A 144179-nucleotide genomic window follows, 5' to 3' on the forward strand; every position below is an offset into this window, starting at 1 on the left:
CAGTACCCTGTCCCTGCCTTCTCCCCATATCCCTTGATCCCTTTAGCCTTAAGAAATATATCCAACTCCTTCTTGAATATATTTAATGAATTGGACTCTGTGGTAGAGAATTCCACAGGTTCACCACTCTCTTGGTGAAGAAATTCCTCCTCATCTCTGTCCTAAATGGCTTACCCCTTATCTTTAGACTGTGACCCCTGGTTCTGGACTCCCCTGCCATCGGGAACATCCTTTCTGCATCTAGTCTGTCTAGTCCTGTTAGAATTTTGTAAGTTTCAATGAGATCCCCTCTCATTCTTCTAAACAACAGCGAGTAAAAGCCCAATCGACCCAATCTCTCTGCATATGTCATTCCTGCCATCCCAGGTATCAGTCTGGTGACTCTTCGCTGCACTCCCTCCATGGCAAGAACATCCTTCCTCAGATAAGGCGACCAAAACTGCACACAATACTCAAGGTGCGGTCTCACCAAGGCCCTGTACAACTGCAGCAAGACATCCTTGTTCCTGTACTCGAACCCTCTCGCTACGAAGGCCAACATACCATTTGCAATCTTAACCGCCTGCTGCACCTGCATGCTTACCTCCAGCGACTGGTGCACAAGGACACCCAGGTCTCTTTGCACTTCCCACATGAATGGGTTGGCACTTTAGATATGATAATGAAGCTGCAAGACTCAAATTTAACCTGCTTCGCAACGAGATGAGGACAGCCTCGGGAAGCAGTTCTTGTAGGTCAGGAGGAGCAGGAGTGCTTCCCCCTGACCACCAAGCTCCCCCACCATCACCCCCCCACCATACAAACACCGTGCCTACCTCCCGCCACCGCCCCCCCCCCCCCACACCCCACCCCGATCTGGGATAGGACACCTCCGGGATTGGAGCTCCCCCTCCGGTGTCGGGGATTGGAAACCCACAGCTGGGGCCGGGGCTCGCAACTCCCTGGGGATTGCGGCCTCTTCTCCAGCGTTCCCCGCCCGACTGGAAGCAAGACTGTCAAGCAGGCTGACGTCCGGGTGGGGAACCTGTCCTTGACGTCACATGCACGAGTTCAAACTCCACCACTTCCGGGTTTCCCGTGCTCTGCTGGGCCTCCCCACCCCCAGCGGGTCTGCACGGAAAAAATTGCAGCCGATGAAACTCTTGCTTCTGCCAGTTGTAAGGTTTGTATGTGAAATGACTGACGTAATAAAGACTCACTACGCACTTGGTTGAACATAAAGCAAGGCTTTAATCGACTTGTAACAAAACATGGAGGTCTAGTTAGTAGTCACTAGCTTCCTGTTTCCAGATTGTCTCTGGCCAAGTTGGGCCCACGCCCGAGTATTTATACTCCTCGGGCGGCGCCCTCAGCTGGCCGTCCAGTAGTACTTCCTGAGTTTCTTCTTGTAGAAGTTGCGATTTATGACAATGACTTTGCGCACTATCAGTCCAGTTTTTATTATCACATACAAGCTGTGTGCCCAGTTCAGCATTAAGTTGTCAACCTGACTCAGAGAAGCCACAAAAGGAGCTGGTGTGGGAAATGGAAATGTCACTTTGGTGCAATAGGAATGCTCTTCTGAGTTTGGAGTATTGTCTCCTCGCTTAGACACATTTTTGTCTGCACCTAAACTATATTACACCTGGTCTGGCCTGGAGTAGCTGTTGCTGGCATGACTTGCTAAGAATGGAAATATGGAGCTGAATTTTCAGGCGTGTTGCTTGGTGGAAACTGGCTTGTAGAACACTGAAAATCGCGGGGAACAGCTTACCGCCCCGTTTTTGTTGATGGTGCAGCTTAGTCGGTCTGGACAGCTGCCTGGACACAGCGGTGGGCTCATTAATGTAGGCAAATCAGGGTCCTGAGATGCGAATAGGACCCCAATGGTATTTTAGTTGCCTGAAGCAGACATATCACTGAGGGCTGCTCTGCCCAGTAATGCTTGGCAGTGCAGGAGGAGCAGGAGCAGGAGCAAGGCTCAATTATTTTTTACATCAGTGTTCTACCAGGCTGCAGCGAGGGAGATGGCACACGTTATCCAGGGGTTCCACTCTATCAATGTGCAGCTGGCATGTGACCGTTACCTATGAAACATGCAGGTGTGTGCCCAGTACCCTGGGAGCAACCATCCTATGTTCATTTTGCATCGTTCCAACATCTCTGCACTTTTTGAGCAAGAGCAGCAGGCACAAGGATGGCTATTAGGGGACAAGGGCTACCCGTTCCTGCCATAGCTGATGACATCCATCTGGCACCCATGAAGCCCAGCTGAAAGGCGATACAGTGATAGCCATGGGAGCACCAGGGCAGTAATCGAGCAAGCCATTGGTGTGCTGAAGCAGCGATTCAGGTGCTTGGGTAAATCAGGGGGTTTCCTTCAATACCAACCCCATTGCCTCTCCCGCATCGCTGTGGTCTGCTGCATCCTGTGTAACCTCACCTTGCAACAGGGGGGGCGAGATATTGAGCCAGCAGCAGCTGAGGAGGAATCCTCATCTAAGGAGCAAGAGCCCCAGGAGCAGGGAAACGCAAGAGAAGCTGCAGCAGCTTATAGGCCAGCACTTCCAATAACTGAAAAATCAGAACCAACCCCTTCACAACACCCCTGCATTAACAGTCCTTCAACACCATTCCATCTTTACCTACCACAAAAAAAATCTGACCACCATTTGCAGAGATACCACTTGCCATTGCTGGCTAATTAGCTCAATAACCCAACGAACAGACAAACTTGCAACATTCAGCTGTTATAATTTTTAATGCTTTGAGTGGCATAACGAAAGAATTTAACCCTATTGTTACCCCATCATGCTCATCTTCAGTGCTCTATTACCTATTTTAGTGCACCTAAGGAAGGATATACTACCTAAGAAAGGATATACTTGCCATAGAGGGAGTGCAGCGAAGGTTCACCAGACTGATTCCTGGGATGGCAGGACTGTCGTATGAGGAGAGATTGGGTCGACTAGGCCTGTATTCACTAGAGTTTAGAAGAATGAGAGGGGATCTCATTGAAACGTATAAAATTCTGACAGGGCTAGACAGACTGGATGCAGGGAGGATGTTTCCCCTGGCTGGGGGGTCGAGAACGAGGGGTCACAGTCTCAGGATACGGGGTAGGACATTTAGGACTGAGATGAGGAGAAATTTCTTCACTCAGAGGGTGGTGAACCTGTGGAATTCTCTACCACAGAAGGCTGTGGAGACCAAGTCACTGAATATATTTAAGAAGGAGATAGATAGATTTCTAGACATAAAAGGCATCAAGGGGTATGGGGAGAGAGCAGGAATATGGTATTGAAATAGAGGATCAGCCATGATCATATTGAATGGCGGAGCAGGCTCGAAGGGCCGACTCCTGCTCCTATTTTTCTATGTTCTATATTTCTGAGAAGTTCCCCAGTGGCTTTAGCCGGGGTTGTGGAAGTCTGCTGGTGTTTAGCTGAGGGTTGTCGAGACGGGGGTGGACAGCTACCCCCAGCCGCTCAGGCCCTGAGATCAAATGGTAAAAATCTCTCCATGTTAGCTTAATAAACTTCAGAACTGGTTGCCAGTACTGAACTCTTTCAATGCAGGGCTTTCTTGAAATGATATTCCTGAAAAAAAAATGTTTTGGGTCATTTTGCATTTATATTCTGAGTAATGATACATTCAAAAGAATTGTTTATTTATGATAGTTTCTAATGTGTAACCCAAGCTCTCCACACTTTTACATTCAGCTTTGCAAAAAAATGAACTCTGGACTACACTCACTGACATTACTTTGCAATCTTTATTTTTTTGCTTATTAAAAATGTCATACCTGTAAAGCACTCTGCAGGTTAAATGCACATGGATGGATGCAATTCAGTTAGAATTCTATCAACATTCTGAAATAATTATCACGAATTAAAAGTCAAGGAATTCAGAGACAGCATTGCAACAACTGGAATATAATACCACATTAAGAAGGCCTACATTTTCTTAACTGGATGATAAAAGGGTTAATTTGTTCAGAAAATAGAACAGATTAATCTCGCAATGAGATCAGTGTGTTACATCATAGTTACATTTACGCAATAAACATACCACAGTTGCACTCGGTGATTCTACTGAAAGTGTTACATGACAGTTCTAAGTGTTTCTCTTCACCTTTTGTTTGAAGAATGTTTTCTGTTCCCTCCTCAAGCTTATATACTGCACTAAATAATTATTCAATCTAATAATTTTAAACTCAACACGCCCAAGTACAAAGTGTTGGCTTAGTATAATCATAACAGAATTGTAAATATATTTTTGTGTATAGATAGAGCTAATAATGCTGTTGGTTCACACCTGGATCTATGTACTTAGTTGCAAAAACTTTAAAATATTAATCATATTGTGAGACTAAAAGGCACATTTATGTAATAAATTAACTGGTTAAAATTACTGTTCAGTCAATGAATTCACTTTCATATTTGCTAATAAATTCCACGTATTGCATTTAACCGAATACATTTGAGATGTTAATGGCATAATCTTGTTTGAATTATATCATTTATTACAGTTACTAAACCACAAAGGTAATATTTAGTTACCCCCACTCAACTAAGTTATGGATCATGACAGAGAGCTGGGGGTAATAGTTGAGAACTTATTAAATGTGCACAAGCAGTGTGAGGCGTTTATAGCAAAGGCAAATATTGTTTTAGGGTGTGTTGCAAGGACCACTGAGTAGGAAAATAAATAGCATTATGCCGAGGTCATACAAGGTTCATCCACACATGGCAAGGGATATTGAGGTTCTGGAGAAGATGCAGAGGATGGCTACCAAATCAATGCTGAGCCTTCGAGTTCTTAATTATGAAAAGAGGCTCCAAGAGTTAGAGAAAATTACTTTAGAAAAATGAAGGCTTGGAGGGAGCATGATTGAGATTTTTAAAACGATGAAAGAATGAGATTCAGTCCCGCTGGATAGGTTACTTAAGATTGCCAGGGGTGGTAGAACTGATGAACATGCATCTAAAATCCTTAGGCAGAGTTAGATTAGATGCCAGGAAGTATTTCTTTTCGCAGAGGGACAGTTCCCTTTGGAAGAGATTACAGAAACATGCAGTGGATATGAATTCAGTACAGTCCTTTATAAGGGAACTTGGTAAGTTCCTGTGTGAAGAGGCCACTTCTAGTTACAGAAGGTACGTTGTTAGTTGGGACAATAATAAGTAAAAGGCCAGCAGAGTTTTCTGGAGCTTTAGAGGGCCGGAGAGGAATGTCCTGGTGTTTTAAGCTGGAATCTGATTTTTTTCTTCCTCTCCCAGGAGACTGTATGATTGAGGGATTGGTAAATGGTAGCACTGTATCTGGTTGAGTCAGGCTCAATAGGCCTGGTGGTCCTTTCTCATCCTTCTTTTCATATGTCTGTAAGTAAATTATATATTACTTTGAAAAATAAACAGGTTAAATGGCTTTGCAGACTGTGCCACTTTTGCTTATCTCAAATACTAGCCCTGCTATTTTCACAATTGCTGATTGCAATGAGAAATGGGGCAGACTTGCTGCCAGTGATACAATGATGTTATGATATTATAGAAGGCAAGATAGCATCTGCAGTTGTTACAGCTTGGAGCACATTTATTAGTTAGTTCACATGTCCTCTTTGTTGGAGGCAGTGTACTTGCCAAGGGAATGTTTGTTGCTTAGAGCATCGTTTCTGCAATGTGCGGTTGAAGGAAAAATTGATGGAGTTTAAACATTCCGCATATTCTGTTAATATCCATATAAGAGCAGGAATGGTTCTTGGCGAAAGCTTTTCGGATAAATCAATCAATGCTGTAAAGATTCAGAAGCAATTGATCATTTAGAAAAATAATAATAAATTGAAGAATGAAGGTATACAGGCCTTTTATTCTGCACAGTTCTACTGATTCATAGTACCGATGCTGTACTTTACAGCTAAAACAAAACACTCTTTCCTTCCCAAAATATTGTCGTTTATAATAGCGAAATGTATTTATGGATCACTGCATTATACTGAGAAGGAAAGATACAGAGTAAGAATGAGATAACAAATAGCTGGAAATATGGTATTTATCTTAGCTATAAGTCAAAATAAGTTTTTTTAGGCACAGTTTACAGAATAGTATACAACATACAGGAAATAGTGTGCAGAGGTCTATATAAAAATACAATAGTTGCTCAAATAAATTAGAGTGCTTACAATAGGATATAAGGTCCTTTCTGGGTTTTCAGCTCATCAAAATGCTCATCTGTGACTTTATATCAAGTGGTATCTAAGTACATGTACGTTGCTATGGTTTTTAATCTTTAAAGATACTTCATAAAATTCCTTTGTAGGCGTAAGAAAATGATAAAGAAAATGTGGCAGTTTTAATTTGACAACACTAATGGAACTTCAGTTCAGCGTTAGAACTGCTTTGTGTTCCAAATGCATTGTAATAATTATAAACAGGAGTAATATAATTCCATTATGCATGAGGGCTGTAGAATTTTACAGAAGATGTTGCTGAGTATTTTTTAATGGATACAAGCATGCACTTTCACTTGAGTTACCACAGAACAAATCAGCAGTTGACATACTTTATCCAACCCAAATCCAAAGATGTGGCATAAGTTCCCAGCCTCAATATAGGAAACACATGTCTATCATAGTCAGGGCAAGCTCTTTCCAGCAGGCAGACTGATATGAACATCCTTGCAATTGTGGTTTTTGTTTAATATTCTTCACTGTAAGCCAAGCTCTTTTGTGATTCTTCCTAGTTGATGTGACACTATCAGAAGTCCGCATTCCAGCGCTCTGTATGTGAAACTGCTAATGCACAGAAATTTCAGCCATGACTTTTTCCAGCGTTCCTTAGGTGCAGTGCAGGATTTAAAGCAGTTATCTTCTTCATTATAGCCAAAGTGGACAGTGCATTGATAGAACAGGTTAAATACCACACTTCAACTTAGAGAGCAGCAAGTTAGCAGAGGTGGTGAGCCTTACTCTAATTTTGTCGGTAGAATTAGTTCTGCTCTAGTAGTAGTCATCATAGTTCTTTGGGTTTAAGCAGTAGAGGACGGCTCCCCCGAATGAGAAGATGGTAGCCCCCCAGGCGATGCCATAACCCCAGTTGAACTCATGATATGTTCGCATGGTGGCTGTTTCCACAAATTTGATTGGATACAAAATGAGTCCACATACTTGGAGAACAACTGCAAAAAAAAATGCATGTGGTTAAAACAATGGTCATATGTTCCTTTGGCCACAAATATGAACAGTGGAACATTTTAATATTTTAGGCTCTCTTTCCTCCAGCTGGTTTCAATCTACATAACACCTTTCATTTGCAACATTCAGTAACTAAATGGAGAAATATTCCAGCATTATGTACATATTACACAATGCATTGTGAAGTTATGGTCCTTACTTTCAATGAATATCGTTAAAGGTTAGAATTTAAGTAAGTACTCCACACAAAACCTAAAAATTAAGGTTACAGTGTGTAATGTCTTTATAATTATAGCAATTCATCAAAAAAACATTTAAGCCATTACTTCAAGTGCCACCTGCTCTTTGTCCCACTTGTACCTATTCCATTAAATGGAACAGTTTGGTTGGGATCATTAAATATATTAAATGCACTTCAATTTCCATAATTATTATTTAATTTTGCCCCCATCTTTCTAGAGAGCTGCTAAACCTAATATTATCCCATAATGGCGAGGCGACAGGAAACAGAGAGCAGTGGTGAACGGTTGTTTTTCGGACTGGAGGAAGGTATACAGTGGTGTTCCCCAGGGGTCGGTACTCGGACCACTGCTTTTCTTGATATATATTAATCACTTGGACGTGGGTGTACAGGACACAATTTCAAAATCTGCAGATGACACAAAACTTGGAAGTATAGTGAACAGTGAGGAGGATAGTGATAGACTTCAAGAGGACACAGACAGGCTGGTGGAATGGGCAGACATGTGGTAGATGAAATTTAATGCAGAAAAGTGCGAAGTGATACATTTTGGTAGGAAGGACAAGGAGAAGCAATATAAACTATAGGGTACAATTCTAAAGTGGGTGCATGAACAGAGCGACCTGGGGATTTATGTGCACAAATCATTGAAGGCGGCAGGGCAGGTTGAGAAAGTGGTTAAAAAAGCTTACGGGATCCTGGACTTCATAAATAGGGGCATGGGGGAAAAATTGAGTCGCGCCCCCTTTGGGGTGCTAACTTCGCCAGGGCGCTACTTTTAGGGCACTAACGGGAGGTGCAAAGCAACCAAATTTTTAGACCACAGAGTACAAAAGCAAGGAAGTTATGATGAACCTTTATAAAACACTGGTTTGGCTTCAACTGGAGTATTGGGTCCAATTCTGGGCACCACACTTTAGGAAGGATGTGAAGGCCTTAGAGAGGGTGCAGAAAAGATTTACAAGAATAATTCCAGGGATGAGGGACTTCAGTTACGTTGATAGACTGGAGAAGCTGGGGTTGTTCTCCTTGGAGCAGAGAAGGTTGAGAGGAGATTTGATCGAGGTGTTCAAAATCATGAGGGGTCTGGACAGAGTCGATAGAGAGAACCTGTTCCCATTGGTGGAAGGGTCGAGAACCAGAGGACACAGATTTAAGGTGATTGGCAGAAGAACCAAAGGCGACATGAGGAAAAACTTTATTATGCAGCGAGTGGTTAGGATCTGGAATGCACTGCCTGAAAGGGTGGTGGAGGCAGATTCAATCGTGGCTTTCAAAAGGGAGTTGGATAAGTACCTGAAGGAAAAAAATTTGCAGGGCTACGGGGAAAGGGCGGGGGAGTGAGACTAGCTGAAGTGCTCTTGCAGAGAGCCGGCACAGGCTCGACGGGCCGAATGGCCTCCTTCTGTGTTGTAACCATTCTATGATTCTATAGTCTGTCTAATTTCTCTGCCCTCCCCCACTCATCCCAAGGTAGATACACATGTAGGGGGAGAAATTCGGTGGGTTAGCGCCTCCCATTAGCGCCCCTGGGGGTCGGTTACGGGGTGCTAACGACTTGCCGCCTGGGTGCACCAAGATGAACAACTCCCGCTAACTTGGCTGGGAGGTTTGCGGCAGCGGTAAAACTTTGCGCCACGATCTCCTGCGCCTGGAGATTGTGACATCATTGCCGTGCGCATCGCCCCAGTAGCGCCCCGGACCTGAACTTCGGTTCTTCCCCTGGCAACATCGCCGGGCGAAAACACCAACAGCTGCAGGGGGCGTTGTTCAGGAGGCCGGGCGCTTCGGGGGCAGAGGTTAAAGGGGAGGTTGCCGAGGTAAGTAGCAAAATTTCAGAAATTTTTTTGGCAATTTTTTTTCACTTCTCCTAGGCCGCGATCGATCGGCCCAGCGCTCTGCTGGAGTGCATGGGACTGATCGGCCGGATCGCGGCTGCCATCGGGAACCAACTAATTGGTCCCAATGCAGAGCCTGCAGCGATGGCCCTTCCCTTTATGGGAGGGAAGGAGCCTCGGAACGCGGCAGCGCGGCACGGGACATTGTGCCGCGCTGCACTACCAACGTCTGCATCTTTTAGCGCTCCAGGAAGGAAGCGGAACGTTTGACTTAGCACTCCACTTCCTTCCTGAAGCACTAAACCCAATTTCGTGAAAGCTGGGAATCATTAGCGCCTGGTGCTAAGTTTCCCAGCTTTCAAAAGTTACCGTCCCCAAACGGGGTGATAATGAATTTCTTCCCCTCGAAGGCAGAAATGTACACACAGATCCCGAATGCACATCTCTGTACACAAGTTAAGTTTTGAGCTTTTGTACATTAAGCACTATTTAATAAGATGATTTCCATCTTCCATTTTGTTCTGTACATTATATGACCACAGTCCCAGTCTTTCATAGAAGCTGAGCACAAGATGGAGGAGGTCGGCAACCCAAACAGCAGTTTTTATTTGTAATGATTTTCATCAGGGTCCGGAAGTGTTTCTGTGTAATAATGTTGATGGAAGCTTGCATATTCCTGTTATGATTCTGCCTCCAATTTTCTCCCTGAAATTTTCATCCTTGTTTTCAAATCCCTCCATGGCCCTCACCCCTTCCTATCTCTGTAATCTCCTCCAGCCCCACAACCACCCCCGAGATATCTGCGCTCCTCTAATTCTGCCCTCTTGAGCATCCCTGATTATAGTCGCTCCACCATTGGCGGCCGTGCCTTCAGCTGCCTGGGCCCTAAGCTCGGGAATTCCCTCCCGAAACCGCTCTTTCCTCCTTTAAGACGCTCCTTAAAACCTACCTTACCTCGGTGTAAAGTTTTGTTCAGTAACGCTCCTGTGAAGCGCCTTGGGATGTTAAAGGTGCGATATTAATACTAGTTGTTGTTGTTGTTGAAAGTGTTTAGTCAAGCTGGGATTTGGCTCTATGGCCCGCAGTAGTTCTTCAGCATGCAACCATTTGTCAACCTGGACAGTGAACCTGGCAGGCTACTAAACCACTGGATTGCATCATACATAGATACATAGATACATAGAAGATAGGAGCAGGAGTAGGCCATTCGGCCCTTCGTGCCTGCTCCGCCATTCGATGAGATCATGGCTGATCCTTTAATTCAGTATCCCGTCCCCGCCTTCTCTCCGTAACCCTTAACCCCTTTTGCCCGTAGAAATATATCTAATTCCCTCTTAAATATATTTAATGAGCTGGCGTACACTGCCCTCTGTGGCAATGAGTTCCACAGGTTCACCACTCTCTGAGTGAAGAAATTCCCCCTCATCTCTGTCCTAAATGGTTTAGCCCTTATCCTTAAATTATGTCCTCTAGTTCTGTTCTCACCCGCCAAGGGAAACATTCCTTCTGCATCCAGTCTGTCTAGACCTGTCAGAATTTTATACACTTCTATGAGGTCCCCTCTCAATCTTCTAAACTCCAGTGTGTACATCCCTAAACTACATAGTCTCTCCTCATAGGTCATTCCCGCCATTCCTGGTATCAGCCTGGTGAATCGCCGCTGCACCCCCTCCATGGCAAGAACATCCTTCCTCAGATGAGGCGACCAAAACTGTACACAGTACTCGAGGTGTGGTCTCACCAGTGCCCTGTACAGCTGCAGCAAGGTATCCCTGTTCCTGTATTCTAACCCTTTTGCTATGAAGGCCAGCATACCGTTTGCCTTCTTGACCGCCTGTTGCACCTGCATGCTCGCCTTCAGTGACTGGTGTACAAGAACACCCAGGTCTCTCTGTACTTCCCCCTCTCCCAATCTATTGCCATTTAAATAATAATTTGCCCTCCCGTTCCTGCACCCAAGGTGGATAACTTCGCACTTGTCCACATTATAGTGCATCTGCCATTTATCCGCCCAATCGCCCAGTCTGTCCAAATCGCTCTGGAGCTTCCTGGTCTCTTCCTCTGAGCCCACCCCCCCTCCTAGTTTAGTGTCGTCTGCAAATTTGGAAATGCTGCATCCGACTCCCTGATCCAGGTCATTAATGTAAATTGTGAACAGCTGGGGGCCCAGGACAGATCCCTGTGGTACCCCACTTGTTACTGCCTGCCATTCAGAAAATGAGCCGTTTATTCCAACTCTCTGTTTTCTATCTGACAGCCAGTTCCCTATCCACGCCAAAACTTTCCCCTTTATCCCATGAGCCTCAATTTTCCATGCTAATCTTTTATGTGGGACCTTATCGAAGGCCTTTTGGAAGTCCAGGTACACCACATCTACTGGCTCTCCCCCATCTATTCTACCAGTTACTCCCTCAAAAAATTCCAATAGATTAGTCAAGCACGATTTACCCTTTGTAAATCCATGTTGACTCTGTCCTATCCTGTCCCCATTTGCTAAGTGCTCCGCTATTTCATCCTTAATGATGGACTCCAGCATTTTGCCCACAACTGATGTAAGGCTTACAGGTCTGTAATTACCTGCTTTTTCCCTACCCCCCTTTTTGAATAGTGGGGTAACGTTAGCTACCCTCCAATCCATCGGCACTGTTCCCGAGTCTAATGAATTCTGAAAAATCATCCTTAGTGCATCCGCTATCTCTAGGGCCACCTCCTTCAGTACCCTAGGATGCATGTTATCAGGCCCTGGGGATTTGTCCACCTTCAATCCCTTTAGCTTCCTTAACACCATATCCTTAGAGATATTGATTTGCGTCAGTTCCTCCTTTGCCAATGTCCCTATTTTTCCCGATATCCCAGGGAGGTTTTTTGTGTCTTCCTTCGTAAAGACTGACCCAAAGTATGCATTTAGTTGATCTGCCATTTCCTTATTTCCCATTATATATTCCCCCGTATCTGACTGCAATGGACCAACTTTGGTTTTCACCAGTCTTTTCCTTTTGATATATTTATAAAAGCTTTTGGAGTTAGTTTTTATATTTTCCGCCAGCTTGTTTTCGTAAGCTATTTTGCCCCTCTTGATCATGCCCTTTGCCCTCCTTTGCTCTATCTTAAACTGTTCCCAATCTTCCGCTCTGGCGCTTTTTTTGGCTATTTTATACGCCCTATCTTTGGATTTTATGCTGTCTCTAATTTCCCCTGTTATCCACGGTTGAGTCACCTTTTTAGATTTCCTTTTATGCCAGATTGGTATAAACAATTTTTGCAATTTTGTCATTCTATCTTTAAATGTTTGCCATTGTTTATCTACCTCCAGTCCTCCCAGGAACGTTGTCCAATCAGACCTACTCAGTTCCCGTCTCATGGCATCATAATTCCCCTTGTTTAAATTCAGGACCTTAGTCTCTGAGTCAATTTCTTCGCTCTCCATTTCGAGTGAGAAATCATAGCTGAGCCCAACTTGATTGTCACCCAGTGACCAAATATGCACAGTTCCAGCAACGGTTACTAGATGCCAAACATGAATGGGAACCCGTGTGCAATTGTTGTACTCCTTAGATCAAGGATGTTGAAGCCAGTTGTGATGCCCACTGCTGCCCTGGCTGAGGCTGGTAAAATCACCACAGACCAGTGTCTTAAACTGTGACCTGCTGGGTCCATATAGTTTAGTGATACATTATATAATGAGTGACATGAATCAGTCATTCATGAAAGAAAGACTTATGAAATAATACTGAGCAGCCTATGGGTGGCGCTGTCCAGGGAGAGTATAAATACTCGGGCACGGGCCCAGCTTGCTCAGGACATTCTTAACAGGAACTAGTGAAGGACACAACTAGACCTCCATGTTGTAAAACAGTTGATTAAAGTTTTGTTTAACGCTTAGACCAAGTGCCTAGTAGTTTTCTTACGTCAATGAGTATACATAAATGCGGTCACTAAGATATAATGCGAAATTACTTCCTCCAGGCTTTGACTGTACACATTTAATACCCAGAATTGGCAAAGGAAAATCGTGTTGTGTGGGACAAAAGAATATTCATACAAAATTTTTCAAATTTCCTCTGTCCATGCATATAAATTTCATTGATCTGAAGGTCGAGCACAGAACATATTCTATGCACCTTGAGCAAATTACACTTAAAATGAAACTGTGCACAAGCCATACAGTGAATGTGCCCACGTGCATCCCCGCTATAAAGTTCACCAAAAGCATTTAACAGGTTTTCAAATTTAATTGCTCAACACCTGAAAAACTGTATATGAAATGCTATCATACCATGTGAAACTTTCCAACACAGGAAGATGGAATTTCGAACGCAAGGAATCAACGTTGCAGTCAATTCTGTATATTGCAATAAGCTAGTTTCTGACTCGGGATAGTTAAAGGTGCTTTCATTCCTTTCAGGCATCATCCATAGTGATGGGTCAGCTTTCAAACATATGCTCTTCTTCTCCGCAACCAACCTTGACTCTACGACCAGCTCTGTGCTCTCTGATGTCACACTGTAGATAATCCAGATCTTTCTCCAATTTAACATTGACAAAACAAAAGCCATCCTGTTTAACTCCCAGCCCTGGGTTTTATCCCATTCCCAAGTTCCTTGGTCAAGTTGAATCAGACAGTACTCAACCATAAAGATCCATTTGACACTGAGTTAAGCTACAAACTCTATACCTTATCCATCACCAAGACCACCTATTTCCACTCTCGCAGCACTGCTCACCTCTACCTTTGTCACTTCCAGGGTCAACTTCTCCAACACTCTCCTCAAAGGTCTCTCCAGTTTCATCTCCAAAGCTCACATTCTATCCTGCACTAACCCGTCCTCACCAACCTCTATTGGCTCCCCAGCCCCCAACTCATTAAATTCAAAATGTGCGCCCTCAACCACAAATCACTCCATGGCCTCATCCCTCCCTACATCTGCAACCCCCTCTACCCCTACATAGCAGCACCTGCCCTGCACTCCTCTGATTCTGGCTTTCTTTGCTTCTCTCTCCCCCTTCTGCACCATTTGTGCGAGCTGAGCCTTCAGTTGTCTTGGCCACACATTTTGGAACTTTCTCCCTAAACAACTCTGCTTTGTTAATTCTCTCCCTACCTTCAAAAACCTCCTCAAAACCTCTCTCTCCGACCATGCCTCCAGTCTCCTCCACTAATTTTCCTCCAACTACTGCTGGGTGTCTGATCTTGCTTCTGTGAAACACCTGGAGATGATTTACTACTTCACAGGTACTGCAGACATACAAGTTGTTGGGAAGAGCTTTGCAGACGACTGCGTCCAAAACACGTCACAGCTTACATTTCTAAAACACACATGGAGATCTTTGCTCACAAATGTGACTGTGATTATATTTAATATCATTCTAAACAAAATGGCAGAGGTCTAAATGTATTCAGAATGCCTTTCTTTCCTTCCATTCTTTAGTTATTTTGGCCCCGATTTTAAGTTTGCGATGTGCTGGGAGCGGGGGGAGGGCGGGGGGCGGGGGGAGGGCAGGGGTGGGGGCAGGGGCGGGTCTGACAGCGCGCGGGAAACCCTGGAGTAAGTGCAGCTCGTCTGTCAGTGGCTTTTTAACTCAGCCACCTCATCATCATTTTACTTCCGGGTTTCCCATCCAATCAGCGGCGCGATCTCAACTCCAGTATTTAAAGGGACAATCCAAACCTGCAAGTTGAAGGAGTTGCAGAAGGCTCAGAGAACTGGAAGTGTGAGAATGGTGCCGAGATGGGCAAAGGCTGCACCCTGTTTTACTGACGCCTCCCTGGATGTGCTGCTGGGGGCTGTGAGGAGTAGGAGATACTGTTCCCTAGCAACGGGAGGAAGAAGCCAGCTGCTGAGACAAAGAAGGCATGATGGGAGGTTGCGGAGGAGGTCAGCAGCAGATTCAGTGAAGAAAGAGGTCTCATGAACTAAGCAGATTGGAACATTGAGTACAGTGGCACCTTCACTTACATCCTGCTGTGCGCATCACCCCAACCCCTCACGCTGCCTTCTCAAGTCTGCTCCATCACACCACTCCTCACACCCACTTACCTTGCGGGTGCACCAATCTTTCTCTTTCAATGCACTTTCTCACATCCCCATCTATCCATCCACCACTCCCACTCACCCTTATCCTTATGTAATTTCATGCCTCTCCCTCATTGTCACACTCACCAAATGCACTCTATCCATCAGATGAACACATGCCATTACACTCACTCATACACCTGTTTGTTCCCTCCTTACAGGAGAAGAGAGCACAGAACCAGCGTCCTGGTGAATCGAATAACTAGGGCTGTGGATAGGGCTTTAAACTAAAAAAGGGGGGAGGGGTCAGGTGAGGGGAAATTTAGAAATCTAAAAAGAAAGGTCAAGGCAATAGAGCAGTTTAGCGATTTGGGTAAAAATAAGCAGAGTGTGACAGGAAGGGACAGAGAGTTTAATGGTAGCAGTGCAGCAGAGAATACGGTCAAAGCAGGGAATAATGGTAAAAAATTTAAATTAAAGGCTCTTTATCTGAATGCACAAAGCATTCGTAACAAGATAGATGAACTAGTGGCACAAATAGAGATAAATGGGTTGGATCTAATAGCCATTACAGAGATGTGGTTGCAAGGTGACCAAGGTTGGGAACTAAATGTTCCAGGGTACTTGATGTTTCAAAAAGACAGGCAGAATGGAAAAGGAGGGAAGTAGCCCTGATAATAAAGGATGACATAAGGACAGTAGAGAGAAAGGATCTCGGCTCAGAAGATCAGGAAGTAGAATCAGTATGGGTGGAGATAAGGAATAACAAGGGGCAGAAAACACTGGTGGGAGTGGTATACAGGCCCCCCAACAGAATATTAATCAAGAAATAGTAGGAGCTTGTAACAAAGGTAATGCAATAATCGTGGGGGACTTTAATTTTCATATTGACTGGACAAATCAAATTGGCAAAGGTAGTCAGGAGGACAAGTTCATGGCATGCAGTCGGGACAGTTTTCCAGAACAATACGTCATGGAACCAACCAGGGAACAGGCTATTTTAGATCTTGTATTGTGTAATGAGACAGGGTTAATTAGCAATCTCATAGTAAAAGATCCTCCGGGGCAGAGTGATCATAATATGATAGAATTTCACATTAAGTTTGAGAGTGACTTGCTTAAGTCCGAAACTAGAGTCTTAAACTTAAATAAAGCCAATTATATAGGTATGAGGGGCAAGTTGGCTAAGGTAGATTGGAAAAATAGATTAAAAGGTATGGCGGTAGATAAGCAGTGGCTAGCATTTAAAGAAATATTTCATAATTCTCAACAAAAATACATTCTATTGAGAAACAAAAACTCCCCGGGAAAAGTGATCATTCTGTGGATGAAGAAGTTAAGGATAGCATTAGATTGAAAGAAGAAGCTTATAATGTTGCAAAGAATAATAATAAGCCTGAGGATTGGGAGAGTTTCAGAAACCAGCAAAGGTTGACCAAAAAATTGATCAAAAGGGAAAAAATAGAATGAGAGAAAACTAGCAAGAAATAAAAACAGATTGTAAGAGCTTCTATAAGTACGTAAAAAGGAAGAGAGTAGTAAAAGTAAACGTTGGTCCCTTAGAGGCTGAGACAGGAGAAATTATTATGGGGAATAAGGAAATGGCAGAAACGTTAAACAAATATTTTGTATCTGTCTTCAGAGTACAGACACAAAAAACATACCAAAAATGGTGGGGAACCAAGGGTCTAATGAGGGTGAGGAACTTAACATAATTAATATAAGTGGAGAAAAAGTACTAGAGAAACTAATGGGACTGAAAGGTGACAAATCCCCTGGACCTGACGGCCTACATCCGAGGGTTCTAAAAGAGGTGGCTGAAGAGATAGTGGATGCATTGGTTTTGATCTTCCAAAATTCCCTAGATTCTAGGACGGTCCCAGTGGATTGGAAAGCAGCAAATGTAACACCGCTGTTCAAGAAAGGAGGGAGAAAACAGGGAACTATAGGCCAGTTAGCCTGACATCAGTCATTGGGAAAATGCTGGAATCCATTGTTAAGGAAGTGGTATCAGGGCACTGAGAAAATCATAACATGATTAGGCAGAGTCAACATGGTTTTATGAAAGGGAAATTGTGTTTGACAAATTTATTAGAATTTTTTGAGGATGTAAATAGCAGGGTAGATAAAGGGGAACCAGTGGATGTAGTATAGTTGGATTTGCAAAAGGCATTTGATAAGGTGCCACATAAAAGGTAATTACACAAGATAAGGGCTCATGGGGTTGGGGGTAATATATTAGCATGGATTGAGGGTAGATGCCGAGAGGTTGTTTCCCCTGGCTGGAGTGTCTAGAACTAGGGGGCATAGTCTCAGGATAAGGGGAAGGCCATTTAGGACCGAGATGAGGAGGAATTTCTTCACTCAGAGGGTTGTGAATCTCTGCCCCAGAGGGCTGTGAATGCTGAGTCTTTGAGTATATTCAAGGCTGAGACAGATAGATTTTTGGACTCTAGGGGAATCAGGGGATATGAAGATCGGGCAGGAAACTGGAGTTGAGGTCGATGATCAGCCATGATCTTATTGAATGGCGGAGCAGGCTCGAGGGGCCGTATGGCCGACTCCTGCTCCTATTTCTTATCTTCTTATGTAGAACACCAGGGAGAGGGAGAACATCGGAGGGGGCCTTCCGCAGATCATGCAGCTCACAACTGCAGAGGAAGAGGAGCTGGAAATAAGTGAAGTTTTGGCGCCCTGGCTGTTGGAGAGGGGGAGCTCCCAGCTACCTAGTGACACAATGAATTAAAAGCCACCCACATGTCAAACGGCACTCAGCCATGTTGACTTGGTTTTAAACAGCGAGTGAAATCGGGATCATCTTGATCATGATAACTTGCAACATACTTATCTTGCCATGAGTCATTCCCGCAGGGCCTTCATGTGTGCAGCAGGAGTTGGTGGACATAGCGGGCGACGAGTCTTCAGAGGAGCTGAGTCCTGCTGAGGGTGCACCATCACAGGACGCATTCAGACCATGCACCAGCTCAGATACTCGCGCTTCAATGGGATCAGCAAGACAGATAGTTGGGTTTTCACCTGGTGACTCACACTTCATAAGTGAGCAAGAGCAGATGGTGGTGACAGGGACAGCAGTGGAGAGTCCATGTCAGAGGGTGCAGCCCTCTCCAAGCTCTGCTCAGCTGGACACAGATGCTATACCCGAGGGCCGTTGATGAAGAGGAGAATCATTGAGCAACAGCAGAGAATGTGCAATGCGCTGACAGGCCTTCTAAGTAAACTCACCACGATTGCAGAGATTGTAGGAGTCCACCTCAAGCACGAGGGTAATGATGTCGCAGGCCACTGAGATAAAGGGCTCGATTTTCCAAGCCCCGAGGAGGCGGGTTTGGAGGCGGGAGTGGTGGGAAAATTGCAGAATCGGGGGGCAGGAACCCATCCCGCCCCCAACCCGCCTCTGTGCCAATGTCCCAGGAGGCGGGTATCCGACCTGCGCTGGGAGCCGCCTCCCCGAGGCGGGAAGGGGATTAGTGTCAATGAATTGCCTGTTAACAGGTAGTTAACAGCAGATTTTTGCCTAATCCCTATTTTTAGCCCTGAAGTGTGGGCTGCCCAATGGCTCTGAACCACGCCAAGTTAGCGAGGCGGACTGTCGGTCTGAAGGGGTTGGAGGGGTCGAGATGTCCGTTGTGCAGGTGAGTGATGGGTGCATGTGTGCAGAGGTAAGTGTGTGAGGTGCGTGTAAAGTGTTTTAATAAGTTTTACTTACCTTTACTTTCTCCTGCAGGCTTCCTTCCTTCAGTTCTCGGGAGTCCCTCAGCTCACCGGCACAGAAAGCAGAATGGCCGCTGAACTGTCAAAAGCTGCAGCCTCAGCTTTCTGGTCTGGAGAGTTCTCTAACTGAGTCTGAGTAGAAGGACTCAAGTTAGAAGACAGATTGTCAGTGTTCGACAGCTTCACAGAGCTGTCAAACGTTGATTTTTCATCTGTCAAAAGTTCTTGACAGATGAAGTGTCAATCGCCGACGTCACCAGTAACCAGGTGTCCCTTAATTGGCCTGCTGAGCCCGCTGGAGTCAATCAAGGGAAAATAGCGTGGGTTGGCCACAAGTCGATGGAGGCGGGACTACAACCCAAAAAGTGGGAGTCCCGCCTCCATCACGTCCCCATTGACAAAATCCAGCCCAATGTCTTCTTCCATGGATAGGGTGGCCAGAGCCATGGACCATCATACGCTCCAATCAAGTGAGTCCATGCACGCCTTGAATATCACCATGCAGATTCTGGATGCCAACATGTCTGCCACCTTAAATAGGTTGACAGATATCTTAGCCTTGGCTTTACATGGCCACACTGATCTGCACCAAAGTGTTCTCCGGCCCAGTTGTAGCAGTGAAGTGCCGCTGGGCTATGAGAGGGATGATGGTGCAAAGGGTCATGGAAGTGGGGACTCCACTCAAAGCGCTTCCACTTCTCACCCACAGCCCACCTCGCAGTCAGTAGCCCACATTCTGCCTCATCTCCCGATGGCCAAGTCTACCCCTGCATTTTGGCGGGGCCCTCAAGGGCTCCAAAACCCACAAGACGTCGGCCACGAGCATCTCAGTCAGAGCAGGGATCTGAGCAGACTGCCTCTACCTCTGCTGAAGCCAGACAGGTTGCACCAGGTAGGAGTATCAGAAAAAGGAAGAGTGAGGCTTTGTAGTTGCACAAGGATATACACATGGGTGTCTTTGAAAATGTTCTTTTGATAGGTTTTTGCTCTTTATTTAGCTCACGTTATTCTTTTTCACCGCTTTCCCATCTATTCTTGGGTGCTGGCTGGTAAGTGGCTTTCTAACTTGTTTGATGATGAATGTGAAGATATGAATTCATGGGGTGGTTGGTTGGTTGCAGGACTGCTTTGTGTCAGTGGCATTGGGGGAGAGGGGGAAGAGTGGCCGTGGCATTTTCTGGTGACATGGGTCCACTGGTGCAATCTAAGTGAACGTTGCATTAATAAGGGCATCCCTGGCAGCAATGTGAGCAGCTGGGGGTGCATCGCCTTCATCACCCTCCTCCTCTTCTTCCTCCTCCCCCTCTGAGTCATCCGAGGAGGATCTGAGCTCTTCGCCTTGTTCCTCCTGCAGGTCTGTTGCGCAATGTTGTGCAGAGCACAGCAAACCATGGCAATTCTGGAGACCCTGGTGGGTGCATACTAAAGGGCACCTCCAGATCTATTCAGGTACCTGAAGCACATCTTCAGCATGCCGATGGCCTGTTCAATCACACATCCGGTGGTGATATGACATCCATTGTAGCGCTGTTGGGCTTCAGTTTTGGGGTTTTTGACGGGTATTATAAGCCAAGTTTGAAGTGGGTATGCCTTGTCACCTAGCAGCCACCCCTTAAGTCTGCTTCCAGATGCAACGAGATCATGGAGCTTGAACTGCCTCAGGACAAAAGCATCATGGCAGCTGCCTGGGAATCTTGTGTATACCTGCATAGACATTTCTTTTCATTGTATGCCAGCTGCACATTGATGGAGTGGAAGCCCTTCCGGTTGACAAATACTCCTGGTTATTCTGGGGGTGCCCGGATTACCACGTGTACAGCTGATGACGCCCTGCACCTGAGGGAAGTCAGCCAGAGCCGGAAAGCCAAGTGCCTGCTCATTCTGACTGGCATTATCGCAGGCAAAGTTGGCATAGTTGCCGGCCCTGGCAAACCAGCCATCAGTCACCTATCTAATGCATTTGTGGGTGGCCAGCTGGGAGATCCTGGATATGTCTCTGGCAGAACCCTAGAAGGATCCAGAGGCAAAAAAGTTGAGGGCGGCGGTGACTTTGACAGTCACTGGTAACGCGTGGCCACCAGGTCCAACAGGCAGCAGGTCTTCTTCTCGGAGGCTGCAGATGTCTGACATCACCTGACGTGACATCCTGAGCCTCCTGAGATACTGGTGTTCAGACATGTAGACCGTTTTATGGGTAGTGCCTCCCGTGAGCTTCACCCCCCTGCTGCCCCCCTCTCTGCTGCCCCCCTCTCTGCTGCCCCTCTCTGCTGCCCCCTTCTCTGCTGCCCCCCTCTCTGCTGCCCCTCTCTGCTGCCCCCTTCTCTGCTGCCCCCCTCTCTGCTGCCCCCTCTCTGCTGCCCCCTCTCTGCTGCCCCTCTCTGCTGCCCCTCTCTCTGCTGCCCCCCTCTCTGCTGCCCCTCTCTCTGCTGCCCCCCTCTCTGCTGCCCCCCTCTCTGCTGATCCCTCTCTGCTGCCCCCTTCTCTGCTGCCCCCTCTCTGCTGCCCCCTCTCTGCTGCCCCTCTCTGCTGCCCCCTCTCTGCTGCCCCTCTCTCTGCTGCCCCCCTCTCTGCTGCCCCTCTCTGCTGCCCCCCTCTCTGCTGCCCCCTCTCTGCTGCCCCCTCTCTGCTGCCCCCCTCTCTGCTGCCCCCTCTCTGCTGCCCCTCTCTGCTGCCCCCCTCTCTGCTGCCCCCTCTCTGCTGCCCCCTCTCTGCTGCCCCCCTCTCTGCTGCCCCCCTCTCTGCTGCCCCCTCTCTGCTGCCCCTCTCTGCTGCCCCCTTCTCTGCTGCCCCCCTCTCTGCTGCCCCCTCTCTGCTGCCCCCTCTCTGCTGCCCCCTCTCTGCTGCCCCTCTCTGCTGCCCCTCTCTCTGCTGCCCCCTCTCTGCTGCCCCTCTCTCTGCTGCCCCCTCTCTGCTGCCCCTCTCTCTGCTGCCCCCCTCTCTGCTGCCCCCTCTCTGCTGCCCCCTCTCTGCTGCCCTCCTCTCTGCTGCCCCCTCTCTGCTGCCCCCCTCTCTGCTGCCCTCCTCTCTGCTGCCCCCTCTCTGCTGCCCCCCTCTCTGCTGCCCCCCTCTCTGCTGCCCCCCTCTCTGCTGCCCCCTCTCTGCTGCCCCCCTCTGCTGCCCCTCTCTGCTGCCCCCTCTCTGCTGGCCCTCTCTCTGCTGCCCCCCTCTCTGCTGCCCCCTCTCTGCTGCCCCCTCTCTGCTGCCCCCTCTCTGCTGCCCCCCTCTCTGCTGCCCCCCTCTCTGCTGCCCCCCTCTCTGCTGCCCCCCTCTCTGCTGCCCTCCTCTCTGCTGCCCTCCTCTCTGCTGCCCCCCTCTCTGCTGCCCCCCTCTCTGCTGCCCCCCTCTCTGCTGCCCCCCTCTCTGCTGCCCTCCTCTCTGCTGCCCCCTCTCTGCTGCCCCCCTCTCTGCTGCCCCCCTCTCTGCTGCCCTCCTCTCTGCTGCCCCCCTCTCTGCTGCCCCCCTCTGCTGCCCCCTCTCTGCTGCCCCCCTCTCTGCTGCCCCCCTCTCTGCTGCCCTCCTCTCCGCTGCCCCCCTCTCCGCTGCCCCCCTCTCTGCTGCCCCCCTCTCCGCTGCCCCCCTCTCTGGTGTGCAGCTACAGGTTGTGACCAGCAGGCTGCGGGTGCTACTATTGGTCATCTTGGTCCTCATCTGAGGTCCAATCTAAGGCAGCATATGGCACCCATCCTGATGTGATAGAGCAAACTTCCAAAGTGTAGAAAGTAACCTCTCAGCACATGTATTTATTTTTTAAATTTGCTTCTGGGATCAGCGCATCGCTGGCAAGGCCAGCATTTATTGCCCATCCCTAGTTGCCCTCGAGAAGGTGGTGGTGAGCTGCCTTCTTGAACCACTGCAGTCCGTGTGGTGAAGGTACTCCCACAGTGCTGTTAGGTAGGGAGTTCCAGGATTTTGATCCAGCGACGATGAAGGATCAGCGATATACTTCCAAGTCAGGCTGGTGTGTGACTTGGAGGGGAACTTGGAGGTGGTGGTGTTCCCATGCGTCTGCTGCCCTTGTCCTTCTAGGTGGAAGAAGTCACGGGTTTGGGAAGTGCTCCATTCTCAGCCCATAGATAGCTCACCCTGAAGGTGAAAGAGGTTGTGGGTTTGGGAGGTGCTGCTGAAGAAGCCTTGGCGAGTTGCTGCAGTGCATCTTGTAGATGGTACACACTGCAGCCACAGTGCGCCGGTGGTGGAGGGAGTGAATGTTTAAGGTGGTGGATGGGGTGCCAATCAAACGGGCTGCTTTGTCCTGGATGGTGTCGAGCTTCTTGAGTGTTGTTGGAGCTGCACTCATCCAGGTAAGTGGAGAGTAATCCATCACACTCCTTACTTGTGCCTTGTAGATGGTGGAAAGGCTTTGGGGAGTCAGGAGGTGAGACACTTGCTGCAGAATACCCAGCCTCTGACCTGCTCTTGTTGCCACAGTATCTATGTGGCTGGTCCAGTTAAGTTTCTGGTCAATGGTGACCCCCAAGATGTTGATGGTGGGGGATTTGGCGATGGTAATGCCGTTAAATGTCAAGGGGAGGTGGTTAGACTCTCGCTTGTTGGAGATAGTCATTGCCTGGCACTTCTGTGGCGCGAATGTTACCTGCCACTTATCTGCCCAAGCCTGAACATCATGCAGGTCTTGTTGCATGTGGGCATGGACTGCTTCATTATTTGAACGAGCCCTTTCCCAGCAGCTGGTAAGAAAGCAGCTGTGAGTACTCAGTATTTATTGGCATATTTGCCTGAGATTGATTCAGCCCCTCAATTGCCGCTGTCTACTTGCCTTGCTTTCTCTGGTGAGTTTCAGGAAGCCCAGGAAACTCATGGACCTGACATTAAAGTCCAAAGTGTGTTGAAATATCTGAAATATCGCTCTAAATGAGCGATTAACATATGGTCATTGACAACCCGCCTCTCCCGAGGGGATTGTGCGCAGGCAGCCTAACCCGCTCCAGTGAAATGTGGAAGTCAGCGGGCTGGAGCCGGCTTCCCGACCCGCTGTCAATTTCTTCGGTTTAATCCCCCACCCGCACCCAAACCTATGTGCTCCTGCAGATTAAAATTCAGCCCTTTGTCTCTCTTAGGACTCCTTGCATCATGACTGAATTGACTTGCTCCCAAGTTTGCGCCAATTCTGACATATACCTCACCAGCCGTGGCATGGCTACGGCACGAGTTAACGGATGCATTTAAGGAGACAGTTCGTCTTCATCTGGCTCCTCCCGTAATGTACTGGAGCAGCAATTAATTTATTGTGGGTGGAGTCACATGCATGAACACTCTTCCAATTGCTCAATGGCGCAGCATATTTGTAATCTAATGTACTGCCCCACCCATCATTATAACTCTAAAATTTGCTACTTTCTTTTGGAACTAGTTCAGCCACATATTTTTGAAAGCATGTTTTAAATGTGTAATTTCCAAAACCCTGGCATCAGCAGTACTAGAAATCTGAACAGATTTTTCTAAAAGTATGCATCAAAACATTGACTTACTCTGTGGATTTATATCTTGGTTAATTTTATTTTAATCTCAAACTTTATTGATTATAGGGATCCTCCAAAACAATCTGCCGACTGAAAATTTAACATTCTAACTCGGAGAAGCAAAGGGGCTTCCAGCTTCTACTGTATCTGATGCTATATTTCAAGGCTTTACCCTTTTCTTAAGTAAATTCTGTAAATAATTTTGCACAAATGTAGTAAGTTTGCATTTTGGCACCAACTTACCTTTTTCTTCAAATGTAAGTCAGCATATTGAATGCTATAAATAAAACCCTGGAGAAAAAGCAGAAGAAGTTTGGTTCTGCTTTAGCCATTATTTTGTGTATTGCATTCATGGTCACAAGATGGTTTTTGTATGAATAGCACAACTTCTTACTGATCTTATCTCTATGGTGGATACCCTCGACTAAGATTGCTGAGCTTGCAGACCAACTCTCAACGCTCTGAAATATTCGAAAGGATGAGGAGTTTCTGGATCACTCGTTCTGGAGGGTGGCCACCCGACAGAATTCAGTGACAAAAGAAAGTTTAGGGAAGAGAACAGGAATGGATGACCATTCGCAGGGGGAGTGGGAAGAAATAGGAGGTGCAGGAAGCCCCCAGGTTCCTGAAGCTGACACTGGCTACATGGGTCTGGATAGCTATGAAGAGGATAGCAACAGTGACTCGGGGGGGAGGGAAAGGTAATTCTCTGGTAAGGAAGGGGAAGCAGCTCGAGTTGCCAGCTTTGGTTGGATGTTTCAACATGGGCTGGATTTTCATTGAGGAGGCGGGTAGGAGGCGGGACTACAACTTTTGGGGTTGTAGTCCTGCCTCCATCGAGTTCTAGCCAACCCACATGATTTAGACTTGATTGACCTTGTTGAGCCCACCCAGCGGGCTCAGCAGGCCAATTAAGGGCCATCCGGCAACAGGTGACGTCACAGATTGACATTTCATCTGTCAAGAGCTTTTGACAGATGAAATATCAGCGTTTCACAGCTCTTTGAAGCTGTCAAACACTGACAATCTGTACTCTAAGTTAATTCCTTCCTCTCAGGATGATTTAGAGATCTCTCCAAAACAGAAAGCTGAATGCTGCAACTTTTGACAGCTCGCGGCCATTCTGCTTTCTGTGCCGGTGAGATGAGGGACTCCCAAGACCTGAAGGAAGGAAGGCTGTAAAGGTAAGTAAACTTCTTTAAACACTTTACACACACCAAACACACTTACCTCTGCACTCATGCACCCATCACTCACCTGAACACCGGACATCTTGATCCCTCCAAGTCCTTCAGCCCAACGGCCCGCCTCGCTAACTTGGCGTGGTTTGGAGCCGTCGGGAATCCCACACTTCAGGAAAAAAATAGGGATTGGGCTAAAAACAGCCTGTTAACTACCTGTTAACAGGCAGTTAATTGGCACTAATCCCCGTCCCGCCTCGGGGAAGCGGGTCCCAGTGCGGGGCGGGTACCCGCCTCCTTTGAAACTGGCATGGAGGTGGTTTGGGGGCGAGATGGGGTCGGGACCCCCGATTTCGGGGTTTTAAACCCCCACATGCCTCCAATCCTGACTCCACGACACAATGAAAATCCTGCCCATGACCTCTTGCCTCCACCTGCCCCGCACAGGTAAACAGCCTTTCTCCCCCATCTCCAATATTTTTATAACTAATAAATGAACATGTTCAAAGAAAATGAAATAAAACATATAGGGGTGAAATTTGGTGCCTTTGCGCCTCCTGTAATGGGGCACAAATGGCTTTGCGACCAGGTGTGGCGCTGACATCGACTCCCACCATATTTGGTGGGCGTTTTGCGGCGGCGCTACGACATTGCGGCCTGATCTGCTTTGCCCAGAGATCGTGATGTCATCGCCTTGCGCATCGCCCCAGTAGCGCCCTGGACCCGAAATTGACTTCCGCCCCCTGCAGCAGCACCGATTGAAAACACTGACAGCTGCAGGGGGCGTGCATCGGGCGGGTGGCCGCTTCGAGGGTGATGGTTAAAGGCGAGGTGGCCGAGGTAAGTAGAAAAAAATCTTATCTTTCCTGTTGTAGTTTTTTTCGCAGGTTCCTGCCCACGATCGATCAGCCTGCTTGAGTGCCGGGCTGATCGCGGCTGCCTCGGTGGTCCAGGTCGGTACTTTTTAAATTGCAGAGCCTGCAGCGATGGCCCTTCCCTTTAAGGGAGGGACGGAGCCTTTGAACGCGGCGGCGCTGCACGGCCCAGTTGGTTTTTGTGGTACTGGGAGTTCAGGGATGGAGGGCGCTGTACAAACAGGATGATCTTCGCCATACCAGTTTAAAGCAGGGCCAAAGTAACATCTGGCCTTGGCAGGTGGGCCAAGACAAGATGGTCTTTTCTGGTTCTGTACGTACCTGTGTTCATAGTTATTTGAGATAGAGCAATGGAAAAATTAGGATGCCGATTGCTCAGAGTGGCAACTCATCTATTATCCCATTGCTGGTTAGCTCAACTCAATGTGACCTCCTTAGCACTGCTATTTTTAGTGTGACATGGAAGAAAGTCCTAAGATGGGTGTGTGAAAGAGGATAATCAGAATCACAAAGTCAATCTGCCCGTAATTTCCGATCGGAGGCTTCCTGCGTGCAGATGCCTCCTATCGGAAAAAAAATCTACCAACTTACTTGAGGGCTCCCGAGGTCCGGACACTTCCGATCCTGGGCCTCTCCAACTCGAAATGCGCAGGGCCCACGTATCCCAGGGGCGCATGCGGTTTGCAATCATCACTGGGATCACGTGGGCCATGGGGAGCCAATGGGAGAAGGGAATCGCCCTTCATACACTTGACAGATAGACCTGTCAAATATATGAATGGCGATCACCCCAAAAACACAGTAAAACATTAAATAATTTTTTTTAAACCCATCACATTTTTTAAATGAGTTAAAATTACAATAAATTAAATATTTTAAACAAAAATTTTATTTTTTGAAAAAAATAATTAAAGTTTTTTACAGGGCTAAAAATAAACTTACCTTTTTTAAAAGTATTCTTAAATTATAAATGACTGGAAACATTTTTTAAAACTTTTTTCAACTCTTATGCTGGTAAAAGCAGGCCTTACGCCTTGATAGATCGGAAATACCGTTTTTCAGCGCATGCGCTTCCCGTGCCTGAAACCGGTATTTCCGATGTCCCTACGGGTGTGTACACAGCTCGCACACACCCGTAGGCATCGGAAAATATGGGCCAATATATTAAATTAAATAGGTCCAACTGTATGCACATTCAAGAACAATCAGGCTCCTGAGCCCTCATTCATTGCACCATTATTTAAAATGCAATTTCCACAAAGCCAAAATATTTAGTTCTGAAAATATTGTGAGCTATGGTTGAACTAAGTTCTTTTAAGTTTAAGATATCTGTGGCAGGGACTTTAGAGAAATCACATGAACTAGAGACACGTAATACTGCAGCTAAGGATACTTGTTCGTGATCCAGATTAAGGCTCATTGGGCTTAAAATCACAAAGCTTTTGCTGATCTGATGAAATTTATTTGCTTCACTTTGCCCTCCAATGCCATAATTTGCCTGCAAACAATCTTTAAGTAACCACTTGCTGACAAATTACAAAACAAGTGCTTTTTAACAGATCAGCACAATGTTTAATGCTACTGAGTCACATTGATGCAGTCTTGTGGGAACGCTGAACGACTATAACTGTTAGCTTTATCTAACTTGCCACTGCTTTATACTGGGTGCAAAAAGTACATTCTATTCCCTTCCTTAGCAATGTCATTTTATCCTTGGTAAGTATAAAGGACTTTACTTTTAAAAAGAAATAAAAACAAAATAGATAATTTGGCTAGTGAAAGGTGAGCAATTGATATCTTCAATAGTACAAATGTTTAGTACAACTGCATGGGAAAATAATTACTAAGAGAAAAGATTTTTAAACTGGGGTGGCAAATGCGAAGGGCATCATGTGACAATCCCAGAGGTTTGCGAGGTCATTAGGTTTCTGTCCCTCTGTCATCAGATTTCTGCATTTGTTGACTGACTAGCATGTTATTTCTGTTATATCTAGCTATATGTTTAAAATTTTTGCATCTAGAGTGTGCCCATCACGTCACAAGTTTCAGAAAGAGTCACACCTGAAAGTGTGGCCTCAAAGGCATCACAGCTCAAGGTGTCACAGCTCAAGTGTCACAGCTCAATGTGTCACAGCTCAAGTATCACAGCTCAAGTGTCACAGCTCAAGTGTCACAGCTCAAGATGTCACAGCTCAAGGTGTCACAGCTCGTGTCACAACTCAAGGTGTCACAGCTCAAGGTGTCACAGCTCAAGTGTCACAGCTCAAGTGTCACAGCGCAAGGTGTCACAGCTCAAGTGTCACAGCTCAAGGTGTCACAGCTCAAGTGTCACAGCTCAAGGTGTCACCGCTCTAGATGTCACAGCTCAAGGTGTCACAGCTCAAGTGTCACAGCTCAAGTGTCACAGCTCAAGGTGTCACAGCTTGTGTCACAGCTCAAGGTGTTACAGCTCAAGGTGTCACAGCTCAAGGTGTCGCAGCTCAAGTGTCACAGCTCAAGTGTCACAGCTCAAGGTGTCACTGCTCTAGATGTCACAGCTCAAGGTGTCACAGCTCAAGTGTCACAGCTCAAGGCGTCACAGCTCAAGGTGTCACAGCTCAAGGTGTCACAGTTCAAGCATCACAGCTCAACGTGTCACAGAAGTGTCACAGCTCAAGGTGTCACAGCTCAAGTGTCACAGCTCAAGGTGTCACAGCTCAAGTGTCACAGCTCAAGGTGTCACAGCTCAAGGTGTCACAGCTCAAGTGTCACAGCTCAAGGTGTCAATGCTCAAGGTGTCAATGCTCAAGTGTCACAGCTCAAGGTGTCGCAGCTCAAGGTGTCGCAGCTCAAGGTGTCACTGCTCAAGTGTCACAGCTCAAGGTGTCACAGCTCAAGGTGTCACAGCTCAAGTGTCACAACTCAAGGTGTCACAGCTCAAGGTGTCACAGCTCAAGGTGTCACCACCAACTGGGTAAAAAAAATCATGATTGGCTGAAATAGGCATTTATCTGTTAATTTACCAGCCTAATTGACTAAATGCAAACGAATCAGAAGTAGCAAAGAGAAGCGATGAGGAATGAGTACCCAGCAGAAAAACGGAGCAACCAAAACCTCAAATATTTTTCAAAGCTATAAATCACAAAGAAATAGGTACCACAAAACAAACTAATCAAATCTCTGAAATAATTTGTTGATAGGGTTCCATTTTCCTCCTTCACTCAGGTCAATGTGTTAATGTGTGCAGCTATAATCCCCTGGTCTCCTGCCAGGGTCCCCCATGGGAATTCCGGACCATCATAACATCATAAACATAAAAAAAACTACATCATTCTGGAAAAGAAATCACTAACTTACCCATGCAATTGGTTATTTAATGTTAGGAATGCCTGTAAAAAGTAGCTCCACAGATAGGCTGCTCGTCAGCCTGGATCTTGATTTGGAAATTTCACCTGGGCCTTGAAGTTTGGCTGATTTCCAGGTACTGAGGACAAATTCTGGCTGCGATTTTCCCTACCTGGGCGGGTCTGGTGCTGTCGGGGTCCGTGACGGGCCATGAGCCTGTTGCTGCCTGTATCCCACTGCAAAAAAGGACTTTCCCGTAATGGGGCTTGTTAAGGCCGGCCAGCACGTTACCTGGCCCAATTAAAAGGTGCGGTTCTGGTGACGTCAGCGCTGATGCGTTTGGTGCTGGTATATTTAAAGGGGCCATGGCCACATTACATTTGAAGGTTCATCTAGGAGTGTGGAAACTATAGTGATTGCTTGTTTGTAGTGAACATGAGTTCCCAGAGACGGCGGGCTGCTCCAAGATTCTCTGAAGACTCCCTCCATGTGCTTGTGGAGGGAGTCCGAGCAGGCAGGGAGGTTCTCTTCCCTGCCAGTGGCCACAAGAGACCTCCCCAGGAGACCAAGACAGCCTGGCTCCAGATAGCGCAGGAGTTGGCCAGCTGGGATGTGGTCAACTGGGTGCAGTGCCGCAAGCGCTTCAGTGATCTCATTAGGTCAGGAAAGGTGAGTACAAAGCCACACTCACCTTCACCCTGCTGTGCCTCTCAACACATCCCCATCACTCTGCCTTCCCAGCCCTACCCCTGCACATCCTTACTCACACCAACATACCTTGCACCTCCACCCATCCCTCTCTCTCTATCGACATTTTCATATCCCTATCTCACTAATAAACCCTCACACTCAACCTCATCCTAATGCAATCAAACCAACTAACAACACACAAGGAGGCAACTTGGTATTGACACCCCACTCCATCATAGTCACCCTCTACAGATGTAACCCTTCAATTCCTTACACTTATTCCATCACTCTAACTCAACCTTCTCTTCTTTCCCTCCTTGCAGGGAAAGAGAGTGCACAACATAAGAGAGAGGCAGAGAATAGGAGGAGGCCCTGCATCCCTAGCGACCCCCACCAGTGCGGAGGAGGCTGCCCTGGAGATCTCTGGAGTGGGTGACCAGCCGGCAGTGGGGGACGGAGAAAGGGGCTCATCACAACAACCTGGTGACAGAAACAGTTTCCATACAGCAACATGGCATTCATCAGTCACTTACTGTATATGGGTCTAATGTCAGGAGACATTGAATGCTCATCATGTGCATAATGGTACCTGTATGCAATCTAACTGATATATCTAACTGATTTCTTTACTCTCCCACAGGTCCATCAAGAGCCTCCACCACTGTCGAGGAGGAAGAGCAAGACGACTCCTGATAGGAACCTCCAGCCCCTAAGGGTGCAGCATCACCTGAGACAAGGCAAGTCAGCACCAGCGCAGAGACGCATACCTTGGTGGGGCCATCACAACATAGAGTAGTGTTGTCACCTGGTGTCTCACACAGCACACATGAGCAAGAGGAGATGGTGGAGACAGGGACAGCAGTGGAGACTCCTCGTCGGAGGGTGCAGGAGTCTCCCAGCTCTCCTCAGATGGATGCAGTCGCTGAGCCTCGGGGGCCATCCAGAAAGAGGGCAATCCTGGAGCTGCAGGAACAGGTGCAGGAGGCTCTGATAGGTTTTGCGAGCGCGGTGGCTGCCAGTGTTCAGAGAATGGAGGAGTCCTTCTCCAACATGAGCACCACCGTGGCGCACACACTCGTGACTGTAGGTTCCTCCATGGATAGGATGGCCACCTGCATGGAGCAGCTAATGTGCCAGTCGTACAAGCACATAGTCTCTATGCAAAATAGATGGGCATCTATGGAGGATAGAAACCAGAGGCTCATAGACGTCCTCTCTAGGAGAGATGTCAGTGTAGACGTGGGTCCTCATGGCCCCACTGATGTGCAGCAAAGTGCTCTCCAGCTCCTTGCTAGCAGGGAAATGCGGGTGGCCCATGAGAGGGAATATGGTGGGAGGGGCCATGGAAGTGGGGGCTCCTCTCCAAGCGCTCACACTTCTCCCCCCTTGCCAACTCCTCGGTCCGAGCCCCAGGTGCCTCCCTGGACAGCGATGGCCGAGTCCGCCCCTGAACAGTCGCAGGAGGAGCAGACTTTGGCGGGGCCCTCCCGCCGCTGCGTGTCGGGTCTGCTCAGCGCTGACAGACCCAACATTGGGAAAGGCGCTTGGCTGTGAAAAATTTTTTCCCACCCGACCCACCACCGATCCCGCCCGCTGACCCCCCCGGAAAATCCACCCCAGGCCATAATTTTCCAGGGTGGTAGCGGGCAAGATCGGTGATGGGTCAGGTGGGAAAGTTGTTATTTTTGACCGTGAGTCGGGAACCCGCTATCATCTCGCTCCCACGCGCCTTTCCCACAGGCGTGTCTGTCATCGCGGAGCCGACCCGACCGGCAGTGGCGGGCGACCCGATTGAGATGATTATCAGGTAGTTTACAGGCACTGAAGAGACTTTTTTCACTTACTTTTTAAATTTCCCTGCATGGCCACGGGATTCACGCAGCTCGGGTGGCACGCCTGTCAACCTGAGGCGGGAGTTCCGTGGCCGTTGCTCCAGCTGATTATTTGACAGCATGGAAAACAAACCAAAATAAAAACATGTTGCTTACATCAGCTAACAAATTGATGGAGATTCTGTTCTACTTGAAAAGCTACTGGTAAATGTTAATTCAGAAATTCCTGAACAGATGTGAGAGCTGAAGGCTCCTCTCCTACCCTGGATGGTGACGGAAAAACATTTTTCACTGGCCAATCTCAGCCATTCCAACTCAACAGTAATTGCAGTGAATTGATCCGCACTATGAAAAATGACATATACCGTTTCAATACATTTTTGTGCTGTTTCTGGTCAGATTTTTCTCACATTATACTGTGATTGTCCAGTTACACATTAAATCAAGTCATCAACCATTTCATTCTCATCACTCATTCCACTGGCTCAATTTGCTTTCAGTCCCTGAATATAACTCATTTAAATTTTCAGTCTGAGACTTTGGGGGGGATATTTTCCGGGGGTCAGTGGGTGCGATCAGTGGCGGGTCGGGTGGGAAAATGCTTTTTTGACAGCGGGTCGGGACCCCGCTGTCAACCCGCTGCCACGTACCTTTCCCAAATGTCGGGTCTGCCAGCACTGAGCAGACCCGACACACAGTGGCGGGGGAGGCAATTAAGGTCGTTATGACCTTGTTTACAGAGCATTAAGAACTATTTTCAACTCACCTTCAGAGTTTACCAGGTTGCCCACGGGATCCACGCGGCTCGGGGATCACGTCAGGTAAGCAGGGCAGGGGTTGTATGACCACGGAATCATCTCAGTATTTGACAGCTGCAAATGTGCTATAAAAGCTCCCATCTCACAGCTGTTCACTTTCCAAGCTCAGAAGCTGTTCCTTACTGCATTTGGAAGACAGATTGAGCTTTTTGCAGGTTGTAAGTGTTTGGAGTAAACTCTCTATCCAGTGTCACCTCATTGGAACAACCTCTCTCACCACTGACAGATCGCTTCTGTCATCTCAAGTTCACCTGCCATCTATTACATCAGAATGGGTATAGTTTATACTCTCTCACCTTGGTCCTCACAATCCCACCAGAATTAACCCCAACACCAGCAGCACCAGGCACACCAGCAGCACCAACAACACCAACCTTCTCCACAATCAACTGATGCTGCACAGGACAGAGGACATCAGCACCGAACCACATTGCTGCCCGGGAGGCCAGGGATGTCCTCACCATGGCCAGATTTACTTCACTTGATGCTGTACACCTTGGCTGCCACATGCTGCACCAGGTTGGCACCACCCCACACCAACACCATAAAGCATCCCTACAATGCCCAAGCCAATCCTTTCATACTCATCACCATTGCAGGAGGTACCGTTATGTCTCACCATTCACTGCAACTCACTAAGCCACTTCCAAATGTGTAGGCACCGTTACATGTGTAGACGGTGACTATGATGGAGTGGGGTGTCAATACCAAGTCGCCTCCTTGTGTGTTGTTAGTTAGTATGATTGCACTAGGATGAGGGTAAGTGTGAGGGGTGGCTAGTGAGATGGGAAGTGATAATGTAGATAGAGAGGGTTGGGTGGAGGTGCAAGATAAGTTGGTGTGAGTAAGGATGTGCAGGAGTAGGGTAGGGAAGGCAGAGTGATGGGGATGTGATGAGTGGCACAGTAGGATGAGGTTGAGTGTGGCTTTGTACTAACATTTCCTGATCTACTGAGATATTTGAAAGATTTGTGCCACTGCAGCCTGGTCCTCCTGACGACATCCCTGCTTGTGTCCTCCTGTGCAATGTGCAGCCAGGCTGTGTTGGTCTCCTGGGGAGGTCTCTTCCACCCATTGGAAGGGAAGAGAACCTTCCTGCATGCTGTGACTTATGGAGGGAGTTATGGGAGAGCCTGGGTGCAGCCGTGCACCTCTGTGCAGTGCTTGTCAGTGTTTGCAGCACCTCAATGCTGTCGAACATTGACAGCACAAATGTCAAAATCAATTTGCGCATGGTCCCTTTAGGGAAACTGGCTGATGACGTGTCAGACCCGCTTCCTTCAATTGGGCGGCAAACACGGTGGGCAGGCTTAACAAGCCCAATCAGGGGAAAATCATTTTACACAGCGGGCTGGAGCCAGCAGTGAGGCCGGGACCTGCCACCGACGTCACCCGCCACGGACCCGCCGGGGTTGGTAAAATCCGGCCCTTTGGGGGTGAATTTCTGCGGAGGTTCTCTCACTTGTCCATTGTTAACTTCAACGGAAGAGCTGCAGAAATCCCCAAAACACATAAGCACCACTTACACTGTTTGTCAGGGTTTCCGCAACTCTTCTGCTGAACTTGCATAAGATTGTAAATCCACCCCCTTACAATTACATTTAAAATCTGCTTAATTTTATATATTACCTATACACACACATCTTTTATTTGTACCAGTTACTGGTACAAAAGTCTATAGATTTGTGACTAAAGCATGAATAACTTTCCAATTAATGTACCTTTTTAATTATGTTCTTGATCGTATTTGTAGATGGTGTCATATTACTTAATGATAATATTATTTAAATATCTCTTTGTCACTCATACATAACTTTTATTATATTATTGTAGAGTAAAGATTCAACACTCACTTTGTTAGATTAACTTTCAAATGTAATGTGGCCATGGTCCCTTTAAAGATCTCGGCTGAAAACGCATCATTAATGACGTCACCAGACCCGCTCCATCTCATTGGGCTGGGTAACGCGCTGGGCGGGGCTTAATAGACCCCATTAATGTAAGTTCATTTTCAACAGTGGGATGGAGCCAGCAGCGGGTTCGTGACCCGACATGGCCACTGCCCGCATCGGACCCTCCCAGGTAAAGAAAATTCTGGCCATGGTATCAATGGAAGGGCAACTGGCTGCCCGTTGTGGGGGGGGGGGAATTGTTCAGCATGGGAGGGGAGCACTCGGCAAGAGGCCTAGGATGACAGGAATGCAAAGGGAGCACCAGACCGGTGCGCCCAAACTTTTTCTTTAGCAAATTAATGACAGCCTGCCCTTCAATACTGGTTCTAAATAAGCACTATGTTGGCTGGAGTGCTTATGGGTTATGGGTTGGCTGCCTTATTTACATTAATTAAAGGCGGGGCCTAATGAGCCTAACTTGTGTGCAGGCTCCCAGATTCCTTTGTGCTTGTCACCTGCATTGGTGTGTGCTGAGTACCTCAGGTGCATCATAGACACCAGGCCTCTGTGTCTGATCACCTGGGACGCAGGCACCCAACGTGCTAAAGTACCTATGGGGTTCCACCACCCCAGTATGCACCATGACAACCAATGGCACATGAAAAGGACCAGGACATTCTACCTTCTGTGGAGAAACTCTTTGTGTGACAGAAAGAAGCAACAGCATGGCAGTTGTAATTTTCAGTCTCCTCCTTAGTTTAAGCATTAAATAAGTATTTTGAATTAACAGTGTGGTTTGGTAGAGGGTTTTTTTCTAATGGGGGGGGCTGATGTTTGCACCAGTGGGAACATTTCTAAGAAGCTTCATTGCTGGTCTCTGACATTATGGCCAGTGCTTTTCAATCAACCAGGCCTGAACTGTGGTGAATATTTAGCTGATCAGGTGCTGGGCAATGGAGACGTGGCACGGGGGACAATGTTCTACACTGACCATCAAAGGAAGGGGAAGGAAATGTCTTTTATTTTATCAACTCTAATGCTGGTAACAGCAGGCCTTATGCCTTTTGCTTTTACCAGGTGTAAGATTTCTAAGGGTTTCCAGCGGGCGGAGGTTCTCCAGAAAGCGGAACTCTCCGCCCGCAGAGGCCCTTCTCCAGGGCAGGCGTCCGATCTGTCGAGAACATTCTTGACAGATCGGAAATGCCGGTTTTCGGCGTATGCGCTTCGCATGCCTGAAATCGGCATTTCCGATGTCCCTACGGGTGGGTACACAGCGCGTACACACCTGAAGGCATCGGAATATCTGTCCCCATACTACCTGTGAGGAATGTCACGGGAGATTGATTTTAAATTGGGAGAGGTGTAAAACGAGATGCTGATTTGCTATCGCCCATTTTACATTATTGTCCAAAGCCAAAATTACCCCCTATTAGTGCTAATCAACATATTTCCTGCAATGATACTGCTATATTCCTTTGGGTAGTTCACACTCTATTCTCAGAAGTGAGGACAGAATGTCTCCGGGAGTGTGTCAGTATTTTCAGAGCCCCCACCTCCCTGCCCACCCCCCGCCCCCGCCCACAAAGAAGAGTTTGAAAATCACTTGACTTGAAAATATGAATTTCTAAAAAGTGTAATTTGCAAAATAAATTGGTGCTTTACTCAAAATAAATCTTGCCTTACGGGAAACCCTAACTTGCAAGAGTAAAGGACATTTTTTTCTCATTGACCAGAAAATACTGTACATTGCTACGTTTTGTACCTTTCCCCGGAATAATACGTCATTATTTTGAAAGGTTAAGTAAAAAAAAATTTTAAACAAACGTATATATTTCAAATGTAATGAACACCAGCACTTAAACAAAGCAAGTTAAATTATCCTGCAAGACTTGGAATGAAAAGCTATGGGCCTAAACTAATAAAATATTAAACGTCTAATTATCTCTTAGTGTATCTGTTCAAACAATTTATGTTACTAATGCCAAGAAAGAGGAGCAGCAGCAATTTGAAAGAATCAAGTTGCAGAAAGATCTATTTTTGTACCCTTTCTTCAACCCAGCCTTACATGTGGACTTATTATTATTATTAATCTTATTACTGCCAGAGGAGAAACTGTGAAGAAAACGCCCTGGATACAGCCACATACATTTTCAGTCATTATTTTCAGCTTACCAATTTTTTAGAATGGCTTTAAGTATCCCATATTTAAAGGTTTTCACTGTAAATGATAAGGGGAACTTGGGAGGCATTATTATTCGCTGTGATCAAAGTGTAGAAGCAAATTATCTGTACTGGGAGGATTAAAAAATGATTTAAGTTTTCAGATCAAGCTCGTGACACAAGTGATAATTGATAATGACTACAATCGTAAATTGATCGTGATATATTTCAGAATTGTGCCATCGTTTTCAAGCTATCTCTTTTGAAATGTAAATTACATTACGGTTCAAAATGTGCATACCTTCCTTCTCAAGGGACAAGGCTTTAACACAAGAAACTTAGATCTATTTCCATTACTTGTAAATTGTGACATCGCTGATAGTTCATTTGAATACTGCATCGGCAGCAGAAGACGATCTCTCATCCAGAAATGAAGCTGGTCATTAAACAGCTGAATAATGAGATATTCACCTCCCAGCCCATCTTGTCCACTGAAACAAAACTGATCACTTAAAGCAGCTGCTTGCTCAGGTGTTCCTGCAATACAGCTGGAGTCCTTGTTACAATGCGCAGCACAACACAGTGTGGGACAGGGACAAGCCTTGTTAGGGTTTACAGTTAGGAATGTAGAAGCACCATGACTGTGAAAAGGAAAATGGTGGCTAATTCACGACAGAAGAAAACAGAAGTGATCACATTGTGGAATTAAAGGAATTGCAAAGAAACTATAATGGCCCAGAAATTCGGGTCCCAACGCGTGAGTACACACGGGGTACTCAGGTGTAGACCCAACGGAAGTGCCGGTTTCGTGCATGCATTGCACATGCGCGGGAAACTGGCATTTCCGTTCCCCTGAAAGAAGGGGTTCAGAAGTCGAACGCGTGCGCCAGAGAGGCGGCACGTGTGCATCGAACTTACGTTTTTTTTCCAGGTTTCTCCGGGAGGGTAAGTCTCCAGCAGTTACACTTTTAAAAAGCAGGCGCAAGGCCTGCTTTTAACAAGGTAAGTGGTGAATTAATTAAAATTAAAACATTTTTTCCACAGGTTTATTATTTTTAAATACTTTAAAGAAAGGTAAGTTTATTTTTAGCCCCGTTAGAAAATGTAATTAACTTTTTCAAAAATTTAAATTATTGTTTAAAATAGTTATTTCATGTAACTTATAGTTATTTTAAAAATGTGATTTAAAAAAAAATGTATTTGAAGTTTTAGTTATGTTTTGGGGCTTATAGTATTTATAGGTTTGACAGCTCTTCCTGTCAAACTTATGAATGAAGCATTCCCTGCTACCATTGGCTCTCCATGGCCCACGTGATCCCAGGGGACGCATCGTACTAACTGCGCCCCTGGGATACGCAAGCACTGCGCGCCGGCTGTTGGAGGAGGCCCAGGATCGGAATCCCGCGCGGGCCCACAGCTCAACGGCCAGCGCGCTGGGTAAGTGCAGGGCGGAGGCTTGCACCCGCGGGAAGCCCCCGACCCGAATTTCTGGGCCAATATTTCTTATGTTATTTCATTTCACATGTTTCTTAATAATAAATAATACTTTCAATGGTCAAACAAATAAGCCAAAAAAGTAGAAACAGGGTAATCTGAATTAAAATGAACAGGTAACAAGGTCACAATATAAGCTGAATATAAACGGAAGAATAAAAAAAACAAAAAACCATTTTTTCTGCAGGGCACATTCACTGCATTATTAAATAATAAAGAAAGAATATATCAGATTAAATAAAATGTAAAAGGAAATAAAAAATTAAAAGCACAAAAAGAAATATGATAGCAAAGCCCAATAAATAATGCAAAGCTGGTATTGGGTAGTAGACCAGACACTACAGAAGGGGGCTGGACAAGGCAGAAATAAAGCTGGCCCAGATATTTCGATGCCTACGGGTGTGTGCGAGGTGTGTACTCACCCATAGAGACATCGGAAATGCCGGTCTCAGGCATGCACAGCGCATGCGCTGGAAACCGGCATTGCCGATCTGTCAAGAATGGTCTCGACAGATCCTCCGCCTGCCCTGGAGAAGGGCCTCTGCGGGGGTGAGAGTTCCACTTTCTGCAGAACCTCTGCCCACAGAAAACCCTTAGAAATCTTACGCCTGGTAAAAGCAGTCATAAGGCCTGCTTTTACCAGGATAAGAGTTGAGAAAAGATTATTTTTTAAATTCCAGTCATTTATCATTTAAAAATACTTTAAAAAAAGGTAAGTTTATTTTTAGCCCTGTAAAAAACTTTAATTATTCTTTTCAAAAAATTAAATTTTTGTTTAAAATATTTAATTTATTGTAATTTCATCTAATTTTAAAAAGGTGATTTTTAAAAAATTTATTTAATGTTTCACTATGTTTTAGGGGTGATCTCCATTCATATATTTGATAGGTCTATCTGTCAAGTGTATGAAGGGAGATTCCCTTCTTTGATTGGCTCCCCATGGCCCACGTGATCCCAGGGACGCTGCGAACCGCCTGCGCCTCTGGGATACGTGGGCCCTGCGCACTTGGAGTTTGGAGAGGCCCAGGATCAGAACTATACGCACCTCGGGAGCCCTCGGGTAAGGGGGTAGATTTTTCCCAGATCGGAAGCCTCTGCACACGGGAAGCCTCCGATCGGGAAAATACGGCCCATATATTTACAACATAGGTTTAGAAAATGTAAAGAAAAAGCAAAAGAAAAGATACAAATAAAAAAGTGCAATATGATAAAATGAGCAGAGAACAATGGGCGAGACGTGAGTTCAAAATTTTTAAATGGGAAACTCGATCCACCAACCCGCCCACTTCCGGTTTTAACGGAGGTGGGTTGGGTGACAGGCGACCAATCCGCTCTCAGGAGGCGGGTCAGTCACTGATATACTTTAAAGGAGGCTGTGTGCCTCCATTTTAACTTCACTTTTATTTATAGCACCAGCAGGCCAAGTTTCCTGGGCCTCAGGAAACTTGACAGATGAAAGGAGGCGAGATGGTCTGGATCCATCAGGTAAGTGCATTTATTGCACTGCTTGTGGGCCATGAGGAGCAGGAGTGCTTCCTTCAGTCCACCAAGCAAACCTGTTTACCCCTTCCGATCGGACCCACGCAATAAGCCGCACCCCCTGCGATCAGACCCCGCAATAAGCCGCACCCCCTGCGATCAGACCCACGCAATAAGCCGCACCCCCTGCGATCAGACCCCACAATAAGTCGCACCCCCCTGCGATCAGACCCCACAATAAGTCGCACCCCCTGCGATCAGACCCCACAATAAGCTGCACCCCCTGCGATCAGACCCCACAATAAGTCGCACCCCCCTGCGATCAGACCCCACAATAAGTCGCACCCCCTGCAATCAGATCCACGCAATAAGCCGCACCCCCTGCGATCAGACCCCGCAATAAGCCGCACCCCCTGCAATCAGACCCACGCAATAAGTCGCACCCCCTGCAATCAGACCCACGCAATAAGTCGCACCCCCCTGTGATCAGACCCCACAATAAGTCGCACCCCCTGCGATCAGACCCACGCAATAAGTCGCACCCCCTGCAATCAGACCCACGCAATAAGTCGCACCCCCCTGTGATCAGACCCCACAATAAGCCGCACCCCCTGCAATCAGACCCACGCAATAAGTCGCACCCCCTGCAATCAGACCCACGCAATAAGTCGCACCCCCCTGTGATCAGACCCCACAATAAGTCGCACCCCCCTGCGATCAGACCCACGCAATAAGTCGCACCCCCCTGTGATCAGACCCCACAATAAGTCGCACCCCCCTGCGATCAGACCCCACAATAAGTCGCACCCCCCTGCGATCAGACCCCACAATAAGCTGCACCTCCTACGATCAGACCCACACAATAAGCTGCACCCCCTGCGATCGGACCCAAGCAATAAGCCGCACCCCCCTGCGATCAGATCCACGCAATAAGCCGCACCCCTTCCGATCAGACCCAAGCAATAAGCCGCACCCCCCTGCGATCAGATCCATGCAATAAGCCGCACCCCCCTGTGATCAGACCGCACAATAAGTCGCACTCCCCTGCGATCAGACCCAAGCAATAAGCCGCACCCCCCTGCGATCAGACCCAAGCAATAAGCCGCACCCCCCTGCGATCAGACCCACGCAATAAGTCGCACCCCCCTGTGATCAGACCGCACAATAAGTCGCACCCCCCTGCGATCAGACCCTGCAATAAGCTGCACCCCCTGCGATCAGACCCACGCAATAAGCCGCACCCCCCTGCGATCAGACCCACGCAATAAGCCGCACCCCTTCCGATCGGACCCAAGCAATAAGCCGCACCCACCTGCGATCAGATCCACGCAATAAGCCGCACCCCCTGTGATCAGACCCCACAATAAGCCGCACCCCCCTGTGATCAGACCGCACAATAAGTCGCACCCCCCTGTGATCAGACCCCACAATAAGTCGCACCCCCCTGCGATCAGACCCCGCAATAAGCTGCACCCCCTGCGATCAGACCCACGCAATAAGCCGCACCCCCCTGCGATCAGACCCCCACAATAAGCCACACCCCCTGCAATCAGACCCTTGCAATAAGCCGCACCCCCTGTGATTAGACCCCCGCAATAAGCCGCACCCCCTGCGATCAGACCCACGCAATAAGCCGCACCCCCCTGCAATCAGACCCACGCAATAAGCCGCACCCCCTGCGATCAGACCCCCGCAATAAGCCGCACCCTCTGCGATCAGACCCCCGCAATAAGCCGCACCCCCTGCGATCGGACCCAAGCAATAAGCCACACCCCGTGCGATCAGACCCCCGCAATAAGCCGCACCCCCTGCGATCAGACCCCCGCAATAAGCCGCACCCCCCCGAGATCGCACCCAGAGAATGCTGATCACTCCCCGATCCAAACACCCCGATTGCTCCCCGGCTGCTTTCTCGCCCAACGGGCGGCCAGCCCGTCAATCTGCCGACTGTCAGGCATGAAACTGTGGGCTCCCGTCCACAAATCCTCCGCCCCCCCCCCCCCCCACCCACCGTCTCTTCCTGCCTCTGAGTTACTATCGGGGCCATTATCATGCTAAAGAAAATACTAAAAAGGAAATAAATCAGGAAAATTAAAATTCATAATTCATCTTAAAGTCTCTATTTTTCATAATCTGAACACAACATCTATTACATCAAGAGAAAAGAAGGGAGTGGATAGCAAATAATGTTTCCTTTCCCCTTCTCAGACTTACTCCTGGAATGATGAGATGCAATCTCTCGCTCCCTTCCCTCTGCTGGCTGTAAAGGTCCCATGTAAAATAAGTTTGGGCCGGTCTCAACCCAGCTCCAACTGCCCGTGATTTGGCTCAGGAACCAATAATCTCACTCAGGGGCACCATAAGGATACCTGGGGGTGGGAAATGGGAAGATCATCCTGGTGTTGTCGGAGGGTGTGCTTCTCAGGTTAGATTTAAAGCCAGGGCATTGAAGGCAATGGAAATCGGAAGAGATTTAGAATGGGCGACTGAATTGATATTGCCTGTTTTATACTGTCACCCAAAATCACAATTACCCCCTGATATACCTATCAATTCGTCCAATAAAAGGCGACGAGTTAAGAACGTAACTAAAGGTTTTTATTGACTAAATAACAGAGCCCACCCTCGTGGGTGATCGGGTCCAACAAGGAGGAATACCAGCCAGTCGACTACCTTTATACCTGGGCAGGTAGGTGGAGCCATGGGCGGAGTCGGAGGTGGTCAGCCCAGGTATAACAGCGCGACAAGAGGCGACCTCGTATCGTGATACAACGGTGATAACAATACAACAGTGATAACTATAGTGTAACGATAAAGTGGTTTACCACATTCACCCCTTGTTTAGATTTGAGTCCGGCGGGGTGAAGTGTACTACCAGTTCTGGTATGTCAGTCTGTCCGGAGGCCTCGTAAGCCTCTCCGATCGTCGCAGCGGCGGTGCTGCATTATCCGGTGTTAGTGCTGGTGTCTGCGTGGTCGGCGAAGGCTCGTGGGGTTCCGGCATGCCGTCTACCTGGGCTGGAATTGGGGGGGTGGTGGGGGGGGGTAAAGGTGGTGTCTCCGGAATGCCCGAGGGTGCGAGGTCTCGTAAGGAGACAGTGTCCTCCCGCCCGTCTGGGTAAGCCACGTAGGCGTACTGGGGGTTGGCGTGCAGGAGGTTCACCCTTTCGACCAGGGGGTCTGTTTTATGGGCCCTCACGTGCTTTCGCAGCAAGACGGGCCCCGGAGAGGTCAGCCAGGTTGGTAGAGTGGTTCCCGTAGTCGACTTCCTGGGGAAAACAAACATTCGTTCATGGGGGGTGGCGTTAACGGCAGTGCAAAGTAGTGACCGGATGGAGTGCAGCGCTGTCGGGAGGACTTCCTGCCAGCGGGAGGTTGGGAGGCCCTTAGACTTTAAGGCTAAGAGGACGGCCTTCCATACCGTCGCGTTCTCTCTTTCCACCTGGCCGTTCCCTTGGGGGTTGTAGCTGGTGGTCCTACTTGCTGCAATACCTCTCGCTAGTAGGAACTGACGGAGTTCCTCGCTCATGAAAGAGGAGCCCCGGTCACTATGTATATAGTTTGGGAACCCGAACAAGGCGAAGAGGTCGTTCAGGCATTTAATGACCGTGGTACTGGTCATGTCTGGGCAGGGGAAGGCAAAGGGGAAACGGGAGTACTCATCAACAATGTTGAGGAAGTACACATTACGGTCAGAGGACGGGAGGGGCCCCTTAAAGTCGATGCTCAGGCGCTCGAAGGGGCGGGTGGCCTTGATCAGGCTTGCTCTGTCCGGCCTAAAGAAGTGCGGTTTGCACTCGGCGCAGGTCTGGCAGTTCCTGGTTATGGTCCTGACCTCCTCGATGGAGTAGGGCAGGTTGCGGGCCTTAATGAAGTGGTAAAGTCTGGTGACCCCGGGGTGGCAGAGGTCGTTGTGGAGGGTCTGAAGTCTATCACTTTGCGCGCTGGCGCATGTAATTCGTGACAGAGCATCGGGGGGTTCGTTCAGCTTACCTGGCCGGTACAAGATATCATAATCGTAGGTGGAGAGCTCGATTCTCCACCTCAAGATCTTGTCATTCTTGATTTTGCCCCTCAGCTTGTTATTAAACATAAAAGCGACCGAACGTTGGTCGGTAAGGAGGGTAAATCGTTTGCCTGCCAGGTAGTGCCTCCAGCGTCGTACCGCCTCCACAATCGCCTGGGCCTCCTTCTCGACCGACGAGTGTCGGATCTCAGGGCCCTGTAGGGTCCTTGAGAAGAAGGCCACCGGTCTCCCCTCCTGGTTAAGGGTGGCGGCTAGGGCGAAGTCGGATGCATCGCTCTCGACTTGGAAGGGGATGGACTCATCCACTGCGTGCATAGTGGCCTTGGCAATGTCTCCCTTAATGAGGGAGAAGGCTGCGCACGCTTCCTCCGTAAGGGGGAAGGATGTGGACTTCATGAGGGGTCTGGCTTTGTCCGCATAATTGGGCACCCATTGGGCATAGTAGGCGAAGAGCCCCAGGGTTCTCTTAAGTGCCTTAGGGCAGTGGGGGAGGGGTAGCTCCATGAGGGGGCGCATTCTTTCGGGGTCGGGGCCGATGAGTCCGTTCTCTACTACACAGCCAAGGATGGCAAGGCGCGAGGTGTTAAACACACATTTCTCCTTATTGTAGGTGAGGTTCAGCCGTTGGGCTGTACGGAGGAATTTCTCCAGATTCACGTCGTGGTCCTGCCGGTCGCGGCCGCAGATGGTGACGTTATCTAGGTAGGGGAATGTGGCCTGCAGTCCGTTCTGGTCAACCATCCGGTCCATCTCCCTTTGGAAGACCGAGACCCCGTTGGTGACACCGAAGGGGACCCTAAGGAAGTGGTATAGGCGCCCATTCGCCTCGAAGGCGGTGTACTGGCGGTCCTCGGGGTGGATAGGGAGTTGGTGGTAGGCCGACTTAAGGTCGATGGTCGAGAATACGCGGTATTGTGCAATCTGATTGACCATGTCAGATATGCGGGGAAGGGGGTATGCGTCCAGCTGGGTGTATCTGTTTATGGTCTGGCTGTAGTCGATGACCAGGCGATTTTTATCGCCGGTCTTAACGACCACGACCTGGGCACGCCAGGGGCTGTTGCTCCCCTCGATGATGCCCTCCTTCAGGAGACGCTGCACCTCAGAGCAAATGAAAGCTCTGTCCCCAGCGCTGTACCGCCTGCTCTTGGTAGCGACGGGTTTGCAGTCGGGGGTGAGGTTAGCGAACAGGGAAGGTGGCGGCACCTTGAGGGTGGATAGGCTGCAGGTGTTACGCGGTGGGCGGTTTAACCTTCGCTGGTTGTCGACTGTGAGTGGGGGGAGGGGTCCACCGTATGCTAGGGTTACACTTTGGAGGTGGGATTGGAAGTCCAGCCCTAGTAGGACGGCAGCGCAGAGCTGGGGGAGGACGAGGAGTTTAAAGTTTTTATACTCTGTACCCTTAACCGACAAGGTCACAGCACAGTAGCCGCTAATGTCCGTGGCGTGGGACCTCGATGCCATCGAGATTCGGTTGCGCGTTGGCAGGACAGGGAGGGAGTAGTGGCTCACCGTGTCTGGGTGGATGAAGCTCTCCGTGCTTCCGCTGTCGAACAGGCAGGTCGTGGCGTGGCCGTTTACTTTGATGTCCATCATCGACTTGGACAGGTGGTGTGGGCGGGCTTGATCCAGAGTGACGGAGGCTAGCGTGTAGGTAAGCGAGTCGTTGTCGTCTGCGGGCGAGGCGGTCGTCGGGTCCGGGGGCCCGGTGGCAGTCGGGCGTGGTGGGTAAAATGGCATCTCCCACGAGGTAGGACAAAATGGCGGAGAAGATGGCTGCCCCCATAACTCACATGAGGCACTATTGGGGTCGGTTGCCTTGATCAAAGATGGCCGCCCCCATGACTCACGTGTGGGGATACTGGCCTCAGTTGCCGTGAAAGAAGATGGCCGCCCCCACAGTTCGCATGAGGCACTGCTGGCCTCTGAAGATCCGCTCCTGCAGGCCTTAGAGAAATGGCCTTTCTTCCTGCAGGTTGTGCAGGTAGAGTTCCTGGCTGGGCAGCGCGACCTCGGGTGCTTCTCCTGGCCGCAAAAGAAGCAGCCGGCGGCCCGATCGCGGGTGCCCGATGTCGGAGCCGGTACCGGGGGTGGCGGGCCCGGTCGGGTCCGGGACGCCGACGCTGAGGTAGGTCCCGGGGGCGGCGCTGCGAAGGGTATTGCGGTAGGGGTCGGGCCCGAGTCCCAGGGTCGCGAGCAGTACCTGGAAAACGCCTCCTGGTCCTGATGGGCCACCTCCAGGGAGAGAGCGAGGGCTTCAGCTTTGTCCAGGTCGAGGTCTTTAGCTTCAAGCAGTCTTTGCCGTGAGTAGTCGGACCGTAGGCCTTTCACAAAGGCATCGCGGATATTATCTTCCGTATTTTCAACAGCCGTCACCGCTTTAAAGTCACAGTTCCTGCCGAGTGCTCTTAGCGCCCGTAAAAATTCAGCTACAGACTCTCCTGGCTGTTGCGGGCGGGATCTTAGGAGGTGCCTGGTGTACATGTAATTTACCGGGCTGCGGTACTGCTGTTTCAGTAGGTTGATAGCGGCCTCGTACGTAGTCGTGTCCTGTATGAGTGCGTATACTCTCGGGCTCGCTTGGGCGTTCAGAAGTCTTAGTTTGGATCTCTGCGGGGCGCCGGATTCTTCCAGGTAGGATTCGAAGCAGTCCAGCCAGTGTTTGAAGTTGAGGGCTGCGTTTGCTGCCTGTGGGTTTAGATCCAGGTACGGTGGTTTGAGGGCTTGCAGCCAAGCCGGCTGGTGTGGCTGTGCTTCTGGGAGGGCTTCTGGCTGGCCAGTAGTAGACATCTTTAAAATTTAGTCAATAAAATTGATATACCTATCAATTCGTCCAATAAAAGGCGACGAGTTAAGAACGTAACTAAAGGTTTTTATTGACTAAATAACAGAGCCCACCCTCGTGGGTGATCGGGTCCAACAAGGAGGAATACCAGCCAGTCGACTACCTTTATACCTGGGCAGGTAGGTGGAGCCATGGGCGGAGTCGGAGGTGGTCAGCCCAGGTATAACAGCGCGACAAGAGGCGACCTCGTATCGTGATACAACGGTGATAACAATACAACAGTGATAACTATAGTGTAACGATAAAGTGGTTTACCACACCCCCATTGTCATTTTCCTTCCTTTGCTCTCTTTCCCCTTTTGTCTCTCTTTCACTCTCACTTTACTTTTTTTCTTTTCAGCGCTATTAATGTCTTTTTACTTTCTCTTTGTCCTTTTTCTTGCTTTCTCTGGCCTTCCTTGTCCTTTATTCTTTACTATTTGCAGGATTTTCATTGGGCCGTGGAAGCGGGATTGCAGGCGTGTGGGGGGCTAAAATCCTGAAATCGGGGGCACGAACCCATCCCGCCCCCAACCCACCTTCATGCCAGTTTCAAAGGAGGCGGGTACCCGCCCCGCACTGGGACCCACCTCCCCGAGGCGGGAAGGGGATTAGTGCCAATTAACTGCCTGTTAACAGGTAGTTAACAGGCAGTTTTTAGCCTAATCCCTATTTTTATTGGTGAAATGTGGGATTCCCGATGGCTCCAAACCACGCCAAGTTAGAGGAGGCGGACCGTCAGGATGAAGGGCTTGGAGGGTTCAGTTGAGTGATGGGTGCATGAGTGCAAAGGTAAGTGTGTTTGGTGTGTGTAAAGTGTTTAAAGAAGTTTTACATACCTTTACTTACCTTTACAACCTTCCTTCCTTCAGGTCTCGGGAGTCCCTCATCTCACCGGCACAGAAAGCAGAATGGCTGCGAGCTGTCAAAAATTGCAGCATTCAGCTTTCTGTTCCGGGGAGATCTCTAAATCATCCTGAGAGGAAGGAATTAACCTGGAGTACAGATTGTCAGTGTTTGACAGCTTCAAACAGCTGTGAAACGCTGATATTTCATCTGTCAAAAGGTCTTGACAGATGAAATTTCAATCTGTGACATCACCTGTTGCCGGGTGGCCCTTAATTGGCCTGCTGAGTCCGCTGGGCAGGCTCAACAAGGTCAATCAAGTAAAAATCGCATGGGTTGGCTAGAACTCGATGGAGGCGGGACTACAATCCCGAAAGTTGTAGTCCCGCCTCCTACCCGCCTCCTCAATGAAAATCCAGCTCTTGGTGTCTCTGGCCATTTTCTCTCTTTATCTTTTGTTTCCTTTTTCTCTCTCTCTCTTATTTTATTTTCTCTTTCTGTCCTTCGCAGCCAGCTGGCAGTGGGTGTGAGTGCCACATTCATGGTTTTTCTTTTGCTGACTGATGCTGAAGAGCAAGAGGAAAAGAAAGAATCCACAGTGGTCAGGAAAGTTCTCTGTTAGATCCCTGGGATCTTACAGTTTTCAATGGGACTTCCACTGGCGCTGCAAATACAGGGTTGAGAAACTGCGAGCCTTGGGGAGGGTGGGGGATCTCTCGAGAAAATATTGGTCAACTTGTGGGTGGGGCCAGATGCTGTTGAGGGCCAACAGTAGAAACTAACTTGCAAGGTCACAGCTGGCCCATTGGCTGTTTAATGTGTGCTTCTGCTATGTGTCATACCAGTGCTTAAAATAATTTCTGACACACAATGTACATTGCATGTATATAATTAATTTCACACAAGTCATCGCTCAACTATTATCCTGCCATAATCCCATGCAACAACATTTATTCAATAATTTTACCACGTGTGTGAAATAAAAAGTAGTAGCTTATGGTCAGTGGAGTAAGATTCCTTCACATAAATGTGATGGACTCTAGCCTGTTTAAACTGGCCTAGATTTCCCCCAGTTTCTTGCTCCTCCGATATATTTTGCACAATTTCCATCTTTTGAACACTGGATGCAAGGGAAGCCTGTTCGTGCAGCCGAGGGGTGTTGTCGTGGCGGCGGTGAGGGCCCAGAAAGTTTCCGTCCATACCAGGGCCTGTACAAGCACTCACAGAGCATGGCCCTGCACAGGCTGATGAGGAATCCCCGCCAAACTTTTCAGAACAAATTTTAGTTTCTGTTTTACAGGCAGCACAGTTTGTACTGTTGGCTCGCAGCCGAGAAAACAGCAAGGGCAGCATAATAGCCCTCAGCGCTGAAAGTTAGCAAAGGTTCGTGACCACTATCCAGTGACTCCTCCTGCAAAGGAGCACGTGGGGCTGTTGTGTGAGGACAGGATGGCTTCAGCTGTGATTCCTCCACAATTGGATAGCCTGCTGGCGCTCGCTGTCTCGGCTCGTACTTTATGAAAGGCCCCTTGGGCGAGGTACCGGAATGTCATCGGTACCCATGGGCCTATGCTCCATGAAGAAAATTGGGAAACAAAATTAACATTCAAGGATATCCCATTTTTCCACATTGTTTCAGTTTTCACATTTCTGAAAATCAATCAAACCTGTTTTAAAAATGATGCATAATCAACTAACAGTTTCAGTTGTAAGTAAACGGTGAAAACACTGCATGCAACGGATAATCATTTCCGCACTGGTAAAGCCCTCGCTCCATATTTAATACAAATATATAATTTGTGTACTATTCAGATTTATTAATGATTTACCTGCAGCAAACAACAGGACAGCCACAGGTCTGTAGAATCTCCGACGGGTCCCCTGACAGACTGAGATCAAAGCCACCAGAAAGGCAATGAGAATTATGGCTGCTCCAGCCAGAAGCAAAGCAACGGTAGCAATCTCCCAATCTATAACATAGAAGGCAAAAAAGTAACAACCTGATAATCCTTAACATACATAAAATTGCGTAACATAAACCTGCAATATTCACAAAATAGCAGTGTACAAATTTGGATATGTGCAAAAAAACATGTAATATATCTGCTAATCTGTAGCATTTGCACAACAGGTTTGAATCTGCAATGTGCAAAAAATAGTACAGTAGCAATCTGCTACATGCAAAAATAGCAGACTGAAAATCTGCCAATAATTGTTTTGTATGTTTCTCGTGGGTTTACAGTTCCCTCTGAGGTAACACCAGAGGCCATCTGATGCAGGCAGAGGGAAAGCTTAAAAATACACACATGCATTACCCAGTTTCAAATCTAAGTTTTGGGATGTAGTCCACCAACATAGATGTGCGCAGTTTTGGTCGCCTTATCTGAGGAAGGATGTTCTTGCCATGGAGAGAGTGCAGCAAAGATTCACCAGACTGATACCTGGGATGGCAGGAATGACGTATGAAGAGAGATTGGGTCGATTAGGCTTATATTTGCTAGTTTAGAAGAATGAGAGGGGATCTCATTGAAACTTATAAAATTCTGACAGGACTAGACAGACTAGATGCAGGAAGGCTGTTCCCGATGGCGGGGGAGTCCAGGAACAGGGGTCACAGTCTAAGGATAAGGGGTAAGTCGTTTAGGACTGAGATGAGGAGGAATTTCTTCACCCAGAGAGTGGTGAACCTGTGGCATTCTCTCCCACAGAAGACAGTTGAGGCCAATTCATTAAATATATTCAAGAAGGAGTTAGATATATTTCTTAAGGCTAAGGGGGTCAAGCGATATGGGGAGAAAGCAGGGACAGGGCACTGAATTTGGATGATCAGCCATGATCGCATTGAATGGCGGAGCAGGCTTGAGGGGCCGAATGGCCTACTCCTGCTCCTATCTTCTATGTTTCTATGTACCTTGCAGTCCCTAAGGACTTTCCATGGGATGTAAACTATCCAAAATGGATCTGGTTCTATTTCAGGACAGGTAGGAAGCTGTGATATTTTATGAGACAGGACAGCAGTAGTTAGATGATAGCCAGTAGTTTACCCTATGATTAGGAAAACCACACAATCCGCAAATGATAAAATGACAAGGAAGCTCTAAAGTGCTTTCCCATGGGTAGGCTAAATGTGGTACGGTATTACTTATTTATCCGCTGAGTATTCAATGTAGGCTACCTTTTGAAAATGCATTAAGTTATTATTTTTTAAACTGTTTCCTTGTGAACTGTTTGAAGCATGGGGAATGCTTGAAAGCTCCCCATTTATAAGCGATGACTGCCATCTCTCCTCAGAGATGCTTGATAATCAGGCCAAAAATTTCTCTTTTAATGAAAACTTAGAAAATATCTGTTTTATTTCCATAATTAACAACTCGCTAAGGAAATCACAATAACATGCAGCTATGAAATGTTCCATTTCTGAGAATGTAATTTTTTATCAGGTTAATAATTAAATAATTTTTTATGTAAGAATTTCTTCCGCTATTATATAAAAATACACTGTAACTAGCAAATGAAATACAAAAATGTGAACATCAGATGTGAACACCTGTTAAAAAAAATAGAATTTTACCACAATTAGTTAAAAATAAGGACTTTTGGGGGAAGAGGCAGGTGAGGTTCATTGGTGTGCAGAACCACTGTAAATTGATCTTCACCATGCCGTCTGGGACAGGGAGCACAGAGCAAAAGCTGGAGACGAGGGATCAGAGTATCCCCCAAGCTAATCTCTTACATTAACAAGCAATTATATCAACTGCAGGATTGGTGGTGGCTTGGGAGTCTTATAAACTGTCCTCTAGTCCCAGTCAGTGAACGTTAGATGGCACAGGGGAGGATCGAAAGAGAGGAGAGCATAAAATGAATGAACACAAGATATTTCCGGTGGTTTTACAACATAACTGCCAGTGTATCAGTTTGCTGCAGCATAGAATTGTAAGATGCAGCTTCACACCAATTATTTTGCACATCAAGTTCATACTCTCAAGCCTGAGTAGAGGCAAAACTGGAAGGGAATGAGAATTTTTTTTAAAGACTTGCATTTATATAGCGCCTTTCACAACCTCAGGATGTCCCAAAGCACTTTACAGCCAATTAAGTACTTTTAAAGTGTAGTTACTGTTGTAATGTAGGAAACGCGACAGCTAATTTGCACACAGCAAGATCCCACAAACAGCAATGAGATAATGACTAGATCATCTGTTTTTAGTGGGGCTGGTTAAGGGATAAATATTGGCCAGGACACCAGGGGTAACTCCCCTGCTTTTCCTTATAAAAGTGCCATGGGGGCATTTTACGTTAACCTGAGAGGGCAGGCGAGGTCTCGGCCTAACATCACATCCAAAAGACAGCCTCAGCACTGCACTGAAGAATCAGCCATTTTGTGCTCCAGTCTCTGCAGTGGGACTTGGATCCACAACCTTCTGACTCAGAGGCGAGGAGCGCTACTGCTGAGCCACGGCTGACACGGCATTACACACTAAATCACCCAGGCTGTTCCCATCTGTTTCCCAGTGGCTCCTTATGGAGTGGCTTCGGCACATCCGTGGGAGCAGATTATTTACCCTCTCAGTCTGAGAATGGTACATTAATTGACAGGGAAATTAAAAGATGAAAAAGTGTTAAAATGGTGGAATAAAAAACTTAGCAAATGTCATAGAAATAAAAGTTTTATATAGTGTTGTAACCAGCTATAACAATAACTGTACATCTTAGATTCCTGATTAGATATCCAATATGGTGGCCAAATGTAGGCCAGGGAAGTTTAACTATGAAATAACATTTTCCCCCCCAAATTGGCCATTTTTTCCCAATTGTCGTAGTACTTTGACTATAGTGTATTGACTTATGTTACATACATAGTGTGTAGTGTGACGTAATAAAACTCACTATGCACCTGGTTTGAGTATAAAGCAAGGCTTTAATCAACTTGTTTCAGAACATGGAGGTCTAGTTGTACTTCACTAGTTCCTTGTCTTACAAAATGTCCCTGGAAAGCTGGGCCCACGCCCGAGTATTTATACTCCTTGGACGGCGCAGCGTTATTTCATGAGTAGTTCCTTGATGATGATGAGATTTATAACCTAGTGCACACAGTATCTTGTATGCACATCCGTGCTGGCAACATGGAGGGTTGGTTTCACTGAAAATTGCAAAGCTAGCCCTTCCCATCAACTTCAACAGGTCCCCACTGCCTGGAAAACAGGCACTGTGAACTGGACAAGAAGCAATTGGTTGCGGGGTGGCAGCACCTCTTAATGGAAAACCACTTGCTCTGAAAGGGAAGTGTTTCTTTATATATTTTCAGAAATGTTTTGGTGGAAGCTGCAATGGGGCCTCGGAGAAACATGAGCCCCTTCTCAAGAGGAGGCACTGGAGATGCTCACGCAGGAGATGCAGCAAAGGTAGATGGCACTCTTTGGAGCAGAACACCCCCCTTCAGTGAATGCAGAAGTGCAAGTTGCATGGTTAATGGCCCAGTAATTCCGGTCCCAACGCGTGAGTACGGACGGGGTACTCGCGCGTGGGCCCGTTGGAAGTGCCGGATTTCAGCATGCACAGCGCATGCGCGGGAAACCGGCATTTCCTCCAAGGGGTTCAGTGGTCCAACGCGTACGCGCAGGACTCTGCGCGCACGCGTTGAACTTTCTTCTTTTTGACAGGTTTGCCCGTGTGTCAGGGCCTCAACTTTTTAGAAATGTAAAAAGGAGACGTAAGGACTTAGGTAAGTGGTCTATTATTTAAAATTATAAAAAAAATTTCTGCAGCTTTATTGTTTTTAAGGACTTTACAGTAAGGTAAGTTTATTTTTAGACTTGATTTCTTAAAAAAAAAAAAATTTCAAAAATGTGATTAATTGTTTAAAATAGTTTTTTAAAGTTATTTATAATTCATTTAATTAGTGGGATTTTTTTTAAATTTTATTTAAAGTTTAAGTGGTGTTTTGGGCACCCGTAGTTTTCATGAGTTTGACAGTTCTTACTATCAAGCTCATGAATGAAGTTTTCCCTCCCCTGATTGGCTGCCCAGTGCTCACCTGATCCCAGCCGGCACATCGAACTAACTACGCCGCTGGATCAGGCAAGCACAGCGCGCCGGCAGCTGAACCGGGCCAGTGACAGGAATTCCAAGCAGGCCCAGGCTTCAGCTGTCGGCGCGCTGGGTGAGTGCACATCGGGGGCTTGCACACGCGGCAAGCCCCCGAACCTAATTTCTGGGCCAATAAGAACATAAGAATTAGGAGCAGGAATAGGCCATATGGCTCCTCATGGCTAATCTTCGCCCTCAACACCAGTTTCCCGCCCAAGCTCCACATCCCTTGATAAGACCCTAGTGTCCAAAAATCTATCGACCTCGGCCTTGAATATACTCAACAACTGAGCATCCACAGCCCTTTGGGGCAGAGAATTCCAAAGATTCACAACCCTCTGAGTGAAGAAATTCCTCCTCATCTCAGTCTTAAAAGGCCGTCCCCTTATCCTGAGAATATGCCCCCTAGTTCTAGACACTCCAGCCCGGGGAAACAACCTCTCAGCATCTACCCTGTCAACCCCCTTCAGAATCTTATATGTTTCTATGAAATCACCTCTCATTCTTCTAAACTCCAGAGAGTATCGGCCCAATCTACTCAATCTAAATGGTTGGAGGTAGAGTAGTAAATGAAGTAACACAGGTCTGTATGCCCTGAACACTAATAAGGAAAAATGTTTATTGGGGGAATGCCAAAAACACTGCACACACCTTTGCATACTTAATTAATATGAGGTACTGTGTGCATCACATAGAATCATAGAAATTTACAACTCAGAAGGAGGTCATTTGGCCCATCATGTCTGTGCCGGGAAATAGCAGCACAGCAGGGCTTGTCCAGGATTTGCACCAGGGTCCTCTCACATTTCAATCGGTGACTTTCACCGAAGCGAGAATCAGACCCCTAGACCAACGAACTACTGGACCAAGATTGTGAGTTGCAGCATCTTCAGGGAGGTACCATGTTAATGTCTCCAAATAAACTTGCTACTTTTCTATATAATTGCAAAAAAGCTGCACAGCACCAATTTTTGGTTGGCGTACAAATATCTTGCAGTGAGATTATATAAAGATTGGAAGGGGTGCTCTGAATCTGCACTGCCCCAGAACCTATATATATATACTGTTTCAGATTACACACCACAAGAAGGGATGTGCACCCGGCACATGGCTGGCAGTCTGGGAGCTCTGCCAATTTATTATATCATCTGGATGCGGTGTGTTCTTCCAGAAAAGGCTACTCACAACCAATGCAAGCGAACACAGATAGACCCTAGACCACCACATCTAAAGCAGCTGACACAAGGTGGCTCAAGGCATGTTTGACCCTGAGTCTATCAAAGGATAACGTAGAGGCAGCTGATGGCAGCCAATAACAGGGCACCTAATAGCAGGTGTGTTACATACTTCAAAGGCACCACAGATCCAAGCATCGTGGACCACTTAGATAGTGAACATGAGGAGGAAGCACCAGGTGTAGCACAGATTACAAATGAGAAAGAGCAAGGCAAAGTGGCAAAAAAAGTATCCGCCCAGGATTCCAGCCCGACACTTGTCTCAAATATATGGACAATGGATCAATACCCTAGTTGGCCTGGCTTCAGAAGACAGTTGATGGATGACCGAAAGGTCCTCATGACATCCTTTGGGGCAGCATAAACATGCTGCAACTGTTGTTGACGAATGTGCAGAGAGCATATTCAGCCTCTATGCAACACTGTGTGGCGGACTGCTCCATGGAGAAAGTGGCTACTTTACAGGCAACTTCAGGGGAGCCACCGAGCGCGGATGAACCAAATCCTGATGAAGGTTCTCCCCAGAACACTGTGACTGGTGCAACTGACACCTTGGACTCCAACTTACGGGCACAGGAAACGCTTCAAGGACACCCTCAAAGCCTCCTTGAAAAAGTGTAACATCCCCACTGACACCTGGGAATCCCTGGCCCAAGACTGCACAAAGTGGAGGAGAAGCATCCGGGAAGGCGCCGAACACCTTGAGTCTCTTCGCTGAGAGCAAGCGGAAGCTAAGCGCAGGCAGCGCAAGGAGCGCACGTCAACCCAAGCACCCCACCCACCCGCCCCTTCAACCACTGCCTGCCCCACCTGTGACAGAGACTGTAGGTCCCACGTTGGACTCATCAGTCACCTGAGAACTCATTTTTAATGTGGAAGCAAGTCATTCTCGGTTCCAAGGGATTGCCTAAAAAGATATGCTGATAGTCACTGCCTTCTCAGATGTTGCTCTAACTATAGCATGCCTTCTCATGACCCCGCACCCAAAGTATAAAACCACTTCTGTCCCTTGAGACACGCACTACGTAATGGCAGCCTGCCAGAACATTTGCTCTTCCCACTCACTGAGCGCTTTACTTATTCTTAGCATGGACTACTTCTGTTGGGAAAGGTCCTGTTAAGGTTACAGCTGAAAGTAGGATGTTGTAAGCTGGCAAGATGGAAATGCACAGCATGCAGTTCCTGGGTTCACTGTGTGGTGTTTCATTCATCTGCTAAATTTGAGCAGGGGCCGAATTGGAAATGACTGGGAACAGTTATCAATGGCCAGGAATTTGCGGTCCGCGGCGAAATGAAGCGAATGCTCTCGCTGATGGCCCCGAAACACACGTCACACAAGGATCTCACGATCCCTGCGTTGAGAACTTTGGGTTTTCCGACCTTCAATTCAAATCAATGGAAGTTAGTGGGGATCCCTTTGTGTGAACTACTGTGATGTCAACAGGCTGTCTAAACAGCCAATCAAAAGGCAGAATACTCACGGACAGCGAACAGGGAAGTGAGTAAGCTCTTAAAATTCTAACTTTTTAAAAATAAAGATGGACAAACTTTAAAAAGATTTTTTTTTAATGTTTTGAAAAGTTTCTTAAAAATTTAAATGTTTATTAAAATGGACAAATTTCACACTGCACAAAATTAAAATGAGTTTTCCAGGCCCTTAACATTTGTTTAGCAGTAATAACGCTGTCAAACCCCCAGTTACACCTAATCCCTTTGGGTCTAACTTTTAGTGGGGGATTTAAAAGTGTATTTACTGCGGAAGAGCCAAAGTTTTCATCAGTTTCAATAATTTGGCTGATTACACAGAGTGCCGGCTCTGTGGGGGATGGGGGGCACAGCGCAGCCTGTTTCGGAGCTGTCAATGACTGACCGCAACTTTGGGAATTCCACATGCGCCCAATCCTGAAGTTGCGGTCAGTTTCAAAGGTGGAATGACGGCGAGTGCTGCCGGTTCACCGTCATCGCGACCGCAAATCCCGGACCATTGAGTGCTGCACCAAACATCGAGGCTACAGTCCCTCACCTCAGCTACTGCTGCATGGGGGGGCTTTCTCTTCATCTTGCTGCATGATGACCCCTCTTCGCACAGAGACGTTGGGCAGGATTTTCATTCAGGAGTCGGGTAGGAGGCGGGACTACAACTTTTGGGGTTGTAGTCCCGCCTCCATCGAGATGCGGCCAATCCACGTGATTTTAACTTGATTGACCTTGTTGAGCCCGCCCAGCGGGCTCAGCGGGACAATTAAGGGCCACCCGGCAACAGGTGACGTCACAGACTGAAATTTCATCTGTCAAGAGGTTTTGACAGATGAAATATCAGCGTTTGACAGCTGTTTGAAGCTGTCAAACACTGACCGTCTTACTTCTAACCTGAGTCCTTCTCCACAGACTCAGTTAGAAATCTCTCCTGCACAGAAAGCTGAAGGCTGTCACTTTTGACAGTTCGCAGCCATTCTGCTTTCTGTGCCGGTGAGATGAGGGACTCCTGAGACCTAAAGGAAATAAGGCTGAAAAGGTAAGAAAAGGTAATCTAAACTTCTTTAATCACTTTAGACACACCAAACACACTTACCTTTGCACTCATGCACACATCACTCACCTGAACACCGACATCTCGACCCCTCCAAGTCCTTCAACCCGACGGTCCGCCTCCTCTAACTTGCCGTGGTTTGGAGCCATCGGGAATCCCACACTTCAACCTTAAAAATAGGGATTAGGCTAAAAACTGCCTGTTAACTACCTGTTAACGGGCAGTTAATTGGCACTAATCCCTTCCCGCCTCGGGGAGGCGGGTCCCAGTGCGGGTTGGGTACCCACCTCCTTTGAAACTGGCATGGAGGCGGGTTTGGGTGCGGGATGGTGTCGGGACCCCTGATTTCGGGATTTTAACCCCCCGCATGCCTCCAATCCCGACTCCACGGCTCAATGAAAATCCTGCCCGTTACATACAGCAGATGGTGATTCATTTGACACCTTTGCAGGGCTAGAAAGAAGCACCCCACCCATACGTTCCCAAAGGCAGAATCTTTGCTTCCACATGTCAGCAGTATGCCCCACATTAATTCTGGATGAACCATATACCTTAATGTATGTTCTGCTTTTGCTTGGGGCTTCTCAGTAAGTTGGAGCCTAAGGTGTCAGTTGCCCCAGTCACAGTATTCGTGGAAGAACCTCGTCAGGATTTGGTGCGGCATCAAGCACAGCTGCTAAGCATAGCCTTAGTTCCGCAGCAGCTAGTCATCCAATCTATGTGAGCTTTCAAATAGTGCGGGCATCTTTGACTTCTGCATAATGAAGGTACCATGAATAACAGATACTGACTTGCGTTAAGACACGTTAACTGAGTGGCAGTCATTTCTGTTCATTCGGTCACAAGGTTGATGTGAGGAGCCCTGATGCCCATATGGGTGTCATCTACCATACGCTGCACTCTTGGAAATCCTGTCTTTGTTCCCCCTTCAGCTTATGCCACCTTTTCACAGGAAAACTAATGAGTGTGTTTGTGTTGCCCGTTGCAAACACAGCATCTGTCGCTTGCTTGATGGCATCCTGCGTTGCATAGTGGGTGATCTGTCACATGTCCCCGGCTGTGACTTGGAAGAAACCAGCGGCATTGCAGCTCACTGCTTTGATAATCTTTATATTTATGAGAAGAGACCTCCTGGTTCTAGCAGTTGTCTGCAGGTCAGTCTGGAGCATATGGCACAGCTCAGTGATAGCCTCTCCTGCGAAGTGATGGCAGTGCAGACAGCTCTCCGCTGACATGCCCACTTAAGATTACAGTGGTCTGGCAGTGCAACTCCCAGGGTGGTGATTGCTGCAGGCATAGTTCCTCAGGTGTCATTCTGCCTGCATTTATCATCCCCTCGTGAACTAGTCCTCCTCATTTAAATCATGGAGCATGATAGGAACCCGTAAAACAATTCCCATCCTAAGCACTTTGTTTTCTGCAAAACTTTTGCAGCAACAACTAACTGTATAAAAATGTAGTAAAGTTAACCCGCAAAAGAAATGAATGCAGGGAGTTAAATGGAATTAAATATCAAAGCGTCTTCTAAAAAATACAAGCTTTGATTAAACTTTGTTAACAATAACTTCATTTTAATAACTGAATTGCAGCATGCCAGGCCAGGCCAGTGGATTAGTCATGTGCCCTTTTCACCTAGGGCAGGTGATCACTGGGCCAGAGCTCACCACACAATGCAAATTTCAGCATGGCACCTCATTAACATCATTCCTTCTTCGCAAGGCCTGGCGATCGAAAAAGGTAGACACAGGCAGACCCGGCTACCAAGAGAGGACAGGATATGCTCTCACTGCAGTCAGGGAGTGGTGGAGACAGAGATGCACTTCCTCACAGCTTGTAGAAAATATCAGGGCATAAGGGAGAATTTCTACCCAAAGTTCACAAAAATATGCCCGGAATTCAGAAATTTGAATGATGACCAAAAACTCCCATACCTACTAGGGGAAGAGAGAAATTGTGTAACCTTAGTGGCACACTATGTTACAGCTTGCCATAAACAGAGGGACAACCACTAAATATAAGAAAAGAGTATATACAAATTATATGAATGTATATTTATACACTCAGGGATATATCTGTTTATACACTGTATGGATAGATCTGTATTTATGTGTTCAACCATAAATGTTTTTCGATGCTTTGGCAACATAAGATGTACCTTGTCATGCCAATAAAGCGATTTGAATTGAATTGAATTGAATTGATGCGAGCCAGCAGCACAACCTCCCTTGTCCTTTTTTCATCCTGCCTCAAGCTAAGATACCTGAAATCACAGCTCATGTTCACGCACGACGAGGCCTCATGCTGACAACAGATTCCCACAATTTCAGGGCTCGCATTCCCTTGAAATTATTTTTGCTGTGTCTCTGTTAACACCTGAATAACACCCACTGAAAACTGCAGTACAGCTGTCCTGAGCAATGGTTGTGTTTGATGCTATCACATGGGCTGTCAAGTACTGCTCCACCTTTGCAGAATTCCATGTACCTGACAACAATGAAAGGGTTGAAAGATTCAAACGTTTCACAACACCAACAGCCTTGAAACAGCCCACTCATGATTTCATAACTTATGTTCTGATGATTGAGTTATGGAATATTTCATCTCTGTTGCATCCGCTATTTATTCAACAACTTGCATCTTCTACATGGATGTTGCAATAAATGAATCTGTAATATTTGTTATTTCAGATGTGCAATCTCAATAATGTGAACTCATTTAATATTAAACTTATAAAAATGTTATTTTTGTTCATTCTGACGTTCATTCATGCCACGTAAGCATTAGAGCAGTCCTTGCTCAGACGCAAAGCAAAACTCCGATTACAACTGAACAATACCTTTGAAATTATGCCTTGGGATACTAACATACAAACCCTTGCTTGTCCAGAGTGCCACTTTCTATGTTAGCTTGCATTCTACAGCGTAATTTCAAGACCTAACTACAGAAGAATACTTTTTTTCCCTGCACTGAGGATGTTTTATTGTCGCACTCGATCACTGTGTCCCCTCTGAGACCGCTAAGTTGTGCCAAATTATTGCAATGTGCTTTGTGTGATGTAACAACCCTCACTGGAAACATCCCCAAATCGTGGCGTGGAGTCAGATCCAGGTCCCATTAGAGCGCTGGAACCCAATACCCCACACCTCATTAAACTCCTTTAATACTTAATACAATAATTACCATCCCAGTGCAGACAGAAGCTTACGAAAATTTCTTCTTGTACCGATAAAAGTTTGTGGATTCCCTTTCTCGAATTTGCTCCTCATTAAACTAAATACAAAAGGGAATCCTCCAGAATTTCCCGCAAAACATCATGTGAGAAATGTCCGGAAACAAGCGCCGTGTCCACAGGCATACTGATGGGCAGAGTTCACCAACCCCGGCTCGCTTTAATTCGCAGCTTCCCGGCGTTTCTTTCGCCAGAGCAATTTTGTAATTGATTTTTTTACATAAACAAAAGCGTCGTGTGTGAGGATCACTAACTGGCCTCGGCACAAATCGGACTTTAAAAGGAGTTTCCGAGGAACGAGCCTGTGTGGGAAGGGTGGCCTCTTCCCCACAGCTTGGCAATAAGCTGCTTTCCTTTCATCCCCTCCCCCCCCCCCCCCCCAGCAATTGAACGTTTTCATCTAGAGTGTATGATCCATATTTTATAAATAGGCTCCACTAACGCCCCAACTGGGACTTTATTACCAGACACGAGCCTTTACAAAAATAACAGAGAGAACTATTTAGATGGCCCGTCTCCCGGGGCCGCACTGTTCCGACTAAAGCCCATCACATTGTCTGATGTCTCTAACACCCGGACAGCCCGGGAAAGGGCCAGAAAACTCGGCCTCAGCAAACCTTCATCGTTCACCGGTGACCCCCCGGATTCATGAATAGACCCACATCAATTGTTGATGAATGCATTGTTGATAAACATCCGAGCAAAGGCGAAATGAAAACAAGGGGAAGATAAAGCAGGGGCAATTGAAGTTGTGATCCATGAATGGATCCCTTGTGAAGGGGATGTATTTTTGCACAGACTTGCTGACAACTCACCACAATAAAGATACAAATTACAGAAACAAACAGCAAATACATCACGACAATAGAAGCTGCAGCGGTGGGAATGTTGTCCCCATTGTCTGCACTTATTACCACCAATTGCCTCACTCTTTTTCTGGATTCCTGTCATGAATCACCCTCTATTTCTCTTAAGCTGCTCTTATTTTGCAGCCCACACATAAAACTGTCAGAACGATCATTTTTCTTTACAATTTAAACTGCATTTATACTTTCACTTCTGTGTTGAAGGTTTTGACTGTAAATCAAAAAAAGTGGCAGAATAACTTAGAAAACTACCAAGCACACTAAAGTCTTACAGTGTCAAGCCCCTTTTAGCAGGCCAGCTCACACCAGTCTGAGTTCATGAAGCATGCAGTATAAATCTTGCCCTTTCTGTCTTGTTTCTCTCGCTGCTTTTGAGTTTGTCAGTCGCATCTCAGTATTTCTCCATCCGCCTTGCTGTATTTTTCAGTCTCTATTTCTGTTTCTCTCTATTTCTCTCATCTTCTGTATTTCTATTTTATTTTCATTCTGTTTTTCTCTCGCTATTTCTTTCAGTCTCTATTGCTCACTCATATGTCTCTCAATCTCTATTTTAAATTGATCCTGCATTTCTCATGCATTTTGTGTCTCTTAGCATTCTGTATTTCTCATTCATTCTGTATTTTCTCACATTCTGTATTTTCTCACATTATGCGTTTCTCTCTTATTCTAATGTTACTCTCTCAATCTCTGTATTTCTGTGTTTGTATTTTTCTCAGTCTTAGTGTTGTATTCATGCCATTCGCTATCTCCATTTCCTTTCGGTCTCCCTTTTTTTATTTCTCTCAGTCTCTCTGACAGGGTAAATATAAGATCAATATTAGTGTTCACTTGAACTGCATGTGCAGATGTATAGTTAGTGCAGGAATTGTGTCAGTCTGATTCTCAGTCTTTGTTGATGGGTTTGATTTCTGTAAGTCTCTACTGATTCTATCAGCACCTGGTAATTTCCTCTTTTTTTGTTAGACATGTTGTCATATTGGTTGTTATCTTTATTTTTATCTTTATTTCTGTCAGTGTCTAATATTGCCGAGTGCGTCCACCAATCATTCTGTCAGTATAGTTCTTCCAGTTTATGTCTTTATTTGTTAGTCTAATTTCACAATTTCTGAATATCTGTCAGTATATATCACCCTATAATATGTGTTTATTTCTGATTATATAGCATTTGTGTGTTTATCAGTACATAACGTATCCCCGTATCTAATTTCGGTCTGGATTTAATATGCGCATATGTCTGAGTTTCTGTCAGAATATAACATGTCCTATTATGTTTGCTTGTGTTTTTGTCTGTAAACAACATGCCCCAATGTGTATCTGTCCCTATAACATGTCTCTGTGAATCCTTTTGCCAGTATATAGCATGTTCCAATGTATATGTTAATTTTTCAGTATAGAACATCTCTCTGTGTCAATGCTTCTGCCAGTATATAACATGTCCCAGTGTATGTCTATGTTTCTGTCAGTATATAACATGCCCCAGTGTATATGTCTATGTTTCTGTCAGTATAGAGCATGTCCCAGTGTATATGTCTATGTTTCTGTCAGTATAGAGCATGTCCCAGTGTATATGTCTATGTTTCTGTCAGTATATAATATGTCCCAGTGTATAGGTCTATGTTTCTGTCAGTATAGAGCATGTCCCAGTGTATATGTCTGTTTCTGTCAGTATAGAGTATGTCCCAACGTGTGTCTTGTGTTTGTCAGTCTATAACATGTCACAATGCATATCAGTTTCTGCCTTAACACAATCTTATATGTTTCTGTGAGTAAGTTCATATGTAAGATGTCTCTGTGCGGATGTCTGTATTTTGTCAACACATAACACAATCCTTATGTTTTCCTCCTTATATGATATCTCTCCTTGTACGTGTCCTTATGGTGGCTAATTCTAAATGTTAATATTTCTATCTAGTATTTCTCCCAATTGTCTTAAACACCTGTGCATCATTTCTTTCTCGTTATATAATTTCCCCTCTATTTAACTCTATCTGTCTGACACTTTCAGATATTTATTTTGTGTCCCTACAAAGCTCTCGATTTATTCATCTTATGTCGGTCTAACATTCTGCTATTTAACTCCGCATAACACTGTTCCAGTTTATTTCTCAAATATCCAATAAGTAATTATCTGCCTCTCGGTTTCTGTAACAGTGTCCATTACTCTTGTCTGTCCGTATGACATTCCCCTATTTATCTTTCTGTCTGTCCCTACAGCCTAGTCACACTCTCTCTCTCGATCTCAGTCTCCTGTCCCGGATACCAGGCACTACCCCTGCGAGGTTTGAGTCTCCCTTCTTACCGCTGTCCAGAGCCCAGTTGCAGTTCCACTCGCTGTCGGGGACCGAGCCCGGTCGGAAACACCTCTGCCAGAGGGACAGTGAGAAGTGGCTGTCGGCAGTGACCCAGGCTGGACTCAGCAAGGCCACCACGTCCAAACAGAGCGAGAGGACCACGCACACCAGCCCGGTCAGTTTCAGTGGAGTCACCGCGGCCACTCGGCTCTCCTCCGTTGTGGACATCATCCACCCGAGCGCTGGGGCAACAACACTGGCCAAAGTCCGCTCCGCACCGAGCCTGCACTCACAGACTGACTGACGCCGCCTCCTCCCTCAGTCTCTCTCTCTCTCTCTCTGCTTCTTTCTATTTCTGCTTCTTTCCCTCTCAAGAGCTCTCTGACTTTCTGCCGTCACCGTGTGAGTCAGCTCCTTGCTGGGAAAGCGCAGAACGTTAACGCCCCCTCCCAGTGATCGCCCTCTGGTCCTAACACCCCCTCCCAGAGATCACCCTCTGATCCTAACACCCCCTCCCAGAGATCACCCTCTGGTCCTAACACCCCCTCCCAGAGATCACCCTCTGATCCTAACACCCCCTCCCAGAGATCACCCTCTGGTCCTAACACCTCCTCCCAGAGATCACCCTCTGGTCCTAACACCCCCGCCCAGAGATCACCCTCTGGTCCTAACACCTCCTCCCAGAGATCACCCTCTGGTCCTAACACCCCCTCCCAGAGATCACCCTCTGGTCCTAACACCTCCTCCCAGAGATCGCCCTCTGGTCCTAACACCCCCTCCCAGAGATCACCCTCTGATCCTAACACCCCCTCCCAGAGATCACCCTCTGATCCTAACACCCCCTCCCAGAGATCGCCCTCTGGTCCTAACACCTCCTCCCAGAGATCACCCTCTGATCCTAACACCTCCTCCCAGAGATCACCCTCTGGTCCTAACACCTCCTCCCAGAGATCACCCTCTGGTCCTAACACCTCCTCCCAGAGATCACCCTCTGGTCCTAACACCTCCTCCCAGAGATCACCCTCTGGTCCTAACACCTCCTCCCAGAGATCACCCTCTGGTCCTAACACCTCCTCCCAGAGATCGCCCTCTGGTCCTAACACCTCCTCCCAGAGATCACCCTCTGGTCCTAACACCTCCTCCCAGAGATCACCCTCTGATCCTAACACCCCCCTCCCAGAGATCGCCCTCTGGTCCTAACACCCCCTCCCAGAGATCACCCTCTGATCCTAACACCCCCTCCCAGAGATCGCCCTCTGGTCCTAACACCTCCTCCCAGTGATCACCCTCTGGTCCTAACACCTCCTCCCAGAGATCACCCTCTGGTCCTAACACCTCCTCCCAGAGATCACCCTCTGGTCCTAACACCTCCTCCCAGAGATCACCCTCTGGTCCTAACACCTCCTCCCAGAGATCACCCTCTGGTCCTAACACCTCCTCCCAGAGATCACCCTCTGGTCCTAACACCTCCTCCCAGAGATCGCCCTCTGGTCCTAACACCTCCTCCCAGTGATCACCCTCTGGTCCTAACACCTCCTCCCAGAGATCACCCTCTGGTCCTAACACCTCCTCCCAGAGATCACCCTCTGGTCCTAACACCTCCTCCCAGTGATCGCCCTCTGGTCCTAACACCTCCTCCCAGAGATCACCCTCTGGTCCTAACACCTCCTCCCAGAGATCACCCTCTGGTCCTAACACCTCCTCCCAGAGATCACCCTCTGGTCCTAACACCTCCCAGAGATCACCCTCTGGTCCTAACACCTCCCAGAGATCACCCTCTGGTCCTAACACCTCCTCCCAGAGATCACCCTCTGATCCTAACACCTCCTCCCAGTGATCGCCCTCTGGTCCTAACACCTCCTCCCAGTGATCGCCCTCTGGTCCTAACGCCTCCACCAATAGATAAACCACAACAACACATTTGGACAGCTGTTCTTTGTTTTTTGACACAATGATGTGCGATCACCTGACGGAGCACAGCGACTGTTACAGTCCGTTCTTGGGACGCACACTTTAGAAGTTGTCAGTTTTGAGGAGTGCAAAATTGGAGGAAATAAAAAAGACCCAGGAAATTGAATAAATTAACTTCAATCTAATTTTAAAATATGAGATTGTTCCGAGTAAATTGTCAGTCAAATTGTCAACTCTGCAAAGTCGGTTCCTGGTTGGCTGAAAGCCTGTGATTGCAATCCTCATTTTTTTTATTAATGCCTGAGCTGGTACATTTTAAAGAAGGAGAATTTTAACCTAGATATATTTTCCCAAAATGTTTTATCATTTTACAATAAAATATTCTGGTGTATTGCAGCCATATTTTGTGAAATAATATCTGATATTTTATTAAAATGAATGCAGTTTGTTAATAAACAAGATTAGTAAAATAATGGGACACGTGGTGAACCGGATAAATATTACAAGTTACTGTAATTAATTGGAATGCTGATCTGCTTACAATTATAAGAGCACAAAGTTTCCGCTTTTTTCCTGTTTAGATATTGGGCCAGAAATTTGTGTGCCTGATGCATACATGAAAGTAACTGTGCGATATCTTACAGTACAATGGTCAATAGTGAAAACAGCAAGATCCCGAGATAGGTAGGAATGAGGAAGGTCATTGAGTGCATCTTAGTTTATTCATCCAGAACAAAGCTACAACTATTTTGTCACAGTTTATTTTTGCGTTTACAGAAGATATAGGCCTGGAATTTCCATTGGGTAATAACAGCGAACAAACAGCGTTCGCTGCTATTACCACTTTGAAACTGACCGTAACTTCAGGGTTTAGCGCATGCGCACCCTAACACGGAAATCCTGAAGTTGCGGTCAGTTTCAAAGTGGTAATAGCAGCGAACGCTGTGGTCTCCCGCCACCACTGCTCCCCCCCCCCCCCCCCCCACCACCACCATAGCCGGCAATCAGTGTAATCAGGGAAATCAGTGAAACTGAGGAAAACCTCTATTTTCTGCAGTTATATCGCTGTTAAGTATTCCATGAAAAGTTAGACCTTGTTGGATTAGGTGTAACTGGGGTTTTAACAGCGTATTGACTGCTAAACGAATGTTATGGCCCTGAAAAACGAATTTAAATTTTGTGGAGTGTCAAATTTATCAATTTTAATTAAAAAATTAAAATTTTTAAGAAACTTTAAAAAAAAGTGGTTTTTTTTTTACAGTTTGTTCATCTTTATTTCAGGTTTACCTTTTCCCCACATGAGAGCCCCAATCTTTGTTTTGCTGTTTAAAAATGTTAGAACAAAAGGAGCTTATTCACTGCCAGTGAGAATTCTGCTTTGTGATTGGCATGGTAAGTCCTAGTTACTGCCAAACAACCTCTCTGGCACTGAAAATTAACTTTAACAATTGTGCACTCTCATTCCTTCAGATTTTACTTATTGTTGTAGATCTAAAAAACATTTGATTTTTTTTTACTTTTTCTTTCTGTCCCTTTTATCTCTCTCTTAATCCAATCTTTCTTTCCCTCTCTTTATTTCACTTTCTGTATCCGAGACATTTAGATGTCTGGCTGACAGCAACTTGCTGTGTAAAACCCTATAGCGGGGATATTTAGAGCAACCTTGGCCACATTGCATTTGAAGGTTGATGTAAGAGTGTGGAGGGAGGAGAGGAGAGGAGTGTGTTGTGGCTGAGAATTAGAAAAATTAGTTCACAAAGACAGAGGGCTGCAAGAAGAGGGCACGAACATGGCAGATGGAATATAATGTGGGGAAATGTGAAGTTATCCACTTTGGTAGGAAAAATAGAAAAGCAGAGTATTTTTTAAATGGTGAGAGATTGGGAAATGTTGGTGTTCAGAGGGACCTGGGTGTCCTTGTACACGAATCACTGAAAGTTAACATGCAGGTACAGCAAGCAATTAGGAAAGCAAATGGTATGTTGGCCTTTATTACAAGAGGATTTGAGTATAAGAGTAAAGACGTCTTACTGCAATTATATAGGGCCCTGGTGAGACCACACCTGGAGTATTGTGTAGAGTTTTGGTCTCCTTACCGAAGTAAGGACATACTTGCCATAGAGAGAGTGTAACGAAGGTTCACCAGACTGGTTCCTGGGATGGGGGGATTGTCCTATGAGGAGAGATTGAGTAGACTAGGCCTATATTCTCGAGAGTTTAGAAGAATGAGAGGTGATCTAATTGAAACATGTAAAATTTTTACTGGGCTTGACAGGGTAGATGTAGGGAGGATGTTTCCCCTGGCTGGGGAGCCTAGAACCAGGGGTCACAGTCTCAGAATAAGGGGTTGGCCATTTAAGACTGAGGTGAGGAGAAACTTCTTCACCCAAAGGGTGGTGAATCTTTGGAATTCTCTACCCCAGAGGGCTGTGGAGGCTCAGTCGTTGAGTATATTCAAGGCTGAGATCGATAGATTTTTGAATATTAAGGGAATCGAGGGATATGGGGATAGTGCAGAAAAGTGGAGATGAGGTAGAAGATCAGCCATGATCTTACTGAATGGCGGAGCAGGCTCGAAGGGCCAAATGGCCGACTCCTGCTCCTATTTCTTATGTTCTTAATACCCTGCTTTTCGGATGAATCCCTAGATATTCTGGTGGAGGGGGTCGGAGCACGCAGGGAGAGCCTCTTCCCTGCTGATGAGCAGAAGAGACCTCCCCAAGAGACAAAAAGGACCTGGGTCCAAATTGCTGAGGAAGTCAACAGCAGGGATGTGGTGAGGACCTGGGTCCAGTGCAGCAAAAGATTCAATGATCTAATGAGGTCAGGGAAGGTGAGTACAAAGCTACACTCACCCTCATCCTGCTGTGCCTGTCACCACATCCCCATCACTCTGCCTTCCCAAGCCTACTCCTGCACATCATTCCTCACACCAACATACCTTGCACGTCCACCCATCCCTCTCTCTCTATGTACACACTTGCATCCCTATCTGACTAACCACCCCTCACACTCACCCTCATCATAATGCAATCACAGCGAGTAACACCACAGAAGGAGGCACCCCACTCCCTCATAGTCACCCTCTAAAGATGTAACCCACACATTCCTTACACTCATTCCATCACTCTCACTCAAACTTCTCTTCTTTCCCTCCTTATAGGAGAAGAGAGCCCACAACAACAGCGAGAGGGACAAGGCACAAGTCAGGAGTGTGATGGAATACTCTCCACTTGCCTGGATGAGTGCAGCTCCAACAACACTCAAGAAGCTCGACACCATTCAGGATAAAGCAGCCCGCTTGATTGGCACTCCATCCACCACCTTCAACATTCACTCTCTCCACCACCGGCGCACTGTGGCTGCAGTGTGTACCATCTACAAGATGCACTGCAGCAACTCGCCAAAGCTCCTTCAACAGCACCTTCCAAACCCGCAACCTCTACCACTTAGAAGGACAAGGGCAGCAGACGCATGGGAACATCGCCACCTACAAGTTCCCCTCCAAGCCACACACCATCCTGACTTGGACCTGTATCGCCGTTCCTTCACTGTCGCTGGGCCAAAATCCTGGAACTCCCTTCCTAACAGCATTGTGGGTGTACCTACACCATATGGACTGCAGCGGTTCAAGAAGGCGGCTCACCACCATCTTCTCAAGGGCAATTAGGGATGGGCACTAAATGCAGGCCTAGCCAGCGACGCCCACATCCCATCAATGAATAAAAAATGGCCCTCCATTATTCAATATTTTAACTGCAGCAAAGGAGGTGGCCCTGGAGGTTTCAAGAGTTGCAGAGTTGCTGGCGGTGGGAGATGGAGAGAGGGGGACCTCATAGCAACCTGGTGACAGAATTACATCTCATACAGCACATGGCATACAGCAGTCACTCATATGGGGACTGATGTCAGCAGCCAGTGAATGTTATCATGTGCATAATGGTATCGTTACCCATTCTTAATATAACATTTCTAAATCATCTCTTTACTCTCCCACAGGTCCATCAAGAGCCCCCAGCCTCCACTGTCCAGCCGGAGGAGGAAGACGACTCCTCAGATGAAACTCCAGCCTCTGAGGGAGCACCGTCAGCAGAACCAAGCGCATCCAGCACCAGCGCAGATACGCACACCTCGGTGGGTCCTGTGCGAGATAGAGTAGAGTTTTCACCTGATGTCTCACAATTCACAAGTGAGCAAGAGTGCTGAGCTGCGTGCAGACGCTGAGCCTCGGGGGCCATCGAGAAAGAAGGTGATCCTGGAGGGGCAGCAAGAAATGCAGGAGGCTCTGACAGGTTTTCCAGCCGCGATGTCTGCAAATGTGCAGAGAATGGAGGAGTCCATCTCCAACATGAGCACCAGCATGTCACAGGCAGTGGTGACGATGGGCTCTTCCATGGACAGGATGGCCACCTGCATGGAGCAGCTAATGCGCCACTCACAGGAGCACATGCTAACTATGGAGAACAGATGGCAGAGGCTCTTAGACCTCCTCTCAAGGAGGGATGTAAATGTAGACTTGGGTCCTCATGGCCCCACTGCTGTGCAGTAAGATGCTCTCCAACTCCTTGCTAGCAGGGAAGTGCAGGTGGCCCATGAAAGGGATGATGGTGAGAGGGGACATGGAAGTGGGGGCTCCTCTCAAAGCGCTCCCACTTCTCCCCCATTGCCTCCCCCTCAGTCAGAAACCCAGATGCCGCCTCGGATCACGACGGCCGAGTCTGCTCCTGCACAGTCCCTCACAGGCTCCAAAACCCAGAGGACGTCCGCCAAAAGTGTCTAAACAGTCACAGCAGGGAAGTGAGCAGCCTGCCTCTACCTCTGCTGAAGCCACAAGGGGTCCACCTCATAGAATCACACGTTTAAAAGAAGCCACAATCCTAACTGCAGAAGGGTATGCACATGGGTGTATAAAGAAGTGTTATTGTTAAGATGTGGTGGAGCCACTAAGGGACTCCGATCAACTGTATATAATTCCCTTTAACAATATGTCAGCTACAGCCTGAGTCTGTATCTTTGTATATACTGTTTGCATGTACAGAGCGCGGTCCCTTTAAGAGCGCGGGCAAACGCGATGACGTCACACCGTTCATCACGTGATCCCCCCACCGGCGGGAAAAACGTGATGACGTCATGACGCCAGCCACGGGACCGCCCAAGCAGTCCTCGTGAAGCCTCCGAACTGACTAGGCCTGTAATCGTAGTTCTCTTGCATTTGTTTGTTAAACTCAGTTTGTTTTACATTAAACATCGTTTGTTTGATCGCCTGAGTCGACCTCAGTCTCTTGATAGGAACTAGACATTCCTACATTGGTGACCCCGACTTTTGCGAACGGTTTTCGCAGAAGGAACGAAGCATGGAAACAAACGCCGTTACATTGCAGCTACCGCAATTCTGGGAGCAACAAGCGACCTCGTGGTTCATCCAGGTTGAAGCCCAGTTTGCACTACGGAACATCGTTGTGGATCAAACCTGTTACTTCTATGTGGTCTCCGCACTCGACAGCGCCACCGCCTCGTGGATCGTCAGCCTGCTCGAGAACCCTCCGGACGACCGCAAGTATGAAACAATCAAGACGCGGTTGTTACAGGTCTTCAGGCTCACGAAGTCGGGACGCGCCCGCCGACTGCTCGCTACACCTGGCCTCTGGGACGCCAAGCCGTCTGAGCTCATGAGCCAAATGCTCACGCTCCTTGGCTCCGAACCGGAATGCTTCCTCTTTAAGGAGCTATTCCTCAGTCAGTTACCGGAGCAAGTACAAGCTGCCCTGGCCAGGTCCGAAGTCACAGACTGCGCAGTGCTTGCTGCCGAAGCAGACAAGATTTTCGCGGTGACGCAGCAGTACTGCGCTGCCACGAGGCGCCCATCCCCCACAGATGACGCCCCGGCTGCTACCACGCCCGTTTTGGCGCCAAAGCAAGATGTTGCCGCCCTCCCTGCAGCTTCTCGCCCAAAACTAAAAAACAACAACAGCAACTCTGCAAAAAGAAGAACGGGTCTAACGGGTGCCCCGCGGCTACAATGGCAATCAGAAATTCAGGCAAGCTCCTGTTTATCACCGACTCCCTCTCCGGTCGACGATTCCTATGCAACTCTGGGGCGCAGTGTAGCATCCTACCCGCGTCAGCTCTGGAAGTACAGGCTGGGAGGCACGGCCTCTCCCTCGAGGCAGCTAATGGCGGTGCTATCCGGACCTTCGGCAAATGGCAGGTCCATGTGTGCTTCGGCGGCCAGCAATTTGTTTGGGAATTTGTTACGGCCAGGGTTTCACAAGCCATCCTCAGCGCAGATTTCCTGTGCGCCAACGGCCTCGTGGTCGATGTGCGGAACCGGCGGCTGATCAACGTGGCCATGTTTCACTCTATTCCTTGCCACCATGTAACACCATGTCGCGCTCCGTCTCCTGCGCTTTCCCAACTCCGGACGATTTCTCTCGCCTGCTCGGTGAATTTCCGGACCTGACCAGACCTACGTTCTCCTCTACGGCCACGAAGCATGGTGTGGAACACCACATCACTACCACCGGCCCCCCGGTCCACGCGCAGGCCCGGCGCCTCGAACCCGGCAAGCTGGTGGTCGCGAAGGTGGAGTTCGCTACGATGGAACGCCTGGGGATTATCTGCTGGTCCCTGGTCTTCGCCTCTCCACATAGTTCCGAAACCTGGCGGCAGATGGCGGCCATGCGGCGACTATCACCGACTTAACGACGCTACCACTCCTGATCGATACCCGATCCCCCACATGCAGGATTTCTCTGCCCATTTGGCTGGGAACACCGTGTTTTCCAAGGTGGATCTGGTCCGAGGCTACCAGCAGGTCCCGGTACACCCACAGGACATGCAGAAGACCGCAGTCATCACCCCATTCGGCCTTTTTGAATTTTTGAGGATGCCTTTTGGGTTGAAGAATGCTGCCCAGGCCTTCCAGCGCCTCATGGATTCCGTGCTGCGGGACCTCAAGTTCCTTTTTGTCTATTTAGACGACATCCTCGTGGCCAGTCGAAATAAGGAGGAACACATTACGCACCTACGCACCCTCTTTCGTCGCCTCAGCCAACACGGCCTGATTCTCAACCTGGCCAAGTGTCAGTTTGGTCTGCCCCACATTGATTTCCTGGGACATCGCATTACATCGGAGGGAGCGGTGCCTTTGCAAGCAAAGGTAGAGGCGGTGACATCCTTTCCGCGCCCGCAGACCATCAAGGCCCTGCAGGAGTTCCTCGGGATAGTAAATTTTAACCTCCGCTTCGTGCCTAAGGCAGCTCTGCTCATGCAGCCCCTGTACGAGGCCCTCAAGGGCAAGTCTGGCAAGGATCCGGTAAGCTGGACGGTCGACATGGACCGGGCGTTCGTTGACACAAAAAGTGCCCTTGCCAACGCGACCATGCTGGCGCACCCGCTGCCAGGTGCCACCATCGCCCTCACCACTGACGCGTCAGACTACGCCATCGGCGCAGTGCAGGAACAGTGGGTAAATGGAACGTGGCAACCGCTGGCGTTCTTCAGCCGTCAACTACGGCGAAACGAGCGGAAGTACAGTACCTTCGACCGGGAGTTGCTGGCTCTGTTTCTGGCCATCCGCCATTTCCGGTTCTTACTGGAGGGACGTCCTTTCACTGCTTTTGTAGACCATAAGCCACTAACGTTTGCTATGGCCAAGACCGCCGAACTGTGGTCAGCCCGACAACAACGTCAGCTAACGTTTATCTCTGAATTCACTACGGATATTCAGCACGTGGCCGGTAAAGACAACCTGGTGGCAGATTGCCTCTCCCGTGCGACCGTTCACGCAGTCCAGCTCGGCATCGACTATGCCCTCATGGCTGCGGATCAAGCCTTGGATCCAGAGGTGCAAGCTTACCAAACCAGCCCCTCTAGCCTCCAAGCGGCCGACGTCAAATTCCATGCCGCAGGCACCACGCTACTTTGTGACGTCTCCGTAGGAGATCCTCGCCCTATCGTGCCAGTCGCCTGGCGCCACAAAGTGTTTGACGCCATACACGGGTTGTCACACCCTGGCATGAAGGCCTCACAAAGGCTGATGTCGTCCAAGTTCGTTTGGCGGGGCATGCATATGGATGTCCACGACTGGGCCAACACCTGCGTGGTCTGCCAAAAGGCCAAGGTGCAGCGTCACGTCAAAGCTCCATTGGCCACCTTCGCTGTTCCGGAGCGACGGTTCGATCACGTGAATGTGGACCTGGTGAGGCCACTTCCACCTTCTCATGGGTTTACACATATCCTTACGATGGTAGACCGCACCACTAGATGGCCAGAGGCAGTTCCCTTGGCATCCATCACTTCGGCAGATGTAGCCAGGGCATTCATCTCCTCTTGGGTCGCCCGTTTCGGGGTACCGGCGGACATCTCTTCTGATCGTGGACCGCAGTTTTCCTCTGAGCTCTGGAACACAGTGGCTCAGGGGCTCGGCATCAAGCTACATCACACCACAGCCTACCATCCACAGGCGAACGGCCTGTGCGAACGATTTCACAGGTCGCTCAAAGCCGCACTGAGGGCCAGCCTCCAAGGCACTGGATGGGTGGACAGGCTACCATGGGTCCTCTCGGGTCTTCGCACAGCACCCAAGGAAGATCTTCGCTTGTCCTCGGCAGAGCTCGTCTATGGCCAGCCGCTACGCATACCTGGGGATTTCCTTCCGACTCCAACAGAGCCATGGTCCGCATCCAATCAACTCATCAGCCACCAGGAGGCAGCCAGGTGTTTTGCACCAGTACCAACGTCGCATCACAGCTTTCAGAGCTCCCACGTCCCAGCAGAGCTGAAGAACGCCGAATATGTGTTCATCTGCCACGACGCTCATCGAGACCCGCTCAAGGCCCCTTACACTGGTCCTTTCCGCGTGCTAGAGCCGGGAGACAAAACTTTCCCGGTGGATATCGGAGGTAAACCGGACCACATTTCGGTTGACCGGTTAAAGCCGGCACACTTGGACCTTGACCGCCCGGTCAAGACCGCACAGCCGCTAAAACGTGGCCGACTGCCCACAGTCGCCGTGCCAGATCAAGCACGACCACCCGCCAGCCCACCCGCCGTCCAGCAGCTTCCACTGCAAGTGTACAGAAGTTGCTCTGACAGGCTTGTCAGGCCTCCTCGCCGTTTCACTTTTTCTGTTAAAGACAATTCTGGGGGGGCGCATGTGGCGGAGCCACTAAGGGGCTCCGATCAACTGTATATAATTCCCTTTAACAATATGTCAGCTATAGCCTGAGTCTGTATCTTTGTATATACTGTTTGCATGTACAGAGCGCGGTCCCTTTAAGAGCGCGGGCAAACGCGATGACGTCACGCCGTTCATCACGTGATCCCCCACCGGCGGGAAAAATGTGATGACGTCATGACGCCAGCCACGGGACCGCCCAAGCAGTCCTCGTGGAGCCTCCGAACTGACTAGACCTGTAATCGTAGTTCTCTTGCATTTGTTTGTTAAACTCAGTTTGTTTTACATTAAACATCGTTTGTTTGATCGCCTGAGTCGACCTCAGTCTCTTGATAGGAACTAAACATTCCTACAAAGGTCCCGTTACTGTTATCACACATATAAAAGTATTTATTTTCACCACATGGTCATTTTTGTCTGCTAATTTAGAAGTGGCTTTGTGAGTTGGAGTGAATGGTGAGACATAACGTTACATCCAGCAATGGGTCAGTGTGAAAGGAATGGCTTTGTCATTGTAGGGATGCTTTATGGTGTTGTTGGGTAGTGGGGGGAACTTGGCACAGCATGTGGCAACCATATGGGTGCAATGCAGGAAGTCAAGTAAATCTGGCTATGATGAGGCCATCCCTGGCCTCTCAGGCAGCAATGTGCTCTGCTGCTGGTGCCACCTGGACCTCAGGTTCCTCCTACTCCTCCTCCTCATCTTCCAGCAGATGCTCATCCTCCTTCTCCTCTGAAGAGGCTGTGGGCTCTGGGCCTTGCTCCTCATGCAGCATCAATCCTCGTTGCTGTGTTATGTTGTGCAGGGTGCAGCAGATGACAATGATTCTGGAGACCCTGGCTGGTGCATACTGAAGGGCTCCTCCAGAGCTGTCAAGGCATCTGAAGCGCATCTTCAGCATGCCTATTATCTGTTCTATGACACACTGCTGGACTTTCATTGTAACTCTCCTCAGCGTCAGTACTTGGCCTCTTCAAGGGTGGCATGAGCCCTTGATAGCCCTTGTCTCCAAGCAGCCATCTGGTAAGTCTGTTTGGTGGTGCGAAGAGCTGAGGAAGAGTGGACTGGCGCAGGACGAAAGAGTTCTGGCAGCTGCCAGGGAATTTGGCACACACATGCATGATGATCTTCCTATGGTTGCAGACGAGCTGCACATTGAGGGAGTGGAAGCCCTTGCGGTTCACAAACACTCCTAGGTGATGTGGGTGTGGCCCTGATAGCCACATGTGTGCAATCGATGACACCCTGCACCCGTGGGAAGCCAGCCAGAGTGGCAGAGCCGAGCGCCCGTTCAGTTACACTGGCTTCATCAGTGGCAAAATTCACATAATTGGCTGACTTGTCAAACATGACATCGGTGACCTGTGTGATGCATCTCTGGGCGGCCGACTGGGAGATGCCGCAAATGTCTGCTGCAGATCTCTGGAAGGAGCCTGAGTCGAAGAAGTTGAGGGCGATGGTGACTTTGACAGCCACTGGTAAGGAGTGTCCACCAGGTCCTCTGGGCTGCAAATGTCTGCGGCAACCTGGCGCGATAGCCTGAGCCTCCTTTGGCACTGCTGCTCAGTCATGTTGAGGAAGCTCATCCTCTGCCTGTATACCCTGTGTTGGGGCTATCGCTTTGGGTGCCATGCAGCCCTGCACTGATCCCGTCTCTCCTGTGGAGCATCAGGTTGTTGAGGAGAAGGTTGGTGGTATTGTTGCTGCTGCTGCCAGTGGTGGGGCTCATCTTGGTCCGATTCTGAGGACCAAGGTGAGACAGTATAAGCGGCACCCATGCTTATGTAATAGATGGCAGGTCAAGTCGAGATCAGAGGAGCATTCTGCCAGTGTTGTGATAGTTACTAGCAATGTGGCGAGAGTTGTTTCCGAAGTTGCAGAAAATACTTGCAAACTCTAGACACCTAAATCTGTGCTCAAAATGGAGTCAGCAAGAGCCTTTCCCATAGACAAGTAAGCAGGTGTCATGTGGAAGTATTTATTGGGATTTCCATGCTCAGCATTAATGACCTTGCTCAATGGCCACTGAGCTTCCGCCTCATGTTGACAGATGTGGTTCCCAAGCTGCGTGATTCCCGTGGTCATCCAGTGAAAACCAAAAGTTCTGGTTAAAATCCCTGTTAAGGGTCTCACAACAAGGATTTAATGAGCTTAATTAGGTCGCCTGCCTCTGCCGTTCGGGTCCGTGGCGCGCTGGCAAACACGCCCCAGTTAAAGGCCCGAGGAGGTGGGATGACGGTACGTCCCCGACGCACTTGCAAGTTCTGCAACTTTTACTGCCGACCCGCCTCTAAACCCGCACGTACGGCAGCGGGAAAATTCCGGCCGTGGTCAGAAATTCAACCAAAAACGAAAAGGAAAACCACAAGACATGATATTGAGAATTCAACTTCTGAAGACTTCCGTGACTTTGCGTAACTTTTTAGCTGCTTTTTAGATTTTCTTAACCTTCTCCAAATGATGTTGTTCGTAGATAAATGCTCAGTTTATATCATGAAAAATCTTTGAAGAAGAGCCTATTTCTGAGGTTGTCAGTTTAGCCCAATGTTGGATGAAGGCTGTGTCAGACAGTAAAGTCCTGAATGTGTTGTAGGTTCCACAGTATCTGAACCCCTGGGTATGTGGTGTGTTTATTAGAAACTTTCTATTCTCTTATTTTCTGCTGTCTTTGTTTTGATATTTTTATCATTCAGCCACATGTGAATGGGTTGTATTGATGTTACACTACTGCCTTATCTGGTTGTGTCAATATGACAAAAAAAAGAAAATAATTCAAGACTTGCTTCACTGATCATTTGTACAGGTGAACTTTCCAGACAATAACCTGCTTTCCTGTCCGAGTTCCTGTTCATTAGAAGTGATGGAAGCAAATAGGCCATTGTAACTCTGGGAAGATGTGTGCATCTTGGTATTTTTTTTAATAAGCTTTGTTCTTTTAAAGTTTATATATTCTTTTTAAATCTTTATCCCAGCATTTTTTCTTTCAATATTATTCCATTTTTTCCTCTTTAATGTTCCATTTAAGAAAAAACTAATTTTGGCACACACGTGAATATCATCAAGATAAGAATATTTTTCCCTTACTGTCAGTATCAAATATTCCCAGGTTAGTTATAGCACAGCCGAATCAAGAATAAAGCTTTCTCTACCCTGTTCAACAGTATGCCTTAATCAAGCACTCTCTAATGTACCAATGTGGCATTTCTATTCCTCACACCAGCCTTCCCTGTGGCTTTACAGAGGAAGCCTCCTAGAATCCCGGTGCTGCCTGCGCTCTCTCGGTGGGCGGCCATTAGCCTTGGCCAGCACTGGCAGGTTTCTGCTGTATGGCAATTTATAGGCCACAGAATCTTACAGCACAGAAGGAGGCTATTTGTCCCATCCTGCCTGTGACTTCCACATCATAAATTATTGTTAAGCTAATATCTACTGGACGATTTAGAACCTTTTTTGCTGATACATAGAATTGCAGCACAGAAGCTGACGATTCGGCCAACTGATCCATGCTAGTGTTTATGGTCCACACGAGCCTCCTCCCACCTTACTTCATCTACCCTAGTCATGCTTCTTAAAGTACCTGCAGTAAGGCATCTGCTGCATCAGAGGTAAGAATAAGGGGCTGCTCTTTCAAAACTGAGATGAGGAGAAACTTCTTCACTCAGAGGGTGGTAGGTTTGTGGAATTTGCTGCCCCAGAAAGCTGTGGAAGCTACATCATTAAATAAATTTAAAACAGAAATAGATAGTTTCCTAGAAGTAAAGGGAATTAAGGGTTACGGGGAGCGGGCAGGAAATTGGACATGAGTCTAGGTTCGGAATGGTCATGGCCCTGTGGGTAGTGGAGTGGGCCCAGGGGCTGTGCAGCCTGGTTCTGCTCCTACTTCTTGTGTTCTAATTCTGTTAGATTTCAGGAGATGGTTTTATTCCTGTTCCTGGCTGGGGTGGAGATCGCCTTTACAGAAGGTAAGTACTGTAGAAAATATAGGGACAGAGTGATCTCCTGGACGAGTTTCGATCGCCTAGATGGGTCGGAGAGGAATTTCCCAGATTTTTTCTCCCAAATTGGCCATTGGGTTTTTTATCTGGTTTTTTGCCTCTCCTGGGAGATCGCATGGGTTCGGGTGGATGGAGAGTGATAGAAGATTTGAGGTTAGGATCAGATCAGCCATGATCTTATTGAATGGTGGAGCAGGCTCGAGGGGCCGATTGGCCTACTCCTGCTCCTATTTCTCATGTTCTTATAAATTAAGAGCTGAGAGCTGTGCCTTGTGTTACTAAAGTTCAGTCAAACTTTGCTCACAGGTCACAGCATTCAGACAATATTCCAAAGCCCAGTTTCAACATTCTGATGCCATATAATCTATCGAGGCTCATATTTTAGCTAGAAAATGCTTAACTGATTAACAGCAAGAGCTTTAAAGATTATTTATAAAATAAAGTCCCTCCTCAGATATAGGCAACATGCTGAGCGAGAACTTTAGTGATTCTGAGCACACCAGCGCCATATTCTGACAACGGTGACAAAGTGGTGTTAATACAACAAATTTGCAATCTCCATTGATTTTGATGGAGAGGCGGAGCTATTGGCCCAGAATTTGCTGGCGTGGGGTATTTCGCGACCTGCCCCGTTAGTTAGACTTTTTCCCTCACCCCTCAGCTCGAAACGTTTTTGCCTTGTAAGTTGCTGGGAATGTGAGCTGATAACGGTGTGGCAAGGGGCAGTGGGGCATCTGGGACCTTCGTGAACGGCGGGACAAACAGTCTGTGTCGTTAACCAATAAGATTAAAGGAGTGAGAAAGAAACAGGAATGACGGAGAAGGAAATAGGATGAATTCCAGTCAAATCAGCTACAGAAAGAGAAATAAAGGCCGAGATTCTCTTTACCTCGGCAGGTCCGGTGCGGCCGGTGGCGGTGGCGGGTCGCGGCCCCGCTGCTGGCTCCAACCCGCTCTGGGAAATGAATTTACGTTAATGGGGCTTGTTAAGCCCGCCCAGCACGTTTCCCAGTCCAATTAGAGGAAGCGGGTCTGGTGACGTCATTCGTGACGCGTCATCAGCCGGTTTCCTTAAAGGGACCACGACCACCTTATTTTTGACGCTTGTGCTGTCAGTGTCCTACAGCATCGAGGTGCAGCAAACACTGACAATCACTGCACAGAGGTGTAGGGCTGCACCCAGGCTCTCCCATGACTCCCTCCATATGCTTATGGAGCAAGTTACAGCACACAGGGAGGTCCTCTTCCCTTCCCATGGGCAGAAGAGACCTTCCCAGGAGATCAACACAGCCTGGTTGCACATTGCACAGGTCACAAGCAGGGATGTGGTCAGGAGGACCTGGGTGCAGTGCCGCAAACCTTTCAATTGGTTTATCAACAAACTGTGATGGTGAAATATTTCCATGCAGTTTTTCCATTATAGATGTTAACATACATTTTTCCATTCTAAGTACTGACCTGTTGAAATAAAATTGTCCATTGTGAAATGCTGATATACAATTTTCCATTATAAACATTGATTAATGGAGTAAGGTTTTGCCATTGTGAAATGCTGATATACTATTATAAATATTGACCTGTTCAAATAGGGTTTTACTATTATACCATTGCAAATGCTGACTTATTGAAATAGAATTTTGCCTTTGTGGTATACTGTTTTACATTATAAATATTGACATATTGAAAAGGGTTTCACCATTATGAAATATTCACGTGTTTCATTATAAATGCTGAAACATTGAAATAGGGTTTTGCAATTATGAAATGTTGACAAAACACTTTTTCTACCATAAAATTGACCCACTATATTAGGGTTTTGCCATTATAAAATGTTGGCATACTGTTTCCTATTATGAACGTTGGCCTGTTGATATAGAGGGGGTAAAATTCAACTTCAGCAGGGGGACAAAACAGGCAGTAGGCGTTTGGCCATCCATTATACAGTCCAATGGAAAGTAAAATTGGCCGGGGTGTATAACGGGCAGTTTTTGTGCCGCCAAAGTTAGATTTTACAATCAGAGTTTTGCCATTTTGTGACGTTGACTGGAATTTTGCCTACCTGGGCGGGTCCGGTGCAGGCGGTGTCCGTGGCGGGTCGCGACTCCGCTGCCGACTCCATCCCGGTGCTGAAAACAAACTTACGTTAATGGGGCCTATTAAGCCCGACCAGCACATTACCCGGCCCAATTAAATGGAGCGGGTCTGGCGACGTCATTCATGATGCATTTTCAGCTGAGATCTTTAAAGGGGCCGTGGCCACATTAGATTTAACATTTAATCTAACATAGTGCGGTCAGTGAACTACAGCATTGGAGTGGTGCAAACACTGACAATGACTGCACAGAGGCAGAGGGCTGCACCCAGGCTCTCCCATGACTCCCTCCATATGCTTATGGAGGGACTCACAGCACACAAGGAGGTCCTCTTCCCTTCCAATGGGTGGAAGAGACCTCCCCAGGAGACCAACACAGCCTGGTTGCACATTGCAGAGGAGGTCACAAGCAGGGATGTCATCAGGAGTTATAAATATGGACATAGGAATATATAAAGGAAAGTTGACATAAAAGTGTGACAAAATGTGATAACAGAAAATAAAAACTTTTAGACAGAAAGTGCTCTCAAAAAGTAACATTTTGAATATAATCCCAGATTTATTTCCCTCCACAGAACTGTATTTCACAGTTCACAGCACAGTGAAGTTATATATAGTGAACTCCATTTATAAGGAAAAAGCCTACAAGATTCTAGCATTTAAATTCACATATTATGTAACTAAATTGAATAATACTTCTGTTACAAGGAAATTAAATGATTGAAGTGATATTTTATTCTTTGATTTTCAGTCCCCATGGCGATAAAATACAGGAAGACTTAATGGCCCAGTAATTCGGGTCCCAACGCGCGAGTAAGCACCGTGTACTCACGCGTGGGACCGATGGAATTGCCGGTTTTCTGCATGCACAGCGCATGCACGGGAAACCGGCATTTCCGATCCTCTGAACCAAGGGGGTCAGGGGTCGAACGCGTGCGCGCTGAAATTCCTTTTTTTTTTACAGGGTTGCCCGTGCGATAAGGCCTCCAGTTTGTATGCGAGAAAAAAGCAGACGTAAGTACTTAGTTTTAAAAGGTAAGTGGTCTATTAATTAAAGTTAGACTTTTTTTCCACAGGTTTATTATTTTTAAAGACTTTACAGTAAGGTAAGTGTATTTTTAGACCCGATTTGTTAAAAAATTATTTTTTTCAAAAATTTGAATAATTGTTTAAATTAGTTTTTTTACAGTTATTAATAGTTCATTTAATTAGTGGGATGTTTTTTAAACTTTTATTTGAAGTTTAAGTACTGTTTTGGGCGCCCGGAGTTTTCATGAGTTTGACAGTTCTTACTATCAAACTCATGAATGAACTTTTGCAACCCCCGATTGGTTGCCCAGTGCTCACATGATCCCAGCCGGCTCATCGAACTAACTACGCCGCTGGATCACGCAAGCACAGCACGCCGGGAGCTGAACCGGGCCACTGACAGGAAATCCACGCAGGGCCAGGCTTCAACTGTCAGCGCGCGCTATGTAAGTGTAGGTCGGGGGCTTGCACCCGCGGGAAGCCCCCGACACCAATTTCTGGGCCAATAAACTTGCAGTATGGGCGTGTAATTGGCAAAAGAACTTCAACAAAGGTAAGTGTGAGGTATTACATTTGGGTAGGAAGAATAAGTAGGACACATACTCCTTGGAAATAGAGGGATCTGGGGTACAGATACACAAATCACTAAAAGTAACCACGTAGGTTAATAAGGCCATAAAAAAGCAAAGCAAGCACTGGAGTTCATTTTTAGAGGGATAGAATTGAAAAGCAGCGAAGTTATGTTAAACTTGTATAGAACCTTGGTTAGACCTCACTTGGAGCACTGTGAACAGTTCTGGTCACCATAATATTAAAAGGACATAATGGCACTGGAGAGGGTGCAAAAAAGATTTATTAGAATGATACCACAACGGAGAGATTAAAACTATCAGGAAAAATTGAACAGGCTGGGGCTCTTTTCTCTAGAAAAGAGAAGACTGAGGAATGACCTGATCGAGGTCTTTAAGATTACAAAAGGGTTTGATAGGGTAGACGTAGAGAAGATGTTTCCACTTGCAGGGGAGACCAGAACTCGGGGCCATAAATGTACGATAGTCACTAATAAATCCAATCGGGGATTCACGAGAAACTTCTTTACCCAGAGAGTGGTTAGAATGTCGAACTCGCTACCACAGGGAGTGGTTGAGGCGAATAGCAAAGATGCATTTAAGGGGAAGCTAGACAAGCACATGAGGGAGAAAGGAATAGAAGGATATGTTGATGGGGTGAGATGAAGTAGAGGAAGCTCGTGTGGATCATAAATACCGACATGGTTCTATTGGGCCGAATGGCCTGTTCCTGTGCTGTAAATACTTTGTAATACAGGCACACAACTTTTATTAGTAAGGCGCATAAGTATTCAGACTAGATTCACAGGCAGAAGCAGAGAATGGCGTCAGATTAAATTCAGGTACCGTTCAGGAAAGCATCGCAGGATCATAAACATTCTTGTGAATGTGCACAGTACCAGTGTGTGGTCCCTTTCAGGAACACAACTGCCTGCTTTCCCCATTTTGTCCAACTGTCAGGAATGTTCAATTAGTAGACTCCTGATGTAGTGAAACGCCAAAATAGTGGCATTTTTGGAAGCAAACACAATTTAATTATAAAATTGTTTCACTACGTTGCCCTTTTAATGAGTATTATTTCTCAGAGAAGCAGATAGCTATGAAGTAAGCACTATCATGGTAAGCACTTACCCAGAGAGCATCTCCATGGCTTTTTTTAAAATCCTGGTTTATTTTACAATAAAAGTCCCTATTTAGAGAACGCGATTTGCTGGATCAGAGCATGGAGTGGACATAGCAGAATAATAAGGAACAAAAGTAGCCTTTGCAGCATTCTATTTAGGAATAGTGATGGAAATTTTTATGATCTCGTTACAGGCCCATCGCAGGCTGACTTTTTAAAACTGATTCTCTGCTCTCCCGTTGAAACTCCTTGTTGTGATTCTTGCCTTGTATCACTCCCAGGGATCGACTATTCACTACATGAGTTAACAAATCTTTTAACCTTAACTTCAAGGGGAGCAGTACACCTGCGGCACACAGTACATATTAAAATAAGATAGTCATCAACAGTACGGTACATAACTGTGAAAAGTATCACTATGTATAAGGACCAGCAAAATAGCACAAAGTTCCTTTTATAGCCTCAACCATCCACACCAGGAATATTTACACCAGGCAGATTCCTGTTTGATCCAAAAATCATTCAAAAAGAAAGTATGAGCCAAAGAGGCTGCAGAATCCTTTTCGGAGCAAAGCCTCTGTGATACTATTCCACAATCCCACATTCCCAGTCGGAAGCTGCACTCGCAGGGAGTGTGGATCAGAGAATCCGGCCACAATATTGTACGCCTATCTACAACCATTCTCCCTATGAGCATGGCCTTGCCACTGGGTAGCAGACTCGCTCTGATTCGACTTTTCGACCCATCACCAGGAATTGGGTGGCACCGCCATGGTTTCCATTCTTCAGGCAATTTCTACTCTGAAAGGAGAGCAGTCATCATCAAGGAATATGTTGGAAACAGCAGTTTTACCCAGCAGGAACCTTGTTATGACATACTGTAAGAAGACGCAAAGATTTAAGCTTAACCACTACATCCAACCAACTGTTAAAATAGAGATTATTCTGCTGCAAATACATTGAAAAGTCTTACATCCAAAGAGGAAAACTAGAATTTCAGAATAAGAATGTCCTCCCTATTTGAAATACTAGTGACGTAAGAAACTACTAGGCACTTGGTCAGAGTATTAAACAAGGCTTTAATCAACTCTTTCACAACATGGAGATCTAGTTGTCCTTCACTAGTTCCTGTTTACAAAATGTCCTGAGCAAGCTGGGCCCATGCCCGAGTATTTATACTCTCCTTGGACAGCGCCACCAACAGGCCGCCCAGTATTATTTCATAAGTCATTTCTACATGAATGGCAGGATTCCTGTCATTCTTCCCGCCTGAAAGATTGGCAGTCTGGCGGCTTCTTTCTACCAAATTAATCGGACTAAGAATAGACGCAGTCGTTTGGATCTCCGTCGGTGGCCGGAAGGCATGTCTCCTCGGACCGTGTTTTGGTCCCTGGGTTGCTTAGTTCGTACCGGCAGGCCGGCAGAGTCCGTGTTGCCTTGATCGACCTGAGGGGGACTGGGGAGATCGTGGCTCCGGGTGCGGGCCCCCACAGGCACAGAGCTGGCTTCACCCTGCTCAGTAGTCGGTGACTAACCGGCGTCCTGATTTCGGGTGGCCATCCCGCGGGGAGCGCTCTGTTCCCTGGGTTGATCTGGCAGAATAGCTGGCAGATCCCTTGACGTTCCAGGTAGGGCATCATCCTCAGGAGTGCAGGGTATCGATGTCATTAATATGGATCCCACCATCGATTGGGTCCGTGGGACCGGTTGGGCAGGGAGCCAGATCCTGAAGTGACACTGCGGATTCCCAGCCATCAGGGTACCGCACGTATGCGTATGCGGGAATGATTCCATTCGATGATAGCCGTAGCCTCCTTCTCGACAGGAGGGTAATGGAGCTCACTACCCTGCAAAGTTCTGGACAGAAATGCAATGGGTCGGCCACCTTGATTCAAGGTAGCTGAGATCGCCACCTCTGATGCATCGCACTCAACCACGAAAGGGAGATTTTCATCGATGGAACGAAGCATAGCTTTTTCCAGTTGTCGCTTGAGGGGGTTGAAAGCTGAAATAGCCGTTGCCTCCAACGGAAATGACTTCGCGTGAAGTAAGGGCTGGACCTTGTCGGAGAAGTGGGGTATCCACTTCGCATAATAGGCGAACATGCCGAGTGCCCAATGAAGAGAGTCGAGATTCGTAACGGGAGGGAGCTCCTGAAGCGGATGAAGTCGCTCTGGATCCGGTTTGATGACACCATTGCCCACCCAGTAGCCAAGGATGTTGACTGATGGTACTGATTTCACAGATGTGGACTCATTTAAGGTTAAGTTACGACGACGGAGAACGTCAAAAAATTTCTGGAGGTTTGGCATCCTGCTCCTTCTGGTCATGACCAGCAATGGTGATATTATCCAGATATGGAAAAGTGTCCGTTAAGTTCTCCTGTTTGACTAGGCTATCCATTGCCCATTGAAATACGGCCACCCCATTAGTGACCCCAAATGGAAGGCGACAAAACTGGTAAAGCCGGCCAATGGCCTCAAAGGCCGTATACATTTGTCAGAGTCTTTAAACGGCACTTGATGATATGCGCTCTTTAAATCAAAAGTTGAAAATACCTTGTAGTTGGCAAAGTTATTGACCATGTCATCGATGCGTGGTAGTGGGTGGGCATCCAGGTCGGTATACTGGTTAATAGTTTGCGTGTAATCGATGCAAAGACGTTTCTTGTGTTGCTTCAGAGGATTTTTAACAACGACGACTTGAGCCCGCCAGGGAGATGAACATGGCTCAATGATACCGTCAGCTAGAAGGCGAGAGATCTCTGCCTCGATAAAGGATAGATCATCTTGGCTGAAACATCAAGATTTAGTGACTATGGGCTTACATCGGGGGGAAAGATTGGCAAACAAGGAGGGTTCGACGAGCGAAGCCGTCGAAAGCGCACAAAATGGTACTTTGGAAATAGTAAGCTCCGGCTTTGACCCTCCAAACTCGAAAGTGAGTCTTTTTTGTTTCTGGAAATCCTGTCCCAGGAGCACATCACTGCATAGGTTTTTGAGCACCCCAAGCCGGGTGGAGAAATAAGTGCGGCCATTGAGAATAAGGTCGACAAGACAAAAGCCGGAAGAGTTGGTGGTCAGTGTCAACAGAGCCATTGCAATTTCCCTGTCTGAGGGGTAAATATGCAGTTTTAACTTATTGACAGCCCGCTCACTAATGAAGCTGTCAGAGCTGCATGAGTCGATTAGTGCGCTCAAAATGTGTCCATTTACTGAAACCTTCATGTCTGCATGGGACAGACTTTGAGGAAAAACAGCTGTGATGGGAGAAGGAGCAGTTTTACCCTTGACAGCTGTAACCTTAGTAGTGGTTTTTGGGGGAGGAGCTGTTTTATAGATAGCATCTGCAAAACTAACAGGGGCTCTAGACTGTTATACCTTAGAACGGTGGCCTTTCTTACTAACAGAGGCTCTTGACTGGCATACCTTAGAAAATTGACCTTTCTTACTGCAATGATTGCAGGTTGCGTTACGAGCAGGACAAAATTTCCTATAGTGGAATGCACCTCCACAGAAGAAACACTTCCTTCCAGATTGCCAAGATGCCACTAGAGCAGGGTCATCATCAGTGAAGGCTTCTAGGGTAGGGTTGTCATCAGCTAGGTTAGAGTCATCATCAGTGAGGGCTTCCACCCGAGGCCTACCGAAGGAGTCACTAAAAGTGATAGCAGCAGCCCGTGCACGTGGTAAAAGATAGGTATCTGCATTCCTCTTTGCTAAGTCCAGAGAACATGCCTGGTCATAGGCAGCCCGTAACTCGAGGGTTTTATTCTTCAACAGATGCTGGCGTATGACGAGAGACACAATCCCATTAATAAAGGAATCACGAATTAACTCCTCCTGGTATTGCTCAGCTGTGACAGCTTTAAGATTACAATCCTTGCTGAGCCTGCGAAGCTTTTGAAGGAATTCGTCAAGTGATTCCCCGGGTTGTTGTCGAGTTTGTAGCCAGTAGATGCCAAGCAAAAATTTAATTTGGGGCCTTAACATATAGTCGCTGTAATATTAGGATAGCGGAGTCATAGTCTACACAGTCTTCAATATAGTCAAACACATGAGGAGATACATAATTGGCAAGTATCTCTAATTTATCAGGAACATTCTCACCACACACCCTGAGGAAGTTGCTGAAGGTACGATACCAGTGTTTCCATACCTTAGCAGTTGCAGGTGAATTCGGGTCCAGGTCAAGATGGGCGGGTCTGAGTAGTTTGTCCATGATGGATTGATTACTACGTCGGCGTTCCCTTCTATAGTTGAAGTCGTAGCTGGCTGTTCCCGAAATCACTCAGAGCGTGGAGTCGATACACAGTTGATTAAATTGACGTAAGAAAACTACTGAGCACTTGGTTTGAGTATAAAACAAGGCTTTAATCAACTGTTTCACAACCATGAGTTTCTAGTTACATCGCTAGTTGCTGGTTACAAAAACATCCTGAGCAAGCTGGGCCCATGCCCGAGTATTTATACTGTCCTTGGACGGCGCCACCAGCTGGCTGCCCAGTGTTATCTCATGAGTCATTTCTACATGAATGGTAAGATTCATGACACACACTGTCGAGTAATTCACCATCAAAAAAAAATGCTGCCTCCCTTTTAGAGTACAGCAGCCCTTTAAGAGGAGCAGCATTCCCGATTCCATGCCCTCCGAGGCGACTCAATATTCCCGATACATAGGAAAATGACATAAGGAGCTTATTAAAATACTGCAAATTAGCTGACCCAGCTGCATTTGGCAGGATCATGCTGCCACTCTACTAGCACAGGTGCAACATGCAAGCACAAGCCAATTTTTTTTTGCCCTGACTGCGGAACTGACCCTAATGAATCAACATTGATATATCTTGTGCGTTTTCTTTACTGAGTTTGTTAAAAGGGAAACAAGTTAGACCTGTATACAAATACACACAGGCTGTGCACATAAAACAAGAGCTACCTCACCCAATAACAGATGGTACAGGAATTTCCTTAGAGCAGAGAAGGCTGAGGGGGGACCTGATTGAGGTGTACAAAATTATGAGGGGCATAGATAGGGTGGATAGAAAGGAACTTTTCCCCTTAGTAGAGGGGTCAATAACCAGGGGGCATAGTTTCAAGGTAAGGGGCAGGAGGTTTAGAGGGGATTTGAGGAAAAACTTTTTCACCCAGAGGGTGGTTGGAATCTGGAACTCACTGCTTGAAAGGGTGGTAGAGGCAGGAACCCTCACAACATTCAAGAAGCATTTAGATGAGCACTTGAAACGCCACAACATACAAGGCTACGGACCAAGTGCTGGAAAATGGGATTAGAATAGACAGGGCTTGATGGCCGGCGCGGACACGATGGGCCGAAGGGCCTCTTTCTGTGCTGTATAGCTCTATGACTCTATGAATGTAGGAACCGTAATGCAATTATTTGAATACAAGTTGTTGCTTAAAACAGACAGATAAAAAATACAGGATGATAGAGGATTGCAGTGATTACAGATGTGGAGAATTACATTGAAGTCAAATATAATTTCAGGTTGTCATTGCTCAAGCTAATAACGTCATTAAACAATTTGTTGATGATTAATTAGATGCATAAATAAAGCAATAGTAACTAGCTCGCATTGTATTTAATTGGGTCAAAACATAAACTTAAGTATTCAAGACGATGTCTAGCAGAAGATTAAGGTATCTCCAGCTGGCAATGTCAGTGTTCCTAGTCAATTATTCTTTTAGGAGAAACAGTAGTTTTCATGTTATTAGGATTTTAAAAAAATGTCAACAATTATCCCCCCCCCTGATTTTACCCTCCTCTCCTGAAGGCTCTAACATTTGCGTGGATATGCTGCACAGACACTAGTAACTCACCTTTGCGAGCATTCTTAATGTATGGACAGTGAGGCCCCGAGTTTAAATCCGAGCGGGTGGGTAGCAAGGTGAGTTAGAAATCAGGCCCAGGCTACTTTAACTCCCGGGCCTCATTAATGTGCTGCCGGTTCCACTTCGTGCCTTGAACAGGTTGGAAGTCGATAGGAATCGTCGGGTAATCACGTGGTCCAGAGGCTGCCTGCTGACACCAGTTAGAGGCCTATGTTTTCCTCGTGGGGACCAGAGGAGCACTCCTGCTCTTCCTGGCCCCACAAAAGAAAGAAAAAACACTTCCCTTTTTTTGTCCTCTTCTAGGACTGATCCTCCTCTGCCCCAGATAGGCCTGGCGGGAAAGCTGAAGCGGCCCTGCAATCGGGACCTAACATGTATATATGTGAGGAAGGACCCCGTAGCTTTGGGCAGACGTCCTTGCTGCCTGCTCAGTCATGGACAGCGGGATCCTGGCGACTGACTTTAGGGCGGGTTAGCAACTCAGGCATTTTAACTGCTTCCCGCCAGGCGGGTAGGGTTAAAATTGTCCCCAGAGTGTTGAAAGACTGGGGTAGAAATTGGTCTCGGGCAGTGGCGCTAACCGGGCGGTATTGGATTGGCCGCCCGTTGTACGCAGCGCCTGATATTCAGTATCATCGCGGTCAATGGGCGGCCGATCTGATACTGCCCGTTTTGCCCCACCGCCTGAGATCAATTTCTAAGCCCCTATTTGATCATGGAGAGCATCAGAGCCGGGATCAATCTTGTCCTCACCCGACATTCATGCACAGATAGGGCAGGATTTTCATTCAGGAGTCGGGTTGGAGGCGGGACTACAACTTTCGGGGTTGTAGTCCCGCCTCATCAAGAAGCGGCCAATCCATGTGATTTTAACTTGATTGACCTCAGCGGGCTCAGCAGGGCAATTAAGGGCCACCCGGCAACAGGTGACATCACAGACTGAAATTTCATCTGTCAAGAGGTTTTGACAGATGAAATATCAGTGTTTCACAGCTGTTTGAAGCTGTCAAACACTGATCAGGCCTAGAAATTCAGTTGTTAGCGCCAGCCGCTAGCGCCTTAGGGGGAGGAGAAGTGGGGCGCTAAGTGGCTAGCGCCCGGGCGCATCGCGATCTGCGCCTCTCACGAACTTCAGTTACGATTTAGTGCCGGCGCAAAACCGCAGTGCCCGCTCAGCTGCGCGTGCAGATCCTGACGTCATTTCATGGTGCAATGCCCTTGGTGCGCCCCGAACCGGAAATTCAGTGGTGCCGGCCTAATGTGCGCCTGGCGCCCCTAGCAACTGGTAGAGGGGAACGGTTCCCAGTCGCTGCGGGGCGCAGGGGGCGCTAATTAAAGGGGACTCCTCCTGCAGTATAAATGGCATCCTTGTTGCTCCAATCCTTCCTTGTGAGAGACGGATATTTGGAGAGAGACAAAGGGAGAGAGCTTTCTGGTTTGACTCAACGCTCACACAGGTACTTGTGGCTCCAGGCCAGAGCTTTGCACTTGGGTTTAACTTTCAGTGCCATAGCCTTGAGTCGCCACATATAATGGGGGCTGCAATGGGTGGAAACGTTGGCTTTCTGCATTGCATTCAAAAGGCTCAGAGGCGCCGTGAGAGAGTGCCAGTCATGGCCAGACGGAGAAGGGCCAACAGGCGTCGGCACAGGAGGCCTTACCCACCCAGGGTATACCGCCAGCAGTTCTCATATCTGAACATGTCTGAGGAGCAGTGTGTTCGGAGGCTGCGATTCAGAAGGGAGGTGGTCACTGAGATCTGCCACCTGCTTCGCAGAGATCTGCAGCCACAGCTGAGGAGCAGGACGTCTCTGTCGGTGGCAGAGAAGGTGACGGTGGCTCTCAACTTCTATGCCACCGGCTCCTTCCAATCCGCTACTGGGGACATTGCCAACATCTCCCAGTTTGCGGTACATTGCTGCATCCGCCAGGTGACCAATGCCCTTTTCAGAAGGAGACGTCAGTACATCTCCTTCCCCATGACCCTGGACAAGCAGCAAGAGCGTGCAATGGGATTTGGAAGAATAGCGGGCTTCCCCATGGTCCAGGGTGTAAAACTGATGAACCAGCAATGGTCAGGCCTTGCTTCAGGGCTGCAGTGTGCAGGGCATGGCAGCCAAACAAGTCGACCCTCCCCCTTTAAGAGCTGACCGGTGCCAGCGTGTCTGCCTTCATTCAGAAACTCGCCGCACCTGCGCTGCGCTGCGCCCGCCCTCGGTGTTAGCGCCCCGGCTCGCCGGCTTAGCGCCTTATGATAGTCGTGCATCGCCTGCTTTAGCGCAGCAGCAACCTCTTCGGGCGATGCAACTGAATATCGGCGAAGGTGGCGCTAAGTTGCGCGGGTGCTAAATTTAGCGAACGCCTGACTGTAGCACCCCAAACGTGGCTATACTGAATTTCTAGGCCTGACAGTCTTACTTCTAACCTGAGTCCTTCTCCACAGGCTCAGTTAGAAATCTCTCCTGCATAGAAAGCTGAAGGCTGTCACTTTTGACAGTTTGCAGCCATTCTGCTTTCTGTGCCGGTGAGATGAGGGACTCCCGAGACCTAAAGGAAGGAAGGCTGTAAAGGTAAGAAAAGGTAATTTAAACTTCTTTAATCACTTTAGACACACCAAACACACTTACCTTTGCACTCATGCACACATCACTCACCAGAACACCGACATCTCGACCCCATCCAAGTCCTTCAACCCGACGACCCACTCCTCTAACTTGGCGTGGTTTGGAGCCGTCAGAAATCCCACAGTTCAACCTTCAAAATAGGGATTAGGCTAAAAACTGCCTGTTAACTACCTGTTAACAGGCAGTTAATTGGCACTAATCCCCTTCCCGCCTCGGGTAGGCGGGTCCCAGTGCGGGGTGGGTACCCGCCTCCTTTGAAACTGGCATGGCGGCGGGTTTGGGTGCGGGGTGGGGTCGGGACCCCTAATTTCGGGATTTTAACCCCCCGCACGCCTCCAATCCCGACTCCACGGCACAATTAAAATCCTGCCCATTGTCTATAGCAGTGAGCACTCAATAGCAATTGGGAATGGAAATCTCAACTGATTTTTTTTTTACCTCACTAGCGTAGTGGCAGTGAGGGTCAATTGTAGTGGTTCAACTGCCGTTGGGAATTCTCACCGTGTTGAAATTAAAGGGCTGGTTCTCTGATTGCAGGGACTATGAATTTGCACTCCCAGTACTCGGATGGGCACTTGTGTTGGTCAAATGAGTAGCTGACCTCGTTAGATTCAGTGGTGTCAGCTTATTCAAATAATTTAACCATGCTCCCGCCCCTGCTTAAGCCTTCTGTAGGTAGTGTCAAGGAGGGAGACCCATAGAATCTGAAAGATATGGCTCTTAAAAAAACTGTTTGTCTAAAGATTACATGGACGGGACCACTTTAAGGTAAGTAGCTGCATATAGGGCAAAACAATCTTAAAAAGAGGCTCAAAAATGGAAAGGAGTTTTCACCTTTTTCAAAGATTGTTTCGAGGGGAATTAACTAGCAATTGAGGGCAAAGGGACAGATGATCCAATGTGGAGTACAAAACAGAGTCAGCGAGAAAATGGCAAAGAAATACTGCCTCCCAGCATCCTGAATGAAGGATGGCGAAGGGAACGTTCTGCTGTAGGAGGTGTGTGTAAGTACGCTTGCACCGTCTGGCACTCCCAGACACCCATTCCTAAAGGCTGTGGTGCACCGTGTCTGGCAGGAGGTGATAGTCACACTGAACGCTGGCTACAGTACCTGCACTACCTGAAAACAGATTTTGGGAGATTTGGCAGGTTGAAAGGATCTGGTAAGGTAAGACTAACCAACAGGCCCACATACAATCTAGGCGGCACATGCCACAAAATGTAACCTGTTAACCTGTTCCACATTTGCTGCTTGTCCATTCCAAGTCTTCACGCAACCTTACAGCTCCTTCATTGAACCTCATGCATGCCTATCCCTCAGCAGGGCACAGACTCAAGATGCAACATTCACACCTTCCAAGGACTTCAAGTTGGACATGTGGCAGCAGTGGCTCCTGCACTTTGGGAAATGTACCAATATGATTACATTGCATGCCTAGGTGCAGCAGGCGGTTAAGAAGGCAAATGGTATGTTGGCCTTCATAGCAAGAGGATTCGAGTACAGGAGCAAGGATGTCTTGCTGCAGTTGTACAGGGCCTTGGTGAGACCACACCTTGAGTATTGTGTGCAGTTTTGGTTGCCTTATCTGAGGAAGGATGTTCTTGCCATGGAGGGAGTGCAGCGAAGATTCACCAGACTGATACCTGGGATGGCAGGAATGACCTATGAGGAGAGATTGCGTCGATTGGGCTTGTACTCGCTGGAGTTTAGAAGAATGAGAGGGGATCTCATTGAAACTTATAAGATTCTAACAGGGATAGGGTGGGATATGTGTTGGTGTAGGGGTTACGGGGATCGGGTGGGATATGTGTCGGTGCAGGCTCGATGGGCCGAAATGGCCTCTATCTGCACTGTGGGGTTTCTGTGATTCTGTGATTCTGTGACTAGACAGACTAGATGCAGGAAGGATGTTCCCGTTGGCGGGGGAGTCCAGAACCAGGGGTCACAGTCTAAGGATAAGGGGTAAGCCATTTAGGACTGAGATGAGGAGGAATTTCTTCACCCAGAGAGTGGTGAACCTGTGGAATTCTCTACCACAGAAGGCAGTTGAGGCCAATTTATTAAATATATTCAAGAAGGAGTTAGATATATTTCTTAAGGCTAAAGGGATCAAGGGATATGGGGAGAAAACAGGGACAGGCTACTGAATTTGGATGATCGGCCATGATCTCATTAAATGGCGGAGCAGGCTCGAGGGGCCGAATGACCTACTCCTGCTCCTATCTTCTATGTTTCTATTCTTGTGATCTCAAAAATTATGGAACTCCTCCATCCAAATTTTTCCAACTTGGTTTCTCAATTCAGAAATTGACCAAAATATTTGCGTTTTTGGAAGGAGCGCCTTTAGATGCTTCCAAGCCAACGTACACTTAGAATCCACAAAGTAGGGTCTTGGAATTAATTATCATTCATCTTTTCATAAAATGTATGAGATGTCTCAGATAAAACTAGTGAATGAGCTTTGAGGAGTTAAAAGGGACAATTCCCTGATCGGAACTCTCGGTGCTATTGAGCACTCCTGTCCTGGTAATGAGACAGCTCGACTGTGCCATATTCCGAGAGATTATTTAAATATTTAGCTTCTGCTCCCTGCGCTGCTTGAGCCATGGGATTGTTTAGAAAGGTTGAAGCAAGTTGTTAAATATTTATCAGCCTTTCCAAAGCCTGCATTGAGTGGGGTGATAAAGAATTGACAGGCAAAGGAAGGCAAAGGCAAATAATATGGAGGCATGAACTGGAATATATAGACAAGTGGTGTAGTGGTGCAGCCCCTGATCCCATGTTTGATGGCTGGCCAAGTTAACATGCTGGTGCATAAGATAGGTGCAAAGAGGCTTACCCTGATTGGCACTCCAGAGCACCTTCCCCAGAGAGCAACAGAGTACTATACTTGGCAGGAAGTGGCAGCCAGAATGTATGATGTCTGCAGTACTGTACCTATAATCCCTGAAATAGATGTGAGAGAAGGTGGCATCAGCTAGATTGTACATGTTGTAAAGTGTTTACTGTTCACCTATGCCAGGTCTTCATATAACCTTATAGCTTTTACATTGTATCTCATGCATACCCATCCCTTAACAGGGTGAATTTAAGATGAAATATACAATAAAAGTCTTACCATACTCACATCTTCCAAGGGCTTCAAGTTGGGCATATGCCAGCAGTCCATGACCCCCGCAGATTGAAACTGCACCAATGTGTCAGCATTGGCTGTGTGTCACGGTATTCCGTGGGAAAGGACATAAAAGTATTGACCATACTGACGAACACATCAGTCATCTTTTTGATGAATACATGGTCAGCACAGTATCTGATAATAATATACCCTGATACATCTGACATATCCTCATCCCCAGTACTGTCCCCTCCCTTTCAAAACTTCCTATCACCCCCCTCCGCAAAAAGCCCACTCTCAATCCCTCTGTCCTTACAATCTACCACCGTATCTCCAACCTCCCATTCTTCTTCAAACTTCTTGATGTTGCCTCCTGAATCTGTGACCACCTTTCCTGCAACTCCATCTTTGAATCTCTCCAAACAGCTTGCTGTCCCTGCCACAGCAGCAAAATAGCCCTAGCCAAAGTCACAAATGTCATCCTCTGTGACTATGCATTATCTCTCCTCGTCCTCCATGTCCTCTCTGCAATTTTGACACAGTTGACCATACCATTTTCCTCCATTACCATTCCAGTGTCCAGCTTAGTGGGACTGCCCTCACTTGGTTCCACTCTTACCTATCCTATCGTAGCAGGACCATCTATAGCAGCAGCTTCTATTCCCGCCCCCGCACTGTTACCTCCAGAATCCCCCAAGGATCTATCCTTGCTCCTCTTCCTCATCTACATGCTGCCCCTTGGCGATATCATCTGCAGACATGGGGTCAGCTTCCACTTGCACAGTGATGGCACCCAACTTTACCTCTTGACCCGTCCACTGCCTCTGTGTTGTCAGAATGCTTGTCCAATAGCTAGTCATGGATGAGCTGCAATTTCCTCCAGTTAAACATCGGGAAGACTGAAGCAATTGTCTTTGGCCCCCGCCACAAATTCCGAACCCTCGCTACTGATTCTATCCTCTGCCATCATCTTGGGCTGAGCCAGACTGTTTGTAATCTTGGTATCCTATTCGCTCCTGAGCTGAACCATATCTTCCCCATTACAAAGATCGCCTACTTCCACCTTTATAACATCGCCCGTCTCCGCCGCTGCCTCAGCCCATTTGCTCCTGAAACCCTCATTCATGCTTTTGTCACCTCCAGACTCAACTAACATTTTAATTAGCATCAGCGCTTTCCCCGTCTAGCATTCAGACTGACTACTGATTCCATTTTGAGGACACATTTAAGGCAATTCTTAGGACGTGCTCGTTGTAGGAGAATTTACCTAGCATTCACATTCTAATCCCGTATGAGGACAAAGCCCTACGAATCCTGGGAAAGGAGGCAGGTTCTGGAGATGGGACAGGAAGGAGGACTGCCAGCAGTTTGGGATTCATGGAACACTTCTGCTGTTCTTCCTACTCATCGTACTCTCTCATTCACTGACTGGCAACAAAGCATATAGTGAAGCAATTTACCATGTCACCACTTCTAGGAAATGTTACCTGTGAAAGCTGCTCATACGGATACCAATGTAACCTGTCTTTATCTTCAGCCTTTTGTAGGCGTGCTAGAGGAAGCAAAGCCAGGGACATCAGTATATCTGTTATGTTTATTTGGCCAGGGATTAAGGACTTCAGCTATGTGGAGAGACTAGAGAAGCTGGGATTTTTCTCCTTCGGTTAAAGGGAGATTTAATCGAGGTGTTCAAAATTATTAAGGATTTTGATAGAGTAGACAGGCAGAAACTATTTCCACTGGCAGGAGGGTCGGTAACTAAAGGACACAGGTTGAAGAAAACTGGCCAAAGAACCGGGGGGGAAGACGAGAAGAATTTTTTTTTTTATGCAGCGAGTTGTTGTGATCTGGAACGCGCTGCCTGAAAGAGCGGTGGAAGCAGATTCAATAGTAACTTCCAAAAGGGAATTGGATATATACTTGAAAAAGAAACATTTGCAGGGCTATGGGGAAGAGTTGCGGAGTGAAGTGAATTGGATAGCTCTTTCAAAGAGCTGGAACAGGCACAATGAACCAAATAGACTCCTTCTCTGCTGAATGATTCTATGATTGGTTCAGGGCACTATCAGAGCACTGGATATACAATATTTTAAAGCACTAAAAAGGTAATTGTCTGGCACATACAACAAGCAGAGGAAGGAAATAGTTGATGTAACCTTGAGATTGTTACTACTACAGTTTATTCTTATGGGAGAGGACCAAGACAGATCAATATAGCCTGTCAATTATTAATGTTTTAAAATAGTATGAAGTGTAATTCTGTAAAAAAAAAAATGACCTCAAATGCATTGCTTATCTAATCACAATACTGCTGTAGTTAAGTGTGCTGCTACACTATAAAATAGATGTACAGGTGACGGAGGGCTGGATTTTCTTAGAAACATAGAAACATAGAAGATAGGAGCAGGAGTAGGTCATTCGGCCCCTCGAGCCTGCTCCGCCATTCAATGCGATCATGGCTGATCATCCAAACTCAGTACCCTGTCCCTGCTTTCTCCCCATATCCCTTGATCCCTTTAGCCTTAAGAAATATATCCAACTCCTTCTTGAATATATTTAATGAATTGGCCTCTACTGCCTTCTGTGGAAGAGAATTCCACAGGTTCATCACTCTCTGGGTGAAGAAATTCCTCCTCATCTCTGTCCTAAATGGCTTACCCCTTATCCTTAGACTGTGACCCCTGGTTCTGGACTCCCCGGCCATCGGGAACATCCTTCCTGCATCTAGTCTGTCCAGTCCTATCAGAATTTTATAATTTTCAATGAGATCCCCTCTCATTCTTCTAAACTCCAGCGAGTACAAGCCCAATCGACCCAATCTCTCCTCATACGTCATTCCTGCCATCCCAGGTATCAGTCTGGTGACTCTTCGCTGCACTCCTTCCATGGCAAGAACATCCTTCCTCAGATTAGGCGATATCACCTGAAATCGGGATGAAATTCAAGGAATGGGAGGGGAAGCCTTCTGCTGCATCTCCGTTCCAGCTTGGATTTTCCGTCCCCCCACTCCAGGAGGGAAGTCTGTTGGCCGCTGTCCCATTGTATGTAAATGATGGTTGGGAATTGTGAGGGTCGGCTCACCACCACCTTCTCGAGGGCAACTAGGGATGGGCAATAAATGCTGGCCTTGCCAGCGACGCCCACATCCCAGGAACGAATTTAAAAAAAAATTGGGACCCAGCAGCCCGGCTGAGTTCCTTGCTTTCTTCCACTGCTGCTGGCAGTGGGGTGAAGGTTGACCTCAGGAACCACCAGGAGAGCAGTGACAGAACTCCCTCGGGCCTGATGATACCCCTTTTGGAGGAGGGGGTGCAGTAGTGGTCATTAGGCTCCAAAACTTTACTGGGGAAAAATTCAGTTGGTTTGCGCCTCCCATTAGCACCTTAAGAGGGCGCTAATGGGGTGCAAAGCAACTGGCGCCCGGGCGTGGAGATGTTTGCGCCGCTCACGAAATTAATTAGACATATTGCGGCGCCGCTAAACACTACCGCCACAATCTCCTGCGCCGGCAGATTGTGACGTCAGTTGAGTGCGCAACACCCCGGTAGCGCCCGGGACCGGATATTGAGTGGCGACCCCTGCCTTACCGCCTGCCGCTAGCAATGACAGGTTGAGGGAGAGCGTTTTGCAGTCAGGAAGGGACTGGGGGAGCGCTATTTAAAGGCGACCGCTTCCTGCCTTTTTTTGTTGGTGACATTTTTGCACCACGCATTCTGAGAGAGAGAGAGAGAGAGACTTCTGGAGAGATTCAACGCTGTGTGAAGGAGTTTTGGGTACTGAGCAGCACTTTGCAGGTTCATTTTGATTTGCCCTTCCTTGTATCGATTTAGAAGAGACTGTGGGGGCTGCACTCTGAGCTCTTTCCCTGGGCCTCTCCATTGTTCTTTCCAGCAGATTTGATGTACAGGTCTCTCCAGGCCGAGATTCAAGGCTGCAATGAGCAGGATGTGGATGGAGAGCAAGATCGACCCTCCCCTTTAAGAACTGGCCGGCGCCATTGTGTCTGTGTTCCATTGCTAACTGACATCACATGAGCTTCGCCAGCGCTCTGAGGTAGCGCCTCGGCCTTTGCGCCTTAAGACAGGTGTGAAGCGCCTAATTTAGCGCTCCAATCACCTCCAGGGGCGATAAAAGCCAAGTTTGCAGTCAGAGGCGATAATTGCGCCCGGCCGATAATCGCGCTCCAAACAGGGTGATACTGAATTTTCCCCCTAGGTGTTTTAAGCCTTGGCTCAAACGATTGTAAGTCTGTACATCGTTTGGTCTCTTCTGCCCCTTTACGTGCCCTCCTACCTTCAGGTTCTGGAGGAACAGTCCTGCTGCAACACTACCTTCATGTCCTTCCTCAGCAGCGGCAAGCTCTGTCTTGGTTGTGGGAATCACAGCCGAGTTGAGGCACTGACCCTCCTCCTCCAGTGTGAGGGTGCAAATCCTCGCCCAAGAGTTTCAATGTGTTATGTCCCAATAGGAACTGTTATTGTGTTCACTGACAATGTTCTCGCTGTTAACTTTTTGTTTGATTAATGGATAGATTAATAGGCAGAATTACAGAGTCCCTGCCTGTCGCAGAAAAAAGACAACGCTCCTGTTCTCCCAGGATAAATACTTGATCACCCCAAGTTCTCACAGTCAAACTGTGCAGTGGTAAGATTGTGATGCTTAAAGTGTTTAAACTGTCGTAGAAGATTATGAATAAAATGTTTGATTTTGGAAAAAAAAATTGGCCATTGTCTCAGGTCTTGGTCTTTCAAATCCAAACACGTTACAGATGAATCAAAGCAGGGTGGCCCTATTGCGGGCTTAATGCCACCCTCCAGCGAAAGAACAGGTGCAATCTGCATGGAGGGAGGTCACCAACCCAAGCCAACCCATTCACACAGGTCCCTTGTACTTGCTGGCAAATGAGGAAGGAGTGTGGTGTTATCAGGAGCAAGGAAAAGGTGAGCATGCTCTTCACTTTTGTACACATTTCTCGTGGGGCTTATCAACCATGGTACAAAGATAAGTTGAAAACTGCCACACTCTGAGCCATTACCATTTGAAGCGTGGTACACCGCCATTGACTTGCTCATTTGCTTGCACCCTTTCATTGTGCATGAAGAATATGAGCAGCCAGGGAACAGCAAGCAGACACTGAGGCGTTCAGGAAAAGGTGCTCTTCTGTTGTTCTTGGGTTCCTCAGTAGAGTCAGCAGCCATGGATGCAGAAGAATAACCCTGTAATCCAAATAATGTGGGCTATCCTCTGCATTCATCGAGTGCAATATGGCTGCTTTTTAGCTTAAGGCTATTGATGTGAATAATGATGTTTCTGTGGTCAGATGCCACCTGAATATTATTTTACTGGATTCCTCTTCTGTTTTTGAAGGCCGTAGGATTGATATGCAGAGTTTGATGCCCATTTGGGTGCCATGTGTGACGCTTTGCACTCAAGGAAAATTGGCTCTTTTTTCTTTAGAACAATGCACATTACAGAGTGATATGATGGAAGTGTTTAAAACTATGAAAGGATTTAGACAGGGTAAATATAAACAGACTGTTTCTAGTGGCTGAGGGCTCTAGAACAAATGGCCATAGGTACAAGATTAAATTCAATAAATTTAAATAAAGAGATTTAGAAATGAGAGCGAGATAAATTTCTTTACACAGAGAGTTGTGAGACTGTGGAATTCATGTCCAGGGTTAGTGCTTGAGGCAGAAACTATGACAACATTTAAGATTAGATTGGAGAGGTGGCTGAAGGTAAAGGGAATAAAGGGATACAGGAGCAGGGCGGGCAAATGGCATTAGGACTATTTGCTCATGTGGGGGGCAAATGACTACATGGACTGGTTGAGCCGAATGGCCTATTTCCATGTTGTAACTTCTATGTAGTTCTATATACGGGACACTATTAAAGCTGAGTATCCTGTCCAGCTTAAGCTTTTTTTTTTGCACAGGAAAGTGATGAGTGTTACCCCTTTCCAAATATAGCAGTTGTCACTTCTTGATACGTATGTGAACTTCAAACTGCCTGATGTGGCAGATGTCTCTTGGATAGTTTGGAAGGACCTGGTAGTATGAAAGCTCCATGCCGTACTGACATGAAGAGCTGTTCCTGATTCAGATGTTGTGTGGAAGGGATTGTGCAGTAGATGGCACAACCCCATCATAGCCTGTCCTCTGTAGCGGAGACAGGACTCAACAACAACAACAACAACAACTTGTATTTATATAGCACCTTTAACATAGTAAAATGTCCCAAGGCAATTTGACACCGAGCCACATAAGGAGATATTAGGGTAGATGACCAAAAGCTTGGTCAAAGAGGTAGGCTTTAAGGAGTGTCTTAAAGGAGGAAAGAGAGGCGGAGAGACAGAGAGGTTTAGGGAGGGAATTCTAAAGCTTTGAGCCTTGGCAGCTAAAGGCACGGCCACCAATGGTGGAGTGATTAAAATTGGGGATGCTCAAAAGGCCATAATTGGAGGAGCGCAGAGGTTTCGGAGGGTTGTAGGACTGGAGGAGATTACAGAGATAGGGAGGGGCGAGGCCATGGAGGGATTTGAAAACAAGGATGAGAATTTTGAAATCGAGGCGTTGCTTAACCGGGAGCCAGTGAAGGTCAGCGAGCACAGGGGAGATGGGTGAACGGGACTTGGTGCGAGTTAGGACACGGGGCAGTGAGCACAGGGGTGATGGGTGAAGGGGACTTGGTGCGAGTCAGGACACGGGCAGCCGAGTTTTGGATGAGCTCAAGTTTCCTTTGACATATCCAGATACACGTGGCGAGGTCTATAAACACAGGTAGTGGCAAGCAGAGCCAAAATGCCTCAGGTGTCATTGCACGGGCCCCATAAAAATCCCTCTCCCTCTTCTCAATTAACAGAATATTTAGAACTCACAAAGGGATCCCCATCTTCATGTCTTTGTCATCTACGATGTCAATGCCAGGAGAAACCAGAATAATGAAGCAAACTTTGGGTGGTGCAAGAAAATTCAAAAATGCGAAACCAGGAGACTACACAGCAACCAATGCTTGGAGCAAATTGCAACGAAGGTACACAAACTCCCTCCCCAAAAACCATCAGAAGCTATCATTTCCATTTAAGAAGCTCGCTCGCGAAGGTCGGGTCCCACAACTCCCCAGGGTCCAGGTTTCACGGGTGAGGTTAGCATTGTGGGCGAAGCTTTGTTAAATAGTGTGAAATTTGGCGAAGGATCCTGTTTATTATATTTTAAACATTAAAAGAGGGTCAACACATGCTGGAGGTGCAGTCTGCTTTTTGCCCCCAAATCACCCAGTAGAAAGTCAGGTGACCCACAAGTCAGTCATGTGACGCTGGTCACCCAATTTCACCCACTGCCTTCAGCGGGGTCTTGCAAAATTACTGCCGTGTGTAATGAGTTCCAGGAGGACAATTTATAATTAATATCAGATACAATAAATAAAGCATTCATTCTGTAAAACTATAGGCCTAGAAATTCGGTGGAGCCCCAAACGGGGCGCCAAGCTCGCCTGGACGCCGGAATTACAGCTGCGACCGGAGCAGTTGCGACCACCGGAAATTCAGCTTGAGCGCCCCAAGAGGGACGCGGGGCGCTCCTCGAGGCGCCCCGCGTCCCTCTTGGGGTGCTGAAACTGAATATCGCAGTGCGACGTGCCGCAGGGCGCGCTGCGGTACTGCAGGCCTTCCTCCTCTTCTTAAGGGGGAGGGGCCTGCACCAGCGCCATGACCGATCGCGAGTGCTGGCAAAAGAGCCCGGCACCGAGGAGAAGTGCCGGGCACTCGGGACACAGCCGGCACTGCCCGGGGGGGGGCGGATCAGGAGGCCGGGGACGGAGGTGCTGGCAGGCGGCCACCGAAAAAATGGCCGCCCCGCACCTCCACCTTAACTTGCGCCACTACCGCCACAGGTAGGCCCTGTGAACCGGGCGCGATTTGCGATCGGCGTTACAGAGGCGGGCGCTGCCAAATATCGCGATCAGGGCGGTAGTGGGGCACTGCGCACACCGATGACATCATCGGTGGCGGCGCAGAGCTACAGGCTAACGCTGCCATTAGCGCCCTGCTAAATATCGCAGGAGGCGCGGCCAGTGGCGCTAAAGCCACTGAGTGCCCTCTTTAGGCGCTAACTGGTGGCGCAGCCCACCGAATTTCTGGGCCATCGTATTTTATGTCTGATGGTTTTTACAGTTTCCCTGGTTAATTATGATGACTTTGTTTTAATATAAGAACAGAAATGAATTGGAGCAAGACACAGCTTACATCCCCCAAGCTGTGAAACCTGATTTAATTCAGATGCACGGTCTATCTTCATAACTGTGTGACAAGAGTCGAACACCTTTCATTACGCACTGAATCATAAGCAGACTTTGTGGAGCTAGCTGTTGCAATTTAATTATAGCAGTAAATAAAGGAGAGATATAATTAAAAGCCTTGTTTTAGCAATGATGTGGCCAAGAAAGCAACCAAATATTCTCTCAACATAATTTCTGCCTGAAATTGTGCCTAACAGCCACTGCTAGGAGATGCTGCAGCCTAGATTTTCTGATATGAATGCAGTTTAGTAACGAATGGTTATAAACAAGTGCAAAGCTCACCTGAAGTGTCGAGTTGTGCTTACAAGTAATTTTCTATGGTCAGCTTATCATAGCTCCAGGTGCAGCTTTGGATGTGTGCAGAGAGGTAACATAGTTGTGGGCATAGAAAATTTTAAGGGATGGAGTCACATAAAGGGGAGTGGCAGAATGGGGGCCAATAATTCTTAGTCTTTGTAAAGGCTTGAAAGGCATGGGCTGATAAGTGGCAGGTAACATTCGCGCCACACAAGTACCAGGCAATGACCATCTACAACAAGCGAGAGTCTAACCACTGCCCCTTGACATTCAAATTGATTACCATCGCTGAATCCCCCACCATCAACATCCTGGGGGTCACCATTGACCAGAAACTTAACTGGACCAGCCACATAAATACTGTGGCAACAAGAGCAGGTCAGAGGCTGGGGATTCTGCGGCGAGTATCTCACCTCCTGACTCCTCAAAGCCTTTCCACCATCTACAAGGCACAAGTCAGGAGTGTGATGGAATACTCTCCACTTGCCAGGATGAGTGCAGCTCCAACAACACTCTAGAGGTTCGACACCATCCAGCCCGCTTGATTGGTACCCCATTCACCACCTTAAACATTCACTCCCTCCACCACCGGCGTACCGTGGCTGCAGTGTGTACCATCTACAAGATGCAATGCAGCAACTCGCCAAGGCTTCTTCGGCAGCACCTCCTAAACCCGCGACCTCTTCCACCTAGAAGGACAAGGGCAGCAGGCGCATGGGAACACCACCACCTCCAAGTTCCCTCCAAGTCACACACTATTTTGACTTGGAAATATATCGCTGTTCCTTTATCGTCACTGGGTCAATATCCTGGAACTCTCTAACAGCACTGTGGGAGTACCTTCACCACATGGACTGCAGCGGTTCAAGAAGGCATCTCACCACTACCTTCTCAAGGGCAACTAGGGATGGGCAATAAATGCTGGCCTTGCCGCGACGCCCACATCCCATGAACGAATTTTAAAAGTCCATTGCTTAGATAGAAGATGGGCAGGGTAAGAAATGACAGTTAAAAATTAAGTAAAAACAAACTCAATGTAGAGACATAAAACAAAGTCTGTAGGCAAGTGATGGAACTGTCCAGCACCCTACCTTCTCTTGATAGCTGCAGAAGTGGAAGGTGCCCTGCATGAGGTGGCTTCAAAGAGGATGGTCCACTGTGCTACTCCAGGGCACCATCCATAGGTACGCATTGCAGCATATCTGGAAGGCGGTGAAGGCAGACTTGAGGCCACACTAACCGTTTCCTTCACTGGCTGTGTGAGCCCTTTGATACTGGTTAGCTACAGGTGTCCTTGAAATAAATTACATAGCTTTCATTTGGCTCTTTGCTGTAGCCACTGTTTCTACTGTTATTACCAGATAGGTGTGTCGGGGCCTGCAGATATGGTTGGTTGACATCTTGGTTGGTGTAGCCAATCAGGCGATGGGTGGTTGCTGATCACCGTGGAGTGCCTTCTTTCACATAGGACCACTGAATGTATAACATACTGTGATTGCAGTACTTCCAAAGAACCATCCAACATTACAGATAATAAAGCCTTCACAAGTCATATTTGTGTCATTGCTTCCCTTGGGAACTGGTCATGCATTAATCCTCTGATAAAGAGAGGTACGCACACCTCTGTGCATAGATATGGGTGTGAGGTTAAGAGTGGCTTGATACAACCTGATATCCCCCAGCCTCGCTCTGTTCGTCCTCCTGTTCTTCCTCCAAAAATCTCAGATATAGGGGGGTTCCCATTGGGAAAACGATTGTGGAAATGTTGGAGTTGTGGAGAGAAGAAAGCAACAGATGAACAATTGCTAAAAGAGGCTATTGAAAACTTAAATGGCGGCAGTAAAAAAGTACAAAGAAAACAAGAAAAACAGTGTTGGAATTAGCTGAAAGTTGATCGCTAAAATTTCTTACAGCTCATCTCCTCACAACTCCAGACTTCCATTACAACAAATACAAAAGCAAAATACTGCGGATGCTGGAAATCTGAAATTAAAACAGCAAATGCTGGAAATACTCAGCAGGTCAGGCAGCATCTGTAGAGAGAGAAACAGAGTTAACGTTTCAGGTCGATGACCCTTCGTCAGAACTGGAAAAAGCTGGAGATGGAACAGGTTTTAAGCAGTTGTAGGGGCAGGGAGAGGGGGGAGGGGAGGAAAGAACAAAAGGGAAGGTCTGTGATAGGATGGAAGACAGAAGAGATTAAGAGATGATAATGGGACAAGTTAAGAAACCAAAGATGAGTCTAGTTGAAAACTTAAATAGCGGCAGTAAAAAAGTACAAAGAAATCAAGAAAAACAGTGTGGAAATTACCTGAAAGTTGATTTAGTTCATCTGGACTCATCTTTTGTTTCTTAACTTGTCCCATTACAATCTCCTTTTGCCTTGCACCATCATCCCTTTTGTCTCTTAATCTCTCCTCTTAATCTCATCGCTGAATCCCCCAACATCAACATCCTGAGGGTCACCATTGACCAGAAACTTAACTAGACCAGCCACATAAATATTATGGCTACAAGAGCAGATCAGAGGCTGGGGATTCTGCGGCGAGTGTCTCACCTCCTGACTCCCCAAAGCCATTTCACCATCTACAAGGCACAAATAAGGAGTGTGATGGAATACTCTCCACTTGTCTGGATGAGTGCAGCTCCAACAACACTCAAGAAGCTCAACGCCAACCAGGACAAAGCAGCCCGCTTGATTGGCACCCCATCCACCACCTTAAACATTCACTCCCTCCACCACCTCTACCACCTAAAAGTATGAGGGCAGCAGACGCATGGGAAGACCGCCACCTCCAAGTTCCCCTCCCAGTCACATACCATCCTGACTTGGAAAAAACTCCCTCCCTAACAGCACTGTTGGAGTACCTTCACCACATGGACTGCAGCGGCTCAAGAAGGCGGCCCACTACTACCTCCTCAAGAGGCAATTAGGGATGGGCAATAAATGCTGGCCTTGCCAGCGACGCCCACATCCCAGAAACGAATAAATAAAAATGTCTTCAACTCTTAAAGCTGAATTGCCTTTCGCACCTAAAGAAATGGGTAAAGTGCTTTAGCACTAACATAAGTGGCTCAGCAAACCAGGGAAGAGTACTCAGGGTCTCGCACGCAGCACTCCAGCTGAGGGATCCTCTACCCACAGGGCCCAGGAGGCCCTCATAGAAAGAACGATGTGGGACCAGATCACCGAGGCAGCCACTGCCAGCAGTGTCACCCCCACCACCTGGCTCCAGTGCCCAAAGACGCTCCATGACCTCAGACCACTGGTCAAGGTCAGTGAATGCATCTTCAAAAGCCGTCTCCTACCAACTGCACCACTAGCCTCACACACTGCTCAATGCACAACTTTCCCACCCCAATCACTCACCTATGAACAATCTGTGCCAAACACGAGGCACACCTCCCATTCCTAGCTTCACTTCACCCCCTTAGAGGAGACGGTGCTGGGTATTCTTGGCAGGAGCATGGCTGAGCCTTTGGCCAGCGGTGGGGCTGAAAGGGTACAAGATGCTGGTATCCTCATACGTTATCCTCCTTCTCGCCTGCACCTCTTGCTTTCCCGCCCTCCCCTCACCACAACTCCACCCTTGTGCCTTCTTCACTTCACTCACCCAAGAAATGCAGCCTGCCCAGCCAATGGTTGACCAAGAAAAGGGAGAGGAGAATGAAGATGAAGACGAAGAAACTCCATTACTTGATTTTACATTCCCAGCCACCAGCTCCTCGAGGTCATCCTGCAAGGCCATCTGCAGTGTCCCCCACTGAAAGTCAGCAGCCTTCCACCAGCCATGCTGCAGCCACTGGGGTAACACTGGGTGACATCAGTAGGATAGGCAAAGGCACACACAAGGCAGTCACTAAGGGAATGCACAAGGGTAATGAATTGATTTCTTGATGTTATATTGGATGGTTAGATGTATAAAGTTGGATTGGAAAGTTGGCTTTGTGGTGGCTTTTATTTCAGCTTCGTGGCCAAGAGGACACTGTGATGGTCAGTAACAGAGGGAAGGTAAGGTGTGGGACTAATGTTGAAAGGGGATTTTGGGTTGTGGTCACTGGCACCACAGGCGGATGATTCCATCCTGGATATCCCGGCCAGAAAGGGGCTGTCTGGGTTGCCTCCTTCCTTCTGCATCCTCCTCTTCTGCATTTTCCTCTTCCCTCTGTGAGCGGATGCTGTAAATCTGAAACAAAAACATAAAATGCTGGAAATACTCAGCAGGTCAGGCAGCATCTCGACCTGAAACTCTCTCTCTCTCCACGGATGCTGCCTGACCTGCTGAGTATTTCCAGCATTTTCTGTCTTCTCAGAGGCCTTCCTTTACAATCCAAGGCCTTGCAATCATCCAGCCTCACTCCCTGCACTCCCTGCACACTTTAAAAACTTGCACTAAGCCACTATTTCAATAAAATATTAAAAATCCAGTCCAAAAGCTTAAACGCTAACTTACCTGAAAGGTGTGTGTGTCTCTTTAAAAAGCGCTGACAGTGTCTCTGTCGGTCGGCTGCACGCTCGCTTTTCAGAGCGAGCTCAGGACCCAGCGTTAAACTCAGCGCAAAGGTCCAAGTTGGCAGAGCGTAGAGTCCAGTCGGCGTTGCACGATGACTGACGTCACGCGCTCCAGATTTGCACGTGTAGAGCCAGGGCTGCTAATGGCAGCTATTCAACTATGGCAGGCCCATCACCCAAACACATTGCACCACACTCACTCACACACTTTCCTTTCTCTTGCAGGCCAAGGTGACGCATAATCGCCGGGAACAACGGCAAACAGGCAGAGGGCAAGCTGCCATACAGGACCGGAACCTACTGGAGGAGTGAGTGCTGGACATCATTGGGCGGGAAGTCATGGAGGCTGTGGCAACCGGTGAGGTTGAAGTCCTTGGGGACAACAACGGTATGCTCATTCCTAATCCTTCTTCTCACATCCCACTTCCCCCTCAGCCCACAATCTCTGCTCACTTACAAGCTGCTGATGCTGTTTGCATGGATATCTTGCTTCCCCCTCGCCCATCCCCTCACCATGGGCCCACTCTCGTGCCTTTCTCCTTTCAGACAATCCAGATCAAGCAGTGGCCCAGCCTGTCTCTGAGGTGATGGAGGAGAGCGAGGGGTAAGAAGATGAGGACACAGCGTCACTGCATCTCCTCACTCACAGACACCGGCTCAGAAACTGGCACTGCGCGTACTATAGAGGCTAGTGTAGAAGCTGGATCTGCACAGGGTGAGGCAGCGGACACGAGTGGGCTGCAGCAAGGCCAGGGGGAAAGGATAGCTCGGGGGCCAGCTCCCCGGAGGGCGAGTTCGTGTGAGAGTTCTGCTGCACAGGACACAGATAAAGTCTTCGATGGGGCGGCCTTCAGAAAAAGGGTAATGGGCAAGCACACCGAATTGCTAGGTGCAATGGGAAGTATGCCAGAGAGCCTCTTGTCAATGTCAAGAATTGTGGAGGAGTCCGCCTCCAACATTGGATGGGGCTTTGCGCAGTGTTTGGAGCCCAGGATTTCCAGGCTGGAAATGATGGAAAACTCCAGGAGAGACGTTGTCGACCCAGCCATGAGGCTGCGTTAGCGGGCAATCGATTTCACGGCGGCCATTGCAGCACAGGTGAAAGTGACCCAACGTCTGAGTGCTGCAGCGGAAGCGCAGACCGCTGTCCTGCAGTCTCAGCTTGCTGCCACCCAAGATCAAACTGTTCTCCTGCAGTCTCAGCTTGCTGCCACCCAAGATCAGACTGTTCTCCCGCAGTCTCAGCTTGCTGCCACCCAAGATCAGACTGTTCTCCTGCAGTCTCAGCTTGCTGCCACCCAAGATCAGACTGTTCTCCCGCAGTCTCAGCTTGCTGCCACCCAAGATCAGACTGTTCTCCTGCAGTCTCAGCTTGCTGCTATCCAAGATCAGACTGTTCTCCCGCAGTCTCAGCTTGCTGCCACCCAAGAGCAGACTGTTCTCCTGCAGTCTCAGCTTGCTGCCACCCAAGATCAGACTGTTCTCCTGCAGTCTCAGCTTGCTGCCACCCAAGATCAGACTGTTCTCCTGCAGTCTCAGCTTGCTGCCACCCAAGATCAAACTGCTGCCATTGTGGCTGGGTTTAACACTGTCGACCGGGGCTTGCAGGGTGTCACAGCAGGCCTGCAATCTGTGCTCCAACAGATTGCTAGGGATGCTGAGGCGCCGCCCCGGGGGAGTGGCCGTGGGTCTGTGGAGCCGGACCCTGCTGCCCTCTCTCAGGATGACAGCATTCCTACTCCCACCACTGCCACTCTGCCATTGCCCTTGCCGCTACCTGTCAGCCAGCCAGCCCAGATTTCTGCCGCCAATGCCGAGGTGGTGCAGTCTACAACTGGGCCTTTTAGGTCCAGAGGTGCTTGAAGTCATCCAGCGAGGCCATTTAAAGTCTCCCCCATGGAAACTCAGCAGCTTTCCACCAGCCACTCTGCAGCCACTGGGGGAGCACTTTGTAGGAGCACTAGATCAGGAAAGGGCACCCAAACGACAGGCACTAAGGGATTGCACAAGGGTGATTAGTTGATATAGTATGTGTAAATTGTTTGTTGATAAATTTAATGATTTTGTTTGGAATCTTTTGTGGTGGCTCTCGTTTTAGATTTGTGCCCATGAGGATGCTGTGATGTTCTGTGCCAGAAGGATGGCATGATGGGGATGTGGTGAGCATCGGGGATGTTGGGTTTCATATACTGGAATCGGAGTCTGATGAGGCGTCCATAGCCAGCTCGTGCCGAAGGGGGATTTTCTGCCTGCTTCCTCCCTTCCCCCTCGTCTTCCTCCTCTTCTTCCTCCTCCTCCTCCTCCTCCTGCTCTCCCTTGTCCTTTTCCTGAGGTGGTCCCGAAATCCCTGCTGGCAAGGGCTGCACCCTCATGATGGTCACATTATGGAGGATGCAGCAGACCACCACAAAATGGGACACCCGAGTACTGGAGGGCTCCTCCCGAGTGGTCAAGGCAGCGGAACCGTTGCTTCAGCAGGCCAATGGTCTGCTCGATGATGGTCCTGGTGCCAGCATGGCTCTCATTGTATGAGTGCTGGCCACGAGTGTTGGGGTTGTGGAGGGGAGTCACCAGCCAGGTACAGAGCGGATAGCCCTTGTCTCCGAGCAGCCACCCTTGGGTTTGATGTGGTGGCTGGAAGATTGCTGGTGCACTGGACTGACCCAGGATGAAAGCATCATGGCTGCTGCCAGGATAGCGGGCATTGACCATCAGGAGGTGCTGGGCATGGTCGCACACCAACTGCACATTAAGTGAGTGGTAGCCTTTGCGGTTACGGAAGATCTCAGGATTGTTATACAGCGCCTTCAAAGCCACGTGTGTGCAGTCGTTGGTGCCCTGCACCATGAGGAAGCCCGCTATCCAGGCAAAGCCACATGCGCCCTTGTCCTGCTTCTCTCTGCTCAGAGAGAAGAAAATGTGGTCCCTGTTCCTGGTGCAGAGAGCCTCAGTGACTTCCCGGATGCAGCGATGAACGGCGAACTGTGTGATATTAGCTATGTCTCCTGCTGCAGACTGGAAATGTCTGCTGGCGAAGAAGTTGAGGGCTACTGGGAGAGTCATGTTCGTCTTGCTCTGAGGCTGCAGGTCTGGTTGCAGGAGGTGGCAGAGTTCTGTGACCATCTCCTTGGTGAAGCAGAGCCTCCCAATACACAGCTCCTCGCTTAAGTGGATCTAAGAGAAGTGCTCTCGGAAGACTCTAGTGGGTAAGGCCGCCTGTCGAGAGCCCGCCTGGCCCTCCTCCTCCTCCTTCTCCCTCTGTGCGCATCTTCTCCTGTTCTTCGCTGCTCCGCTCCCTCTCCCAAAGATACTCTAGCGCGAGGGGGACTGCCAGTACAGCCCCCATGACTGTGAGCAGAAGTCTTTAAATAAGAATGAAGGTGTTCACCACTTGCCCCAACAGTCCCTGTCACCTTAGCACCTGAAAAAGTCTATAAAGCTGCTGGAGTTGCAGAAAGTTCCACAGAGCCCGTCAAACTGCAGAAACATGTCAGCTGCAAGTAATTGCTGACGATCCCTTTAAATACCGCTGCTGGAGCTTCCTTCCTGCTTCTCAACACTCACTCAGCTGGTCGCATTTAAGGCATCCCATTAACTTGAGCGGTAAAGTTGAAAATGGCAGATCGGGCATCAAGTGAGCGTTGCACACTCACTGACGTCACAATCTGCACAACCTACATAATTTTCACAAGCGCGGACATCGGCAGCGCTGCCGCTCAGCTGAAAATGGTGGCTGCCACGGAACCTGCTGTCAGCAGGCGGAAGTGCGGTGGTCGCCATTTTTTCCTCGAATCTGGCAGTAATGGGTGGTGCTGAACCCCTGAATTGTTAGCCCTTATTTTCCAAGGAGTATGTGGCCTCATTATTCTTCCTACCAAAATGTACCACTTCACACTTAACTATATTGAAGTTCTTTTGCTAATTACATGCCCATTCTGCAAATTTATTAAAATCTTTCTGTAATTTCTCGCAGTCCTCCTCTGTATTAACTATTCACCCCAATTTGGTGTTACCCGCAAATTTTGAAATTGTACTTCCGATTCCCGAGTCCAAATCGTTTATACAAATGGTGAACAACAGTGGTCCCAGTGCTGATCCATGTGGAGCACCGCTTCCTACCTTTTGCCAGTCTGAGTAATTACCTTTAACCCCTACTCTCTGTTTCCTGTTTTGTAGCCAGCTTGTGATCCATTCTGCTACTTGTCCCTTGACTCTACATGTTGTGACCTTCGTCATGAGTCTACTAGCTTATCGAAGGCCTTTGGAAATCCAAATATATTATGTCTACTACATTACCCTTGTCTACCCTTTCTGTTACTTAATCTGTGTTAATTATTATTTATTATATTTCAGTTTCTAGGTGTTTTCTATTACATTTTTGAGTAAGGATTCCATTATCTTTCCCACCACCGGTGTTAAGCTAATTGGTCTATAATTCTCTAGACTTGTTGGGGGGAATTTTCCAGGGGGTTCAGTGGGTGGAATCAGTGGCAGGTCGGGTGGGAAAGTGTTTTTCTTTGACAGCGGGTCGGGACCCCGCTGTCAACCCGCCGCCACGAGCCTTTCCCAAAGTCAGGTCTGTCAGCGCTGAGCAGACCTGACAAGCAGTGGCAGGGGACCCAATTAATCTCATTATTGTCTTGTTGTCAGGTCAGTAACGGGCTTTTTTAACTTACCTTTTCACTTTAACTTCATGGCCACGGGAACCATGCTGTTCGGGGACCACGGCTGTCAGCCTGAGGCGGGAGTTTAGTGGCCATTGCTCCAACTGATTACTTGACAGCTTCAAATGTACAGTAAAAGCTCCCACCTGAAAGATCATCACTTTCCTCAGCCACAAGCTGTTTCTCAGTCCATTTCCAGCACAGATTCTGCAGGCTTTCCATTTTCCACTCTCCATCCAGTATCACCTCTTTGGAAGAACTCACATTGACAGAATGCTTCTGTCATCTCTACTTCACCTGCCATCTATCCTATCAACATGGGTGCCCTTTATACTATCTCACCTTGGTTCTCAGAATCCAGCCACGATCAGCCCCAACACTAACAGCACCAGGCACACCAGCAGCACCAACAACAAAACCAACCTTCTCTGCAATCACCTGATGCAGTACAGGGTTGAACTAAAGAAAAGAAAAGGGGCAATCACACTGCTGGGAGTATACTTTAGACTCCCAAACAGTCTGAGGGAGATAGAAGAGCAAATTTCTAGGCAAATTTCAGACAAGTGCAAAAACAATAGGGCAGTAATAGTGGGGGGTTTCAATGACCCCAATATTAACTGGGATCCTACCAATGTAAAAGGTATAGAGGGCACAGAATTCCTAAATTGCATTCTGGAGAACTTTTTTAGCCAATACGTAGCAAGCCCAACAAGAAGGGCGAGGGCAGTTCTGGATTTACTTTTAGGGAATGAAGCTGGGCAGGTGGAAGGAGTATCAGTGGAAGAGCATTTTTATGGTTGTAATCATAATTCAGTTAGTTTTAGCATAATTATGGATAAGGAAAAACAGGAGTAAGGGTTCTAAATTGGGGGAAGGTCATTTTACTAGGTTGAGAAGTGATTTAGCAAAAAGTGGGCTGGAAACAGTTACTTGAAGGTAAATCAGTGTCAGAGCAGTGGGAGGCATTCAAGAGGGAGATACATGGAGTTCAGGGTGAACATGTTCCCACAAAGGAAAAGGGTAGAATGGCCAAATTTAGAGCCCCCTGGATGACAAGGTGCATACAAGGTAAGATAAGGCAAAAAAGGGAAGTCTCTATCAGATATGGTGAGCTCAATACTGCAGAAAGCCTAGAAGAATATAGAAAGTGTAGGGGTGAAATTAAGAAGGAAATTAGGAAAACAAAAAGAGGGCATGAAAAAATATTGGCAAGTAGAATCAAAGAAAACCCAAAGATCTTTTAGAATTACATAAAGAGCAAGAGGATAACTAAGGAAAGAGTAGGGTCTATCAGGGACTAAAATGGTGATCTATTTGTGGAGGCGGAGGATGTGGGTAAGGTGCTTAATGAATACTTTGAAGCTGTATTCACAAAAGAGAGGGGATGATGCCAATGTTGAAGTTAAGGAGGAAGATAGTGAAATATTGGACGGGATAAATATAGTAAGAGAGGAAGTATTAAGGGGTTTAGCATCCTTGAAAGTAGATAAATCGCCAGGGCCGGATGAAATATATCTGAGGCTATTAAAAGAAGCATGGGAGGAAATTGCGGAGCTCTGACCATCATTTTCCAATCCTCCTTGGCTACAGGAGTGGTGCCAGAGGATTGGAGAGCTGCTAACGTTGTACCATTGTTTAAAAAGGGAGGAAGGGATAAACCGAACAATTACAGGCCAGTTAGTTTAACCTCGGTGGTGGGCAAATTACTGGAATCAATTCTGAGGGACAGTATAAACCTTCATTTAGAAAGACACAGATTAATCAAGGCCAGTCAGCATGGTTTTGTTAAGGGAAGGTCGTGTCTGACTAACTTGAATGAATTCTTTGAGGAGGTAACAAGGAGGGTCGATGAGGGCGGTGCATTTGATGTAGTCTACATGGATTTTAGCAAGGCTTTTGAAAAGGTCCCACATGGCAGGCTGATCAAAAAAGTAAAAGCCCATGGGATCCAAGGGAAAGTGGCAAATTGGATCCAAAATTGGCTCAGTGGCAGGAAGCAAAGGGTGACGGTTGAGGGGAGTTTTTGTGACTGGAAGGCTGTTTCCAGTGGGGTTCCGCAGGGCTCAGTACTCGGTCCCTTACTTTTTGTAGTATATATCAATGATTTAGACTTACATGTAGGGGGCATGATAAAGAAATTTGCAGATGTTACAAAAATTGGCCGTGTGGTTGACAGTGAGGAAGAAAGCTGTAGACTGCAGGAAGATATCGTGAACTGGTCAGGTGGGCAGAAAAGTGGCAAATGGTATTCAATCCGGAAAAGTGTGCTGTAATGTATTTGGGGGGGGGGGGGCAACAAGGCAAGGGAAATAGATAATTAATGGGAGGATACTGAGAAGTGTGGAAGAACAGAGGGACCTTAAACAGGGACCTGTATGTCCATAGATCCTTAAAGACAGCAGGACAGGTCGAATAAGTAGTTAAAAAGGCATACGGAATGCTTTCCTTTATTAGCCGAGGCATAGAATACAGAGCAGGGAAGTTATGCTAGAACTGTATACAACACTGGTTAGGCCACAGCTAGAGTCCTGCATGCAGTTCTGGTCACCACATTACAGGAAGGATGTGATTGCACTGGAGAGGGTGCAGAGGAGATTTACAAGGATGTTGCCAGGACTGGAAAACTTTAGCTATGAGGAAAGATTGGATAGGCTGGGGTTGTTTTCCTTGGAATAGAGGAAGCTGAGGGGAGATTTAATTGAGATGTATAAAATTATGAGGGGCCTAGATAGAGTGGATAGGAAGGAACTATTTCTCTTAGCAGAGGGGTCAAGAACCAGGGGGCCTAGATTTAAAGTAATTGGTAGAAGGATTAGAGGGGAGATGAGGAAAACATTTTTCACCCAGAGGGTGGTGGGGGTCTGGAACTCACTGCCTGAAAGGGTGGTAGAGGCAGAAACCATCATCACATTTAAAAAGTACTTGGATGTACACTTGAAGAGCCGTAACCTACAGGGCTACGGACCAAGTGCTGGCAAGTGGGATTAGACTGGGTACCGACCGGCACGGACATGATGGGCTGAATGGCTTCCTTCCATGTCGTAATTTTTCTATGATTCTATGATTCTATGACAGAGGGCATCAACACCTGACCACGTTACTGGCCAGGAGGCCAGGGATGGCCTCACCATGGCCAGATTTACTTCACTTGACGCTGTACACCCTGGCTGCCACATGATGCGTCAGGTTGGCACCACCCCACACCAGCACCATAAAGCATCCCTACAATGCCCAAACTATTCTTTTTACACTCACCACCATTGCGGGGGGTACCGTTATGTCTCACCATTCACTGCAACTCACTAAACCACTTCCAAAGGTGGACACAAATCTGTCCAAGAATGCAAAGTGTTGAAAATAAAGGTTTCAATGTTTGATACCACATTAACAGAAACTTCACATGAACATTGGATAAAACACCCAAGTGCCTACCCTTGTGTGTTGTTAGTTGGTATGATTGGACTAGGATGAGGGTGAGTGTGAGGGGTGGCTAGTGCGATGGGGATGTGATAAAGTAGATAGAGAGGGATGGGTGGAGGTGTAAGGTATGTTGGTGTGAGTAAGGATGTGCAGGAGTAGGGTAGGAAAGGCAGAGTGATGGGGATGTGATGAATGACACAGCAGGATGAGGTTGAGTATGGCTTTGTACTAACATTTTGTGATCTACTGAGATAATTGAAACATTTGCGGCACTGCAGCCTGGTCCTCCTGACATCCCCGCTTGTGCCCTCCTGTACAATGTGCAACCAGGCTGCGTTGATCTCCTGGGAGTGTCTTCCACCCATGGGAAGGGAAGAGAACTTCCCTGCGTGCTGTGACTCCCTTCATAAGTATATGGAGGGAGTCATGGGAGAGCCTGGGTGCAGCCCTGTGCCTCTGTGCAGTGTTTGTCAGTGTTTACAGCACCTCAATGCTGTAGAACACTGACAGCACAAATGTCAAAATAAAGTTGGCCATGGTCCCTTTAAGGAAACCGGTTGATAACGCGTCACCAAATGACTTCACCAGACCCGCTGGAAAATGCGCTGGGTGGGCTTAACAAGCCCTATCAATGGAAAGTCATTTCACAGAGCGGGATGGAGACAGCAGCAAGGTCGGGACCCGTCACCGTCGTCACCTGCCACGGACCCGCTGAGGTAAGTAAAATCGCGGCTGTTCTATCTCCTTTTTTTAAATATAGGAATCATATTAGCTGACTGGATTTCTTCGGAAAAAATGCTTGAGACAGCTAGAAGAAAATTAGAAATATTAAACAGGTCTGGATAAAAAGAGAAGTTTGGAGAGTAATCAAACAGATAATGCAGTAGAAAAAGTTGGTAGAATTCTAAGAAACATAGTGTAATAGTTAAAAATATGTAAGAAGAGGAAAGGGAAATGACTATTGACAGATCTGGAAAGATTACTTATGAGTCACCAAAGATGTAATCTAGAGATGGAAGCAACATCTTGGAAATGAAAACAAAACAATTTCCAGACAAAGTTGAATTGCTATCACATCAAGGAGGTTGTATATTTTTATTTTAATACTCATCCAAAAAGATAGATTGAAAGAGAAGGACTATGATTACTACCTGTTACTACATTATGTACCCACACACTGCAATGTTGAACCTTATAATGAAACAATGTTAAATTGAATTCAGCTAAATCTGCATTACTGTAACGCTGATCTGAATTATCTCAAGTTAAATTGAGCCCAGCTAATGAGCTGGTGCAGTCCTGAAATCAAGCTATTGTAATGCTGGTGATAATTACATTCATAATGATATTCTACTTATTTACATAGAAGTAGCAACATGAAATAGTTTGTTGTGCCCTCTGGGCCCCTGATAACTCCGAGGTGATCTGTGAGCTCAATGACCAGCGCATAAAAATAAAACAAAAAAGGTGACTCAACCGTGGCTAACAAGGGAAATTAGGGATAGCATAAGATCCAAGGAGACGACATATAAATTGGCCAGAAAAAGCAATAATCCTGAGGATTGGGAGCAGTTTAGGATTCAACAAAGGAGGACAAAGGGATTAATTAAGAAAGGGAAAATAGAATATGAGAGTAAGCTTGCAGGGAACATAAAAACTGACTGTAAAAGCTTTTATAGATATGTGAAGAGAAAAAGATTGGTGAAGTCAAGCGTAGGTCCCTTGCAGTCAGAATCAGGGGAATTTATCATGGGAAACAAAGAAATGGCAGACCAACTAAATTCATACTTTGGTTCTGTCTTCACAAAGGAGGACAGAAATAACCTCCCAGAGATGCCGGGGAACATAGGGCCTGATGAAAGGGTGGAACTGAAAGAAATCAGTATTTGTAGGGAAATGGTGTTAGGAAAATTGATGGGACTAAAGGCCGATAAATCCCCAGGGCCTGATAATCTACATCCCAGGGTACTTAAGGAAGTGGCCCTGGAAATAGTAGATGCGTTACTGGTCATCTTCCAGAACTCGATAGACTCTGGAACAGTACCCATGGATTGGAGGGTAGCTAATGTTACCCCACTATTCAAAAAAGGTGGTCGAGAAAAAGTGGGGAATTATAGACCGGTAAGCCTGACATCGATAGTGGGGAAAATGCTAGAGTCCATTATAAAATATGTAATAGCAGAGCACTTGGTAAGCAGTGACAGGATCGGACAAAGTCAACATGGATTTACAAAAGGTAAATCATGCTTGACTAATCTACTGGAATTTTTTGAGGATGTAACTGGTAAAATAGATAAGGGAGAACCAGTGGATGTGGTGTATTTGGACTTTCAGAAGGCTTTCGATAAGGTCCCACATAAGAGATTAGCGTGCAAAATTAAGGCACATGGGATTGGGGGCAAGGTATTGACTTGGATAGAGAACTGGTTGGCGGACAGAAAGCAAAGAGTTGGAATAAACGGGTCGTTTTCCGAGTGGCAGGCAGTGACTAGTGGGGTACCGCAAGGATCGGTCCTAGGACCCCAGCTGTTCACAATATATATTAATGATCTGGACGAGGGAATTGGATGTAACAGCACGGTGGCATAGTGGTTAGCACTGTTGCCTCACAGCGCCAGGGACCCGGGTTCGAATCCGGCCTCGGGCGACTGTCTGTGTGGAGTTTGCACATTCTCCCTGTGTTTGCGTGGGTTTCCTCCGGGTGCTCCGGTTTCCTCCCACAGTCCAAAGATGTGCGGGTTAGGTTGATTGGCTATGATAAATTGACCCTTAGTGTTAGGGGGATTAAATACGTGGGGTTACGGGGATAGGGTGGGATATGTGTTGGTGTAGGGGTTACGGGGATCGGGTGGGATATGTGTCGGTGCAGGCTCGATGGGCCGAAATGGCCTCTGTCTGCACTGTGGGGTTTCTGTGATTCTGTGATAATATCTCCAAATTTGCAGACGACACAAAGCTGGGTGGGAGGGTAAGCTGTGAGGAGGATGTCGTTAAACTCCAGTATGATTTGGACAGATTGGGTGATTGGGCAGAAACATGGCAAATGCACTATAATGTGGATAAATGTGAGGTTATCCACTTTGGTGGCAAAAACAGGAAGGCAGATTATTATTTGAATGGCAATAGATTGGGAGAAGGGGAAGTGCAAAGAGACCTGGGTGTTCTTGTGCACCAGTCGCTGAAGGTAAGCATGCAGATGCAGCAGGCGGTTAAGAAGGCAAATGGTATGTTGGCCTTCGTAGCAAGAGGGTTTGAGTACAGGAACAAGGATGTCTTGCTACAGTTGTACAGGGCCTTGGTGAGACCGCACCTTGAGTACTGTGTGCAGTTTTGGTCGCCTTACCTGAGGAAGGACGTTCTTGCCATGGAAGGAGTGCAGCGAAGATTCACCAGGCTGATACCTGGGATGGCAGGAATGACGTATGAGGAGAGATTGTGTCGATTGGGCTTATACTCACTGGAGTTTAGAAGATTGAGAGGGGATCTCATCGAAACCTATAAAATTCTGTCAGGCCTGGACAGACTAGATGCAGGAAGGATGTTTATGATGGCCGGGGAGTCCAGAACCAGGGGTCATAGTCTAAGGATAAGGGGTAAGCCATTTAGGACTGAAATGAGGAGGAATTTCTTCACCCAGAGAGTGGTGAACCTGTGGAATTCTCTGCCACAGAGGGCGGTGGAGGCCAGTTCATTAAATATATTCAAAAAAGAGTTGGATATATTTCTTAAGGCTAAAGGGATCAAGGGACATGGGGAGAAGGCAGGGACATGGTACTGAATTTGGATGATCAGCCATGATCTCATTGAATGGCGGAGCAGGCTCGAAGGGCCGAATGGCCTACTCCTGCTCCTATCTTCTATGTTTCCATGTTTCTATGACTCTTCTTCATGTGGCAATTGCCCTAAAAAAGTCAAACATGAGCCCCCTTTTTAAAGGGGGTGACCAGGGCTGTACTGCATTCCCGCTCAGGCTGATCAGTGGCTTAATCAATGTTAATTGATGCACTTTATGTAGGATGACTCAGAGTCGAATTAGGTCTCACACATTAAATCCTTGACACAAATGTAAATCCTGATTCATTTTTCATACAGTGAGTTATGGCCTGCACCATTAGCGTGATGCAGATCACATCCCTTGGTTCTCCATCATGAATTCTGTTTATACCATACATTAGTTAAATTAAACTGGCAGAGGTTGGATATAAATTTTATATAAATTGATGTGTGGGCTTTGCAGAAAGAGTCCAGTAATGTTACTGTGAATTTTCTCCGACACAGTGCCATCTGTTCTTAGTTGTGGTATAATTTCCATGAGATATAAAAAATATTTAATGGAGATTGTATCATCATGCATGGTATAAGAAACAGTAATTGATTTTGATGGGGAATTTACTAAGGTATCCAATAGCAGCTGCTTTTTATTAGCAACAGTTTATAACTAGGATCATACTCACCATTCTAATCACGAAATAAAGTGCAAATTAAATAAACATCAGTTACTATCAGTGAATAAAGAGACATGTTTAATGTATGTAATGAAAGCTATAGGGGGAGAAATTTGGTTGGTTAGTGACCCCCATTATCGCCTGGCGGGGGCACTAACGGGGCGCTAATGAAGTAGCACTGGGGCGAGGTGAATGCAGCGCCGCATCCAGTCGCCCCTTAGCGCCATCGCTAACAGTTAGCGCCTGGGGCTTTAGCACCAGGCAGATCGTGACATCAGTGAGCATGCAACACTCACTCAGCGCCCGATCTGCCAAATTGATTATCGCCCCCTGCCTTAGCGCCTCGCCCCGACAATGACAGGGAGCGGAGGCGTGAAGCAGGTGGCGCTACTTAAAGGGATCAGTCGCAGCTGTCAGGTTAGTGCTGTTTCACTGCTTCCTTGTTAGTTTGCAATTGTGCAAAAGTTTAATTCAGTCATTTAAAGGTTCTTTAGTATCAGGAGTGTGGTGGCTACTAAAAATTTGTTGCATTTATTCTGACAAAATTTCAAAGTGCTACCCATCGTTACATTAATGGGAGCTGTACTGGCAGTCAACCTCGCCCTCCTGGACCTACTGCGGAGAGACCAGAGGCAGCGAGAAAGATGTGGCCAGAGGGAGGAGGAGGGCCATCAGGGCACTCAACAGAAGGGCTTACCCTCCAAGGGTATTCCGAGAGCACTTCTCCTACCTCCAATTAAGCGAGGAGCAGTACATTAGAAGGCTCCGCTTCAGCAAGCATGTGTAGGATCGATTCCTCCCCCCCAATGGTTAAAAAATTGGACTATGAAATATAAAAACCCAGAACTGCAGAGCCCACAAAAAGGGCTCGGCGATAAAGGGTTAATTCAAACATTGCAGCCGAAACTACGATTGGATCACAGACAATCTAAAATCTGAACAAAAACATTCGCATATTCATGTACCTTAAGGGGTTACATTGTTCACCCGAAAAACAAGTTTCAGTGCAGGCCTAGACAATGGACCGGACCTTGAACCTTTTGAATACGAATGCGAACAGAACCAACAACTTCGCATATGCAGTCACTTTGGGAAGGTTGTATTGTCAGAAAGGTATTTCTAATCAATGGACAATACCAGGGATAATTCACACATTTTGAAATGAATCGTATGCTCAGGAGGGGGCCAGGAAATGTGTGTCAAGATACTGCAAGTTGGTTTTGGTTTAAAGTAAGAGCACTTCGAAGACAGCGTGGGGGAAACCGACGGCAGAACAGCGAACAGAAAGATTCGGGCCTACAATCAACTCCAAGAGACAGCCGATCGGGAGTGGCGATTGTGTGTTTCAGTCAAATCATAGAGGGGGCTTTTATGATTGAGTCTGAGTAAGTTTGTGAGTTTCAGTCAGATCACAATAAGGGCTTTGTGATTGAGTCTGGGTAACTTTATATGTAACAGTCAAATCGCGGACGGGTTTAACTGTGTCATATTGTGTCAATGCAAATGACCCTTGCGTAGGGGTTTGTATTTTGGGGTTGTTAGCCTGATATAAATCGTAGGGATTTATACTGGGGAGGTAATTGTGTGTGTGTTCAATAAACAAACGAATCAAAGGTTGAGCCCAAACCCTGTGCTGTGTGTATTTTGTTCTTATAAATCCTGACGTCCAAGAACTGTGTGTAACGGGGGACCAGTATCGGAGAAAACCCCTTACAAAAGTGGTCACTGAACTCTGCCACCTCCTGCAACCAGACCTCCAGCCTCAGATCAGGGCAACCACGGTTCTTTCAGTGGCAGTCAAGGTCACCGTCGCCCTCAATTTCTTCGCCAGCGGTTCTTCCAGTCTGCAACAGGAGACGTAGCGAACATCTCGCAGTTCACCGTCCATCGCTGCATCCGGGAGGTCACTGAGGCGCTCTACAGCAGTAGGAGAAAGGACTACATTTCCTTCCCCATCACCAGAGAGAAGCAGGACAAATGTGCATGTGGCTTTGCCAGGATAGCGGGATTCCCCATGGTACAGGGCGCCACTGACTGCACCCACGTGGGTTTGCGGGCACCCCATAACAATCCTGAGATCTTCCGTAACCACAAAGGCTACCACTCACTCACTTAATGTGCAGTTGGTGTGCAACCACAGACAGCAAATCCTCAATGTGAAAGCCCACTATCCTTGCAGCAGCCACGATGCCTTCATCCTGTGCCAGACCGGTGTGCCAGCACTCTTAAAGCCGCCACGTCAAGCTCGCAGCTGGCTGCTCGGAGACAAGGGCTAGCCACTCTCCACCTGGCTCATGACTCCCATCCGCAACCCCAACTCTCCTGCCCAGCACTCATATAATGAGAGCCATGCTGCCACCAGGAACATCATTGAGCAGACCATCGGGGTGTTCAAGCAATGGTTCCGTTGCCTTGACCGCTCGGGAGGAGCCCTCCAGTACTCACCGGAGTGGGTGTCCCATTTCATGGTGGTCTGCTGCATGCTCCACAACTTGGCCATCATGAGGGCTCAGCCCTTGCCACCAGGGATTGCGGGACCACCTCAGGAGGAGGAAGAGGAGGAGGAGAACAAGGACGAGGGGGAAGAGGAAGACGAGGAGGAGAAGGAGGAAGAGGAGGAGGAGGAACAGGTATAAGGGAGGAGGCAGCCACTCATTCAGCCTTCTGGAAGGGCGGTCCGTGACTGCCTCATCAGACTGCGGTTCCAATAAATTAAACCCCAGATCCCTGCTGCTCACCACATCCCCATCATTCCATCCCTGTCGCAGGCCATATCACAGCGCAAAGCTGAAATGAGAGACACCATAAAATCATCCAAGGCCAATTAATATATTTATCAATAATCAGTGAACACATATTTACAACAACAACATTACCTATTCACCCCTGTGCAATCCCTTGGTGCCTCACGTCACTGTGCCTTTGCCTACTCTAGTGCTCCTACGAAGTGTTGGCCCACTAGTGGCTGCAGCAGGGCTGGTGGAAAGCTGCTGAGTGTCCCTGCGGGAGGCTTCAGATGGCCTTGCAGGATGCCCTTGACCAGCTCTGGGCCTGGAAGGTCCGGCTGTAGACTGCACCACCTCAGCATAGGCAGCAGCAGTCTGGACTGGCTGGATGACAGGCAGCGACAAGGACAATGTTGGAGTGCCAGTGGTGGGAGCAGGAATGCTGTCATCCTGAGAGAGGACAGCAGCTTCCTGCTCCATTGACCCGCTGGCACTCCCCCAGGGCAGCACCTCAGCATCACTACAATCTGCTGGAGCACAGATTGCTGGCCTGCTGTGACACCGTGAATGCCCATCATACCATCCCTGGGTCATACCATATCACAGCGTCCTCCTGGGTGCAAAGGTGAAATGAGAGAGATCACAAAATATTGCAAACTCCATTAACAAATTTATGCATAAACATAGCACACATATCACATTCATTCTAATAACTAATGAATTAATTTTGCGTGCAGTCTAAAGCATTAGCACCTGGTGCTAATTCTCAAAATTTTCTAAAGATACCGCCCATTCCTGGGCTACAATGAATTTCTAGCCCAGATAATTTAGAAGTTATGCAACAAAGTCACTAAATTATGCAATTTATTGCTAATGTGACAAAAAATAAGTAGACATGAAAAGAGATGTAAATTCACCTGCTGTGGCTAATGATTTTTCTTGTTGATTGATCTGGCTACAATAACTTGAACCCTGCGCATATGTGTTCAAAATGTAATTATCCAGCGCAGTGAGGTATAATTCCCTAATTTTATCAAAAGAATGGATGTAGGAATAATACATTTGTTATAAATCTCATCATCATAAAGAAACGACTCATGAAATAACACTGGACGGCCAGCTGGTGGCGCCGTCCAAGGAGTATAAATACTCGGGCGTGGGCCCAGCTAGCCCAGGGACATTTTGTAAGACAGGAACTAGTGAAGTACAACTAGACCTCCATGTTCTGAAACAAGTTAATTAAAGCCTTGCTTTATACTCGAACCAAGTGCGTAGTGAGTTTTATTACGTCAACAATGTTCCTTGTTCAATATCTGCATCTACTTTTAAGCTGAAAATAAAAAATGGAGGAAAATATTGTGTGATAATACAAATGAGCTTGGAGCATTCATAAAAATATTTGGAAACATTTATTTTCATTCATTTATTTATCTTATCTATATATATAAAAGTTTTGGGTCTAGCACATCTGTCATGAAAGTGTTACACATGCAAAGTCTATGTTGCACTTATACCTGATTATATCATATATCATATCCATAAAGGAGCAACAAACCATACAACATTAAAAAAGAGAACTCGCATTTTCTGCCGTCCCCTGTGACGTTAACCTGGTCTCTTTCCAAGGGGAGAAGCCAGAGAATTACAAGCAGCTGCAAAGCTACAAACTTCCCTCAGCAGATAGTCTGTGATTGACCTCAAGATGTGCATTTGTACAGGAGTTAGATCTTGTGGCATTAAATGGATAGATTACATAAAATATTGCCATACCTTAGCAGCAGGACAATACATTGAACATACTATGGTGTGGCACTAAAGAAAAGAGTGACTTGCATTTATATGGTGCCTTTCATGACCTCAGGACATCCCACGGTGCTTCACAGCCAAATAGTCACTTTTGAAGTGTAGTCACTGTTGTAATGTAGGAAACGCAGCAGCCAATTTGTGCACAGCAAGCTCCCACAAATAGCAATGTGATAATGGCCAGATAATATATTTTTAGGTGTTGGTTGGACGCTTGTGATTATAATACAGTACATCCTCTGGCATTCGATGAAGAGTCGTGGGAGATCTGCTAGTCTATGCTAATATATTGTTATACTTTATTTCACGTTTCTGTTATCTTGCATTTATTGCCTTCCATTTATTATCTTGTTTTTCCTGTAGAATTCACTACCACAGTTTTATTGTTAACCAGCTACTGGCTAAATAAGTTATTCTGTATTGAACAATTGCCGAACAAAAGCTGTCAAAAAGTCATGATTTTTACAAAAACCATTTAAACAAAAGCAAAAATGATTCGAAAAATACAAATAAATCTACCATTGTTTCTTGCAATCCCTACAATACGGCTGATAGTGACAGACTTATTGGCCTTGGCAACACTTATTCATAAAGGAGCCACATTATCTTGTGTAGCAGTATGATGGGCAGGACCATCTGTCAACCTCAATCTGTACTCAGTTATCATCATGGTGTTGCACACCAGTGTCACAGCCATTTCCAATCACAGAACAAACTCAACCTGTTATGAGCCTAGCGTTAATAGATAATTAATGGGTAAGATTAATCACATGTTTGTGCTCTTCATCCTGGAGGCTATCTGGTTAGGCCTAGAGAAGCTTCGCGGTTGCTGATATTACACTTGTCTTTTCAGGGAAAGGCTGCTGCATTACCAGTTACATGTGCCGAATAAGGCAATAATTCTGCTGTCTGATTCAATCGCAGTGTTATGAATGCCCCTTGTGTGCTACTTGATCGCATGATTTCGTACAGAAAACATTCAATACCTCTCAGTAAAGTTATGAAACAATGGCCCCGGTTTTATCCCCAGGCATGTTTGTGGGCGAGTGGGTAGCAGGACGAGTTGGAAACTCACCTGCTGCACAGGAAATGAGGCCAGGGCTATTTTAACTCCCTAGCCTCATTTAAATCCTGTCGGCCTGCTTCCCGCCCATTCGAGCCGGAATGTCGACGGGAAATAACTATTTAATTAATCATGGATAATTGCTTGGCCTGGAGCCTGCCTGCTGACCATCTGTAAGCTTGAAGTTTCTATCGAGTCTCAGTGACCGGAACTGGACACAGTACTCCTGGTCTGGTCTGATTACAGGACTGCATATCCTCTGACCTGTACTCCACTGTTTTAGTTATATAGCGCAGCATTCTATTGTCTTTTGTTGATTGCTGCTGCAGGAAAATTGAATATGTTGAGTGTCATAAATCTCATCATCGAGAAACTACCTATGAAATAACACTGGACGGCCAGCTGGTGGCGCCATCCAAGGAGTATAAATACTCGGGCGTTGGCCCCAACTTTCCAGGAACATTTTGTAAAGACAAGGAGCTAGTGAAGTACAACTAGACTTCCATGTTCTGAAACAAGTTGATTAAAGCCTTGCTTTATGCTCAAACCAAATGCGTCGTGAGTTTGATTACGTCATTGAGTATCGAGTCCACTAAAACTCCGATGGAGGTGAATTTCCTCGGAGCTTAGGCATGTAAATGGGGTTTCCGTGGAACTCCCACCAAAGTTACATTGGCAGAGCGGGAGAAGCTCCAAGGAAATTAATCTCCTCATTCTCTTTCAAATTTAACAGTAGCAATTTTGATCTTTATGTGGTCCATTTGTTCTTTCTATCTGCAGTACTTCACACTTGTCCATATTAAATTTTATCTGCCAGTTAATGACAATGCGGCTGCATTACCTCACAATGACTAAACCTCTGACTATGGTGGGAATTTTAACCTAAAAAACAACCGCTTGGGTTGAGGGAATGTGGGTAGTTAAAGTGTTAAGAATCTGAATCCTGATCTGAACCCGCCTCCAACCGGCCCACTTCCGGTTCTAACGGAGGCGGAATGGGGCAGGCAACCAATCCGCTACCAGGAGGCGGGTCGTCTATTTAAATATTATAATGAGGCTGGAAGACTCTGCTTCAACCTCTATTTTGCATTTAACTTCAGCTGGTGGGGTTTTGCAGGCCTTGTGAAATATGCCAGCTAATGCAAGGCAAGGACTGCAGGATCCAGGAGGTAAGAACCTTTACACTTACCTCCTGGACCCAGGGTCCCTACCTAACCCACCCCCCGTGATCTGAGACTCCCCCACGAGGCTTCCAATCCCCACCTCCAGGGCTCTGATTCCCCCCAGACTACTAATTGACCCCCTCTGGCCTCCGATCCCCACTACAAGGCCTCCCCCTCTTGCTCCGCTGGCTGCCTATCTTTGCTGACACTAACCCTCCCCGTGTGCCCCTTCCGCCCGCAATCTCAACACCCCACCCCTGTGCTCCTCCCAGCTCGCAATCTCAACACCCCATCCCTGTGCTCCTCCCAGCTCGCAATCTCTACACCCCACCCCTGTGCCCCTTTCACCCGCAATCTCAACACCCCATCCCTGTGCTCCTCCCAGCTCGCAATCTCTACTCCCCACCCCTGTGCTCCTCCCAGCTCGCGATCTCTACATCCGGCCCACCCCCCTGTGCTCCACCCGGCCCCTGACCCTCATGATCAGCCCCCCTTGCTCCTCCGGCCGCACTCCCCCCAGCCCCCACACATAGAAGATAGGAGCAGGAGTAGGCCATTCTGCCCCTCAAGCCTGCTCCGCCATTCAATGCGATCATGGCTGACCATCCAAATTCAGTACCCTGCCCCTGCTTTCTCCCCATATCCCTTGATCTCTTTAGCCTTAAGAAATATATCCAACTCCTTCTTGAATATACCAGGAGGTGGGTTGTCTATTTAAATATTATAATGAGGCTGGAAGACTCTGAATATATATACACAATCCCTCCCTCCTCTGTGTGGCCTAGTGCTGCAGGCTTACCAGCCTGGAGCTAGCCAGCCTCTCCATCTGGCTGGCTGCGGGTGGGATACAGAGGCTTCAGATGCAAATCAGGCCCTGTTGTTAAATTCAGCAGGGCCTGTGGGTTTCCCGACTGCCTCGGAGCCCCCCGCCCCACCCCCCACCCGCCTTCCCCATTAAAATTTATATGACACATTTGAAGTAATACGTCCTCCAGTTAAGTACTTACTTACAAATCTTCCCTATTCTGCCACATGTGACTTAGCTATGACTTGTGATTCTCTATCATTGATTTTGATCGAATGACAGAGAAGCTTTAAGATGAAAAAGCAATCTGATTTTTATAAATTGGCTCCAATGCTAACATTGTATCATGCAGTTTAAAGGGGCAGTAATGATCATTACAAATAGAAATTGCATTCTACCCGATTGTTTTAATAAATTAACTGACACATTCTCCCACTTACCTTATCATTTTCTACATTATGTAATGGGAAAAGGAGAATCTAGGCGATAAGGCTGTGGTAAATTATTCCAAATGCAGAACACAAGCACCTTGTTGCACTGATTCCACAATCTTTCTAAACTTTATTTGGTAACCTGCTTTCAGAAATCATGCCTTTGCTGCATAATCAATAATAATGTTCCTAATTAACAACTCCACTTAAAAACATAACTAAATTATAGCAATATTTTAATAGTTAAAAAAAGGAGATACTGATAGTTAACTACAGTAATGACTCTTCATAGAAAAGCTTTAAACATTAATTGTAGTCAACCTTTGGGAATATGCATCCCTTCAAGGATCTTGCAACATCAGCCCCTGAGGGGAATGGCACATCAATCACAGTGGCAATCAAACCTATCTCCCCAATCATAACAGGCTGGCTAGCAAAGGATTCCAGTAAGGTTTGATTGGTAACCTTGAACTGTACAGAGGAAGAGTCATCATGGACTAGTGCAGTTAACAGATTGATAAGACAGCCAACCAACTTAACTAGCTGTGCCTAGCCTAATTGTACACTGTGATCAACGGGTGGCGTTTTGGCCCAGAAATTCGGGTCTCCACGGGTGAGTACGCATGGGGTACTCACCCGTAGGCCCAGCGGAAGTGCCGGTTTCGTGCACGCACTGCGCATGCGCGGGAAACCGGAACTTCCGTTCCCTTAAAGGAAGGGGTTCAGAGGTGGAACACGTGCGCCGGAGAGGCAGTGCGTACGCATCGAACTTACGTTTTTTTTCCAGGTTTCTCCGGGAGGGTAAGTCTCCAGGAGTTACACATGTAAAAAGCAGGCACAAGGCCTGCTTTCAACAAGGTAAGTGATGAATTAATTAAAATTAAAACATTTTTTCCACAGGTTTATTATTTTTAAATACTTTAAAGAAAGGTAAGTTTATTTTAAGCCCCATTAGAAAATGTAATTAATTTTTTCAAAAATTTAAATTATTGTTTATAATAGTTATTTTATGTCATTTATAGTTATTTTAAAAATATGGTTTTTTTTAAATTTATTTGAAGTTTTAGTGATGTTTTGGGGCTTATAGTATTTATAGGTTTGACAGCTCTTTCTGTCAAATTTATGAATGAAGCATTCCCTGCTACCATTGGCTCTCCTTGGCCCACGTGATCCCAGTGGATGCTTCAAACTAACTGCGCCCGTGGGATATGCAAGCACTGCGCGCTGGCAGTTGGAGGAGGCCCAGGATCGGAATGCCACGTGGGCCCACAGCTCAACGGCCGGCGCGCTAGGTAAATGCAGGTCGGAGGCTTGCACCCGCGGGAAGCCCCTGACCCGAATTTCTGGGCCAATGTGTCTTTCACAACCTCAGGACGTCCCAAAGTGCTTTACAACCAATGAAAACTGCCAACATGAGGAGAATCCAGGCCATTGCGTCTACAGCAGGTCTGTGGGGGAAAAATTGGGTGAGTAGCGCCATCTGTTAGCGCCTAAAGAGGCAGTCAGTGGCTGTAGCGCCACTGGCTGCGCCTCCCGCGATATTCAGCAGGGGCGCTAATGGTGGCGTTAGCCATTTGCGCTGCGCCGCCACCGATGACATCATCGGTGTGCGCAGCGCCCTATTCGCGCCCCGTTCGCGATATTCAGTTTCATTGCCCCTCGAGCCTCGCCCCGTGTCCCTCGAGGGGCAATGAAACTGAATATCTGACGATCGCTAAAGCCTCGAACGCTGCGCTAAATCCTGCGCTCAGGCGACTTTTGCGCCACTTTGGCGCCCCAACCCAATTTCTAGGCCTGTGAGTTTTAATTGAACTGAATTACAGCTCTATTTGAAATTAGGACATACATATTTAAATGTCCTGTGTCCTGGTCAAATTTTGAAAGTTTAGGGCCTATTCCCCACTCCCAGCGGGCAGTCCATAAATTTCTACCAATTAAGTTTAATAAGTGGAAAATCGCAAGCAGTGTGCACCATGTGGGTGCTGCTCCCCTCTAAGCGAATGGAATTTACCCTTATATTTCAGGTCAATTGTTTCAATTGAGTAGCCATGGATAGCCAATGAGACTCTGTACATGATCAGCAGTGAATGCCAGGTAAGTTAATATGCAGGAACCTTGTACCAGCTCCAGTTCACCTTGAGGTCTAGCACAGCAGATACAACTGTTATGTTTCAATTATTCCAATAGATAAGCCTGTAACTATCGCAAATCTACACTATGTCAGCACTAATGTTCATTTAATGTTTAATAAATCTATTTGGCAGCTTATAACCTAAGCCAATGGTTTAATAGAGTGTTTATTATACTGTTTTTGAAGTCAAGGAACACCATATGATTCTTAATGAATACTTTGCGTCTGTTTTCACAAAAGAGAGGGACGATGCACACATTGCAATCAGGGAGAAGGCGTGTGAAATATTAGATGAAATAAACATGGTGAAAGAGGAAGTATTAAGGAATTTAGCAGCTTTGAAAGTGGATAAATCTTCAGGCGAGTATGAAATGTATCCCAGACTGTTAAGAGAAGTAAGAGAGGAAATAGCAGAGGCTCTGACCACCATTTTCCAATCCTCTCTGGCTACAGGTGTGGTGCCAGAGGACTGGAGGACTGCTAACGTGGTACCGTTGTTTAAAAAGGAAGAAAGGGATAGACCGAGTAATTACAGGCCTAACCTTGGTGGTGGGAAAATTATTGGAAAAGGTTCTGAGGGACAGGATAAATCTCCATTTAGAAAGACACGGTTGCATCAGGGACAGTCAGCATTTGTTAAGGGAAGGTCGTGCCTGACTAACTTGATTGAATTTTTTGAGGAGGTAACAAGGAGGGTCGATGAGGGTAGTGCATTTGATGTAGTCTATGTGGATTTTAGCAAGGCTTTTAATAAGGTCCCGCAGGGCAGACTGGTCATGAAATGGGATCCAAGGCAAAGTGGCAAGTTGGATCCAAAATTGGCTCAGAGGCAGGAAACAAAGGGTAATGGTCAACGGGTGTTTTCAGTGGGGTTCCGCAGGGTTCAGTACTGGGTCCTTTGCTTTTTGTGGATTATATCAATGATTTGGACTTCAATGTAGGAAGTACGATTACGAAATTTGCAGATGATACAAAAATTGGCCATGTGGTTGATAATGAAGAAGAAAGCTGCAGACTGCAGAAAGATATCAATGAACTGGTCAGGTGGGCAGAACAGTGGCAACTGGAATTCAATCTGGAGAAGTGTGAGGTAATGCATTTGGGGAGGGCTAACAAGGCAAGGGAATACACTATAAATGTTAGGACACTGAGAAGTGCAGAAGATCAGAGGGACCTTGGTGTGCATGTCCACAGATCCCTGAAGGTAGCAGGACAGGTAGATAAGGTGGTTAAGAAGGCATACGGAATACTTGCCTTTATTAGCCAAGGCATAGAATATAAGAACAAGGAGGTTGTGTTTGAACTGAATAAAACCCTAGTTAGGACTCAGCTAGAATACTGCGTACAGTTCTGGCCACCACATTACAGGAAGGATGTGATTGCACTAGAGAGGGTGCAGAGGAGATTTACGAGGATGTTGCCTGGGCTGGGGAATTTTAGCGATGAGGAAAGTTTGGAGAGGCTGTGGTTGTTTTCTTTGGAACAGAGGAGGCTGAGGGGAGACTTAATTGAGGTGTATAAAATTATGAGGGGCCTAGATAGAGTGGATAGGAAGGACCTATTTCCCTTAGCAGAAGGATCAATAACCAGGGGGCATAGATTTAAAGTTATTGGTCGGAGGTTTAGAGGGGATTTGAGGAAAAATCCTTTTACCCAGAGGGTGGTGAGGGTCTGGAACTCACTGCCTGAAAGGGTGGTAGAGGCAGAAACCCTCGTCACATTTAAAAAGTACTTGGATATGCACTTGAAGTGCCGTAACCTACAGGGCTACGGACCAAGTGCTGGAAAGTGGGATTAGGGTGGATAGCTCTTTGTCGGCCGGGACAGACAAGATGGGCCAAATGGCCGCCTCCTGTGCTGTAAATGTCTGTGGTTCTATCAGTGTGATGTAATAAATAAGCAAAAATATAATGACAAAAGTGTTCTGTTCCTCCATCCCCTGAGTTTGTGACAAAGTACCTAAATATTGGACAGGTACAGGCATACGCGGTTATAGGGATTGAGGGCCTCCTATAGAAGTGGTCTGTGACAGTGAACCTGAGAACAATATCAAGAGTAAATAGCTAAAATTGCAACAATACCTTCTGTTGAGGCAAGTTATATGTTTTTATTCTTTACAGTTTTGAAAAATTACTGACCATTCAGTGCACATGTATTTTTAAATTGGTGATGAGCTATATCAAAATGACAATATGGAGCACACCTGTAAATAATTATTTCAACATAAACTTCCATTTTTTTGTAAGTTAAAAGCAGAATGGTTTCCATTAGAGGTATGGTCTAATGCGGAGCCTTCTGGGCACATTAAACTTCTCACGTGTTTACCTGAACCAATCAGAACAAGATGGACACAACGCAAGAGAGTTAATCAACAATGAGCAGGTTTGAACTCTTTGGGCCAGAAATTCGGGTCGGGGACTTCCTGCGGGTGCAAGCCTCCAACCTGCACTTACCTAGTGCACCGGCCGTTGAGCTGTGGGCCTGCATGGGATTCCGATCCTGGGCCTCCTCCAACTGCCGGCACGCAGTGCTTGTGTATCCCAGGGGCGCAGTTAGTTCGAAGCGTCCCCTGGGATCACGTGGGCCATGGGGAGTCAATCGTAGCAGGGAATCTGTATTCATAGATTTGACAGGAAGACCTGTCAAATCTATGAACAGAGATCGGCCCCAAAACCTAAATACAACTTCAAATAATTTTTTTTTTAAATCACATTTTTAAAATAACTATAAATTACATAAAATAACTATTTTAAACAATAATTTACATTTTTGAAAAAATTAATTACAGTTTTAACGGGGCTAAAAATAAACTTACCTTTAAAGTATTTAAAAATAATAAACCTGTGGAAAAAATGTTTTAATTTTAATTAATTCACCACTTACCTTGTTAAAAGCAGGCCCTGTGACTGCTTTTTAAACGCGCAGCTGCTAGAGCCTTACCCTCCCAGAGAAACCTGGAAAAAGAACGGAAGTTCCAGGCGTACGCGCTGCCTCTCCGGCGCACGCGTTCGGCCTGTGAATTCCTTCCTTCAAGGGAACGGAAGTTCTGGTTTCCCGCGCATGCGCAGTGTATGCACGAAACCGGCACTTTCGTTGGCCCTACGTGTGAGTACCCAGTGCGTACTCGCCCGTGGGGACCCGAATTTCTGGCCCATTATGTTAGCAAGTCAACCAGCAGTATTAGTGAAGGTGTGTTCTGATTGGCTACACAGTTATGCATTATCTATAACACATCAATGAGTAAAGTCAATGAGGGTGCCTTTAAAAAAAAAATGGAGTGCAAATTTGCTCTCGTTTAATGCACTTGCAATGCAATAAGAGGACCTTAACCCTCTTAGTTTGCTGAATTGCTTCTTAACTCCCCTCTTTGTAATTTTTTAAAACAGGAATATGAAACTGTGCCGCTCACCCGCCCTGAAATTGAACTTGCACTTTGATGGGTTTAATAAGCCGTATAGATTCAGGTATCATCATTAAAGGATCAAACTGGACGCTGCCAGTTAGTAAGTTGTTTAATTTTAATTTTACATCTGGCGCTCCTTTGCATTTACCATTGGTAGAAAATTAAAACATGAAATAGAAAAAAGATGTTAGAAATTAACTAACGGCTGCATGCAATAACCATGGATTGAACCCCCAAATCGCTTCAACAACCATAACCAGAATGATGTCACCAATCGAGTTTCAATAGGGTGCTAAATACTACAGTCTCACACATAAAGCAATATTTTAATTTGCACATGCATCATCATGAGTTAAAACAAGATGAGATCAGATTTAAGATTTGAATAGGTTTAGCTTTGTTTATGCACTTTAAATCACTGTTTATAAGTTCTAGGATCCATATGCTTTTTTTTTACTGAAATTACTAACATTTCATACATTTCAATGATTAATTTGATAATCATGTTGATTGGTTCACCAAAAATACACAAACTTGAAAGGGTAACATTAAAATTTGCCCTTTGGTGGAAGCCTACCAGTAATACTGCGAACTCTGCACCAAGATTAACATCAGCAGTGGGGAAAGGCAAATCAAACCTACTGGCCCAGAAATTAGGATCGGGGGCTTGCCACGTGTGCAAGCCCCCGATCTGCACTCACCCTGCGCGCCGACATCTGAAGCCCGGGCCTGCTTGCATTTCCTGTCACTGGCCCGGTTCAGATGTCGGCGCGCTGTGCTTACCTGATCCAGCGGCGTAGTTAGTGCGATGTGCCGGCTGGGATCAGGTGAGTACTGTGCAGCCAATCAGGGGAGGGGAAACTCATTCATGAGTTTGAGAGTAAGAGCTGTCAAACTCATGAAAAGTACGGGCGTCCAAAACACTACTTTAACTTTAAATAAAATTTTAAAAAACATCCCACTGATTGTATTAACTATAAATAAGTTTTTAAAAATGTTTTAAACAATTAATCAATTTTTTGAAAAAAATAAATAAAAAAAAAATAGGGCCTAAAACTAAACTTACCTTACTGTAAATTCTTTAAAAATAACAAACCTGTGGAAAAAAAATTTCTACATTGTACTAAAAGCCTACTTACCTGAAAAACTAAATACTTACGTCTTGTTTTTCCATGCGTAAAGACCGGAGGCCTTTACACTCGGGCAACTCTGGGGAAAAAAAAAGGAATTTCACTGCGCACGCGCTGCCTGTGCAGTCGCGCGTTCTGCCTCTTAACCCCTTGGGTCAGAGGACAGGAAATGCCGGTTTTCAGCGCATGCGCTGTGCATGCTGAAAACCGGCAATTCCTCCGGGCACACGCGTGAGTACCCCGTCCGTACTCACGCGTTGGGACCGGAATTACTGGGCCCTACTATGATGTATAATTATTCATTTTTTAAAATTAATTTTCTTTTCTTTTATGCTGTAACTTTATGCCTTTCTTTATTGGGGGAAAAAACCCCATATTATTTGAACTGCTCTGTGCTCCAATCTCAATATGTGTTCAGTAGCATTTCTGTGAAGAATTTGTCTCATTTTGTGCCATACATGATGACATCTTATTGACAAGATACACATGACAATTTACAATTCTTGAAAATTATCTTGAATTCACGAAAGAAACTTCAGTCTTCCAGCTCGTTAATGTTTTGGAGCTGACGCCCCACGACTTTAGATAATTAACTTCCTGTAGGGTAATGAAGCATAGCTGTGGGGAACAAAACGATCAATTTAACATATATAATTAATCTTGGTCAATGCTGGGGAAATGAATAAAGGAAGAGAAATTAAGGACATATTGTATTTAATTGTTTATGTAAAATTTGCCTAATTTCACTAAATATAAGTAGGGTTGGCTACATAAGCTTCTCCACAAAATACTTCTACAACATCAGAGTAAAGAATAATTATACCAAAGTAGAGATCTGCAAATCTTCAGTTAGCCTGTGTTAGCAAAGTACACAGGCCTAGAAATTGGGTTAGGGCGCCAAAGTGGCGCAAAAGTCGCCTGAGCGCAGGATTTAGCGCAGCGTTCGAGGCTTTAGCGATCGTCAGATATTCAGTTTCATTGCTCCTCGAGGGACATGGGGCGAGGCTCAAGGCGCTCCGCGTCCCTCTTAGGGCGCTGAAACTGAATGTCGCAGCGCAACGTGCCGCAGCGCCACACGCTGCGGCATGGCACGCTGCGGTACTGCAGGCCTTCCTCCCACTGTTAAGGGGGAGGGGCCTGCAACAGCGCGATCCCCGCTCGCCAGTGCCGGCAAATGAGCCCGGCACCAAGGAGAAGTGCCGGGCTCTCGGGAAACAGCCGGCAATGCCGTGGGGGGGGGGTTAGGAGGCCGGGGACGGAGGTGCTGGCAGGCGGCTGCCGAAAAAGGCGGCCGCCTGCCCGCACCTCCACCTTAACTTGCGCTGCTGCTGGCACAGTAAGGCCCCGTGAACCGGGCGCGGGTAGCGAACGGCGCAACTGTGGCATTCGCAACCAAATATCACGAACGGGGCGCGAATGAGGCACTGCGCACACCGATGACATCATCGGTGGTGGCGCAGCGCAAATGCCTAATGCCACCATTAGCGCCCCTATTGAATATTGCGGGAGACGCAGCCAGTGGCGCTACAGCCACTGACTGCCTCTTTAGGCGCTACTCACCCAATTTCTCCCCCCTAGGGTTTGGGCCCCTTCATTCACTACACACAGTGAATGAAGCTGGCACCTGGGAAGTGGGAACAGGGTTCCAAGGGTACTTCATTCCTCATCCACATGAATGCAATTTCTGAAAGTTTTCTGCTCGACTGACCAGGCTCTGTGGGCCTGCAGCTGCCCTGTTCTCCATGGAAGACAGAACAGGTTGGCTGAGGAAGATGTCTAATAAGGTTCACACTGACTAATGAGCCCACCAGGTGCTCGAGCACAAATCTGACACTGTTCCAGCATTTCCACCAACCGACATTATGCACAATGGGGGTCATTTCCATCTTTGCCGCCTGGGCAGTAATCTGGTGGAGCAGATTGCCCACTCGTTGTAGAACCCACCGGATATTTGTTCCATTGATTTCAATAGAATAAAAATAGGGCGGTTTCTACAACAGGCGGATGATCTGATCTGCCAGGTAACCACCCAGGTGGTGAAATGGAAATTACCCCAATGTTTTCTTCTTCGTAATTTCTTTATCTACTGTTTTCTTTTCTGCTCCATGCTAGAGGTCCATTCCAATCTTGCATATACATTTAAACAAATAGCAGGCTGCCTATTTAACAACACACAAGGGTAGGCACTTGGGTGTTTTATGCAATGTTGATGTAAAGTTTCTGTTAATGTGGTGTCAAACATTGAAACCTTTATTTTCAACACTTTGCGTTCTTGGACAGATTTGTGTGCACCTTTGGAAGTGGCTTAGTGAGTTGCAGTGAATGGTGAGACATAACGGTACCCCCCACAATGGTGATGGGTGTGAAAGGAATGGCTTGGACATTGTAGGGATTTTTTATGGTGTTGGTGTGGGGTGGTGCCAACCAGGAGCATCATGTGACAGTCAGGGTGCACGGCATCAATTGAAGTAAATGCGGCCATGGTGAGGCCTCCTGGGCAGCAATGTGGATGGGTGTTGATGCCCTGTGTCCTGTGCAGCATCAGTTGATTGCAAAGAAGGTTGGTGTTGTAGTTGTTGGTGCTGCTGGTGTGCCTGGTGCTGTTGGTGTTGGGGCTGATCATGGTGGGATTCTGAGGACCAAGATAAGAGCGTATAAAGGGCACCCATGTTGATGGAATAGATGGCAGGTGAAGTAGAGATGACAGAAGTGATCTGTCAATGGTGAGAGAATTCTTCCAATGAGGTGAGAGTGGTTGGAGAGTGGAAAGTGGAAAGCCTGCAGAATCTGTGCTGGGAATGGGCTGACAAACAGCTTGTGCCTTAGGAAAGTGAATATCAGTCAGGTGGGAGCTTTTACTGTACATTTCAAGCTGCCAAGTAATCAGCTAGAGCAATGACCACTGAACTCATGCCTCAGCTTGACAGCCGTTGTCTGCGCATAGCGGGGATCCTGTGTTCATGAAGTTAATGACAAAAGGAAAGTGAAAAAAGGCTGTTAAGCATCTGGCAACTAGATGCTAATCATTTTAATTAGGTCCCCCGCTGCTGCCTGTTGGGTCAGCTCAAGTGTCAGCCATGGCTCAGTGGGTAGCACACTCACCTCTGAGTCTGAAAGTTGTGGGTTCAAGTCTCACTCCAGGGACTTGAGCACATAAAGCTAGGCTGACACTCCAGTGCAGTGCTAAGGGAGTACTGCACTGTCGGAGTCAATGTATCTTTCAGATGAGACGTTAAACCGAGACCCCGTCTGCTCTCTCGGGTGGACGAAAAAGATCCCATGGCACTATTTTGAAGAAGAGCAAGGGAGTTATCCCTGTTGTCTGTTATGTTCATAAATAAATAGACGTTTTCATTATGAACAGCTAGCTTGAGCTAATCATTTATTCAGCCATGTGGACTAGTGTACAGGCATCCATCTTGACTACTGCCTTGTGGGTAGCCCCCTACTAAACATACAGCTCCACATAGTGTACCATTCTAGAATGACATGTTACTGATCATTACATCCCCCTTCCTTAGAGGTTAAACAAAATCAATATCAATCAATATCAATCAATCATAATGACATAAACATCTTCACAACAGTCAACACATTTTCAAAGCTTTACTTTATGAACTCTAAGCTTTTCATTCTTTTATTATAGTTTTCTTTGTACTCAAAGATTAAGTCTATCAGGCTTTTTTACTTCACATGTGGATCTTCTCAGCACAGGTAAATCTGATGTGTTTTCATGAGAGCCTGTATGTGTGTTTGTGTTAGATTGTTCTGGTGGTGAGTGACAAGATTCAGTTGCGGCATTGTCATCGATTTGCTCTTGGATAGTTTCTTGTGTTTTCAGGAGGGAACGGCGGTTCCTCCTGAGAATCTGTCCTTCCTCAGTTCTAACAGTGTATGACCTTGGTCCTACTTCCTCAAGAACTGTAGCTTTCCTGTTCCATGCATCTGGATCCTCAATCCTGACAACATCATCCCTTGTCAATGGTTTCAGAGTTTTGGATGACTTGTCATAGTGTGATTTCTGTTTCAGCTTTAACAGTTGAAGTCTCTGTCTCAGTTCCTTACTCTGCTTTTCTTTTGCACAGCAGGGTAGCGTGGTGCGCAACTTGCGACCCATTAGGAGTTCAGCAGGTGAAGAACCACAGTCTAAAGGGGAGGCTCGGTAGCTCAGCAGGGCGAGATAAGGATCAGACTTGCTTTCTGTCGCTTTCTTCAGTAGCTGTTTGAGAACTTGAACATCTTTCTCTGCCTTACCATTCGACTGAGCATACAGAGGACTGGATGTGATGTGTTGAAAGTCATAATGTGCTGCAAACTGTTGCCACTTCTTACAGTTGAAGCACGGACCATTGTCGCTAACGGCAATCCTGGGAATTCCATGTCTGGCGAAGATGGATTTAACATGCATTATGACACTGCTTGCTGATGTGCTTGAGAGCAGCACCATCTCAGGATAGTTAGAATAGTAGTCAATCACTATTAGATAGTCTTTACCATTCAAATGAAAGAGGTCCATACCAACCTTTTGCCATGGTGCTGTTGGTAAGTCAGCTACTATCATTGGTTCCTTTGTTTGTTTGTTTTGGTGTTTCTGACATGTCTCACATTTGCCGATCATGTTCTCAATGTCCTTATTTATGCCAGGCCAATAAACAGTGTCTCTTGCTCTCCTTTTGCATTTTTCAATTCCGAGGTGTCCCTCATTACTCCTTTTGAGCATGTCTTGACGTAAAGCCTGTGGAATGACTATTCTGTTCTGTTTTAGTAATAGTCCACTTGCGACACTCAATTCTGACCTGATGTGATAGTACTTTGGACAGGAACCTTTTGGCCAACCATGATGAATGTTCTCTATTACTGTTTGTAACACTGTATCTTTTACTGTTTCTTCTGCTATTTGCTTTGATTTTGTGTCTGACACAGGCAGCGCAGCAGTGACCATACTCACATGAACATCCACGTCTTCCTCAGTAGAGCTCACATGACTCATTGTGGGTGCTCGGGATAGTGCATCTGCTAACACTATGTGTTTGCCTGGTGTGTAGATCAGTTCAAAGTCATATCTTTGCAGCTTCATCATGAGTCATTGAATCCTTGGAGACATCTCATTCAGATTTTTTTTATGATGGCAACCAGTGGGCAGTGGTCTGTCTCAACTGTGAAGGTGGGAAGTCCATATATGTAGCCATGGAACTTTTCTAGTCCGACTACCAAGCCTAGACATTCCTTTTCAATCTGGGCGTATTGACACTCAGAATCAGTCATAGACCTGGAGGCATAGGCAACAGGCTTCCAATCTTCACCATCTGCTTGTAGCAAGACCGCGCCTAGGCCATCTTTTGATGTATCCATTGACACTTTGATTCTCTTTGTTGGGTCAAAGAAGGTGAGTACAGGTGTGGTTGTCAGCACTGTTTTGAGGTGCATCCACTCTTGTTCATGTCTTTCTGTCCATGCGAACTCATTTGTTTTATGTAGCAGGTCTCGCAGACAGGCTGTCTTGGCTGACAAGTTAGGAATGAACTTTCCAATGAAGTTTATCATCCCCATGATGCGTAGCACTCCTTTTTTGTCAGTGGGTCAGGGCATGTTGAGTATGGCGTTTACTTTTTCCATATCTGGCTCTATTCCTTTACCAGATAGATTATCTCCTAGGAAAGTGACTTCCTGGATGCCAAACTGACACTTGGCTTTGTTGAGCTTCAGTCCATTCCGGCGTATGCTCTGTCGCACTTTAGTCAGTCTCTCATTGTGTTCTTTCAGTGTGGAGCCCCAGATGATGATGTCATCAACATAGACCCGAACTCCTTCCAGACCTTCAATTATGTGTTCCATCGCTCTATGAAAGATTTCAGATGCAGATATTATCCCGAAAGGCATTCTGAGGAAACAATACCTGCCAAATGGTGTGTTGAAGGTACAGTATTTGGTGCTCTCTTCATCCAGTTTTAGTTGCCAAAATCGTTGTGAGGCATCGAGCTTTGTGAAGTATCTGGCACCTGACATTTCACTGGTGATTTCTTCTCGCTTGGGAATCTGGTAGTGCTCACGTTTTATGTTTGCATTTAAGTCCTTTGGATCCATGCATACTCTTAGATCATTGTTCTTTTTCTTTACACATACCATGGAGTTAACCCAGTCTGTTGGCTCTTCGACTTTCCTGATGACTCCTAGTGTGGTCATTCTGTCCAGTTCTTTCTTGAGCCGGTCATGCAGGGGTGCTGGAACTCTCTGTGGAGCATGTACCACTGGCTGAGCATCCTCCTTTAGTTGGATCTTGTAAGTGAATGGTAGAACTCCAAATCCTTTGAACACATCCTGGAAATTACTCACTACAGAATCCACTGAGTCATCTGGTCTGCTTATGGCACAGTTTATACGGTAGACTCTCTTGACCAGTTCTAAGTCCTCAGAAGCTTTGTCACCTAATAGTGAATCAAGTCCTTCAACCACAACAGAAAACATGAGATGATGCACTTTGTCTTTGACTGTCACTTTAAGTCTGCATACACCTAAGCTATCTATTTTCTGTCCATTATAGTTCTTCAGTAGTACTGACTTTTTCTGTATTTTGGGCTTTTCTTTCATATTTTTAATGTCACTCATACTGATTAAGTTTGCTTTTGCCCCAGTGTCTAGTTTCAATGTAACTAATGCTCTATTTACCTGCAGTGGCATCATCCATTTGTCCTCTTTTACTGCATTAACTTTTTATGTTCAGCATTGTCCATTCCTGAGGGCTGCACATTTTCTGTATCCTTTCCTATATTGTCACATGACACCATTCCTACAAAAAATGTCTCACTTAAATCAGTGTCCTCAATCACATTGACTTGTTGCCCTTTCTTTGTTTTTACTTTTGAAAAGCATTGTTTGGCAAAGTGATTCTTTCCATTACATTTTGTGCACATTTTCCCAAACGCTGGGCATTGTCGTGACTGGTGTTGGTAACCACAGCGTTTACAATTAAAAATTCCATCCTCCGATAGCTTTGCATTTCTGTTCTGCCCATGTTTCTTCCCTTTGTAGGACATAGCACCGACAGCAGCACAGTCACTCACTACAGTCGCATCATTATTAATTTCACTGAAAGTCTTTGCGTGCTGTTGAGCTAGCTCACTGGCATGGCATATTTTCACAGCATCCTCCAATGTTAGTTCGGTTTCTCTCAACAAACGTTCCCTGACCTTTTTATCATGAATACCAAACACAATCTGGTCACGAATCATGGATGATTTCAGTTCAGAGAAATTACATGTCTGTGCTTTCAGTTTCAGATTGGTCACAAAGCTATCAAAAGTCTCATTTTGCTGCTGTGTCCGTGAACGGAACACGTACCTCTCATAGGTCTCGTTCTTTTTGGGAGAACAATGTGTATCAAACTTCTTTAGCACATTGTCCATTTTTGCTCTGTCCTCCTCTTGATCAAATACAAACGTATTAAATACCTCTATCGCCTGCGGGCCTGCAACCGTGAGCAGTAACGCTATTTTCCTTGCATCTGGCTTTGTACCGAACCTGATGGTGGCAATGTAGAGTTCGAATTGTTGTTTGAAAATCCGCCAATTGCAGTTGGCATTCCCCGTGAGTTTCAAACCCTCCGGTGGCTTCAAATTCTCCATGTCGCGTTTCACAATATTCAGCAGATATTACCACTTCTGGTACCATGTTATGTTCATAAATAAATAGACATTTTCATTATGAACAGCTAGCTTGAGCTAGTCATTTATTCAGCCATGTGGACTAGTGTACAGGCATCCATCTTGACTACTGCCTTGTGGGTAGCCCCCTACTAAACATACAGCTCCACCTAGTGAACCATTCTAGAATGACATGTTACTGATCATTACAGTGTCCTGGCCAATATTTATCCTTCAGCCACAACAAAACAAAACCATAACATATCACATTGCTGTTTGTGGGAGCTTGCTGTGTGCAAATTGGCTACCGTGTTTCCCACATTACAACGGTGACTACACTTCAAAAGTACTTCATTGGCTGTAAAGTGCTTTGAGACATCCGGTGGTCGTGAAAGGTGCTATATAAATGCAAGTCTTTCTTTTTCTTTTGCTCAGCGCTGATAGACCCTAGATTGGGAAAGATGGGTTGGGGTTGGGGTTGACAGTGGTTTCCCGACCCTCTATCAAAAAAAAACACTTTCACACCCAACCCACCACCAATTGCGCCCACTGACCCCCCCCCCCCCCCCCCCGCCGCAACATTCCGGTCATGGTGTCTAATTATC

The 144179-nt window shown here is 47.0% G+C and overlaps 1 protein-coding gene across 2 annotated transcripts; it reads right to left on the reverse strand.

The window, feature by feature from the left end:
• Positions 1-5827: 5827 nt before the first annotated feature.
• Positions 5828-64593, reverse strand: tmem47 (transmembrane protein 47). Of its 2 annotated transcripts, none has more exons than XM_086006179.1 (3): positions 64164-64574; positions 49747-49887; positions 5828-7155 (listed from the first exon to the last, which is right to left on the reverse strand). In XM_086006179.1, the coding sequence occupies exons 1-3, from the start codon at positions 64384-64386 to the stop codon at positions 6977-6979; spliced, it is 543 nt and encodes a 180-aa protein (XP_085862305.1). In that variant the 5' UTR covers positions 64387-64574; the 3' UTR covers positions 5828-6976. The 2 variants fall into 2 exon arrangements, with proteins under 2 accessions (XP_085862305.1, XP_085862306.1); XM_086006180.1 differs by lacking the exon at positions 5828-7155 and adding an exon at positions 47104-49484 and having other exon boundaries at positions 64164-64593.
• Positions 64594-144179: the final 79586 nt, after the last annotated feature.

The sequence above is a fragment of the Somniosus microcephalus genome, chromosome 14, assembly GCF_052327205.1.
Source record: "Somniosus microcephalus isolate GS21.2 chromosome 14, FLI_Smic_1.0, whole genome shotgun sequence".
Lineage (NCBI taxonomy): Eukaryota > Metazoa > Chordata > Chondrichthyes > Squaliformes > Somniosidae > Somniosus > Somniosus microcephalus.

Excerpts from the sequence above, each read along its gene's own strand:
- tmem47 (XM_086006179.1), bottom strand. The coding sequence starts at position 64,386 with ATGATGTCCACAACGGAGGAGAGCCGAGTGGCCGCGGTGACTCCACTG. Across the intron at positions 49,888-64,163 it reads CAACTGGGCTCTGGACAGCG|ATTGGGAGATTGCTACCGTT; the intron begins GTAAGAAGGGAG and ends TCTATGTTATAG. Across the intron at positions 7,156-49,746 it reads TGTCCTGTTGTTTGCTGCAG|TTGTTCTCCAAGTATGTGGA; the intron begins GTAAATCATTAA and ends TTTTTTTTGCAG.